The sequence below is a fragment of the Phalacrocorax carbo genome, chromosome 8 (assembly GCF_963921805.1).
Source record: "Phalacrocorax carbo chromosome 8, bPhaCar2.1, whole genome shotgun sequence".
NCBI classification, from domain to species: Eukaryota; Metazoa; Chordata; class Aves; order Suliformes; family Phalacrocoracidae; genus Phalacrocorax; species Phalacrocorax carbo.
Genome location: NC_087520.1, coordinates 39,066,524 through 39,210,702, shown reverse-complemented (window position 1 = coordinate 39,210,702; position 144,179 = coordinate 39,066,524). Strand labels below are relative to the sequence as shown.

The following is a 144,179-nucleotide window of genomic DNA, read 5'->3' as shown; positions in this document are numbered from 1 at the left end:
AATAATCAAACAAGGTTCTGTCCTAAACAGCTCACAACTCAGGTTACAAAAAATATGTCTTAGAGGATCAAACATACACAGCGAGGTTATGTTCTAAAGAGCTCACAGTTTGAGTCATGGGGGAAAGGAATAGGTAAGCAGAGAGAAAATTAAAACACTACTTGATTTCTGGCAGTCACTACCCACCTCTGTCTTTGGGCAACATCAGATAAGACAATTTTTTAGTTAGGCAGCAGAGCAATATTTTAATGCAAGAGTCATTTCAGGATCCTGTGAAAAGAACTGAATACGGGGAAAATGCAGTTCATTGTTCTGTCTAGTGCAAGCAAATAAAAACAGCAGTAAGAGACAGCTAGCAAAGGGCAAGATAACACGACATGGAGGTTTGGGAATTTATACAGTCCTGGGTTACCTCCTTAAACACTAGTTTTTCTGGAATAGATGATATTCAGGATGGGTACCAACCTCCCAAGGTTCAAAACTGGCAAACCTTTTGGGTGTACTTTAAACTATGAAGGAAAGAGGGAGATGGGAAGCTGTTATGTAACTCAAATGATCCATCATGTGGTTCCGACATACAAAGTAAGGCAGGAGATGGAGTTCTGAAACAAAAGATGAAGAATAAGAACAGTATTAACAAAAAAGCCTCTACAAACAAAAGCAAGGAGAATGGAAAATAAGCAAGAATTCTAAGTCATTAAATTATAATGTAAGGCTACGGGGAAAAAAAAAAAAAAACAAAACACAAAAACCCACAGCCAAAGACCTCTTTGCTGCACTTTCAAGAAGGACACAGAAACATATCATGCATCTTCTTACACCACAACTGATGTTTATTCTTTTAGATGACATTTAAGTTCTACCCTGCTAACAGCTGGAACACCAGCAACCCACCCAACAGCTCAATGTCAACAATCTCCTAAAGCAAACAACCAACTACAGCTGCATGTTCTATACCTTTTTTTTTTCCAACTTCCAAGAAGTTAGACCTTGTCATTTTGGGGAAGGGTATGTTAAATCCAAAAATATATATGCCTACAAAACTTTACATGTGTAAAATAGGAAAAATTGCTAGGTGAACAAGCATACTAACCATTTTCTAAAACCTACTGGTTTTGTGATGATATTGTACTCTAAAATCTTGCATTACAATTTTACCTATTTCACAATAATGTTGCAAGAGTATTACTTCAACAGATAGTTGGAATCTAGTGTTGAATAGTTCACTCCAGATCACACAGAAATCAGGCTGTATAATATTCTCATATTCAGTCTGCCTTATCCATGACAAGTTCACCAGTTAAATGACCAAACCTTAGTTTGTGCATATGAAGTCTAGCAAGTGATATTTATTCATCAAATTATATCGTATACCATTATGAAGCATATCTCTGCCTTACATTCTAGATACATAACTTTGTTTTGCAAGAGACAGGTGTTTAAAGTACCGGATACAAAAACATAATCAGGAAGTCTAGGTCTCTATTCCTTTGACCACAGATTAGATTCAGAAACAGATACAGTAAGATACCTTCTCACAGATCACAATCTTCATTCACTCAGGACGCCAAAAGTGTGCTGCCAAGTAGGTCATGCACCCTTTATGTCCTCTTCATCGCCTACCTTAGTAAAGCACAAAATAGTCCAAATTTACCTTCAGAGGTAAAAATGCCTCAACAAGAGTAAGATTTATACCCCTCAGCAACTGCTCACAGCTGGACACAGACCCAAACTAATAAAGCAGTTCTTGGAAAGGCTTTCTTTACGCATTTCTAGGAGCCATATTTTCTACTCTTAAAATATCTGAATTACTCCTTCTGCTAAAGAATTAGAAGAACTTTCAGAGCGTATACTTTTTATCCCATAACAGAACAATCCAGCTCCCACTTTAAATTGGAATATGGACATGGACATAATCTGTAACCCCAGGTCAGTTACTGTAGCCATATGTAAAATGAGACTAATCACACTCAAAATCTTAAATAGCACAGTTAATATCTGTAAAGTACAAATGTATAGAAGCAAGAAATGCTGCTCATGCTTGCCAACGGCAGAAGAGGAACGTAACCAGAACCTCTCCCTGTTCCTGGATCTCTGAACACACAATATAATATCGTTTTCTTCAATTTGGTTGTGTCAGAGGAGAATTAGAGATCCTCCTCACAAACCTTTAAACAGTGAATTTTTGCAGAAAGGCAGCTTTTTGACTAATCATCACAAGAGGAAAATGCCCCACAAGTTTTGTGAACCGGAGTTTAGATATCAAAAATAAAGGAAACCCAATTAGAGAATGTGCTGATAATGCTGCTTGGATAAAGAATTTTAAAATGCAAATTAATTTCTTTAAAATAAAGTAATTAAAATAACTATTTTTAAAAAAAAAGGAGGCGGCAAATGCACCTCTTAGGAAGAAAACAACCTGGAAAAAAATGAAAAATTAAGCAACAGTCATTTTTCTGAACCTCAAGTCACACTGCATTCCACAGATTTAAAGAAATATATCTGAAACTGAACTGGGACAGTTCCTTGTTCACACAGATATTATTACTATCAATAAAGTATAACAACAACCAGAAAACCTAACTTCAATAGTCTTTTAGTAGAAAGGAGACACTAACTAAGAATAGGAACATCAAAACAGTGAAGGAGAGGAAACGTAAAGGATATTACTACAAGACTATTCAGGTTTGAAGACAGCTGGTTTGTAGGGAGCTTTCTGAAGCAACAGATAAAGTACTAAACACCACCACGCAGAAGTACAGCCAGAAATCCAAACCAGGTAGATTTCACAGGAACAGAAAAACTGAGGCCATGTAGCTGAACAGAAGGCTACAAAATATCTCACATATTCAAGAGAAAAGCCTTTAGAAGAAATAGAAAAAGAAGAAACAAAAAAAAATTTCATTCACAGAAGTAAAATAAAACCAGGAAGGCAAAAGACAGTGTGTAGTCAATAACAGAACTAAGAACTGCAAATATTGTTAATTTTAAAAAGAAAAAAACCCCACACCATCACAGAAGCCAAACCTACATTTTTCATGCTCTTCCCTTGAGATTTATTAAAAGAATGTGACATTTGATGTGTTTGTTTTCCTAAGTCACAGAACATCTTTTAGAAAGGTTTGCATATCATAGGCTTTAGGATAAATATAAGATCAATTTCTTTCTCACAGTACTATCCCTATTCTGTAATTCAGGCAAAGTTCTGGCCTCACTAATTCTGAAGTCAGCACTGAGACTCCTGTTAATCAGGTAAGGATTTCGACCTTTATCTGAAGTCCTTACCTGCCTCCTTTCATTTCCTTCTTGGTAGGGTTTTACTGTTTCAGAATTGAGTTTCAAAACCTTATAGATCCTTGACACAATCAAACATGAGAAGCTTGAAAGGGACACAAGATACTGAAATCCCTTCTTCTTGTGACCCTACGGCTTAGCATAGGTAGAGTCACTAAGAAATTTTCTGCTGGTAAGTCAAAAACATCATGTCCATTAACGTATTATCTTTAGGCTATAACTAGTGGTGACAGTCTCTAGAGAAGTCCCTAGATGTCTCAGAAGATACTGTCATTAGAAAACAGTATGCATTTATCAACCTCTTCTGTCCCCACCATCTAACAAGCATTCCAAACAGATACAAACATCCAGCTGAAATTATTTGAATAACTCCTGCTGCACAATTAGCTTTCAGAACAAAGACACAAGGTGTTGCAGCGAGATAGATTGAATCATGCAAAAGGTCTTTTCATCTCTGGACTATCAGACATGCATAAAATAATGAGAAAAACCTTTGTGAAAATAAGTATTTCAGAAGACAGAAAAGCGATCAAGTTATGTTGCGGCCCACTGAAGTGTCTTTTTAACTCTTAGATAACAGACAAAGTACCACATATGAAGGCTCCTGTCCTATAAATCTGTTATTCCCTGTAAAGGGCTACTAGAAAATACAACACAGGCAAACAGCTCAATCCCATCCTTTGTGAAAAGATTCCATTACAAGTAGTAATCATTACTGAACCTTTTCGCCCAGATGTAATTTCTTACATGTTACAACAAGTTTCACATGCATTGTGAATTTCAGCCAAGGTTGATGAAGTTCAATAACTTGGCTAACCAACCATGTGTACTACTCATTACAGAAGTAATAAATAGATTCATCAAAATGGACATGAAAAAGCAGTATGAACATCTGACACCATTTTCAGCTTACTCAATAAGAAAAATAAATTACAGAAGTCCAGGAGGACCTTTTAATATTTACAATATGTAACAAGTAGACAGCTGGAGCCTTACGTAGAGCAGTATTAGCATCCCACAATATTAAGCCAGAGTTAAAACAGAACGATGGCACTCATGGAAAACTCAGTCACTATGACCTACCCTAAGTTTTCAGAATACAGCACTGTAAACTAAAAAGAACCCTCCTCTATTAACGTTATTCAAAGTTTGTAAAGAATAGCTTTTAGTAGTTTTTTAATTGTTCAAAATATGTCAGTACTAATCCCTGACTGACAGCTACTAACATCCTGCAACAGAAAGAGTTGAAAGTTCCACCCCACAGGCACATTCCCCTCCATAAACTGTGCTTCTCTACACCAATTACCCAGATAACATACTCTGGCCAAAAATATACCTCCTGCATGACCCACGCTCTCCTGGAAAAGCACTGTACTCCCATTCCCCAAAAACAACAGTACAAATAATTCACGCCTACTACAAAGTTTTGGACCTCCACAAAGAAAATACCTAAAAAAATTTTAGCCAGGTGTTAGCTTATTTTTTAAGGCGTGTTTAAGTAAGAAGCAAACAAGGAAACTTCTATACAGACACCAACATTTTTATGGTAGGGCTACTCATGTGGTTTAAGATAACCCACGCCAAGTTTGGTCCACAAGTGGATCATGGAACTTAAAAAATTCAGTCTTTAATTTTTCAGCATTACTTTTCCCATTAATTCTTCATTAAGCAAGCAGTGCTTCCACAAGAGAATAAGTAAGTCTGTTGAGGCCAGAGTAACAACATGAAACTAAAATACATAACTGCATATACAATACCAAACTGTACTAGGCTGAAGGATGATTATTTTTTCCCCTCACCTTGCCCACCCAACCACATTTTAAAAGGGCTTAAAACCAAACCCTCACTGCCTCCATTAGCCAGTGAAGGATGGCAAGAAAACAGTCCCTAAACAACACGACTGTGCTGGCAGAAGACCCTGCTGTAAAGCTGGATCTGCAAAATGTTTTTATCAGGTAACTTATTTTTCTCATGAGAGGTTATTTTATTCTACCAGGGCAAAGCATACACACACTGGCTGCACCCAGGCCAGCCATGCTTTTCTGTTAATACACTGTGCTGCTTGCAACAGTGAAACATGTGATACATGGAGCCTAGAATTAAAAAAAAAAAATTCAAAATATACGTCAAGGAACAACTCTTTCATGCTTTTAAAAGCCCAATAAATACAAAAGTATCTCAGGAACAGCTAGGACTTGGCCAAGAAAAATAATCCAAGGTTATATATTGCTGATCTTTCTGCCTGCCTCACAATAAGCTTTGAGCCCAAACCTCCATAAATAACACCCACTTCGGTTCTCCGCATGTGAAACACTTCCAGCATGAAAACATACAACTGTCCAAAGGCTGTAATACTTCATTCACCACAAGTTTTGCTTGTTTAGTGAGAACGTAAGATGCATCTCTTTAGCAAAACCCCAGCATGTCCCTTCGCTCTGCACCAGAGCTATAACAGAATTACATACAGAAATTCTTCATAATAAAAACAGGCAGAAGTTTCAATTTAATTAATCAACAGGAATTCATGCATTTATGAAAGCTAATTTTGATCCAGATGACAAACTCTTTTCACTAAATTGAGAAAAATATCTACATAGTAGGAAAAGACCGTTCAAGAAGCATTGTCACAAGCTTGCTCCCACATGTTGCACCCCCTTTTTCTGCTCTCATAAGAAAAAGGGATGCAAATAATAGACAATTACTGGAAAGAAAACACTTTGCTGTTTATTCAGCATAATAAAACATACAAGAAAGAAGTTTACACTTGGAAATCTTCATGAAAAGTTATTAATGGAATTGAGAAAAACAACAATACAGACCAAAACCAGACAGATGTATTTTCTCTTAAAGATTGTTTTTTTCCAAAACAAACTATGCAACAAAACCAGGCTTTTTTCAAGTCTGACAAAATTCAGGTCTTACAGCCTAAGAAAAACTACAAAACCATAGAAGAAATCATAAAGTGAATCTGAAACAGAGGACTATCTAAGGCAGTTCCTTTGCAGACGTCCTGACAATTGTATAACCTTTAAAAACTATTTCATCTTGAAACAGACAAGAGAAATTAGAAAATAAACTTTGTGCTTTCAAAGAAAAATGTGTACATTTTTCAAGGAAAATTTGCAATCTAGCTCAAAAACAGAACTGAAAAACTCCTTACTGACAGATTCAGACAAACATCTGTGGGCTTAGACCACCAAACTCCATGCAATACAGTGAAAGACAATGAACATATTTAAGAGAGTCAGACTAATACTATTAAAATGAGAGTCCTCAATGGTATTTGTAAGGGTCTGTTTTATTCCTCCCATATGATCCGAGTTTGACTTAAATGAGACCATTCACTCCTCTAATTAGGATTCAGCAAATGTTACCTTCTTTGTGAAGGCCAATAAAGCCAGCCTCAGTAAAAATGCTATGTCACCCACAAATAATCTCAGTAACTTCTGCAACTAGAATAGTTCCCCATATTCACAAAATTCTCTTCTCTCCAGGTAGAGAGCAATTTTTGATTTCTTAAGAAATAAAGGTGTCCTTTTTCATCATACTTTTCACATGTCTCCACTGCCAATAGATGTGAAATAGTGGTGAAAGCTAGCCAGCATCTATTAAAGACCTTAAATGATCTTCATGAGAAATTCAGAGAAGTTTTAAAAGTTTAATTTTGCTCCTCTTATGGGTAGTACCCATTACTCGATCAGCTATTACTCAACTGGCATAAGAAATACAAAAGAGGTTGACCACACCTGCCTCTGTCAAGGCTCTGAAGGTAGATTCTGCTTTTTAACTACAAGATTGATTCAGAACAGTACAACTACAAGAAGTGCTCAAACACTACTACACGACATACAGAAACCATAGCTCAGAAATCAGGAATTCAGAAATTCTGAAGCTATACGATACATCACTCCCCCAATAAAACAAACTTCCATTAGCTTCTGCCAGGATGAAGTACAAAAGCACACAGTCAAAGCACAGCAGTCCAGCCATGGGTGTTGTATTGTTTATGTACAAGTTCACTTATTTTTTATACTCCTTTGATAAACAAAAAAGTAAAAAGCTACTGAATATAACTTTTTTAAATACAATAAAATTATGACAGAAAAACAAGTATCTTGGGATCTTTCTGAATGAATGTAAGCATACAGTGCTTACTGAAAAGAAAGATCCCTAGCTTTCCAATAGTTTAAAGTTCTGTTTCCACTCTGACAGTACCAGATCTTAGGTGTGTTCAGTCCCAGAAGTAACACAGCTACTCCCACGTCCCAGACCACTGAAACTTTATTCGTTTTTCCCAGTACGGGAGACAGAAGAGTTTCTAGTATTTTAGGAGCAGAACAATTTAAGAGGAGTAGCCATTCTGCATTGCTCTCAGATGGAAAGTATTCAAATAATGTCCCATATGAGAGAGATTTCTGAATTAGGTGCAGGTGATACAGTGAAAGGCACATGATAAATTCCAGAGCTACCTAATTTGTATTTATCACAAAAGCACCACTGTGTGTGAACACAATCTAATCATCTACATGTTACTATGATTAATATTAAGTAAATTACCAAGTTACCCATTGTCAGAATGTTACTTTCTACAGTTTCACAACATTCAGTTATGTTTGCGTACATATACAAACCCTCACTGCAATTAACTATGACATTTGATGCTGGGAATACAGCTCATTAAATACATAACGCATTTCAAAAGCTGCATAGGCTCTATTCTGATAGCTGAGCTCAAAACAGAGTTTTAGCACTAAGTCTCTTCCCCGATTTCATATACCTGATCCTGAAGTATTGGCTACATTTGTTTAACAGGATGCAAATCAGCCACAGGTGTAGCATAAATCAATTTTAAAAGAATGAAAGGAGATAGCTGCTAACTGTATTTTAGTAGTTAATAGGAAAAAAACAAGTTGCTTTATATTTCCTGTGTTCGTAAAAACACATTTTAATAAAACACGTCATCTTCCACTAAAATTTACTAATCATTTTTAGCTGTAATGTAATCAGACTTAAGAGTTTAAAAACCTGAGTGATATGCTACAATCTTACTTGCACAAGTTTTGCATTAACCTTTTTTTATTAACTACGTCAAGCTAGCTGTCCACACTGAAAACCTAATACACCAATAGAGTCACCAGCAGAAAAAAAAAAGCTATGAGAGAAAGGACTAAAATGGAAAAAACTTCTGCTTATCATTTATAAATTAAAGGGCCAGTTACTTAAAACAACTTTTTAAATTAAAAAGCAGATTTTCAATTGCAATAAATTATAAGCACGTTTCCCAACCTTTTGCATCAGTATGACAAAAGTTGCTAATACTGAAGTTCCGTACAAGAAATAAAAGAAATACAGTAGCTTCTCACACCAAAAGTATATGCAGACCAAAAGCTGACTGGAGCAGTGACTCATCTTTTTTAAGTACTGACTATTAGTACCTAAGACACAACTTTTCTCCTGGCTAAGGCCGCTCCACTGCACAGCAAGAAAAGTGCCAGAAAAGAAGAGAATTCCATTTAATCAAATGTTAACCAACAATTATTTTGAAGAAATAATCTAAAACATTTCCACAATTACAAAATTACACCGTTTACTCTAGTAAAACATAATCAAGAAAAGCAATATAGCAAGCCACATTATGACCAAAGCTTCTGGATGTTCTTCAGTATTTGAAAAAAAATTAAGCTGCTCAAAGCCAAAAGTGATTTTCATTTTCTTGAGATAATTTGTGCTTGTTCTGGGCATCCCTTATAAAAGCAATTAACAGATTTCTTTTGACCTTCATATAGCAGGAAAATTAGAACTGCAGTTTGAGCAACGGTTTGGTGGCAATTATCAACACAGGTTTGTGACAGAATCTTGGAACAGCATTAAGAAAAATCCTACTTTGTGGAATCTGCCTTACTGCACAGAACATACACCTTTTGCCCTTCCATAATACACTGCAACACTGCTAGAGTATGCATGAGTAGCAAAACGTAAGTAGTCACAATAGCTTAGACGCAACTGCACCCAATACAGAAAACAGAACGTGTAGTTTCAAGGTCACATAGCTATATGAATCTTAAAAGCAGATAGCAATATTTATACAAGTCATAGAAAAATCACATTAGCTACACAACTGACTCCCTGATATTAAAACCAAGTAATATTCTTTTTTAAAAAATTGTTTGATTTGATGAGATTGCTTACAGATGCAGTTGAAAATACCACATCTTTTTATGAAATTAAAGCTAGATGAACAGCTGACATGCTTTTTAAAATTTTGGATTCTAGCCCTAATAATTAAGAACACAAACAACAAAATTACAGGAGCATTTACCAAAACCAGGAAAAAGCACCAGACCTCTTTTGTTTCGTGTTTCCAAAGAGCAACACCGCCCTCTAGTGGAAAAATTACAAAGTATGACTTTAGTCATACAAGAAGCATGCCAGGGAAGTATTTTCTCTGTAATCTAACTGATGTTGAGACCTTTGAAAGAAAAAAACAACACACACACAAAATTGCATGCTATCTTTAATTCCTCACAGTGAAGTAAGTCTTACGGACTTCAAGAGAACAAACTGACAATTTACACTACTCACGTTTAAATGTACATAGAACAATAAGCTTTTAAAACCAGGATTGACACAAGACTAAACTGTTCAGTAAGTCAGTCTTAGTTCTTTTTACTACAGCAGCTTTACCGTGACCAAAAGTTACCTACCTTAACTTCTAATGTGATACTCACGCTAAAATGTTGATTCGGCTTAAAAAAATAGGTGAGAAAAAAATCCAAAGAATATTTGGACTGCACTGTCTGAGCAAAAAGCTTCCAAAATAAAAAATAAGAAAACATTTTACTAGTAACTCTTTATCTGCTATGATCTCTTTGTAGTGTAAGAAGAGAATAATTCATTAACCTTTACCAAGTTGCTAATGAAAACTAATGAAGTGTTTATAAATCTAATTTTTTAGCACTTTTTTCCCCACACTTTTTGCAGCAATTTTAAGGACTAAGTTAAGGAAGTGGGTATGTAATATAGGAAATTCTTACAGTCCATATTCCTAATCAGTAATGAAAAGAACCACAGAGCAGATAGTCTCCCCATTTCACAGACACATTAAGAAAATTTAATGGCAATGAGGTAACATTTGAGAAGCCAGTACGTGGGATACCACCAAAACTCTACCCCCACTGAAGTGATCCAAAGTACTCCCTCAATAGTTAAGCAAACGTCTGTTTTTCAGATGAGAAGGTTTTTCAACTGGGGGGGGGGGGGGGGGGGGGGAGAATGTTCCTGGCAAGCTGCACTGGATTCCCTGTATTAGATTTACAAATAAACTCAATTAACCTATCATTCCATCTTTGTTGATCTGTTCTTAACTTTGCTACCTTAAAGCAGTGTATGCGGATGAATAAAAAAAAATTCTGTGTTCATCCATCTTTCAGGGCATTCTCAGTATTTTCCAATTTTTATCATGATCATCCAGCAATGCAGTAATTGAAAATGCATTTTTCTGCATTTTGATAGACTGTAGTCTGCCAACTTACACCTTGATCTTTGTTCTACCCATCTTGAAACTAAAAATTTCTCATGTACAGATAGCACAAAGTTAATTTCAAATATAGCATTGAAACTAATTTTGACAACAGCAAAGGGTCCGAGTGAATTTTTTTTCCTTACGTTATTAAGTACAAATGCTCAAAAAGTAATACATTCTTTTTCAATCACTTTCTGCTTAACGGACAGCGATATTTCCTTGGAAATATTTACACTTACCTCTAAGAAACCATGTTAGTGTTCTGAAAACACAGTAATTGTTTACTGATCAAAATACTCAGGGAGGAAAATACTAGCTTCAAAATACAGAGTTTAAAAGGAGTATCTGCAACACAAAGTGGAGCACAGCACTGAAATCCTAAACTAACTGGGGAACAAGAGCCAAAACTGGTTAAGATTCCGCTTGAGCTAGCTAATCAGTATTTCCACATGGAGCCCCGAAGAATTGTGTAGACATACTAAAGCTCACAGGGATCTCTACATGGCAATCCATTATGTGACACTGACACATTCAAAGCAATTTGCTAAGAGTCACAAGGCATGCCTAAGAGTTAAGCGAAGACTGATAAATTTTAAAGACCAAGACAACAGAGTTTCAAGGAAACTTCAAATTCTGCCAATTATGTCCAAATTAATTGGACAAGAACACTATTAGCCAATCCCAAAGGGGGACCGTTCCCTTCATACAACACCAAGGAGTCTGAACCTTGTTTTTCTCCATCAAACAGGTCAACCAGTCATAATCAGCACAAGCCCAGCTCAGATTACGTCCTCTCTCAGAAGCCCTTAGCGCTAGGAAAAAATAACATAGGTTACATAAGAAGCATAAACCCTAGAACTGCTTTCTCCTTAATCCATGCTCCATGGCAGTTGGTAAACAGTATCAGACACTAAGCCTAAGACTACAGCAGTATTAAATGCAACATGGTATGCAAGAGTTTTGTGTTATACAGGCCATAACGCCACCTTAATCACATATTTGCTACATCACCTTCATAAGTTTTGGGCCCCTTATGTCCTAACCTCACATAGCAGCACAAGCCCAAGGCTTATTTCACTAATGCTCCCACTCTTGGTATGCTTCTGACCAGGGCTGATATCCTGCCCTCACCTAAGAACAGAAATCAAGAAAATATATATAGATGTGTGTATGTGTATACATGTCTGTGCATATATGTCACAAGCAAAGACGACGTCATGCAAGGATATCCTTGCTTACTTGTGATCAATCCAGATTATAAACTAAGGGAGAAAGAGAAAAAAAAAATCTTGACAAAATCATGTATCTCGGATTAATCTTTTGCCATATATGAAACACTTTCAGCTCATTCAGCGAGTCTGAACAGTAGCTCTTCTCCTGCTGAAGGCAAACCATTTCAGTCCCAGTAATTCTTAAATGTTCTGAGACTGCACAGCTGCATACAAAGCAAATTCTACTGCTTGATGCAATATAAAGACATGCTGTACCAAGAATCTGGAATGCAAACCGTACTAGAAAACACAGATTCCTCACTGAGACAGATAAGTACAACAGTTACTGCCCTAATTGCAATACCAGTCTGCAGTAGCGTATCATGCAGTGACAGCAGGACCTGTGCTGGTAACGCCTAAATTGCAAGCCACCATAAAACTTTAAATTCTTCATCCGACTCCTGTAGGATAACACTCCCTGAAACAATTAAGAGGTAAAGACCAAGAGAATTCAGCGTACTAAGTCCTGCCTTTAACCCATTTTCCAGAACATCTCCAACATTTTCTAGTGTCCTCGTAAATGCATTTATGTCAAGATCCTGCACTAAAAGAAGACGCCCAACAATTTGTATAAGGACCCTTTCAATATTGATGTAATCCCACCATAATGAAAAATGCAAACCACAAAGGGAACAAGAGATTTACAAAGGTTCAACTCTAACACCAAACCACACCAATATTTTAATATTTGTGGCTCATCCACAAATTTAAGTCACAGAAAAAGACATACCCTGTGCAGGTTGCTGAGTGAAACTTCAAACAGCCTAGCAAATTAAGTTGAAAAAGAAATCGTGTCTTCTGAGAAGAAAGGCAAAGCCCCTAAGCACCAATGCTTCATTATAAAATGAAACAAAAGCAGCTAATTAGAATCTCTCAAATACTCACCCACTATAGAAGTAACAGTATGTAACAGATAGCTAAACAAGCTCAGTGTCTAAAAGGATTTATGAACCTGCTAGAAAATACAACTAACAGGGATTTCAAAAGGTCATAGACATACTTTTTTTTGCCCTAAAGGAGCATTAAATATGACATTCTGACACAAGTTCATCATCAGGTTGACTTGAAAATACCTTCAGAGATAAAAATTCCACAGCCTCCTTGGAAAAATCTTTACCCGAGTTTACTTGCTGCCATTAGAAAGTTTTTCTATATACTTTATGTAAACCCCCTGGCAGCCACACAAACCTTACTCCCTGTCCTAGCCACTAAGATCATAAAAAGGAACTTCCCTTTAACAGTCATCCTCTGTATATTTACATAATGTAAAAATGCCTCCATCAATATTTTTCTAGACAAAAATCAACTGTTTCAGAACTTGACATCTTCCCTGTAGCTCTCCTCTAAGCTCCAAATTCCCCACACTTCTTCAAAAAGCAGTACACAAACCTGAACAAAGTTTTCTAACTAGAGGTTGCATATGGAAATAATGCAAACCAAGTCTGAATACCAAAAGTACAGATGTTTAAACAACAACTTGATGTTCAAAGGAGCCTGTAAGATCAAGACTGTTATATTTTACCTTATGAGTAATTTTAACCTACCTATTCCTGAATTTGCTCCCGTGATTATAACCACTTTTCCACTCAAGTCAAGGCCCTGGAGTATTTCCATTGCAGTACTGTTTCCATCATACTTTTGTCTAGTAGTAGGTTTTACTGGATTATCTTCAACTGTAAAGGCCAGTCTTGGGTCAAGGTAGGTAGTCCTTTTGTTTATGTGGCTACAAGAGAACACAAAAATTCAACTGCTTTGACCCTTCCGTACTCTGCATTTACATTTTAAATTTATTTCAAGCACTGTTGTGTACAATTCCAGTGGATTATTTATATTCCCCAAAATCAAATTATTTTTTCAGTTTTGTTAAAATGATCCCAATTATTTTTTTATCAACCTTTTTTCCAGTTGTGACAGTGTCCATTATTAATTGTATTCACTTACTTCACAGTGCCATTACGAACTTCACGTAAACCCGACACAGAAAGCAGAATTTTGTCAAAGGGAAAAACGCATTCTATTAAGGAAGACTGCCTTCTCTTAGGAGCTCTATAAAAGGGGCCTACGCTACTCCCTTGAAACAATATACCAATGAGAAATGTAGCTCAGTACTTTCTTTCCTCAAACAACTGAAAACAAATCATCTCAGCAAACAGCATGACTCAGGTCAGGCTCACCTTTCTAGAATGGAATTTTAGTTTTCTTTAGACAATATCGGAAAAAGGCACTAAGCAACAACTTTCAGTCTTCAACCCTTCATTCCATGACAGAGAGGCTACACTTAATATTTTGGTCTGTGAATATTCTTCATTCTGGCAAGTAAATTTAAGATAACTAGCCTATTTTGACCGTGCCATTAAAAAGATACGGAAGGAAATGTGCCCAGAAGTCTCCTTCTGCTTCTGTGAACTTCCTCCTCCCTTACCTTTCTAAAAGTCTTTGCTAGTTCAAGCCCTGTCCTCTTTTCTTTCTGTGCTTTACATGGCAAGTGAGTCAGAGCTGACGCAATTTTGTTTTCATCTTTTATGTTTAAAGCACTACCGCAATGTTAACAATCAGCCCTGAAGTTCTGGATACGTTTTTGAAGTTATACATACAGAGTTTATCCATGAAGGTATACAAACAAAACAAGCCTACACAATCATTGCCTGAGGGTCAGCTCACACTGAGACGTGGCTACACAAGCCGCTTCGATCTGCCACCCAAGTAGGTATTTCTGTGCTCGTAGAAGAATTTAGAAAACCACAAATGGGTGTTTAGACACTGCTACAACTGTAATATCTGCATATGGACCCTGACACTGTACTTATGAATTTCTTTGACAACATCAGCTGGAAAGACAAGTATTGTGACTCAGAAAGGCTACCCAACATGAAACACAGTTGCCCTACTTGTCCATATTCTATATATTGATATACTTACTCTACAAAATAGACTTGTCCATTTTCATCAGTCTCCTGCTCCCATCCATATGGCAGGCCTAGGAAACACATAAAACATTATCTTTTTGCAGGCATTACAGCGCACTCAGATTTGAAGTTCAAGTGATTTCTCGGTCAGATGTGGCAAAATTTTGCATTATTTCTGTAGGTAATGCAGCTACCTGCTGCACTTCAATATTGGAACATGGAAGGAGGATTGCTTTCCCTAATCACACGCAACTGCTCTCTAATAAGAGTACAATACACAGGAGATCTGCTACCACTGTAATGACCATTGAGCATTGAGCATAATCTAAAAATTCTTTATAAAAAGATTATTTCACGTTATAGCACAAACTGGCAAAATGCAACCATGCATCCTAGTACATACACACCTATACTAAACACAGTTTCATATTCATCCCTGATAAAAGCAGATAGCAAAAACATTGAACTAAATGTAGGAAGAGTTACATGTAACACATACCAAAAGCTGGAAGATCATAACCCTCAAGTGGGTATGGGGTATGCTAAATCAAAGTTGGAAGGACAGATAAAAACAAAAACGATAAATCTTTACAAAATAAATTCTCATATAGAAGACCCTACAGAAGTACCTAAGAGACAGTATTCCCAGTATTTCTAATCCTGGCTGAAAAGTATTCAATTATAATTCATTCAGCTCGAAATCTACTGACACATTGCCAATGCCAAAAGAAATACGGCTTGCCAACAGTATAGTACCTGTAGGTATGCCATATAGAAGCTTCTGGGAAGATCTAATTTAAGGCAATGATCCAAGGTCCTTAAGAAGTCATACCTTTGGAAGTGTCCTGCAACATTGGCTGTCTTCTGTTCTGGCACAACCATTCAATTGTATTAGAGAAAACAAGCAAAATTAAAACTAACGGGACTTCCCTTTGTGCCAGGGATATTCTTTGATCAAATATATTCTTTGAAGAATGTAATCCAACTATAAATATTATCTGATGGACACCAGGGTATCAGAACCCAATCAGAGAATTCCAGCCTTTGACTATATTTTTTACAAGCCACAGTAAAACAATCCCTTTATCCTGGAATTAGTACTTTGGCTTTATGGAGCAAAACAAGCCATAAAACTGCAAAGTGATCACTCTGCAACAGACACATAGGTACAACCACACTGAAATCAGCTCTATTTTGCAGGCTCGGTTTGCCTAGGTGATTAGTATCAACTAGAAGATCAAAATGAGATATAGTTCATGCACAAAATCCAAATGATGCTTGTAACATAATTTCAGTTCATTTCAAAAGCTTAATACAAACCTCCTGCAACACGTTTCCTCTTGCCAGACTTCGGATGTTCCCACTGTGTTTTTTCTTCCAGGTGGCTGTAGGAAAAGAAAAGTTTAAGATTTTTTAAAATTGTTTAGTAATTTTTCTGATGTAATCCATTTCTTTTTTTTATATACAGTAAATACAGTTTAACTATTTTTAAAATTTTTTTTTTTAATATTTTTTAAAAATACAGTTCAGGAAATGGCTTGTCTTCCACAAAAAAATCCCAAACATGTCAATCCCTTGTTGAAGAAAGGTCAAAACTGCTGTTAGAAGTTATTAGGCTTCCATATTGCCACCGTTCTGAAGGAAAAGTAACTAACCAGAGAGCACAGGAGTCCATAAAAATTCTAATAAATATTTGACTTTCAATCTCAGTTTTGTTGCTTATGATGTGAAGAAAGAAAATGTTATTCTTTAACAACTTTTGGATTAACAGACTCAGAAAACTTCTCAAAAAGATGGTAAACCTTGGCAGGAAAAAGTAATAAAGAAGCAAGAAAATAGTTTATCAGAAACTAGTAAGAATAATATTAGAAAGTTTTCAAATAACAAAAGCACCCTTCTAAAACTGTTGTCTAATAATATTGATTTGCAAGCTCTTAGGTAAATATGTCTGGATTTCTACATGAGCAACTGCAGCTTTGAACAGGTAAGTTTATCCAAAGGCCTTGACTAACAGACTATTTATTTAATATGGGTGATAATGGTTTCACATCTCTTCTTCCAATTCAGAGATTTTATTCACTTAAATAACTGTAAGAGAATTAGTATACTCTATCATAAGGGTTTCTGCACTACAGACTAATAAGCAAAGTGATGTACACATAAACAACATCTTACAATACCCAAAGTGCTAGAATCAGGTTGGATATTAAAATCTTATCTTTCATTAAAGTAATAACCAAGCTTATATATAAAGAGTCAGGCACGGATTACTTGAAAGAGTGTCGAAATTGATAGATGCTCAAGGATGACATGAAGACCGACGGCATTATTGAATAACATACACAAATAATCACTAAACTATAGATCTAGTACCAATAGCAACTTAGACATCACATAAGCAACTTTTCCTTCCTGTAACAACCACGCAGTTAGCCCACAGCGACAGCATACTGTATTACAAGAATCACGGCTGGGGGTCTGAGACTGACTAAGCACATCTGTGTGACCTGCAATAGCACTTGAACTTCAGGACACTTGCACACTAAATCTATAAGACCCTGAGGTACTCCAGTCTGATGCGAGGTATGCTACCAAATTACCATAGCTCAACAAACAAACGCGTGCCCACCAAGCTTCAGTAACTGACTGTGTTCATACCCAACTCATCACAGAGACCTTTAAAGGTCTTAAACCAAAGTAACTCTATTCCTGTTAAGTCTAAAGTTCATATTGTTGATAAAGTTTAAAAACAAATTTCCAGAAGATGCAGAGGTCTCACAGATACAGAGCTTATGTTAAAGGTAGCAGTAACGTAACACCTCTTCATGTCAAGTATTTTTAGACACACCGGGCAAGATTTTCAGCTGGTAAAGACATATTAATGTCATGTCATTAAATTAAATGGATTTAGTTCAGTTTCACAACAGTTAAAAAACAGAACTGTTCAATGAATTGTTTGTGTAAAAACTACTCTCAGTAATATCTCACTATTTTGTAGGTTTGTTACTTTCACCAGGTGATTCCTCTTTAAAAGAGCTTTTGAAGTCAAAGCAAATATAAGGATACTTGACCTAAGAAAAACAAACACCTAGAGAGAATTTCTAGTGTTTATAAACCAAGTTCAGATAAACTAAAGCATAGCGTCCAGTGTTCTTAAAGCAGAACTTGGGACGAAGATGCCAACTCACCACAGGTGAGAATGCACAATGCTTTTCCCCCCTTTTATGTAAGGGAATAAATCTTGCCGCTTTAAACAGCCTGAAACAGATTTTTTCCAAGATCAGCAGGTTACAGAAAACACAAGAGACGAGAAAATATATAAATATATATTCTACTGAGTGAGTTAGCTCGGTAGCACATCCCCTTTTGTAACAGTAATCATTTGCAGAGTGGCACAAGCAGATGGTGCCAAATGCAAATTTTTAGTTCTTGTCAAAGCAGTGGCATACGGAAGGGCCGAGGGAGAGCATTTACAACTTCTAACTTCCAAGGTACCTCTTTACTCTCGATTCCTACAGGGAGGAAAACTAAGAGAACTACGATATTGTGTAGGCTCGCTGCCCGGGCGCATGGAGACTCCCCACAGAACCACGAGGCGTGCTGCAACAGCCACAGCCGTGTGACAGCTCCCCCCCGCACCCCGGAGCGCCCCGAGCTGCCCCAGCGCCGCTCCCAGCGGCGGCGGGAGGCTGAGCGCTGCCGGGGGCGGCCAGCACCGCACGGGCCGGCCCGCCCGCTCCCGGCGGGGCTCGGCGCGGCGAGGGCGGGCCCAGCTCACGCCCGACGCCCCCGCGAGTGCCGAGGGCACCGCACACGGAAGCCGAGTCACACGGACAGCGCTCCCGACACCAAGCCCCGCTCCCGCCCCGGCCTCTGTGGTGAAGGGCGGGAAATGGCGGCTCCTGCGCCTCCCACCCTCCCGTGCGCTGAGGGGCACCGGCAGCCCCACGGACGCTGCCCCGGGGCGAAGCGGCGGGTGGTAAGAGGGCTCCAGGCGCGCTCGCCCCCCTCCCTTACTTAGCGTAGTAAACCCAGCCGTCCTTGGTGGTGCGCTCCTCCCAGCCCGGCGGCAGCTCCTCCTCGCTGTCCGTGTCCTCCAGCCCCGCGTACTTCAGCGCCGCCATTGGGACGGGCGCCACGCGCAGCCCCGCACCGCCGCCAGCCAGCGGGACCGCGCCACACCGCCCCTTCCGGCCGGCCCAGCCAATGGGACGGCGGGGCGGCCCCGGAGCACCATGGGAAGCGTAGTCCGGCCGTGAGGGGAGCGCTCACCTCGCGGGTTTTACGCCTGTCACGGAGTTTTTAACCCCAAAGGAGCCCCGGGCTGAGTTGAAATCGTCACGGGTGGCATAAGAATCTCAGATTTTGGGGGTATTAAGCGTTTTCAGCCTTCTGTTTTCAGAGACGGGTGTGAATACAACGAGGCCCTTAAAAGTGACAAAATAAAAGAACTTTAAGCTTTTTTGACATTAGTTATCATCTCCTGATCTCTGGGACGAGACTCTCCGTTGTAGCCGCGTTAGGCACAGCTCCTCCACGTTGCTTTGCTTGGTGAGGAAGTCCTGGCTGGAGAGAAACACCTCTCCACACCGAGCACCCACCCAGGGGGCTGCAGACTGCCTCACCAGCCCTTCCCCAGGCCGGTGTCACCTGGCGACATAAATACACTCAGCTGCAAAGACTGAAGCACTACAGGTCAGTGAATTGACATTAACCTACAGTAACTCCTGTCCTGGCAGCTGGAGCTGTGGTCCTTCGTGGCTGTGACGGATGAAATACCACCCTCTCTGTCACCATCCCTCAGCTGACGTGGCATACGCCCCCTGGCCTGCCTCAGTGCTTTTGAACCCGTACCTATATGCTGGCACAGTCGTATCTATTTATATAACCAGCCCTAGCCGTCAGCATTTGTAACAGTATCTTCCCACTGTAGTCCTTTGGCAGGTGTTTTCAGCAAAAAAGCCAAACCTCGTGTTGGACAGAGGCTGTGATTACTGAGGACTGCACCAGGTGGCAGCGCAACCCCACAAATGCAGGAGAGTGCGCTGACTCCTGCGGGTAACGTTTTTATGCACTGACACCGACTATATGGCTCACTCACCCCCCACTAATGGCAGGCATATCTGTCTAGAAAAAGCAGCCTGAACTTTCTTCTGCCCTGCTGCTCCCTCACTTTGCAGGTTCTCCTGAGGAATTATTTCCTCTTGCTAGAAGTAAAATCTCATGCATCATCAAGAGGCAGTTTTCATGTATTACTGGGAGTATTAGAAATGGTTGTGACCATACTCTCTTGAGTAAACATATGGGAAGGGAAACTTCAGTGACATGCTCACTTCTGGCCCAGGAAACAGCAGAAATATTCCACAGATAACTGAGTGGAGAGGTGTGCCAGGTCTCAAGAGAATAGATTATTTAATTAATAATTGAAATAGACAAAAAGAGTATTAATCTAGCAGTAGTACTGTAGGAAAAGGTAGTTGTTAGTTTTCTTCCTGGTGCACTCGGTTAGTAGTCAGCATCCAGCGTTCCATGACTTCTGTTCAGTGGGAATGTGGAAATCCTTTTTGACAGTTAACCTACCCCAACCACCTGTATTGCATAAGTATGCATTATGTCCTAAATGTAAACCGCAGAGTTGCAGTATTTGAATGCTAAGTGTGTACAGTGACTTTAGAAAGAGAAATAGAATCTCAAAATTATGTGTATACATGTATATATATACATGATTACCTACATATCTTACCAACATAATCCAAATTACACCAAGAAACTTCATGCACACATACGAGATATAAGTATGATTTCAGTGGGGATCCATGCAAGTTCAGGTTTTTGTCCGTTTGTATTAAATTGCAGAACGAGTTCTGTTCATTTTCTCAAATGCCAGAAAGCAATGGCCATGATTTCAGTAAGAGCAGGACTGTACCTTCAGGACACATTGACATCTGTAACAGTTTTACTACAAACTAAGACACTTTTTCGAATCTTAAAATGATAGAAGTAATGCAGCCTTCCTGCTTATCACTTCTTCTCCGTCAGCTCTGTGTTAGGAAAGCAAGAAATTGTATATAAATTGATTGAGTGTACGCACTTATCTTTGAGGTATACAGTATGTGCATTGTTCTAGTGGGGTTTTGGGTTTTGTTTGGGTTTTTTTTTAATACAGGTTGTGTAAAGCTACTATCCATTTTCTTGCACTGCAGAAAAAGAATGGGTCTCTTATTACAGTGATGTCAGTCATCATATTCATTGAGGCAGGGTAGTAAACAATCCATTCTACTTAAAATCTTATGACACTTGCTTTCAAAGTCATATTTTAGCAAACACGGTTTCAAAGATTTCATTGTGATCCATTGCTGCAGCAATCCTGTAAATTAATTCTTCTGATGATTCTAAGCGTCACAGACCAAGATTAATTCCACAGCCTGCCAGAAAGTGGTTAAATTAAAACAAGAAGACATTTAGAAATGGTTGTTGATTTCACAATAACACAAAAGTCAATTAGAATATTAATCTCATTTTCTGTTGGCTGTACTTTAAACCATCAAAATCAAATGTGTTTGTCTAGCTTCTCCATGAGAAACATTGATAAAAATTTGGTCATATAATTACACTGGCAAGCCTAAGGCAGCAAAAACTTAACATTTCTTTGATGTTATTCACAGGCTTATGTGCTTTGCTGAATCATGGCCATTGTCTGTCAAAGATCTGAGTACTGATTTTTCTGACAAGGATTTGGACACTGACAGTTGTCTGGACAAGAGAAAAATAATTGTGGCATATTTCAAAAGCATCCAGATGACACAGCAAAAGGTTGATTCATCCCTTTGATTGAGAGTGTGTCTATTAGTTAGAAATCATGATTCAGGAATATGACAAAAATGTGAACAGCCCTCAGATCAAAATTTTTCAGCAGCTGCCAAAACATGTTTTCATAGGTTACAGCTGTTTCTTTTCAGGTGAAAATTCTGTCTCTGTGACTCATGCCTTTCTTACCTCAGCAGTAGACTAAAGCCGGGCAGTCTGCATAAGGCTATGATTTTAATACACTGGGACACGATAAATGACTATTTGTGTTACTGCATAGTGTGAATGTGCCACGTCCTTCAAGTGAACATTTTGGTTTTTTGGTGGAGTTAAACTCAGCTTTCCACAAAAATGTTTACAAGGTCACTCTGGACTTTCTTTCAAGTTATGAAAACTGTTTAAACTTTTTAAATCCCTGAGTTTTTACCCAAGTTTATTTTTAGAAATGTCAAGAATTTTATCCTCCTTCCTTACAAATAATGTCATTTTCAACATAATTTCAAAGTTAACAGGATTAAAAAAGGCTTTGTTGTTGATGTTATTCCAGTTTCCTCTGAAAACAACATAAACAACGTTTTGCATATGGAATCTGTCTACGAAAACTCTGTGGAAACTCCAGTGCTGGAATCCCAGTCATAAGAGTTTCTGTGTCCATTTTTTTAAAATAAAATTTCCAGAGAAAACAAAATACTAATGGGATGCAGAAAACAGTGGAATACAATTGTTCCTTGATACACTTGTGGCATCAGTAACCTCCTTCAGGTGGTATTTGAATATTGTAAAGTCTAGCTTTTATATTTAATTTAATAATTTAATATTCAGTCATTAAGAACATGCACAGTGTGGAAATTAATGTGCAGGGTCATATTAGATGTCCTTACCTTCAAATTCTGATATGTTATGATAAAAATATTAAACTCGTTCAACTTAATTAACAAAATAATGGTAGGAAGTTATATTTAACAGTTTTGGTATAAATGCTAAAAAGGACAATATTTTATCCTTTTATTCATCATTCAGGCAAGAACTTTCTGTCACTCTCCAGGAGCGAACTTTACCCACTGCAGAAAAGTATAAGTCAAATAATTCAAAAGATGAGGCGGTGTTCAGCCAAACCTTCAGCCTATATAATATGTTATTTCAAGAGCTTATAAGTTTTTGCTTTATACACTAGTAATTTTTCATGCTATTTGTTTCTTTCTGAGCTTTAAGTATCCTTAGCCTTGGGTGCTCTGGTTCCACTAGTAGTTGGGCAAACACACTGATAATAAAGCGTTTCCTTTCTTCCATTTTGCATGATTCAGAAGTTTCCTTTTTTCCTTAGCTATATATGTACATCAGCATGCATAAAAGCCTGTAAGATAAATTCCAAACTTACCAGTGTCAAAATTCATCATTCTGGGAACTTCTTCTGCAATGACACTGAGCCCCTCATTGAAGGCAGTTGTCAACCTTCTGTGAGGCACCGTATCTGTTAGTCTCCTGCTATGTCGGATGTGACTCAAAGTCAGTTCATTCACCCTGGATTCTATATCCATATTGGATGCACTGAAAGATTGATGGACTGTTCTTCATGAGCTGGTTAAATAAAAGAACAGACAATAGTCAAGCCTCCCTAGGTACAAAACCTGTATTTGAATATAACAGAGAAGTATTTACTCACACCTACTAAGTAATTATTCATCTTCCAGGCTGCAAAATTGGACACTGATAAGCTAGAAGAAAAAAAAAGTGGAATTCGGGTATCTAAACTCTTTTAAGCATTTCGCTTTAATTGCTTTGCACAGACAAGAAAGCAAGAGGTAAATAAAATTAATTAGTGAAAGAACACGTTTATGGTAAAGTTCTTGCACCTCAGTGTGATGAACACTTATATTCACTTTTGGTATTGCAGCGTCTCCCTGAGGTCAGGGATGCTACTCACACATCTAAACTTAAACATGGAAATGTTTGCACCATCAGACCTGGAGGGTATAGGAGAATATCTGGTTCGTCTTTCATTATTAGCCCAGCTCCCACCAGAGAAAACAATGAGAAAACTAGAATAAGCATGTGCAACATTACTGGCAATGGAAGAAGATAGGGAATTACCAGTATATTCTAAAATGAAGGTAAGAGTTGATATTTTACCACAGACATGAAAAAGATGAAGTTTTCATTCTGAGAGATTTAAAAGTATTCAGATTATTTGTTTATAATTATTCAGGAGAAATCAAAGAGATGGAGCATAATGAAAAGAAAACAGAAAAATCATTATAACTGTTTATAAATATTAATCACCAGTACCCTTTCTTAATCAAATTAGCTATCACTCCTGATTAATCTCATCTTTAATGAGCTTCTTCACACCATAAAGATGGATGCAGTCCATGCACAATCAATACAATTCAAACACAGTTGTTGTTTAGGTTAAACTCCAGCATTTTTCTTAGAAAAATTGTTCTTCCCTAAAAATTATTCCCTCCTAAAATGATTTCAGCACAAAAGCCCATTGTAACAAAGTAACTGCACGCAGGTCCTTTCCTTGATCTAGCAGGTTAGTGACCAGGACTGCCTTATTTATGAAAGCAACTCATTAGAATAGGTATTGAGCACTGATGATATGCAATTGCTTTACAGCACCATGGAAGAAAAGGTATTATCGAGATACAGGATCAAATGGAAAAGACTTCATCCATGCTAAACAAAGCATTCTACTCCATATAAAACTTCCAGAAAAAAAGAGAACTGCCACAAAGAGAAACAGTATTTCTGATAAATTTTCCAAAAATATTGTAGTGGACATTTTTTTTTTCATAGGCTGGCTGCTGAATTATGTCGAGGGAAAACAGGACTAATATGTCAGAGATGTTAGTGCAGTATGGACTGCCGTTAACTTATTTTGGAAATACTCTGAAAAATCTTGAGCTGATTCTGGTCTTGCTTATTGATAACTGACACAGTGACTTTCCACTTGTGAGAGATTTAAATCCAGCCTGTATTTTAAAGGAACTTTAGTGTGTAATACATTCACATAAAGAAGTATCATACGTCCTTCTACACCCCCCTCTCAGTTACCTTTGGATGACCTACACTGTTTATCTGTTTAAAAATCTTGCTCTTGTTTCCGTCTCTCTCTGAATCTCTAATGGTCATCCCAGCGAAGCACATCACATCTGGTTTGCGGTAATAACTTTATTTCCTTGGTAAGACTCTGGGAATTCTTCCTTGATGCATGTTACATAAACCCTGTAACAGCATTTCAAGGTGTCTGATAGAACTTGATTTTAAAGATGCTTCATCAAGTCGTTCAGGATATCCATATGCTTAGTGTGAGTGATACTGTACCTCTTAGAAAAACATCCACGAATGCATGGGAAAGGATCCAACTATCTAAATTCAGCTGTGTTTCATTCATATTGCACATGACCTTCTGCAAAAAGTATCAAGCAAATCTTGGTGTAAGGCCACCTATAACAACAAAATCATGGCAAAACAGCTCTTAAGGCATGTGTGGGTTATGACAGGCTAGCCCGTAGGTTTTGACACAATAGAAAAGGGCTCCTCAGATAAGGCTTAGTGAGTGTAGAAGGGATAGAGAGGAGCCTGGCAGCACAGACTAGTGACAAACACCTTGTTTTTGTAAAATTTGTATGTCAATCATTAGTCTTGTTTCTTTGTTTGAAGTTAAATGGTCTACAGTCTTGCAGAGCTGAAAATGTGTCCTGCAGAGTCAGCCTTGTCATCTAAATAAAATAAATTAAATAGTGTGAGGCCTAATGCATGTCCCTGAGGCATTTCACTGGGTACTTCTCAGTGGTCTATTATCTCCTGTTTATGGTCCTTCAGCCGATTTTTGTTCTGCCTGAAAGTCAATTTGAATTCAGTAAAAGGCTAGCAGTACATTCATTTACATTCCTGACATCTACTGATGCTGTAATTCAGTAACAAAAAAGCAGTCACAGTTACTTAATCTACTAACTTAGTGTTACGATGATCTAATGACAACAAAAGCATTTATGGAGGTGCAAATTAGTGGATACATTGGATTTAATTTCAAATGTTACATAACGACCTGGAAAACACCGTGCATTTCACTCAATGGTAAGTCCCTATAGGAGGAAAAATTTCAAATGGCCAAAATCTCATGCTGGCACCGAGTAGCTGGATTTTTCAAAGGGACTTAAGTTATTGAGTGTTGAATGCTGTTGAACCTTGGGTCTCAAGTCTGAATGCACTCTTAAAAAGCTGGTCATGAGTTCCCTTGAAAGTCTAGCTTTTATTGTACAAGATGTTTGAATTAAGGTGTTCACCTTTCCTTACTGAATGAGAATATATGTTCTGTGGTTTTGAAGAGGGACCAAAGGGAAAGTTACTTCCAAAAATAGTTTGTGCTTGTGCAGCTTTTAAAAATGAAAAATAGATCTTTAAAGAGTAATGGTTAACAATGTGCCCTCATTACTCATGTTTAAATTGCTTTTCTTGGCACGAAACATTTCTATGCTGGAACCTCTATGCCGTAGTTGGAGAGAATCCAGCTTTTTAAATCTCAGATCAAACTCACAAAACTCTTCACAATTACTTTGTCTTCGGTGGTAAAATGAAACCCTCAAAACGTGTTAATAAAAATCTTCAAACACACACTTTTGTATCCATAAGCCAGACACAAGGCTCTAATGGGGATCTTCTGCTACAAATCTTCAACAAGTGTTTGGAACACTCAAATGTAGCATATGACACTGTTAAAAAGCAGATCTCAGTCCTCTCAGCTAAAGATCACATTCCAGAATCTTTTTCACATTATTCATTAGCTTCTAATAACAAGCATGATTCCTTTGGGAGCAGAGCTTGATAACATACTATTTAACTTTTTTCTCAATAAAAGTCAACTGTGTCTTGATCTTACAGAATAATGTGAGGAGCCATCCTAGTTCCTGACACAAGAGGGGGAGCAGATGCCCACGTAGTTTACATACCACTGTCGAGCAAGAAGGTGGGAAGAAGCACAAGAGAAACAGAGGTTCTTACCTTACCAAGATATTTCCAGCAAAGTTTGCTTTATCATGACAAAAAAGTAGTATAAAAAGTCAGCTTTTAATACTACCTGGTTGACATGGCAGCTAAGAAAGACTTGTGAAACAGCCACAGATTATGGCAGTTGGGATGCTCTCGCTTTCTCAGGATTGAGTTTAAAGGCAAAAGAGGCAGATAGTTGTTGTCAGTAGAGCTTCTCAACTCCATCCTTAGTGATTTCATAGCTTCCAGAAAGGAAACTCATGTCTAGCTGTCTCAGGACATGTAACTTAAAGGATCTGACACTGTGGACATACCCTCTTCATTCTATCCTGAAAAGTATCTGTTCTCATCAGCTGTTTTGGAGAGGATAGCTTGTCCAATTGCTACCAGGCAAGGCTGATCAGAAATCAGCTTGTCTTTTTTTGTTGTCCCTCTCTCCCTATCCCCCTTCCCTGCATGCAATCTCTCTTTCATCTTCCCTCCAAGAAAATAAAATTTTAATAAAGCCTCAAAATTTTCTGCTTAGTTTGATCATTTTTCCCCTCCTGTTTTTTTGGTTTGACCACAAAACCAGACAACCCATTATTCACGCAGTTCTACTAATGAGCTCCTTTCTCAGAGTTTTTGTACCCTGCATAATGAAGAACATCTGCATCTTGTGTAAAGCTTGACATTTCCCTGCCTATTCACCAGTGGCCTTTTTCTCTTTTCTTTCAATGACTGAATGGATTAACGCTGCAATACTACTAATGCAATGCATGGGAAAGGAAACTGGCAGAGTCTCCAGAACATTCTATTCTTATCAACTTCCCTTAATATTTCAGTAGAATTACCCAATTCATATGGTAATCATTTACTTCTAATCAATGTTTCATATGTAACCTTGCTTATTCACTCCTATTTATTCCTCCTTGCCAAGAAAGTTGAATGAGACTACTGGGGGTATCTGTCTTTCATGATATTAGGAACAGATTAATAATGCTGGCAGCATGCTAGCAAAAAGGTGTTTTTCATTAATTAACACTTATAAATAATTTGTTAAAGGTTACAGAATGCTTAATGTGTGCCTTAATAAACAGCTATTACATGGACCAGCCAACCAATAAATTGCTTATAATTGTAAAAGCTCTTCTGATGTGCTTAGAGTACTTCCCAACCTTTCCAGAAACAAACGGCCACCTACTGTCCTGAGAAAAATGCTGCCTGCCTAGTCCTGTAGAAACAGACTATTTTGTGCATCACTGCCATAATGTGTTTCATATGAACATACTGTGTTTTATTATTCATATAAACATATGCCTTTTTATTTTGCCTTGATGCTTTGGTCAGGTGCAGAGGATTGTTTGTGAGACCATTTTTTTGGAAGGGAGAGACCATTTTGCCGGCTACCCTGTGATGTCTGGCAAACCACCAGTGGCCCAGGTTGAGGCACAGTGATGTATGGAACACACCGCTCACGTAAGATGCTGTCAGCAGTTTCCTTATTAACTCTTACTAGAAGAGTACTCGTGGACTTAGATTCCAGTCATTACATTATGGAACCACTGCATACACACACACAAGCATGCAGATACAGTTTATATTTCCCAAGAAACCATCTGTTTTTAATTCAACACTAGTAGAATCTCAAGTTTCAGTAGGGCATCTAAGGAAGAATGAAAAATCTGGATTTAAAAATTTGAAAAAAGTTTGTCTCCTGGTGGGTAAGGACTACATTAAGTCTCCTAGTGTCCCTGCTATGTCACCAAGACCCTGTGGACATTACTTAATGACCATATATTGCTAAAAATACTGTAGAAAAAATTGTAGTGCTGTGCAGACGAAAGTTTGGGAAGATTCACATGCTTATAAAATCCCCATGAGCACATTGTCTTCCATTTACCACAGTGTCTCTATAGCTGAGTATGCAAAAGAAAGCTGAAGCTGTTTTCTTTGTTACCTGTCTCTGATCTCAAAAGCCGCCTTTGCTCCATTACCATTCCCAGATTCCACAATGTGATCTGGGCTGATCCCAAGAACTGAACTAGATTCTACACAAGATCCATCCGCTACCACAGGGTTTTTTTGGCCAGTCTCAAGATAAATGCTTCCTTTCAGAATCAGCTGAAAAATAATTTTTAAAAAAGGAGATTAGTATGTGATTATTTTACATTTGCTAGGGAAAATGCATGAAGTAGTTCATATTCTTTACTACATGTATACCAGCAAAACGACCTATGAAAATCTAGTCCTATATCAGTTAAACTCATTATGAACAAGTTACAAGAAATCATAAACCAAAACGTTACACCTCATTTGAAAGATCCCTTGTCCAGGCTAAACACACCTGCCAATTCTTTAGAAAGATCTCAAAGTACCACAGCAGTATTAGTAAAATTTTGCACCTGATAACACTTTGAGCTAGTTATGTATGTTCCATTTTATAGACATGGGATGCAGCCTAGGCAATTAAGCAGTTAGGATTTAATTGCATTTAAAGCAGTGGAGAAATTCCACTGAGGTCTTTGCCTAGAATAAGTACCAAAGTTTTCATGAACTGGAGACTAAGCAATGTTCACATAATTGTCTTTACACACAGATTTTATGAAATGTAGGATTTATGGTGGCCGAAGGGCTTCTTACCAATGCCTTTTAACTACCTTTTACAATGTTCCAGAATGGTTACAGTGATTCTTAGTAAGCATTAATCTCAGCAAATGTTGTGTTTTAATCAGCAAAAGAACATACTAGATGGTTGCAGGTAATATGTATGATGATTAACAATAAGAGTGGGTTGATAATGTCAATAACTCCAGAGCCAAGATAAAATTAGGCATGAGTAAACATCTTTGAAGATAATGTCTGAACCTCTCACCTTGGTGCTTGGAACAGAGGAAGCTGTTTCTCATCTAGCGTACCGACACAATTATGCCTACAGACTACAGACCACACAGTCTGAAATCTTTGCATTAGCCATATTTTCATAGGAAAAAGTTTAACTTCATGTAGCATGTATGAAATATATTTGCAATAAGAACAGAAGTAGTTTTCTCTTCTTTCCATTCCTCTAACCAATTAAAGTTCAAGCATTATAAAAATACAATACATATCTGAACCAAGACAAATATCTCCATCTTTAGTGGGCTACAGTGAAATTAACTGAAATAGAGCCTTCTCAAACTTGGACAGTTTTCCTAAAATAAATTCGCCTGCAGTATCCATGTTTGCAATTCACCGTATTGTTCTCTGCTTAATTAGATAGTAGCCACAGTTTGTTTCATGCTTTTAATCTTGATATTTTTCACATTGCTTTAGCTAGCCTAGACTGATTGCTTAGCTAAATATAGAAGATGATAATTAGTTTAACAGCATGTTAGATTTATAGAGCAGTTCAACAGCAACTCATTATGGGCTACACTAATCACGTAGCGCACACTAATATAATTACTCTAGACGTACTGGAGTAAATATGAAATATAATGTTTATCAGCTGAACGTTTGGCATAGCATTACTTGACTCAAGAATCAAAAATAAGTTAATTTTACAAGGGCTTTTTCATAGGAGGAAAATTCAGGGTCACTGTCAGAGGACAGGGTAGTTCTGGCAGGAACAGCCCTTGCCCTCCTCACTCTCCCAGCTGCTGTCTTTGTTACCCGGCACTCAGACCCTTCAGCCTGGCCAGCCCCTGTGCTGCTCCCACACATGTACACTCAACTGCTGCACACGGGTGCAGGTGATAATGCTTCACACACCTCAGGTCTGACTCTTGGGAAAGAAAGGTAACCTGGTGGCTGTGATACTGGGTCCAGAAGATTTCATTTTCTTTTTCTTGCTCGATGATGTTTTATTTCAATCCTTAATTTCTTAATGCTTCGTCTTCCCCTTTGTAAAATGGGGATAACAATCTTCCTTTGGTCTATCTGGACTATAAACGTTTTGGAACAGACACTTTGTTTTACCATCTACACAAGAAGTCCCTGAACATGGGACATACTAAGTCCCATGGGACATTTTAAGTTAGAGTAAGTAACTCTGATTATATACAGGGAAAAATTAAACATATCAGTCATCTTTTGAAAGGGCTAGTTCTGCAGCTCTCCTGTTCCTCTCCCTCTCCCTCACCTCCGCGGTGCTCGACTCGGCGGAGAAGCGGGCCGGAGCCGGTGGGCTCTGTGCGGGGCCGGGGGCTGCGTCCGGGACCGGGACTCCGCCAGGGTCCGGGGGTTGCGCCTCTCCCCCACCGGCAGCTTCAGCACCGGGGAGGCGGACAGCTCCCCGCCCCGCGCCGCCCCGGCGCTCCCGCACGGCCACCCCTCGGGTCACGCCGGCCTCGGGGGGCAAAAGATCATCTCAAAAAGATAAAAAAAAGCCCAGCCAGTCGCGGGCTGGCCATTGCAGAGCTCTGGGTGTCCAGGGCGGGCAGCTCCTGGGTGCGGCTCAGAGCCCCGGAGCCGCCGTCGGGCGGGCGGTGAGTGCGGGCTGCGCGCACGGGGGGAGCGCGGCAGCGGCGTGGAAACAGGTCCTCAAGCACGCAGCGGCTTCCCCCGAAAATGCCCTTGCTCTCGCCCACCAACCTCTCCCTCTGGGTCCTAGCGAAGTATTCAGGAGAGCTGCTCTCACGGCGGAGGTTTCTGAGCAGGGCCCGTCGAGGGACAGCGGTGATGGCATCGGTATTTAGGGCAGCCAGCACTCACAGGCACTGCTGTGCCAGAAGACGAAGCCTCTTGCTGCTGAGATACCCCCTTATCCCACTGAGGATTCACACCTCTTTTGGGCTGGGAAATCATTGGGAAAATATCAGGGTTTTCTCTGCTTTTTTCCTTCTCAAGCTGATGTCTGCATTTACTAGTTTAAACACCTCCAGAAATGAAACCAGAGTGATAGACAGCAAAAATAGAGGACTAACAAGTTCCTGTTTTGACCCAAAGTCTGTTGAAGTAAATGGAAAAACAGTCCTTTTCTTTCAATAGTTTGCAGATCAGGCCTTTGCACCCTGAATGGACTGAAGGAGTTTACTAGTGAATACATCTCCAAAGCAAATGCCACTTAGAACTAGTTCTGCTTCTGTGTTTCCTTCACTGGGAAGGAAAAATTCACTGCTATTGATGGAGGAATGAGTCTTTTCATTTACTGTTGAATTTTCTGAAAAAAGCAAAGGACCAGGAGCACCATCTTTTGAACAGCCATCTTCTCCAGGAGCACTTGAGAATGCCTGCCTTAAAGCAGACTGTGCTTCAACATCAGTGTATTAAGAGTTTGGGATAATCTGGTGGAAACCCCCTTGAATTCAACAGAAGCCTTCCCATTCGCTTTGAAGAACTTTGGGTCATGCCCTAATAATGCAACATTAGGAGGTTTCTGCTCCATTTTCCCTAAGGATGTACATTTTATTCTACAAAATGATTACCACTACCTAGGCAAATAGTGTAGTACTTCAGTAGAACAAAGAACTCTGCTACTGAGGGGGCTGAATATCCCTGGAAAAGCTATTTTTCATTATGTTTGTTTAAATTAAGGAGAGAGAGATTACTCTAATTTGGAAGGGTTTATTAATTGCTAGCAGGTCTCATAGCTGTGATATTGTACAGAGAAAAGACAGCTCATTTAAAAGTACATAATTTACTTTAAGTTTAGAGTCTTGGTCCTGCTGTGCTGCTGCTTTTCTTTAGAACTACACCTGTATTCATCACTGCTGCCCTGACAGAAGGGGTCTATGTTTGTGGAATTTTCCACATTGTTTCTGCAGAAGCATAGAAAAGCAAATCATGGTGCTTTAGTACGTGTACCATGTTGCCATGTTTTAGGTCTGAATATATCTATCTTATAGGCAGCCTGTGTAATTAAATGTGCCATCCGCTGGCATCTGGCCATACTGTATCAGTAACAGGCTTTATTCACTACCAAAAAAAAAATTTTAAACTTCTTTCCTGCTTAGTTGACTGCAAGTATGAGCCAAAGTAATACCCTGAATGCCACAGGGTGATTTTCTCAAGAAAAACTGCAAGTGTTACAAGTTTGGTTAAACTAAGTTTTACACTGAAACCCCTTTACTATAAATTCTCCTTCTTTTCTGCACAGGCAGTGCAAATAAGCAACACTCTGCACGCACACCAGCCTCTGGGCTATTGCTCCCTAGCAAGTGCAAGTTTGGCCATCAGTACCCTCATTTTAGGTGCTGCTGCAGGAGGAGAAGGGGCTGTCTGGCACAGCTCAATACTGTCCCTCTATTTGTCTGAGCCTATAGACAGCTGCAGCTGGAGAGAGCGAAGGTATCTTTAAAATACTCTCAAGGCATCCCCTCCTGCCTAAAACTTGGCTGGAGGGAGGAATGCTGTATCGAGACCATCACTCCAAGGAAGTTATCTTTTGTTTAGACAGCATAAAGTGAGATTGGTGTTATATTTATCTGTGCAATAAACTGTTTCTAAGGTACTCATAATTTAGTTTCCAAGATCTAGTACAGCTTTTATCCTTCTCTAACGTGATCCACAAGACAGAATTTAACAAGAGAAGAGAAGCTATGGAGGCTTTGTAGGAGAAAGTCTATAAAAAACTCCTATATAGTAAATAGAAAAACAATACAGAAGGAAATATTTCCAAACTTTGAGGAGTAATGGCAGGCCAAAGAAGGGAAGAAATAAATGGAAAAAGAAGTAGAGTTCCTTTAAAGAAGAAAGTATGCATAGTTTAACCTTACTCTTTTTTCCCCCCCCAAGAAAATAGTGCTGGAACTGTTAGAGGTTTAGCAAAGCCTACACGGGCCAAATTCTGCCTCAATTTGTAAGCATTCATCCAGCTGTTAGGAAAAATACAAACAATATAAGATTGTGAATCGTATTTTTATTTTAAAATGTGATCTTTGACTTGGTCACCAGAAAGGCTAGTCTGATTAATGGCAGAAGTTCCTTTTTCATGTGTTCATACGATCAGTAAGTAGGTCTGGGACTCCTTAAAGGAGATTGTTTGCCTCCTTCCAAAGGTGGAGGGACACAGCTTGTACTAATGAGAAAATTCTTGTGCAGTTCAAATAAGGCACAGCAAAACCGCTGGAGTACTTCTGTTCTGCATAGTGCTTTTCTGCTCAGAGAGGTTGCAAGGCAGGAAGCTACACACCTGATGCCAGTAAACAGGCTTTTTGTATACAGGTGGTGGCTGTGTGCGTAATCCCCACCTGTGTCCTGTGCTCAGCAGCCTCCTGCTCCCAGTGAGCTAATACAGCTCTTACTGAAGGTTTTGAGCTCACCTGGTCTGCTGAGCACAGAATGGTGCTTCCAGCTGGGATGTAGAAATTTTATCTGGGATTACATCCTCCAAACCCCTATCTTGGAGCCTGGTACAAGAGGACATTCTCCTTTTATATACACCCCTACAGTGGAAGGAACACATCTTTCCTCATAGCACAGGCATCTCTGTAGTGTGTAGAGCTGGCTTAATCCCAGAAGAAGGCTTAAATTGGAGATTAAGACCAAGCAAGCTGAAATTTGAAGTCATTTCCCAATATTTTAATGGATTTCCAGTTAGTTTTAGTTAGTAAACATTTTACTATTTTCCATTTTTAAAGCTTCTGCTGCTGAAATCCACATCACATTAATCCATCAGACAACCTGTGCCTTATGCACAGCTGAGAACATTTCACTGCAAGCCAAGCATTCAAGTGGGAATGAGCGATGTACGCTAACAAGCTTGGGCTGAGCTTAAATATGAGCAGACGTTCCAAATGATGCTCTTTGCTCCTACAGAGGAATCCCCTTTGCTTGTTGCCATCAGAGATAAGGCTCTCTGAGGTTGTTTCATATTGTTCACAGGTATGGTTGCTGTCCTTCAGTAATTACCCAGGCTTAGGTTTAGGTTGTTGCAGTGAGTGATTCAGACAAATCATATGCCCCTGTGAGATAGCAACAGGTGAATTCATAACTGGACTGAGCTTCCTGGGAGAACATCAGTGCCTCAGAAACACTGAGTGCCCCACAAGGTACTAGGATGTTGCTGATGGATGGAAGGAATTTAGCAAGGTTGATTTTTGCTGGTAGTAAGAGGAGTACTCAAGAATAGATCTTTAAAGTTTTTTAAATTGTAGACCTGGCTACAAAAGCAAATTTCTATGCTCCTAGAAAATTGTCTTTCCCAGGGGGTTAATGTGTATGCATGAAGACTATGGAAAAGAACACATGGAGAAAAATAAATGGCAGGAATAAAAGTCAAGAGAGAAAGGTGAACAAGGGGAAAATACCAGTAAATAAGAGTACTGTGTTTACATTCTTGTGTGTAAGGCCAGCTCTGGGCTTAGCTTTAAATTGTAACTTCCTTCCACTCCAAACTGCTCTACTTCATGCTTTATACTCCCCACTAAGCTCTCCAGTGAAGGTCAGGGCAAATCAGCAAGCCTTGGACTCTGCTGTGCAGTTTGAAAAGCTTGGGAGATGCTCCTGAGCACCTCTCAGCTAGTATCAGAACTTTCCCTTCAGGAGCAGACCAAGGAGGGTAACTCTAGTACAGCGAAGCTCTCAGTTGGACACTGGTGCTGGCAGCTTCTCTTCCACTTCAGACTCCCCCCTTAGTGGCCAGCAGTGTCAGCAGGCTCACTGGAACGAAGACCAGCCTGGTTTAATATACGCAGGCAGGGCTGAGGTGGTCAAAAAGAGAAAGGAAGGAAAGAAGCGGAGTGAGTTGTTGAAAATCCTGTGAGATGTAGCACAACTGAAGCCAGACCAAACAATGCTGGGCATATACCATGTGTAATGGACAGGATGAAAGAGTTTCTCCTTCTGACAAGCTCTTGGAACTACCAGCTCTTATGCTAGAAACAAATTACTGCTAAAAGACGTAGTAAGGCAAAGAAGCAAAGAGATGTGAACACTGCAAGGGACAACCTCTTGCTCTAATAAGAGATGAGTTGTCCAGGGATGGAGGGGAGAACGGTGACCTAAGCCCGTGCCACCCTATATGGTATGTGACTGTGAACATCTTCTGTTATCAAGTCATAAGGGCCAGGGAGGGAACTCCCTCCCTCGGGTGCCCACAGCCAGCTTTGCGTTCCTTTAGGGCAGGAAGGTGGAGGAACGAGACCTCCTTTGGGGTGAGACAAAGGAGAAGGGAAATCCTTGGACACATCAGATGCAAGGTAGGAGGACAAAGTGTGAAATAAGTGGGGAGGAAAATCACAGATTATTTAACCTGTGGTAATGCTGCAACACAAAGGGTGGTTTTAGTTTTTTTTTTAATGTTGTCATTTCATATATTCAGGGCACCATTCCTGAGGTTTACCACAATGACTGCTTGGTCTGTCAAGATAGTGTCCATGAAAGAGTTTAAGTTTTTTTTAAAAAAATACTTATTTCTGCCTAAAATGAAAATTTTTGAATACTTGTCATAAAAATTAAGAAGAATATAGGTTTAGCAGCTGAATGTTAAGCACTTTTGAAAATTAGTAGAAAGTCTTTAAAAATTTGTCTTCTGTTTTCTTGCAAAGATGCGAGTAGATGTTTGGACGTGTTACCTCTGTCCTTTAGCAAGCAACTAGAAGCAGATTTTGTTACAGTAATCGCATTTAAGTAGCACTTCAACCTCTGTAAACCCTGCATTCTCGTGTTAAACCACTAGGTGTGAGTGTTGGAGCTTTTTCTGTTGTTGGGTTTACAGTAACGCGTATAAAAGATGCTATCGTGTGTCCTGTTGAATTCCCAGTCACCCAAGCAATTCCCAACTGAACTGTGATGACTACCCAGTGTGCAAGTGGGAAACCACTGAGTGCCCACTCCATGGTACCGCACCCAGCTGCAGAGCAGAATACCCCAGCTGCATGTGAAACTCTAGCTTTTCCATCCCTTTTGTCAGTTGTACGTGCACGTACTGTGGAGCAGGGGTCCCTGGTGCACAGTTTTGTGTGACTTTTGCAGAGATGAGGAACCCAGAGTTGGAATTTGAAGGGAAAACATCACTGAGAGACCTCGGAGGACTTCAGAAACTAAATGTGGGAGACTGGTGTAGAGAAGGGAGCCCAGTCTGCTTGAATGGAAAAGATGGGCAATACCACCTTTATCAGGAGAGAGGAAAGGTAGGGAGCAAAGGTCTGGGGACAAGAACTGGTGCAGCAGCGGGTCAGAGCAGACCCACCAGGCAGCAAATACTTATCCTCACTCTGAGCTCACTTTGCTTAGGCACATTCAGTCATTGAGGGGAAAGGTAGTGGCAGTTAATTTGACAGGACAAAGTTTGTCTCCCTGCTGTGTTTCTGCTTCATTTTCTGTCTTGCTCACATTGCAGGCACTTCTGGAGGAGTTTTTTACCCTCCTACCACCTCCTCTCCAACTCTACCCACCTGACCCTTCCTCCATAATTTTTCCTGTTTAATTTATGTCCTTTTGGAATTTCTTACCTAAGCGTTCTGCTGGGAATCTTCAAATTGATTACTGATTTCTGTGGGGTAGGTTTTGTCTTTGTGCAGTAAATCATCTCTAAAGAAATAGTTACTTCTGTCTCTGGTAGCTGTTCCACCGGTTGATGAACATCCACCAATAATATCTATAAAAGTTTTCAATTCCTGTGTACAACTTTAAAAGCTTGGTTGAAATAGATTGAATAGGACAAAAATTTATAAACTCCTCAAAGGTAACCAAGTTCTGGAATTTGTGGTGAATTTTCAATTTGACTGTAGCTGTAGGGATGTGCTGAGATACTGACCTGTTTCAGACAAGCCAGAGGTAAAGACGACATACAAAACTACTACAGACCTTTAATCATGTTAAAATACAGGTAAAAGGAATGTTGGTCACAACCTTAGCAAAGGTTGGTAGATTTGGAAATAAAATTGTAGATATTGGGGGTCTTTTTGCTCCTGTATTTTAACTCAGGGGCTAAGTGAGAGAATTCAGAATCAGGCCTATTTGTAAAATACATTGAGTGTCGGAAAATGAAATTAATTACAGCACGTTACAGCGGTGCATTGAAAAATTGCATCTCATGCAGCATTTAGGTGAGCAGGGATCCAAATTTTGTCCTATGGCATATATGGACACCAAAAGAAAAATGTATAGAAAAACGCCCCCAGAGACGGTACTCCTTTTGAATCCTCAAGAAAAGTCCTAGGAAAGAGTGGCCTTTGCATGGATGCATAAGCTCTCAAAAATATGACGACAGCTAAATACCAGTAATTGCAAATTTATTGCATAATTTAAGAGAATCTTGTACAACTATAAGATTAAAAAGTAGGAATTAGCTTCCAAGCAGCAATATATTTAAATATTTAAATGAAATTCCTTTACACAAGAGAGAAAATGCTGTTTATAACAGGAAGGCAAATCTCTACTGTGAGAATAAGAACCGCAAAAAAAAATATCAGCGCATTTTAATTAATTTTCAAATGTCAGTTGTTAAATTGGGAAAATTTATATGTGGCCAAATGAGCCGCGGTTTGGCCCCATTCTTTTATGCCAATGAGGCGTGCTGCCTGCCATGTGAAGAGAGGTGAATGAGCGGTGATGATGTGCCCAGAAAGGGGATCCTTCCTCTCCACTTGTTCTTTCAGGCAGTGTTACTGCCTGAATTATAAAGCCTCTTTCTGATCCTGCAGGAGAGAAGGCTTTTGCACACCTTAAGGCATTACATAGTAGAGGTATGATCTAGTCCCAGATTGGTTTCTTCTATGAGAATGTTCCAAATGACATCTAATATTTAACCATAATTGAGACATTTAGAAGCAAACATGCTTAGACTAACTGACGTTTTAGAACAGCTACTTCCCCCATTTTCTAGCAGTATCACTTTTAACTCCATGCAGTTTAAAAATTAACATCAGATTTTTCTGTTTCCTTTGGTTTTCTTAACCCATAGGTAAAACTTTTGGTGACAGATCCATCCTGTTAAACTCTATATGGATGAGGGCCATTTTTCACAGGAGCTCACATAATCCCAAAGTCCCTCTTAAGCGCTGGAACTGAAAGGATCCCTATGCCTTATATTGGCACGTTACCAGACAGCAATCTTTTGTAAACTTTCAATAAATTCACTAGAGTTCCGAGTTCAAATAAGTACTACCCTACCATGGAGAGATGAAGTACAGAAACAGGAGGTGAATTCCAGCAACCCGAACATCAGGCTGAAATAATATGCCAAAATATGATACAGTGTAGGTCAAAACATAATACATATTCCTGTACCTAATGAGAGAACTCACTAAACATAACATTTTTAGCATCTGAATAGAAAATAAATTAATAGAGAAAACTTCTGTTTTAGGATAGAGTAAGTACAATGCAGGAGACGGATATTTTTAACTCACCGCTGTCTAAGTGGGAGGGGTTACTAACAAGCAAAACTGCATGTTAATAACCCTAAACATGGTCATGGGCATTTGTAATGTAATTATGGGATCAGAAATTCACAAATATATCTTTTGGCAGTACGGCAGACTTCATCCACCCACTTGCCTTGTGATGACTGAGAAAAAAAGACACAGTTTTCACGCTTCCCCCCATTTGGTTGGGCACGATCCCAATTGAAGTACTGTAGAGCCATGCCATTGACATCAACAAATTTCCCTTCATTTATCATGTCGTTGACACCCAACCAAAACTCAGACACTCCAGGCATACTTTTCTTGCCATAATCTCGAAGAGTGTTTGTTTCATCGTTATTCCTTGGGATAGCCAGCGTCCCTCCCTTAGCTATGCAGTCTTCATTGGCATCATGAAAATATTTGGTGCCTTCTGATGTGAGGTAGCACTTCTTATGGGCCTTTGTCCCACGAAGACAGACTGTGAATAGATATTGGTTTGCATGTTCAGTAAAAGCTTGGGCTATAGCTTTGAATTATGTTTCCCAAAATGATAATTTTCTAAAGGTATGTTGGGAATTAAGCAGACAAGTCCCTCGGCAAGTGGGGGGAGCTCTTGCCTCCACAGAGTGGGCCTGAAAGTAGCAGTAAGGTCAGAGTTTCCTGCTATTCCTGCTGTTCGTGTAGGACCTTGTATGCAGCCAGCATGTTAGCATGCCTTTGGGAAGTCTGAACAGACTGCTCACAGGCGCTCTGCAAAGCACCTTGGACTGCAAAGGATGACCAAACGCAGACCATGCTTTTATAGCTGCTCCAGAGAAGAGGCACATAAAAGGAAGGACAGACATAGCTGTGATCTAAACACCATAAAGTGCTTTAGAGAATCTTTCCTGTGTTTATGCTGATAAACCTCAGGCGTGATCTTGAGCCCTAGATTCCCTCCAGCAATGTAATTCTCTAAATGTTTTTTCTTATTTTGCTGTTTCAAAATGCTAAAATATAACACAGGTCTGTTGTCAGTGTATCTAATGTCTTCTTTTAGCAAATAGTCCTACTTTCACACATTTTTACCTTATTTCACCAGTCTTAAAACTGATGGAATGGATGAGGCAGGGATGTTTATATTGTTGGCAGACGTGAGTCAGTCATCAGGAAATCTATACTTGGTTTTATAATAAAGAGACAAATCTAAAAGTCTTTTAATATTTATGACATTTCAGTGCCAAAGAAAAGTAAAGTTTTATGCATTAACTAAATAAGCGTAGTTCCTAGCAAAAAAAAGGCAGGTCAGAAAAGTGCTATTTTAAATGTGTCCTGCTCACCAGAAAAATATCAATTTGAAATTCATAATGCAAATCTCTGGATGATTGGTAGAAGTATATTTCCACCTGCAGGAGAGAGTATACATTTGCCTCTTTAGTTCTTAAATTCTGGTCTTTCCAGCAAAGTCTATCCCTTCAAACTGTAAATTCAAATAAGGTAAAGTGACTTAAATCTATAAATAATTCTAAAAAGTGTACACTTACTACTGAGCTTGCATGACAATCTGAACCAAGTAAACTAAACATTTGCATTTATAAATCTGTTTGCTTTTAGTTCTACTGGAATATATCAGGGAAATCTTGATGTAAAGTCCAAATGTACTAGAACATTAATTTGGCATGTGGTCTGTGACTGGAATTGCCCCGCAGAACCGCTGTCAGAGTTCTTCCAGCCCAAGGTCTGTGCAGGCGGGCTTGCAGGAGCGAATCCTTAAACTTTGCTTTCCAGCTCTCCCAATGCAGAGATCTGAAAAAACGATTATCGCAAGAAAAATACTTACAAGATGAGGGTTCTTCTCGAAGGAATGTTCCTTCTGAGTTTAGGAAGGTAGCAAAAGCCTTGAATAGACTCCGGTAACAATTATTTTTAGAATCCCGTGTGTGACTACTTCCAGATTATTTCATTTATTGCTTAAACTCATCTTGTACTTATATTAGAAATATGTTGTGAAACAATATGAACATCTTCTGTCCTGATGTTTTCTATAATCTGTTTCTAATTCCTGTCATCTGTTCTTGTAAAAAAGTAATTATGTATCTGATCAACAGGATATGGAAATCCACTTTGGACCATATCCTATATGTCTCAGTTTTTTAGTTATTTCCAGTTGTAGGATTCACTGCATTCTTTAGCTGCATTTTCAGGGTCACCATTTTATATTAGCTCTTATCCATCAGATTTTGCCTTTTTCCACTGCTAATGGCCAGAGAAAAGTAATGAACATATTTGCTAAATGTTGAGTTCTCTAACAAATTTATATTAACAGGAAAGGTCAGAGAGACCTTATCTACTTCAGCAATGCTGCAGTAATGATGGAAACTGGCCCTCTTTAGGGAGAAACTATGTGCTGCTAAATGGCATGTGGTATGATTTCACGGTATGTAGAAAGGAGTCTGAGGAAATTCAAACAAAAGAAGAAATCAGATTGTAATGTGTGTCTTGGAAATGCCCATAACCTAAAAAAGCAGCTCCTTTTTCAAGTATCATAAGGCCATTAATAAACGCACCCAGAGCTAGAGGGGTGATAGAGCTCTTTTTGCCAAATTTGGAATCCAGTTGAAGAGTGTGGGCTCTGAATTTAGAATATAGCTCAAAATAAGTTTTGAGGATAGAAAATCTCCTGGCTCTGGTTTCATTTCTAAGCCACGCCATGCTTACTCGCAAGCTTCTTCTGGAAGCAATACAAGAATTCCTTCTAAACAAGAGTTACTTGTCTAGCACAGGCTCCCTCTTTTAAGAAACTTCTAAAATCTTCTTATAAGAAATTTAAAATAAAAATATTTTGTAAAGCTCAAAAAGCTCTGTGTAACCCAAGATGTAAAACAGGACAACCTAGTTATTAGCATCCCTAAGGAAAATATGTTCTGTTTCATGTGAATGATGTAATTTCCTCTGTAGTGTCCTCTTGTACATGTTTAAGCCAAGTTTTGTGTCAACAGCTGTGAAAAAGCACAACTGTCTGGTAGGTGCATGTGTATTTAACCTTCTTATTTTGTTTGGAAATTTCCATCTGGCTATTTAAATACTTAAAGGACTATGCACATTGATACAGGATATTTGCGAACTCACAGTGGGTATTACTTTGAGGTTTTATGGCAACGTTCACATTTAAGTGTCACAAACTGCACACTGAGAAAAGTCTCGGTCCTTTTAGCTTCCTTTTTAGGGGTATTCTCAGCTTTTTCCATTAATATTTTTTGCCTTGATAGTTAGCCCATGTTCATACCAAAGCTGGGGATCTAATTCATTGACCATCTAAACTCTCAATCCCAGCAACACTCATTGTGTTGCCATTGTCTGATTATACCTAAAATCACAGCTTGGGGTTGTGCACAGCTAAGGCAAAAGTAGCTCTTGCTCCAGATTAATTCTTACTCTTAGTGAAGAATCATCACTTGTATGCCATTAGTTCAGACTTGATTTATTTGAATGCTTCCTTCAACATTTGTCTCACCATTACAGATGTGGCATACCACACCCTTAAGGACTTGTATTTCTCAGTCACAAATCCCCATTGAAGAGAAGGATGGGAGTGAAGGAGAGAGCAAAGGCAGCGACAACTCGTGGAAGACACTGACCAGTGTGAGCGGCTTTACCTGTCTGAAGCGCTTGCATTTCTTTCAGAGCATTTACTTCTCGCCACAATTTGTCAATTTGGGTCTTCAGGTCATCCTTTTCTTAAATAAAAGAAATATAGAGAAATTAACAGATACATGTGCAAAAAAAAAATTTAAAAATTACATGTTAAAAGCTGTTTCAAAATATCATGGGTTTTGCGTTGCTGAGATATGTTTTGATTTCTTTTAAAGATTTTCCCTTAATCAACAGATTCCTGTAGAGTTCCTATAAAAAACAGGAGGATCCCACCTTTACCTTTCACCCTCATAGTTTAAATCTCATTTTCAGTTGGACTGTACACTAGTAACTGTTTGAAAACCATGGATTGTTGCAGCTAATAGTTATTTAGAGTGTTGGTATCTAATTTACGGCAAGATTTGCCTATTTACTTTTGAACCTGTACACCATGGCGTACATATATGACATACAAATAATAGCAGGACACAAGTTTGTTTATTCAAAGAAATATTATTTCTGTGAGCGTGCAAGTTTCATACAAGACCTTTTTTAATGCAGTGAGGAACAACTAATACAAACTTCACAGTCTGAATGTATGCAGACAAACTTGCTGAGTGCAATTTCCCCTCTCCAGAAGGAGCCTTCCTCTCTCCCTGAGTACAGAGAGGGCCTAGTGGCTTGAATCACACAAATTCAGTCTGAATCACCATTTTGTAGCACTTACAAAAGCACCGAGAAGATGGTGGGACAAGAAAAGAAGCTAATTTGCACATAACTCCATTTTCATGTCCTCTTTTCCATTCTTTTTTCTTAATCGTTACAATATTCCACCACCATCAAAAAACTAGCAGGCATGTTTCCATTGCACAAGATGACAATTTCATTGCAGCAGTAACCAGACCTTCCAGAAGCCACACAAATGAACATGAGGAATAAATAAGCTCTTTCACGCGTAGCAGAACTAGCAAAACCACAGTTCCTACAGATCTGTGTTACATCACCTAATCCTCCAGCTGCACCCCAGAAAGCTCATCTCTTCTCCATATTCTCTGCTGCCTGTGGAGATAACCCCAGCTGTCCTTCAGGACTCCCTTGTTCCCCAAGGCAGGACTCCCAGTTCCTCAATCCATGCTCCTCCCTGTGATTCCCGGTTCACAGTAGCCTCCCCTTGTCCCCAGTCTGCTTCAAAAGAGGCAAAAAGCAGAACAAGCTGAGCTCCTGGTGCAACCTTTCCCTCGTGAGGCTCTAATGCAGATTCTCTCTCTTCTGTGGTTTTTTGTCTTGGTTTTTTTACCCTCATTCTGAATTTCATAAAATATTGGGAAACTTATCGTCATGAGCTCCATTCTTCTGCCAAACTGTTTCAAATTCAAAAGTAGCAGAAGGTTGACAGACAAATATGCTGGCAAAACAAATGCATAAGCAGCCTGTCCTTAGGACACCAGGCTAAAAACTATAGAGATTCAAAAGGAGAAGCAAGTTTATATAACTGCAGCCCCAGAGCAGTGTAGTCATGTTGTACGATGGCTTTATCAAAGCTGCGGTTTTTCAATGACTAGTTTAAATATTTGCCATTAGCGTAACCTCCATCCTACCCTCTTTTATTAGAAATACGTTTTTAAATTACACAGACATTTCCAGACAACACTCAGCATTTTCATTTGCTCTGTAAGCTTTGCTCTGGGAATTTATGCTTTACCTTTTTCTGCTAATTCTTTTTCATTAGTTTGACTTGCCATTTCACAGTACTTGTCACGCAAGTAAAGTAATATTCCACAAATATTAGACAGATATTCTGTTAAAGTTAGGAAATGGTACAAAAATCTGAACAATAACTCTTGGAGGCTGAGTATGTTGTTCTGCTCTTTTCCACCATATGTACATGAATTTCCATTCTTCTGATCTTAGTCAATACAACTACGTAACTAATGATGGGCTGGAGTCCTCTATCAGCTGTGCCTCTGAGTCCTAAATGTCGACGGAGGTGAATAGGCATAACAGGGCAATATATTTACAACCGTTATACAGCTCTATTTCCATAACTCATTCAGCCACCTTATTTTTAGCTTTGTTAACTCACATAAAAATATTTTGAAGACAGATATAACATAGACTCAACTGTCCTTTGTTAGCAAGCATTTGTATAATGTTAGTTTCTGGTTCATGCAATATTATTTAAGTACATAGTAAACTTGCATAGCCTGTAAGCTTCTATCCCTTCTCCCACTTAAAACCCAGTACCTTTCACTCTACGTTTGCTGTGCTTCCTGGCTTTGAGTTTGGAAGCATGGCTGATGGTCTGGTCCAGCAGTAGTATGCTTACGAGTAGAAAAATCCAAAGCCCAGTTTGTGCCATGTCTCTCCTAAAGCACGTTAGAAGGAGCTTCGAGAGATTCTCTTTAGCAGCTCTGAGAGAGTCGCATAGCCACGTCTCAGCAGGGACTGCCTGAGGTCAGTTTTATAAAAGTGTAGTGACAGGGTTGGCTCTGCTCCTTGCTTACGAAATGTGTTTAATACTTAAGCTGGCCGTAGCATAAGGCACCCCCTTGTTCTCACGTCTCTTCTGAAATTCCTATTTCCCTTTTGAGTTCAGCTGGGACAGGTTGCTCTTACAGAGGCTGTACCAGCACTGAACAGTGCACCGATCACCACTAATGAGCACCGTATCTCCTGTTTTAACTTTGAAGCCAACATGTGCAGAAAAGCAGATGGATGCTCAAAAACACCTTGTGCAATGCCAGCCTTATGGGGGGTAGCCAAAAGATTTCACAAATATGACAGGCTCACCCAGCATGGCTCTGACCCAAGCTGGCTAAGTCATGACAATGGCCATGGTCTTATTTACGCTGAAACAAAAAAAAGAATTTACCCCTGAGTAAATGCAGACATTGCAGCTACACACACGCGCATACGTACGTGGATACTAAGATCACATCGTGTGAGGAGTGCATTTATTAATTTATGAAGGGTTAATAAATACCTAAGATATGACTGCATTTCTGATGAAGAGCAACCGTACGTGCTATCAGCAGGGTCTGGTCAGGGGAACAAAAGAGAGCCATACTCTTCCACGGGTTCCCAAGTCCTGACTACAGGGTCAGAGGAAGGGATGCTGCTCTCAGTAAAGCACAAGATGCTCAAAGCGGGACAGTATCTCTCTGGACTCTGGAGAGCTCTCTGTATACAGATCTTTCATTTTCTCTTGGGCTCTGTTGAGCGTTTTGAGGCTGCCTTTTAATTGGGGTTGCTATAAGTAGTAGAACCTCTCACTGATTTTGGTGAACAAATGAAATTACCACAATAATGTGCCCATCCATCACGCTTTTTTGCTGTCCCCATGTCCCCCCCAACCCAAGCAAGAGAGGGTTTGTTTAAAATGTTGACACTGAAGTCATCATTGGGCAATGGGGTGCTGGCAGGTGCAGTTCTTGGCCTTCAGAGCTGTGGTTCCAGGCATCTCTTTGCCATCTCTGCCTTGGTTACATTCTGCTCATGTTGCCAGATTTTTTCAGAACTGTAACAGCAAGAGACTTATTACTTTATTAAATGAAAGCTGAGATTTAGGGATGTGTTGTTATACTACATGAACACATACTGGCTTTTTGCAACCCCCATACAGTCTAAAAGCACTTCAGTACTTAAAATGTAAAACACACCTACACCATCTGTTTTGGATACTTTTAAACAACTAGCTATATTCTGATAATCTGTAACTAGTAAGCACCTATTATTAATTAACAAACTTTCCATAATTGCACCCTGATATGATAAAACTTAGTGTCAGTGGTCCTGCTTCAAGATATTGAAGTATGTTACACTGCGTAGGGAAACCTCTGCATCAACAATGCTAAGTCCCCCCTGCTAATACAGAGCATAGCACACCAGGGGTGGTTACTACAGGGTCCCACCCACCCAGGAGTGCCTAACAAATCGCTCACACAGCTGCACGTTTCAGTACACAGTGAAGCGTGGAAAAGGCTCTCATACCAACCAGCACACCAGACACGGAATGTGAGCTGTCGGAGAGGAAAACAAGGAGCTTTGCAAGGGTCTAGTTCAAGATTTAATCAGTCATTTAGAACTAACCCTAAGTTCAGGGTTGATCCATATTTTATCCCAGCAATGTTGGGGCATCAATATAAGTTAACTAAGGGCAGACAGCTGAATCAATAACTGCCTCCGGTTAGTTTTTCACTTGGTCCCTTGTCAGAGGTTGTGGAATTGCACATGAAGCTGATCGGGAACCACTGCAGCTTGTAGCCTGACATTAAACTAGTGCTAATTTTGGTTTACCTCAGAAAGGGAGCTGTAAACCCCTGGAGCTGTTTCACATGGAGCTTAGCTGTCCCACATGCTCTCAGAGAGGCAGGACCAGCAGCTGGGGTCAGCAAGTATTTTAGTGTGTGTGTTTAAGAACTCAGTACCAGGATGTATTTGTTCCTGCTCCTTGGAACTTGAGTTTTCTAACACAGGCTTTCTTTTCTTTCTGTGGAAAGAGTCTGACAGGAAAAGATTTGTACTCTACTGGGGCAAGCACACAACTCACTAGAAATGGATGTATATGGAAAACACAGATTTGGTATTCTGAGAGTTGTTGGCCAAGAGCCTGAGTTAAAACCCGTGCTTTTTGGAGCGTGCGATGTTATGTCCTTTTAAGAACAGACTGAAACTCTGTTTTGAAAGCTTCACCCCCTCGTTCAGTAGTCTCTTTGAGCATTTTACCAATCTGCCAGTAGCTCAGCTGGACTTCACTCCTAAAACCTGAATCACAAAGCTGTCTTTGCAGCTGCTGTGAGACACCACTAGGGTACAGAGGCTTGTTTGTCTAGAATTTGCCTAGAGTACCCGAGAAATAGGTTTCACATTTATGACTAATCTATAGCAACTGAGGAAGCAGGTTTATCTTCTTGTATACAGTGTGTGGGCAGGAGAGTCAGAGAAAAGTCAAAATATGTTGCTGAGAAGACATAAACTCCCAGAGCTACTGTGAGGAAGCAGGAAACGGACCCACACAGGAGGTGCAGAGCCTCACTGAAGTGAGTACCTGGTCTGTGTATGGTCTTGAAACCAGTGTTACAATGTTATTTAGAGTTGTACTTTTTCTTTTATTAGCATAGTTATAGTAATATAATGCAGCCCGGAGAGTGATAATACAGCCCTATACACCTATGTATAGATGTAATTTTTCCAGGGAGAAATTATTCCTCTTTCCATATCAGAATGTGCTGTACAAGTACAAATAGACTCATATCTTTATAGCTGCATCCCGACTAAGATGGGATTGCACTTTATTTACAACAGTGCAGTGGAACTTTTGCATACAGACAAAATCGTAGTTTCTCTTGAAGTGCTTAGTTCACTTCAAAGCACACTTGAAGTGCTTTGCTTGATAAGAAACATCTTGCAAAAGCTATAGCTGCTGTACTGCACAGGCACCTGGTTTTATGTCTCCCATCTCCACAGCCCATTCTGTTTGCTTTCAGACAACTGAACCATTCAGAGCATAAACATCCTTTGGTAAAAGGTTTATTTCAGTTTCCCCACAGAGGCTTTTCAGGGTAAAAAGTCTATTCCCCTCAGAGACAGTTCTACCTTTATATGCTCCTGTGAACTGGCTCAGAAAAACTCTTCACACAGTTGTTTTTTCCTCTCCATTCTCAGCCATCACCGGGTTTGTGGAAAGAACATGCAATTGGGCACAGAGTATGAGAAGTCAGTGTGAGATGAGGACTGGATGCCGGGCCGAGATCCTGAAATAGGTCTGGCTGCAGAAGCCATTTCCCGTTGTGTGGAGTAAGATCCTATGTAGGGAGATCATGTCCTTTACTTATCTCCTGAGGTAGCAGAGCTACAAATAAAACACTACTTGTAAAAAAATATCTTTAAAGAAAATTAATACTTCAGTCTGTTGAAATGTGAACTGCTCACATATTGCTAGTGGACTGGCTATGTTTTACTGAGATCTACAGTCCCCTCCATGCTTCAGAGCTAATTGTGTTGTGGCATGTTTGACCAAATGGGACACTGATGGGCTGTATCTGCTACTGAAATCATGGCAAATTCTTTTTTTGTGGCACCATTTCAGTTGCGGAAAATTCAGCTCAGCACAGGATTTGGAAAAAAAGCTTGTATGTGCCTAACTATTTGCCCCATCTACTCAAGAGTATAAGGAGAAAATGAAAACTGCCCAGAGCTGTTGTCCAGCTAAGGTATTTCAAGTGAGGCAATCCAAAGCGCCAGTAAGACCAACAAAAGTAGATAACACACAGGTTAGTAAAAGATTGATCATCTCCCATGAATCAGTTTTTATGACTGTCTTGGTTGGTAAATGGGATCCACTGGTTGATTTTAATTTATTTCAATTAAATGTAACAATTTTGCAAATCCTGCTAGTCAAGGATTATGTCGTGCTTGGAAAATTACTGTGTGCCTGGTTTCTTTGGCCTTGAAAAGTCTTGCAAAGCCTTCTTAAGGATTTGATCTCAGTCCAACCAGGTATGAGGTGGAATTATGGCTGACATCCCAACACCAAAGTTATTTTGAGGAAATTTGTACAAACAAACAGTGTGTTTAGAAAAGGGAAGGGCTAACCTTATGGTATGTGAGGTTCTGTGAAGCTTATTAATGATGTTTTGGGGTTTTGCAAACAGTTCAAGCTTTTCCCCTGTCATGCTTAATTGCTCTTTTGAAAGGAAATTTTCTAGCTACAAGTGATCTGCTCTGTCTATTAGAATTAAAGGAGGTTCCAGGTTTCCTGCAAAACTGGGCTGCCCACCAGTGACCTGCACTGAAGGTCACTGAGTGTTGAAATGAGGGCATTCATGCCATCTTTAGATATGTGATGCTGCTATCCCAAATGCATGCCTCACCTTGGCACGATGGTGCTGATAATGGGACTGATCAATAAACAGGCTTCTTGAGGTGGTATTTTTCAGTGGAACTGTTTTTCAGTTCCAAACCTAGCTGTTATTACCTACAGGTCTGGTGTTTTTCACTTCCTATGCTGTAAATACAAGCTTCCAAAAAGTGAAGAAATTTTTTATATATATATATACACAAAATATATGTGTACTGAAAAAATGAATCAGGGCAGTATTTTGAGCTTTGGGAATAAGTGGTTTTTTTATCTCTTATTTAGGGTTTTTGTCACAACAGCATCTCACAGCTGGGTCTTGGCAAGCAAAGAGGGGGATAAGGAATTTGCAAGAGGAGCAAAAAGATGTCTTACATCTGTCACACATATTTAAGGCAAATATCATCATCTTGTCTATGGGACCAAACTATCTCACCTGTACTCTTTCATTCTCTTGTAATGGCAGTGAATATAGATTATGGGTTGTAAAGCTGAGAAAATACTGCTTATCAAAGTCAGAATAGATTCAGAAGTCAGAAGACTCACCCGATCTGCATGAAGCAATGTTAGCAAAGCCACTGAACTCTTTTTTTGGTTTCCTATCCAATGCCGCTCTGCACTGATAACCTTGCCTTCTTACAGGGTTCAGATATCTTAAAGGAATGGCACACTTGCTAAATCCTTTTTACTTCAGGCCTTTAGCTGCAAAAATAAGTAGGTGATGAGTGTTTTGCTGACTGTCATTGCCTATTTCTTTAGGCAGAAAGGACACCAAAGAAATAGCTACGTATTTAGGAATAAATGTTTTGATGGCTATGTGAAATGTGCAAGGGGAGCAAACCATAATCCCCCTCAAAACAGACTTTATTTTACAGATCAGCTGACTCTGTGTCATCTCTAAAGATAAGGGACTTTAGGAGAGAATTTAAAGCAGTTTCTTTGCATTCCAGGTGCAAATAGAAGAGTTGAATGGGGTCTATTTAAAAGGCTGCTCCTGCAGACTTGGCAAAGTTTCCATGTTGGGAATTACTGGCAGCAGCTCAGCTTGTTTAGCCCTTGGGATGTGTGTGAGAATGCGTGTCTCTCTCTGTTTTGTAAACACAAACTACCTGTTGTGCTAATTTTTCTCCTGTAATGTGTGCTGCCTTTTTTTCTTCCTGGAAACGATCTGAAAACATCCTAAGCATTTAATTTCTTCCTTTAAATATTTTATTTTTGATCATCAGACTCTCCCTAGTGTGAGGTTTTCCAGCTTCACGTTAACATGATCTCGATAGGTTCTGCTCATCCATACAAGTGCCAGACAAAACCATTTGGACAAAGCCTTGATTTAGGCGCTGTGAGGCTCTCCAGACAGTCTGAATTGCACATTCACAGGTTCATAGCAGGTTACCAACAGTGCAGCTTTGCGTACTGCCAGTAGGGCCGGCCAGAGTGAGGATTACATTTTGGCTTGTGTAGATGTTTGTAGGATTTTCCTATACCAGATGGAAAATCAGACCTTCTCAGGAGTGTGCTCATGTCTCCCTTTGGTGGCTGCACTTCGCTGAGGACTCGAAGGTTCTGCTCAAGGGCCAAGGCCTTCTGCTTTGCCAACCCAGAAACTCGAGTTCGCAGCTCGTGTACGGCCGTCTGGCCTTTGAGGTCCCTAACTCCTGTGCCATGGCCCTTCTACAGAGGTGCTCTCAGAGGCGCTCCCAGTGCTGCTGCCCCTGCCCAGCCGGTGTGGCTGCCCGCTGCCAAGGAGATGCTTCAGCGGGGGCTGCCAGCCTGGCTCGGGGCAAGAAGCCAAACCACGGCTCTGCAGTCCGAGGCTGTCACAGGATCTGCAAACAGCTGACCCTGCTGTACCGTGTCTTAGAAGAGCGCTACCCTCATGCACAGGCATAATCAGCTCGTGCACCAGGCCCCGGGGCTGGAAAACATGTGATGTGGGCCAAGTAAAGCACCGTTCTTTAAAATTTAAAGGAAGTTTTTAGCTGCCTGGTCAGGAAGGAAAAATAGCACCTAAATGTGAATGCTGGAGAGATGTCTGCTTGTCTGAGAAAGCAAACTGAAGCAGTGAGAAGTGGAAAGTGGCCCTGCCTTGCTGGAGGCTGGGGAAGGGGCAGCTGGGGGCAGCGCGTAGCTCCGACCTGGCAAGCCCTACCACCACACCCCACGCACATCCCTGACCCCACGGTGGGATAGAAGTGCAAATCACACATCGCCTACTGGATACTGAGGGTGGAAAAGAAAGAAAATAACCTGTATCGGTGCAATTTTCTTTTAACAGCCCAGTATGTCTGTTGAGAAATAACGTTCGTTTCTGGGAATGCTGCCCTCTTGTGAAAGGTCAACAGTATAACATCCCCTCTACCCTGAGCTCTCCTACCCTTAAGGCTGGGTTTTGATGATACACAGATGAGTTACATGCTCTTACTGTATTAGATGTCATTTCAGACACGGTCCCTGAAATTTTCCTGATTACAACACAGAAATCTGTGAGGGCTTTTTCGAAGTCTTGGTTACTTTTCGCTGCTGAATTCTAGCTCGGGCAGAAAGAACTATGATAAGGTAGCACAGCATCCACCTTTCCTGTTAGCTGCTGTCTCAAAGGATTTGAAATCTTAGTACATGTCTTGGGTGGGTACTGTAGCCAGACTGCAATGCCTGTAGTGAAAACTAGCAAAACACATACTTACCTATCTTTTCTGACATGTTCTGTAACTTGTTTGCTGAGAGCACTGCAGCTATTGGGTATAAAGCCGGCTTGTTAATATCTATAAAATACACTCACTGCACTGCCTTTGCAGATAGACCCTGGCTGAGATGCTGGCAATATTTAATGAGGAGAATTAGCCTGTTTCAGAAATTGTGGGATGTTCCAGCTCCTGCACTACGTGTTTGGTAGAACCCCAGTTTTTAATTAAAAGCTGAAGGGGTCAGCAAGAAGGTAGCTGCAGTTGTAGCTGAGAGAGTGCACTCATCTGACGTTCAGGGAGATTTCAGAAGCAGTGTTGTGGGTCTGGATATGCCATTGTTTGGGAGTCAGAACAGAAGGAATCCACGTTATAGCATTATAACTAGCTAAAAGTGGTTGTTGGTCATGAAAAGGGGGATACAAATCCTCATCTTTTCTTCCTGAAAAGTGAGATTCCTCTGGTAGAGTTGGGGGATGCTGTAAGACATGTATCTCTCTGTGCACTGCTCGGGCTATGTGTGAACCTCATGTCACACTCCTGGATCATCGCCCATCTGCCATGTATTTCCAGCCTGGTGCTGCATCCTCTCGCTGCACCATGACCCAACGAGCCAGGTGTCACCAGAGAACCTGAGCTGTGGGATTAAGCAGCTGAGGATCTGCAAGTGGCAGGGCCACACACCCTGACAAGATATACACTGCTCTGGGAAGCTCTTTAGAGAGGACTTGGAATCACATTATTATTTGCAAACAAGGCATTTGTAAGCAAGATCTGTAAGTAAAGGGAGAAAGAGATTTGTGTGATCCCCTGTAACCTACTACAAAGGCAGCTGATGCTCACGTCCACCCAAAGCCTGAAACCTGGCCTGTACTTTAGTGTCAGAGCTTCTTCCCGGCACATGTTGCTACATATTGTGCATGTATATCTGTTGTGTGACCTTACACACTAGGGAAGGAGTGAGTTCAAAGACTGCATTCGGACTTGAAGTTTTTGAGACAGGAATTTGATTCCTCTGTGGCAACTAGAACAGCAGGAATAAACAGGCTATTTATTCAAATATTTCCAAATAGTACTTTCAAATGGAAAATATTCTGGCATTGGCCAAGTAATTTAAACACTGTGTAAATGTAAGCTTCACAGATTTTTTCATTATTTCATTATTCATTCTGTCATGTACATTCTTACTGCAGTTTATTCTTGTTTCCAGCAGATGTCTTAAGTGCCCTAGGAATGATTAGGAGAGCTCTGATTTTATATTGCTTATCCATCAAAGCAGAAGTGAAAAGACCAGGCTCTTTTCTGTCTGCTTAATACTCAGGATAAATCCATTTTGTTGTATGGCCTTACACCAGTGTTACCCAGTACAGGATTGGGCTCAGTGTGGTTGTACAGTTTCTAGATACTTCATTACAGTAGGAAGAGCAGTTGCAGACAGACACTCGTCAGATCAAACATGTTTGTACAGTTGAAGTTCCAGAAGGAATGGGAGATTGTTTGTACTGGCTTTGTCAATATTGTTTCCTAAAATAATGCTATGGGCTTTGCCCAGATTAAATCAGCTTCATATGAAAAGGTGACATGATTTCACAACTTACATGGACATCTAACTGATTAATTGGCTGATTAATCTTCTAAAGACCTTTGAATCTCAGGATCATTTGTGTTTGACACCACTTCATTACAGTGTGAGAACAAACACGGTAGGCTTGCCTGGATTTGACATTCACTGCCCACGTTCACTCTCAGCGGCCTCTCCAGCCACGCGACAAATCTTTGCAGTTCTCATACCCCTCCCTGCAGGGCCAGGTTCCCCCTGACATGGAGGCCTGCAGATAACATGGACCTGCCAAGTCTCGTGCTTTACCTTGCTCGTCGCCCTGTGCTTCTCCCCCTGCAGCACTGGCAGCTGTACACAGCTGCAGCGCGGCGCTGGCAAGCGCAGGCTCAGGTTGCAGCCATGTGCCGTGGTTCCTTCCCTCTCGCATGCACTAGGCAATCAAGTAGTGGAGAGAGCTGCTATTTTATGTGCTCTCCCTTGCTCAACAGACTTGCACGTTACTGGAAGGCTCTCAGCCCGCAGAAATGGGGAAGTTCCTGTGAGTTAAATTCTTACTAAAGGCAATAGAGTTTTGCCTGCGTAAGGCCAACGGCCCCTGCTCCTTCTCTGGCAATTAATGGCAAAACAGTCAGGGACCGTCTCTCTATGCAGAGGAGAAGTGCTGCCAGGTCACCAAAGCTGGATGTGTACAAATGAGCCCGTAATAACTGTGCAGGACTAGGTCTAAGCTAGTCCAGCCTGCTGAGAAGGCGAGTCTGCCTCCAGATATGAGCTGGCAGGTTTGCAGAGAGCTACATGCTGGTACACAGACCTAACAGCTTGGGTCGTCGTTACTTTGAGGAACTTGGCACTGCACACTGCTGCTTGATATAGATGCTCCCCGGGTTCCAAGCAATGAATGGTCTCCATCAGGGCAGTCCCTTTGCAAGGGATCTAGTGTGACCACGAAACAGAACAGTGGTTTGGAAGAAAGGCTAGCAGATTCATCTCTCAATGCAGAACCTGTCAGACAAGTGCTTGCTTTATATATCCAAGCTTCTTATACTACCTGGCACTTGATGCAGGAGCTTGGCCGGCCTTTGCACGTTGCCTCTGGTAGAGCGGAGGGCCCTGAATCCCCTGGAGCGTCAGAAGCAGCACAGCTGCAAATGCAGAGGAGCAGCTGTAGTCTCTGTGCAAGGATTTTCCATTTTTCTACCTCACTTACTTGCTCCAGTGGCTCCATAAAACCAGTATAAACAAATACTGCATCCTCCAGAAAGATAACTTGGTTTGGAAATGCATATAATGTATTTTAATATGGAGAATTGAGTAAGGATTAAAAAAATCCTCTTTTTCTTCCCCCACCAAAAAAGTTATGAGATCGAAATAAATATTACCCCTTGAATTTTTAATACTGCAGCTATGACTAGGTTCATTTAGAGGACCGATCAACTTGATGCTGTCTGTATCAAAGCCAGTGGTAAAATTCTGTGAGACTCCAGTTTGAGCTGAATTTACCATGTTAATGGGAATAAGGTAGGAAGCTTGCAACAATTATTCTTTTATTATCCTGTTTTGTTGAATGACTAGCAAACAGAACACTGTGTAATAACTTTATACATTGCTGACATGTTGAACAAAATGCAGATCAGAAATCTCATATGAATCATATTATGTACGCTTTATTAAGTTAACCTACAATGCCAGGGAATGCGCTGCAAGACAGACGATATTGAAGTGAGACTAACAATTAATGTGTGAACTGTGAGAACTGGTTAGAGCAAGTGTCACGCAGCGTAGCCAATGGCATCTAACACGTTTAGGTGATCGGTTGCAGACTGATCATTCAGGTGAGGCCTTAAAGACAATTCCATCTGTAAACCTCCTGTCACATGCCTATGCCGAGTCTCTGAGTACTGCTTCTCTCCACACACTGCATAAACACACCACTGATGTACCGGTCCAACATCACTTGGCAATCAGACTTTATTATGGCACTCATTTTTACAGCCCAGTATGCAACACCATTTCCCATCTGAACCTTAGATGGAACAAGCCGGTTCCCCCATGAAGTGAGGATGAGCCAGAACGACAGGATCTGCAGTCTCGTCTGAATCCAGGCACTGCTTGTTGGAAAAGGTTGGGTTTGGGGATCGGGTTGCTCCTTTCCCTGTGATGCCTTGCCAGAGGCACTTACTCAGATGTATGTGGAGAGGATGATCAAGAAAATAGTAGAAAATGCTTATAATGGCCACATTCGGTGTTGGTTCAGGTTCTGAGCTATTGTATTTGATGAGAAAGCAAGGAAAATTTATACTGTTGTCTCAGCTGTGTATATTTCTGTGGGGCTTTGCTGACAGGGTCTCAGCTGGGTATTCAGCATCTCCTTCACTTTGGAGCAGGTATGATCTGAGGCACAGCTTTCAGTCATGGGGGCAAAGCTTCCAGCTCAGCTGCTAAGTTTGATCAGGATTCCTTCAGTAAGTGGAGAATTAAATGCCAGAGACCCATAAGTCCTTAAACCAAAGGGCAATAGTATTGCATTGGACAAGTCACTTAACTTCATTTTTCCTGTCTACAACAGAAATGGTCCAGGAACTCAAAGGGATGCTTTCACAGGACCAGTGAGATACTTGGTGAGTCACAGGAGACTTGCTTTGATTTTTTCTTTTTTTAACAGTGAGAAAATATTCCTAAGATAAAATGCAGACAGTAGAAGGAAAAAACAGCAGCAGAGAAACAGAAACATAATCTGCCAAAGCAAACTGACTTAGAAAAGAAAAACACTTCAGTTGTCAACATCTCTCTTCTGAGTTAGCAACAAAAGAAATGTTTTCTCCTGGAAGCCTCTGGAAAACATCACTGATCTGACACATCCTCCAGGCCACACGATGCCTGTATCACCAGAAGACACCCCCGTCACCATTTAGCTAACTTCACCCACCACCCTTCACAAATATCGTCTGGTTATTAGCTTATCACCTGGCCAGCCCACGGGCCAGCCATTTCAGGGAAAGCACAGAAATCCTTATTATAAATAATGCACCTAGCGTATCTGCCATCTCACTCCGTTCTTCTAGGGCAGCTAAGATGCTGCATCATTTACTGCTGCACTATATAGTGAAACACATCTCTCCATGTGGGAAATGTACTTACAAAGATTACCCAGGAGAAGAGCACAAAATGATTTGTACTGGAACCTGCAGCTTATCAAGAAAATGATGTTTGGCAGCTAACGTCTGGCAGAACGTAGCACATTTCCAGTTCTGGCGGTTGCAGAGGCAGAGCTGCTTCCAGCAGGGCTGCAGGTAGCAGGAGGCTGATTGATGGCAGCTGGGCCTCAGAAGTGGGACCGGCAGAGCCCCCGTGCCTGGTGGGCACCGCAGCTCGCAGGAGCTGTGCGCATGGGTGCTGCAAGTATGTCACAGCTGTAGCTCTGAGAGCAAACCTGCCCCCGGAGAAGCGCTCCCTCCTATTCCCCAGCCCCTCAGCCCTCACATAGATTTTCCTCTGCTATTTTTCCCAGTTCTTTTGGGCTAATTGTAGCATCTCAGCATGGTCACTAAGCAAGGGAAAAAAAAAAAAGAGCTCTTCCAGAGAGATCAAAGCCCTCCTAATCTCAGCAGGAAAACAAGCAGGCCCCCATCCCTGCAGCCCGCCCTCGGTCACAGACCCCATCGACCCAAACCACAGCCCTCTTCCCCTTTTTACAGCTGGCAGCTGCTGCTCCCAAACTAGCGCGTGCCAATGGCATCTCTTAGCCCACCCATTTAATCCCTGGCTGCCCAGTTTGCAGCGTTGTCTAGTGGAGTCTGTACCAAGCATTAAACATCATGAGGGTTCAGAAGCTGCCAGATTAAAGAGTCTTCATTTGTCTTTTTAGGTTACGTTTTAGTTCAGTCAGTTTTAAAGCCTTCACCGACTGTGAAGCCTGTTCCTTTCTAAATGAAAGCTGATCTTAGATGATGGCAGGTATTTGAGTTTTTAAGAGACATGACAATCACTATGAAGGCTGGCAATGCTTGTTCCTGGCTTTTTTTCTCATCTTGCCCCAAACCACCTGTGGAAGAGAAGAAAGGCCCCCATATGTGAAGGGTTAATCTACCTGTGTTAAATCCTCTAGGAGTTTGTATGTCACTCTCTGTGGGGGATGAAAGTGACTACGACCCAGTAGTCTTCAGGAGGTAAAAAATTATTTTTCTTGAAGGGCTACCAGAGAACAACGATGATTATTGAGTATTGCAGGGACTCTAGAAAGCCCACAGAGGTAGGCTGGGACCCCCCCCCATCAAGCCTGGTGAGAGGTGGGGGGCTGTTAGAGTAGCTCTAGGGAGGATACTGACTTCAGCAACAGCAGTGCCAGTGTCAGGCACCCCTTTAGAGAGTAAAAGGCTGCGCCTTTTGAACCTTCCCCTTTTCGGCTTTGCACAGCCCTGGCAGGCTGGGGTGCAGCTGCCCTGTTTACCTTTCAGCTCTGTGTCGATGGGCTGTTGTGCAGCCTGGTGAACATGCGTGGCTTCCTACAGAGAGACAGGAGCTAAACTGAACTCGGAGCACTGAGCACTCTCCCCAAAGTGAGTCAGGTTTCCAGTGATGTGGTCAAAAAGGAGCAAGACCAGAAAGCCTTAGAGGCTGCCACACAGGAGTGCAACAGTCTGGGCAGCGACTAAACCCCATGCCTGTAACAAACCACCCTGCAGCCTCCCTTTCAAGCATACAAATGAATCAACAGGTAACACGCGACAGCTTGTATTCACTTGTTACTCTTGGGCAGAGATATATATGATTCATTCCTCTTCATAGGTTCCTCCTCCAACTCCACCACCTTCCAGTTCCAGCGCAGCATTCTGGTGGCGAGGTGCCCAACACCGCGTTGTTACAAATGGCAAAGATTGAGGCGATGTTCAGAAATACACGACACGCTGCAGAGCTAGTTGACAGAGAGCGCTCAGGTAAACATGAAACGAATGGTTTGCTTGGGATCAACCGAGTGCAATCAATCAGCACGACAGCGCAGACGGAGGAGATAAAGCTACAGGTGCCTTTATGCTCTAACCTGTTCTCTCAAAGGACAACGCTAGGGTGTTTGCCTAGACGTTACAAATTACTTGGAAAAAAAGGTGCCTTGATGCAGTGTCCTGGTTTTGGCTGGGATAGAGTTAATTTTCTTCACTGTAGTTGGTCTAGTGCTGTGTTTTGGGTTTAGTATGAGAATAATGTTGAAAACACAGCGATGTTTTAGTTGTTGCTAAGCAGTGCTTACACTAATCAAGGACTTTTCCAGCTTCCCGTGCTCTGCCAACTGAGGAGGCTGGAGATATGCAAGAAGATGGGAGGAGGCACAGCCAGGACAGCTGACCCAAACGGGCCGAAGGGATATGCCACACCATAGGACATCTTGCTCAGTGTATATATATACATGTATAATCTAGGGGAAAGCTGACTGGGGGCTGCTGCTCGACCTGGGCATCAGGTTGTGAGCAATGGCATTATACATCACATTTTGTATACTCTTTTATCATTAGTTTCCCTTCATTTTCTGTCCTATTTAACCACCTTTACCTCAAAAAAAAAAAAAAAAAAAAAAAGGCTGGGGCAAGAAGAAAGAAAGGGGGACGTTTGGAGTGATGGCGTTTGTCTTCCCAAGTCACCGTTAGGCATGATGGAGCCCTGCTGCCCTGGGGATGGCTGAGCGCCCGCCTGCCCGTGGGGAGGAGGGAATGGATTCCTTGCTTTGCTTTGCTTGTGTGCGCGGCTTTTGCTTTACCTGTTAAACTGTGTTTATCTCAACCCACGAGTTTTCCCACTTCTACCCTTCTGATTCCTTCCCCCGTCCCAGCAGGGGGCAGCGAGCGAGCAGCTGTGCGGGGCTTTGCTGCGGCTGGGGTTACACCACAGCATGCAGACAGCAATTACTGTGTGTTGGTTGTTTTGGCTCTTTCTGCAGTGAAACAAAACACTAGCTCACACCAAGGGATTTAGGCGCTGGCAGGGGAAGAAACTCCTGCACGGCTGTCTAGGAGCTGGAGTTGTGCAGTGTGCTGGCAATCATGGCCATACCAGAAGAACCTTTCCTAACAAAAACCAACCAGGATTAATCACTAAGCTCACAGAAAGTGAGAGGGGAAGCTAAAAAGGAAGACGGGGTGAGACCCGGGGATACTCAGTATACTAGGATGTTTTTTGCACTTGATCTGGCCAGATGCCGGGCAAAGGCAGCCGGCTGCATCCCTGCTTGCCTGGTAGCAGCCTCTGTGTGTTAGACTGTATGACAGGCAAGTATAGATGGCCCAGTGGGAAAGCTGGTGAAAGGCAGAGCTTTATTAGTAATCGCAGAGAGTTTGCAAAAGGCTATGGCTGTTTGCTTTCAGCCTTATCCTGACCCGGTGATTAGGGATGTACTGATAATTATTTGCTTATTAAGACTTGAAAACAGGGCAGAAATTTCCTCTGCTCCTCTTCACAGTCGGCAAGTGTTCATATGAGCCTTTAGATTATAGAGCAGATGCAGTTAACTGCTGATTCAGAACATGTCCTGCATGACCAGAATGAATGAAAGCTAACATTTCATCTTGTTTAGATATTAAACTGAGGTTTATTGAACTATTCCATCTTTTCATGCAGGGAGACCTTTAAAGCCACGTACTCAAGTAGACTTGAAATGACCCGTAAGGTTTGGTAACCGTAATCCATTCTTTGAAAGGAAAGGTGTAAGCCTCCTTGCAGCCTTAAGACCAAGACCCAGGGAGAGTGGGGTTTTAGATTCTATCATGTCCTCCTGCTTTCTCTTAGCTAATTTGGTGGCGGCTGTTTTGGATCCTATTTTAAGATTATTCCCTTAGAGTATCTTCACTTTTGAAAGGAACCGTCTCTCTGAGGATAACTTGTGTGTCAACTCATCTCCCAGTGCAATCTGAGTGCTAAAATTCTGGAAACTAGTTTCTATCTGTATCAAAATACATTTCCCTGAACACATCATGAATGGTGCTTATATCATGTTTTGAATTTCTTAGACTATAACATTCAACATTTTATATCTAAATTGTTAATGCTCTGTAAAGCAGCACACTCAGCCATTTTAATAGCCTTGAGGTACTCTGTAATAATAAAAAAATTCTTTGTATATCCCTCAGTGACCAAAATGGAAAATAAGACCTCAGATTTTTCTCTTAACCAATTCCAAGTCAGTTCCCTAATGACCATAATATTAGAATAAAACATGTAAGCCAGGATAATGCTATGCTCAATATTTTATTTATATTTTTATGTAAACATAATTTGCTTTGTAGGCACAATATAACAAAAGCTCTAAAGCAACAAATACAATTAAACAGTGTTTCAGTTCATTTCAATCAGGCTTAAGTTAAATGAGAAGCTTTCACAGTTCCTTTAAGGCAAATTGAGAAATAATTTGTTTCACTTGAAGAAACCATCCAATTGTCTTAGAGTTGTTCAAACAACACTGTCAGTAGTAAGCACAAACCTTCATTTTTACTGCAGTAAGACTTGGTCAGTAACCAGCCTCAGCATGGTCATTTTGGATAGCATGCCCTCCACCACGGCAGGCGCCATACTACTGTTTGCGGTATTCTAAACGGTTCTTAGGGCTTGTGGGCCAAATTCTGCTAGCACAGATCCTGCTCCCAGAACAGATACCTGAAAAATTTCCCTTCATTTCAGTAGTAACCTTCATATACGCCATATTAATACCAGTAAAACACAGAGTTGAGTTTAGCTTGCTGATGGTAATACTCATCTGTGTTGCACTTGGGTAGACCCAGAAGTATTCCTTTGTACTCACTGCAATTACCCGGTATTCTCCTGATCAGAAAATGGCCCTAAAATTCGTATGAATTAGCATGAAGAGTATTTTTGCCTTGCTAACAAAACCAGAAAGAACTAGCCAAAATTATTTCATTTGATTGTTGTCCCCATGGTGTCTGTGGCCACAACCAAGATCACCCATCGTTATTTGTCTCAAAGGGTAATTTAACTGTAGAGCCAACCATACTGCGGTTTATAACAGAAGAACGGATTTGCTATTCTGCTTGCCCTACTAATTTAAGGCCTTGAGAATGCCACTTTACTGCCAGCTCGAAGGTCACCAGCAATATTGCTCACTTTGGCGTCAAATCAAAATTCCTAGTTATGTTAAGGTTTGTTGCAGGACAACATCATTACACTAACTGCAAAACAAAATCGGGCATGTTTCCTACGGTTGTCAGCTTATGAGTCGTGAAAACTTAACGGCCTTTCTTAAAAGCCCAATTGGCAAGCCCAGAACGCGGACAACTCTCACCGAATATATTGTTTTTCTGTGGATAAAGTCACTGTTTGGGCCTGATATGGCACTGGAAGTGTAGGCAAGTCCAGCTGGAAAAGAAAATCAACTACAGTGAAGTTCTGCATCTAGAGAAAACGGAAGTTCTGGTTCGATTAATATTTCAAAAGCTTTTTTGGCATTTTTCTCCACAGTTATTTCTTCTCATTATTTTTGAATTTGTTTAACCCAAGGGAAACTCCTTCAGAATGAACATTCTGCACAATTATCTGGTATTAGAACAGCAACTTCATAAGTACAGTGTAAAGAGATGGACATTAATACTCAGGCAGCAAGATGAAACAAAGAGAAAAAACAAGAGAGAATCTTCTAAAACCACACATAAAAGTCATCCAGACCCACAAGTCCTTTCACTCTGAGAAAAGCCCGAGAAGTCCTCCCTTGCCGCTCGTCTATGTAAGTTTTTAACTTCTATCACTATGGGATGCTTGTAGATTTAGGTGAACAGCTAGCCATGCCTGGGGAAATACTTTGTTTTGAAAAAAATACACTAATTCAAAGATACCTGGCATTATACAAGGTCTCAGACATTCCTTTAGCATTCCTACTGTAGGTGATTGCAGTTGTTTTAAAACAATTGTTTTAACAAGACAGTTGAAGACCTGAGTAGCTGCTGCTTGGACAGGTGAAAGACATGGACAAGATATTTATTTTTGTCATGTTTAGATATAGTTTCCACTAGTGGGAGGTAGATAAGACTAGCTGGTCTTTGAATACTTGATCCTCCAAATAATTACAAACATAACTGTACACACGGAGCAGAGCTTTTGACAGAACTTCTCACCTAGATAAAGTTATCCCTGTGCACAATTTCTGATGGGGTTAAGGCCTAAAACTCATTTTTAACAGGGTTAACTTCTGTAGGAGTTCAGCTCCAGCGTGATAGTTGATCAACATGGTAGCAATTTCCGAGCAGTAACTCCAGTAACAAATTTCTTTCCACATACTGATGAGTGATCCTTACCAATACAATTTTAAAAAGAAATATAAAATTGGTTTGGATTTTGGACACAGATGGGTCAATGTGTCCTCAGCAGACGTTGATCTGTCAATAACAACGCTAACTGCTACAGGCAGTTAAAGTTCCAGGTCTAAAAAGAGAGGCTCACTGACCTTTTTCTTCACCTGTAACGTACGGGGTGATAGTCAGACCAACAGGAAAGCATGACAATTGGCACTTTGAATGAAGTGTTTAATTACTGGTGCTGATGACTAATGTGATTACACAATACTAATCAAAGTCTCTCAATTAACGACTTCTGGAACAATTTCAGATTCCACCATTCTAAATGAGGTATTTTTGAAAATGAAGATAGGATTGCTTATAAAATGATAAAGCATGACTGAGGAAAACAGAAACTAATCTTTTTTGCAACTTTTATCTGTGGTTTATAAAAGGAAAACTATTTTAACACCGAAAATCCACAAAATTAAACTCCTCCCCCCAGTTACTAGAATCTTCCAGAAAGCAAATGGGGAATTTATTTTTGTTACTGTTTCCAACTTGCAAAAAAAGACCAAACCCCCCCAGTAACTTTATGCAAGATGTTGGAATTCGCATGAGAAAGATGCCCATCTAAAATTACACAGTAAGTTAATAAGGCTTTTAAACCGGAACAGAAAAATCCGTGGGACTCCTACGGGGAAATTGGGTATTACACAGGAATGTCATAATACTGCACTGGATGACAATGGCACTTGAGTTCAAAACAACAATGATCAACAGCTCATAGCTCAGCTGACTGCAGACAAATACAACACACACTGTACTACAGCATTTGTTCACTGATGCACAGAATAGATTTCCCAGTCTTGTTCCCTTCTACTTCATCAATCTTTCTGCTTCTGCCACCTCTGGCTGTTACTGGATGAATGGCATGCGCTCTTTATTCTCATTGTCCCCTTCATGGTCTTCTTCCTCTTCTCCAGCCTCACTTGTCTCTGTGCTGTCGTTGGCCATCTGTAGGATGAAAGATGAAGGACATCAGAGCACCTTTCATGTTGTTTTATTCATTCTTATTTCAGTCAGATTCATTGGATAAAGTGACTTTTAAAAATGAAAGACGACATGGTTGCAACACGAAGAGAAACATTCTGTCCGTGCAGAACTTTTGCTGGCACTACCCCGCTTCCAGCTGAAGTCGCAAGCTGTTCCCTCACGGCCTACAGCCGGATGATGCTACAGAAAGCTGCTTTGTAGGACAGCTGCACAAGCTGCCTCTGATCTCTGCACTTGTAGCAAACTGACACTAAGGCTCTCAGGAAACAGGACCGCGTAGGAAGGTTACAGAATGCGTGAGACCTCTGGTTTACAACAACTCCTGTATCTGCTCTTCCCAAAACAGGTAACGCTGTTCTTCAACGCCAGCCAAGGGGTGGGATCTGGCCCCACATGAGGCGTAGTGTCATGAACACTCACAGAGCAGTTCTTTTATATAAAAAACAATGAAACTTCATGGAGCAGTGGATATGTGGATACTGGCAGAATATACCCATGAGAGTGCAAATCTTGGATCATACAGGAGTGGGGAGAAACTGCAATTCCATGTTTTATTGAAGATGCCTGTACAGGTGGTGGGCAGTTGCAGAAACTTATAGTTCAGGAGAGCATTTAAGGAGCACATAATTTTTTTTCATGTGATAGTATTTATTACAAGCTGTGTAAAGGTGCAAGACCCTCCAGTACACCCTGGTGAGACCCTTGTCAGTTTGACACGTCTCTGGAGACACAAGAGTCTGGTTAACTGGTCAGGGGGTAGTGTTTAACAGCATATTTTAGCGTGACTATATTTTCTTATACACCAACATTACCTCTCTTAAGACAGAAGAAAATTATTGTATTAGCCTATAACTATTTCAAAACCAACTAAGGAAGGGACCCATTTACTTTTACAGAGGAATGCAGTGACATTATACCTTCCCCGCTGTATTATTAGCCTCTGCTAGAAATAAAAAGCTCAACACAAAGCAATGCTCTGAAGCTACCCATCTTTTTAAATTAACACCTGTTCGTGAAGGCGTATCAGATTTGTTCTCACCTTCTAACCAATGGCTAGTGTGAATATACAATATCGAGAGAAGAGACAGAATAAATGTATTAATGTTGTGTTAAGGATTCCTGTTTACAGTTTTAAAATGCAATTCAGCTACAAAATAATGCCCAGTTTCCATGTGTGAGGTCCCAAAAGCCTTCCTTTTTCCCGCAGCAGTTTTGTATGAGATTTGTATGAGATTTAGAGTAGGAGCCAGTAAGACCTTAAGTTAATTCCAAGTTCTTTTCTGTTCTTTCAAAACAGGACATATGTCAGGTCTGAAAGCAAACTTCATAGATCAGTATCAATTTGAAGTCAATTTTTAATTATCTTCTTTACTGCTCTGTCCTACATCATCAGTGAACGTTTAGGCAGGAGCCTGACTTTCATTTACCGCTGTTATCTGTCATGTTTCAGTATCACGTCGAGTGCTCCAAACCCAGTGGACCAGAGCTCCATCATAACCATCTTCCTTCAGAACATTTCTGGAAGGAAGTATTTCGATATTATACTTCATGTAATATAACAGGAGTAAAAGGAAGTCCTAGCAAAGGTATGCTCCGGCTTCTCTATGGGAATCGGAAAGCACTCCCGTGTTTGTACACTGAAGTAATAGCGACTGGGTCTTTTTCTGTTCAATCCACTTCTTACTAATACAGGAATTTTGTATTACATGAAAAGACTGTATGTTTTCCATCACAGGACAGAGATAGATGTGGCAGTTTTACCCTGATCTAAGAGTTGCAGACACATTTTTGGAGAGGCAGATAGCCATTCGGTATAGAAAACTAACTGCTGGGGATTACAGTTGCATTTCACTTTGGGTTAAAAACATAAGTTATGATTGTTGGTTCTATTCAGGTGCTATGGATCTACAAGAAAACAGTACAAAAAATCATAAGGGACATTTCTTCAAAGGTCACTACCATGCTTTACCTTGTGTGACTGTACACCGTGTATGTAGTGCTTTGCACTCACCAGGGGAGTGGGTGCTTTCTCCACATCCAGAATTAGTTTCCCTATATTTCCTCGGTCATGGATTCTCTGCATGGCCTCCTTCACCTGAAAGAAAGATAACCTATTGATGATAATTTTCAGGCACACACCAAGAGAAGCCTGAACTCCTTCCTTCCAAAACCAGCAACACATTTAAGGCATGCTACGTGCACGGTGATTCAAACATCTGCTTGAAACATAATTAAGAGTTAAACATTTTGAACGAATTTGTAAGGCCTGATTTTTTGCTTTGTGTTTGCAAAAATAGGACGTGAGTCTTGATTACAGTTTCTGAATAGCATAATACATACATAATGTTAATGTACTACAAAAGTAAAGGTTAGTGGAGGTGCAGAGAGAAACATAGGCTCAGGGAGTTAATCCTTACAGGTTCGTTAGATTTTCTCTTTATAGAACATTTATCAAGAAACCCGACTTTCACTGAAAGTACGAAATGTTTTTCTAATTGACCTTTGATATTTTTCAATTAATTTTGTGTTCCTGTAGAGGTAATGCCACATCCCGGCAGTGGCTGTGATTAGTGCAATACTGTCGTTCGCACTGCGTGACTGCTTCTTTCCTTCTTTTTTCCACTTTTTTTTTCTTTTTAAATTTTAAATAAGTAGTGTGCCACAGATACCACTAAGACTAGATGTTTAGCAGCTGGCTGCAACTAGCACATGTGAGAGAGGAACAAAACCCCCCTTCTAACTAGTGCACTGGAGCGGAGCTTATTTTGATGTATGAAGTTTCAGAACTTGTGAAAGCTCCATGTTGGTTAATTGAAGTTGTGTGTGTGTTGCACTGAATGTTCAACGTGCAGCATGCAGACCACTATTAAATCACTGAAAATTGGAAGGTGTCAAGACTTTCCTCACTTTCATTGTAGGAAACTTCAGGAACTGAAAATGTACTCACAAAGGCTGTTTCATATCCTCATCGCACTATTTTTTGCTGGCATAACAGGATATATTGAGTTTTATGTTAATAGAATCTACCATCTGTGACATAGTTTTATTGAATAATTTAAGAATAATGGCACAGAAGTTTGTAACAATATGCTGACTTGGGAACAGGTGGGTCCCACAGTACATTTAAATGCCTGAATTGGGGTCCAGGCACCTCAGACCATTACTGAATATCTAATACAGAAGGAGGTATGAGATTTTTAAAGATACTAAGTGAATACAGCTTTCAACTTCCAATTAAATTTAATGGATGCTGGGCACAAAATGTCTTTACCATCTGTCGGCCTTATTTTGAAAGCTGACTGCAGTAAACTCAGTATTACAACCTTAATTTTGCCAAGTGGTTCCCTCAATTAGTAAATAGCAGACTTAAAAAAATAATCTGTTAGAACAAAGGAAAAATTGCACTGCAAAGCACAATGGGGCATAACTGTAAAGTAACCTTGGAAAACACACTCTTATGAACCCCATTGGATAGGAGGTCGACCTCTAAATGTAGCCCACGGAACCACAATAACTTTTATGAAGTTACCTCACAGCATAAACAATACCTAACTATCCTATAAGATTTGTTCTGCACTATGGACAATAATCCTTTAAGAATATCCAAGAAAGACTTTGAAGAAGCAGCAGCTGTATTATTTTCTATGACTGTTGTTAGCCAAATCAAGCTTTTAGGAGTCTACAGCACAGCATAAATAACCAACACAGATGTGACAGAATTGGGAAAGTCAGCAAGCACACTTGCCCATCCATTGGAATTTATTACCAGCACATCATGTGGAAAGCAGGGCACGCAACATTTGTTTTAATTTGTACCATATCATATTTAGCAAGGTAACTTTGAGGAAATGTGCTTTCCCTGCATTTTTCACATGCACAGTATCAAATTTAAGACTCTGGAGTTCAGGAGTTGTTTCCAGGACACTTGTAAGTACCTTGCAAATGCAAACAGCAGGCAGAGGGAACAATAAAACTTATAACAATAATAATGACTATGGGATCCAGATGGAGCTATGAAAATATATAAAATATTTGAAAAAAAGCTTGAAGAGCTGATACAACATCTGTATATTTTAGTGTTATTTACAACTTACATACCCAGTTAGTCAAATTCTGTACTAGTGCAATGCCTTTCAGTACACTGTCTGAGTTAAGAGACCATGATCTATTTTATAAATGAGTAATTTTTATGTTTATGGCTGCTAATGGTCCACTTATTCAACCAAGACTGCAACTACTTGTTTCCCAAGGTGCCTGAATATTAAAACCATTCCCTCTTCTGCTATAGAGAGCATTAAAAACCTCCTTTGCTCTGCAAGTATGGCTAAGGCTTAAGTTGTTCTATGCAGACTAAATAAAACCATTTTACTTTTGTTCCAGTGGACATTTAAGTGCTGTGTATAGCCTGCCTTTCACAGAGTGCAGCATGGAGCTGATCCTAAGCCTGTGCCTGAGTGTGTGCACGTTACCAGTGAAGATGGCGAATTACCCCGTAGTTGGTTAAAATCAGACCCGGGCTTAACTGGTGGTACAGTGAGGCATGTGGAAATCTGGAATTTATTGGAGGTTCTCTGAAGTGGCTGAAGTTTGATTCAAAATAAATACCCTTTCCAGAAGCAAGGATCAAAAGGGTTTCCCTCTTCTTACGGAATTGTGTCCCTAAATTACCGTTCACCAGTTATTTTGCATTGATTGCTATTTGCATTTGTAAGCTCAAATGTAAAGCAAGTGGATCCTACGTCTTTTTTTTATACAGAGGAGCTAATTGAATTTCTTCTTGTGCAGTGTCATCATCAGCGGGCTCTTGGGTTGGAAACAGTTCAAGGGACTCTTTACTAATATAAAAAGTTTCCATTGGAATAAAGGACACAAATTCTGTTGGCCTTTGTTTGCTTTCAGTACGGCCCAGCCCTTAGAGGGTTTGTGTCTAAACTAATGCTGAACTACAGATTTTATCCTTGAGAGGCCCCAAATTGACACAAGATGTATCACAGAGCTCTGCGATGGAATCAGAACTATTTTTACACATCAGTGGACAATTGGAAAATGCTTCCACTTTCCCGTAAGGAAAGCTGGCAAACCAGTTACCGAAAAACAAGACAGACCCAGAACGCTGCACAGCCACGCACTGTCTGATGAATCCAGCGTGGGCCCGCCTCGGCAGCAGGAGAAGAAAATGATTAATAGCAAAGGACAAATAAAAGGATTCCCAAGTTTGCCTTTTCCCTCCAGCACGCTTGCATTAATTCACACTTTAGTTTGACATACTGTTTTTAAGCATACTCTAGAGCAGAATCACCCTCTCCTATCTGTTCAGTCTAGTGGAAAAATGGTAACAAACACAGGAAAAGAACCTTGCTAACCCAGTTTGAAACAATTTGCATTTGCTTTAGGGAATACATTTATAATTGGAAAAACAACTTTGAACAAGCGTATTTCTCCTATCCCCTTCAGCTCTACAAATGGTAGAGTCATGGATATGTTATCATACATTCAAGTGTTTTTCAGCAATGCCAGCGAGTCTGGAAATTAAGACGACCTATGCAAAAATGAGGTAATCTATAAAACAAGAGACATGGTCTAGAAAGACAAAACCAATGTACCTCAAGGTCCTTTACAAGCCTTGCTTACCATGCCCTGTGAGAAATATTCAAATTCTCATGTTCCATCATAACTCCCCAAGTGCCGCAGATTTTCTGAGCCTTCTACGAGCTCCCTCCTCATACCACTCTGCTGGACCCGAGCAGGGAGGCAAGGAATATAAAATGTGTAGAGCTTAATTGGGAACGTACAGAAGCATTGCTCTGTGTTAGCATTACAGGCAAAATTTAGCAGCTTTAACATTTCTTAGAATTTTCATCTATTAACACACACTTGTGCATTTAAAAAGGCGTTATGCTACCAATCCTAGCAACAGAATTCTTCAAAGAAGTCTTGATACAAATGTAGGATTAAAAAATAATAAAATCACAAAGCTGGCAGTGAAGGCCTGTTGTGAAAAAGCCTATTCGAGTATACTTTTCTGAGGGGATGTTATGGTTGGGATCTCAGAGCTTCTCTTGGATCAGAGCCATTTCTGTCCATCTGTATTGTGTATCATACTGAGAAGAGCAACAATTACTGTCAAAAGACCGTGGTAGGAGAGTAAGGGCAGAAACGCCTTCACGGTACTGGTCAGAGAATGTTCTAAAGGAGGTTTCAGGACAGCTGTGTTCTCTGGAAGCGTGAAGTCTGACAGCTGTACTGACGCCTCTCCAACACCACCGTGGTGTCTCTCTTGGGGTTCCCCTCAAAAGCATCAAGAACTTTGGATATGGTGTCCTCTTTAAAATTTATTATTCTGCTTCAAATAGGCTCTTCTTCTTCAGCCTCAAATCAAGCCAAGGCACTTATCTTAACAATGGTAATTTTCAGAGTACTGTTTATACTTTCACCTCCTACTAGACTAGATTTTCTCTGTTTTCAAAAATAAGCTGTAACGAGGCCTCCCTCTAGCAATTTTTATAGAGAGAAGTATTGCAAAAAGTTAGTGTTCTTAAAATTCTGCATACAAGTTCAAACAGAAGAGCAAGGAAGAAGCAGGCTGAGCAGGCACACTGGGTTCTAGATTCAAGGGGCAGGTATCTGCCTTGCCTTTCTGCTTTCAAACATCTGAGCACTACTGGCTTTCAAAGGCAATGCAGATAATGATATACACTAAAGAACAGGATTTTGGGAATTCTAACAACGGATAAGCCTGGAATTCCATGTGCATCTAACAGACTTTTAAAACCTGGATTGAGAAAGCTCAGTACCTGTTCCTCCCAATGAGAACTGCGACAATAACTGGCTGTGCAATACAAATTCAGAAAAGGCGCCATGCCCACTGTCGCGGCATGGAACGTGCTGTTCAACCTTCCTTTACCGACTGAAAAATTTAAAATATTGAATATTCTAATCCTGTCCTCTTCAGAAAAGAGCAACACAAAGAAAACAACAGGAAAATCTCAGCACATCTCAGGGCAATGCTTAGACTAGAGAGGTGTATGTGCTTTGGGGTATTCTCTTTTGTGTGTTTTGGGTGCGTGTTTACTCGTGCTTTGTGATGGGAAGAAGATTACTCTGGTCTTTACTTCTTTTTTTTTTTTTTTTTAAATATACTTTTCCAATGGAGGAGGTTGCTAAAATTATTCACTCAGTGTTGCTGATTCTATTGGACTTGGGGAATTTTATATCATTTTAGAGAGAAGGGTTATGTACCTTGAAATTACTGATACTTAGGTCTTGATGCTACCTATTACCAAAATAAGCCAAAAGAGAGACACAGAAGTTAAATAATTTTTAAAAGTTTCTCTGTGAAATTTTAAAATGGTATCTTTTTGTAACGAACTTAAGTTGTCACTGCAGCAAAGGGAATATTTTCAACTAGGCTGCAGTTCACAGAGATTTCTATGCAGCCTCAATTTAACGAAACAACTAATTTAGTAGTACCACATTAGCTCTAGAGATTGTTAAAGAGAAATAGCACGGTATTATAAACACAAAATGTTTCCTGTTCCTTGTAGCAATGATACGCTAAATTGATCCAGCATCTCTAAAAGAAAGACGGATTTCCATATTTCTTTAGCTAATACCTCATGGCAGACACTATGACTTGCAAAGCTTTCATTTCAACAAAAGCAAAAGAGAATACACTACAACCACAGCCATAAATTATTTTCCTCTACTGAATGCAACAGCAGTGCATGCACTGGAAACATGGTATGACTTTATTGTAGCCAGTCTGTCATTAGTGAGCTGATAGCAATTCTAATTCAAAATAAAGTACAAGCTTGCATTAAAAAAAATAGAGAAAACCCAAAATTTTTATTTTCTTAGTAGCATTTCTAAAATAGTAAAGTACTAAGAATAGCTGAGTCCTAATACTGCAACTAAGAAACCAGCTCTTTTAGGAATCACATTATATCCACAAACGACTTACATAAATTTAATGAAGTGCTCTGTCAGTGCTCCTGACTAATTCGCAATACATTTCTATGTGAGAAATATATGTTAAAAAAGCACAAAATTAAGCACGTTATTACCTATAGCCACTCAGACCAGAAAAAAACATCTTCATACTGAAATTCAAAATAGCAGCCACAATGCTTTTTTTACTCAAATAATTTCTGCAAATATAAAATCATTAAAAACAAGGTATATTCCGAACAGAGCAAGTAACATAATACGCTATCAGATTATGACATTGTATTTGGATATTTGCAGCTAGCTTCTGATTACATTGCTTTTTGACAGCTTTTGATGGGGGTGTGTAAAAACAGTCCATTTTAAATTGACTAAAAGACTTTTTACCTGAAATGCATCTCGTACATCTGCCTTAGTACTCGTTTTTTCCTGTGTTCTGCTTGGATTTTTCTTGTTTGCTATATTTTCCCCACCTGAAATTAGTAACTGGGACAGATTTCCTTGTCCAGCTTTTCATTTTAAGTCACTGATTTCAGGTCTCCACCTCTACTGTCCTAGTAGTCATGGCACTGATCCTTTGTTTGCTGAAGACTGCAACCAAAGCAAGGAGTGCAGTGCCTTACAGAGATATGATATAACCTTGGATCCTCACTGCAGAACCAGCTTGCAAATTGTACTGAGACCATGATTACTTTGGAAAGTCCTGAATAGAGATGTTTTCCCGGATGTAAGTCTGACCCTTTATAATTAGTACATGCCTGAAACAAACAGTTAACGCTTCAACTTCGTATTGCTATAGTCGAGCCTCCACTTATTTACCCATTTTAATTCAGACTAATCTGTTGGCTGTTCTGCGTTTGAAATCAAGAGCCAACAATCTCTACTGAGGTACTCATAAATGCTTGCTGACATTCAGTTTTCTCTGGAACTTCATTTTGTAGTTAGAATGTAGCAAAAGCAGTCTACAGCTTCATAAATATAGGAAAAGTTAAATGGAAAATGTACTACTAATTATCTGTTGCACCACTTCACAGCGTGAAAGATAAACGTAGCCTGCCTAAGAAACGGATGCTACTTTTCAAGCCTTTGGATATTATTTTAAACATAATGATCCATTTCTGTATTTGGCTCTTATAAGGAACCAACCTCAGGAGTAAAATAAGAGAGACTGCAAAGCTGGAACGCTAAACCGCTCACTATGCCAATATAACACACTGGGGTCTTTAGGCCCGTGCTGGTAATACGGATGCTGAGTAGAGAGAAACAATGAAGGCAACATGCCATGGAAAAACTTCCTAGTGTGAATGTCAAAACATAATGCTTTCAACATCCTACATGAAGCTGTTCAGCTCAGTAATATAATGAATTTTTATCTTTTTCTTTTTTTTAGTAGAGTTATACATTTACTTCAGGAAAAAAATCCTGAGAGACATTGGTGCAACAAGAGTGGATATTCTTTTAACTCCATAATGCTGAATGCAGTTTGTTGCACCAACTGCCAACTACAGATTACAGTTTCAAGCTTGCAGATGACTTCTTTACCCCCTCATTCTCAGCTAAGGCAGGTTTATTGGATGGTGGTGGTGGACTCTGTACTTTCTTTTCTTGGGCCTCGCTGGTGACAATGGGTTTCCCTGAGGTATAGGAAAGGATTTCTGCTTACGATAAAGCAATCCTTCATTCCCTAGTTTAGTAAATTAGGCCAAAGAGGCTGAAGAATCTTATGCCAAGGTTACAAATTTTAATCCAAGCCAGAAGAGAAATTAGTTCAGTTATCTCAGCGTAATCTGTCAAACTCGCCAATTGTTCTAAAGCTGTATCATCACGTGTTGTCAAAAAGGTGATCAGCACCCCAATGAAGGGAATGTCCCTCGCCTCCAGATGGGCACAATGGAACAGAGCATTAATTTAGTTTATGATCTACAACCATAATTTTTCCTTCTCATTAGTCTCATATTAGGTGCAATATTGCTGTTTATTTTCACACATCATCTCAAAGAATCACTTTTTCTCCTCTGTTTACACATTGAAAACATCCAAGCCTTCCAGCATGTCAAGACTGTTCCCCTCTAGCCCTGAAATAAACCCCTCATCCACTGAAACCTGTGCTGCAGAGATCACCCCAAAGTCTTACTTTTCCAGCTATGTCCCTTCCCTCGATATTTCAGACTAACAGTGACGACAGTAAGTAGCAACATTTACTCTCTGCATCAACCCAAGTCTTTTCTGCCCCCATCACCCGCTATGAGCACTTTTACCCAGTATTATTTTAAGCACTGCATGGTTTTAAACTGTGCTGCATTTACAGATAAAAAATAGTCCAACAAAGACATCTCCAGAGCTGGTGCTTTAGTGATTCTTTACAGTAATCCCCCAAATGGCAATGTCATTACACCTCAAATTCCTCCTAAGTCTCTTTTGGTGTGTATACGGGAGGCTGAAAACAGCTCATTATTTGAGAAGTAGCAGCCGTCGTCACGTAACAGTTACCCCATGCTCCCCCACTTACTGGCTCATACCATGTGATGCTCTTGGACAGTTTTGGGAGCAGGGACTGTGTCTTCTTAGGGGGTGTGTATATCATGTCAACAGAACCCCCAGCTGATCATAGCCAAGCCTGCTCATCACAGCTGTAGCACACAGAAATAGTAACAACACCTTTTAACCATCTGTCATTGTACAGCCGATTTCACATATTCATAACAGAGGTGGAACAGAGCATTTTGCAACAGCAAAATACCTTTATCCTGAGGCTCTCTTACTTCTGTTCTCCAAAGAACGTGGGGGGACAGGAGGGAGCACCCATTTAGCCTGCTTAACCATTAGAAACACAATCACATCTGTTCTCAAAAGTTTTCTTTTAACTATACTATTAATAAAAGAACTTTCAAGTACAGGAGGGAAAGCAATAGCAGCAGTGTAGAGGCCAAACAGAAGAAATGCAGAAACTACTGAAGGGATTTAGAAAGTTGTCTAAACATACAGGCATGTGCTACAACTTAAAATTAGAAGCCTTAGTGCAGAAATAGGTTGGAAAAGACAAAAGAAATATATATTATCTCATGGGATCTTTCTAACACTCAGCGTGGTCTTTGGTTTTGTATTGCTGTGAAGAACAGGTCCAAAATCTACTTCCTAGGTGTTGGAAAGCGCACAGCATGATAGCTACTTTTTGAGGATAGTTTGGAATATTCTGTACTTATATGAACAAATTTCACTCCCTGCTCCACTGGTGTAATTTCCCCGGCATCAGTGGGTTGCATGTGAATGAGAAGAGCAGGTACTGAGAGAAGATAAAAGTCTCAGTTGATAAAGGAATACTAGTAGTGTTCAATAGGCTTCAATTACTCTAACATGCATTCTGTAAATAAAAAGTCTCCTTCAAACATGGTTTTCACAGAGGTCAACACTTTCTGACCACTCCTCCAATCCTGGCAGAGCACGAACTTCCTAATAGGAGAACGCAGTATTTTCCTTACGAAAGCCGAGAGCGCTTCCTCCCATTACCCTTGCCCTAGTCCTCTATATGTAGCTAAAACAATAAGTTTAGCTTCTGCATTACTTCCGTGCAGGAGCTCTTCGACAGAGAGAAGGGCTGTCTGCAAGAGCATTCCTCACCAATAATTAATTCCTCTCTTGCTCACTGTCGTGTGTCTGAGAAGCCTGCAACTGCACCATGTCTGCAAAATCACATGGACAGGATCTCCATGGTGACAGTGTCATGCGGTACGCAAACATCAGCTGGCTAGTCAAGGTTACTTTGGCAACCCGAGTGTCACAGGTAATGATCCAAATCTTGTTCAGATTCATGAAAGAATTATCTGAATTAAAACTTGCCCGTTTTTCATTCCAGGGCTGGTTCTGTTCTGTTGCTGTTTATAACGGCAGAGCCTATTTCAATGAGCCTGGAGCTATCTCCATGAGAATTACAAACACTAATATCAATAATATTTATTTAAGCATCATTTGTATGCAGTAATGAAGAAAAAGATGCATACTGCAATCTATTCTAGCCGAGATACCACATAAGCAAAGCTTTAATACTACAGCTTTCATTAGTGCTATAAGGCAACACGAATTTTATTATCAGAGTCACTGCTGTGGTCTATTACAAAGATATGTTGTCTTTAATATGAATTGTGAGCTGCATTATAATTGCAGACACTCTTCTCAGACCCAGAGAAGGGTTTTCTTTCCTGCCATTGGCAGATCTGGCTTTTAAAACAGAGCACAGCACTCCATATGAGGAAGAATCACATAGTCTGTCTTCTGGTTTATGCCCGTTTAGCTTTGGTCTGGGGAAGGGAGGAAACTCAAGAAACCAAGGATAACAGTTTCTTAACTTGCTGGCAGCTCTGAGGGGAGTGAGCTGGTATCCTACTCCATGCCGATTTTGCCAGGGCATTCAGGCATGGGAAGTATGGAGCAAAAGGACGTCTCCCTTTCAGGCTGCATTTGTCAGAGCCCTATTAAGGTGGCTTGGGCCAAGGGAAGGGACAGGACATGGGCTCCCTGGCTATCCTGTGCCACACGCACGGTGAGCAGCCACTGGGCTCCTCTGCACTAATGACTCTGTCCTTCTGCTCCCAAAAGTGACATCTGCCAAAATTTAGTCCTACTGTTTTGCTGGCATATTTCCTCCTCACTAATGTTGAAATGGCTCCCTCACGTTTATGCAATATGATTGGGTGGAGTAATAGTTAACTGGGAAACATGCTGACTTTTTTTTTTCTACGAGTTTGCAATACTTCCCTTTCTCAGGCTAAGTCTTCTGTACAAGCTTTTGTAGAAAAAGTGTGATTACCGACAATCACCCTATCACACACAAAGTTATTTGGACAAAACCATCCTTTTGCTGGTAGGGACTATTTCCCTTGGGAACGATGGAATAACCTGTATTGACCACAACACACTTCCATGGGAATGATCTACATTCATGATAGGAATATTTTCCTCGCACCGTGTAGCAGAATAGCTAGCAGGAAAGTGCTTCTAGTAATTAATTGACTTAACCGCTGTGACAAAATCCTCCAGTTACCTGTTTGTGTGGGAGCTGGGTACATGGGAGGCTGGCAAACCCACACCTGCAACTGGTCTGCATTATCCTCTCTTCCCCAGGCTGATTCTCTTCTCTTACCTACACCACTAATTCTAAGGAGCCCTGTCAAACTTTGCTCTCCTAGAGCCTGAGGGTATACAGCAGCTTGCAAGACAGAAAAGCAGCATAATATTTTCAAGATTTTGTGTAGGCCCTGTTCCTGCCCATGGCGAATACAGCCAGCTCTCAACATGCAGAAATCAAGCACTGAGCATAAGCAAGCAGCCACATCAAACTCAGGGTATCTGGGGCCCAAATTTCATAAACTGATACAAAAGTGCATGGGGAAAACAGGGATGTCATCAGAATCAACTGCTAAAGTGTTAAAAAGTTAGTATCCTTAGCCATGATTTTGAGATGACTAGAGTATTTTAGATACAGGAGTAGGAAAGTAACTTGGGTCATGGAGTCTATTTCCTTGCTGTGAAGCCAACACATCGTGTCATCCTCCTAGTAGCCACCTGAAATCAAACATTATTTTGCCCAACTCACCTGCTTATGGTCCGTTACACTGAACTTTTGCACCAATGCTTTTGCCTGCATACATGCAAATAGAAAGTACTTTTTAAACCCTTTTCATTTCTCCATTGCTATTCACAGCTGCAAACAGCAGCTCTGGCCTTTATTCCCTTCTGCTGCCTGTCGGCAAGGAGAGACCTTTTCTCTGGAATACCTTTTAGCCTCACTGTATGTTGCCATGGCAGCAGGACTAAAACCAGACCCAAGATGAGAAAAATGTCAAAGGAATAAAAACTGACGCTACAGGCAAATTCTGACTCTGAGCCCTCCCTCAGCTACTGAAGACATCTATTAAGTTATACATCTTTTAGATGGAGGGCTAGAGCTGCAGAACTGTGCTGTTTTCACTCTTTCCTTATTCCTATAAGCTCTTGCTGACGTCAATGAGTATTTGTTTTGCCTCAGTAAAATTCAAAGAAAAAGAGATTTAAAGCCTTGTAATTAGAGAATAACTGCACCAAATCTTGCCAGCTTTAACTTAGGGAGTCAACAGGGATAAAGCAGAAGAAAGGCAAAACCGCCATCAAATTAAGTATTTAGAAGTACTGAACAGCAGTGCCTAGATTATCATTGTGGAGGGAGCCTTCCTGCGTGGTAAAAGAGAAAAGACCTTGAAATTCGATCCATCAACACAGAGAATTCCAGCAAGTTAGGACAGCTCAGGGGTATTCAGCGCTTGGACAGATAAAGACTAGTGTGTTGGTTGCAACTGAAGTGCTATAGAAAGAACACCTCTGTAAGACTACGTGGATTATCTTAGCAAAACCTGCACAGAATGAGAAGAAAAGCTTTTTTTTATTTAAACTGGCACAACACAGCTTTTCTCATTATCACTTGCTATTCACACAGGCTTGAAGGGGAAATTTTTTTGTGTTAATATGGGAAATAATTACCTTATTACTTTCAAAGTCAAGGGTTGTTTCTCAGGGGTAGATATTTCATGAAGAAATCCCTGGAATGCACTTGAGCAGAAAAGTCACATCTTGTGCATCAGGGAGAAGCTTTAAGGATCCTGTGCTGGAATTTCTTTTAGAGGAGCAATACCGCCGGATCTCTTGGACCCAAGCTTTCTGCAGCAGTCTGTCTAGTTGATAGCACAATACAATCCTATTGACTCTCTACTGAGGTTAACCAGTCTGAAGGCAAGCACAGCATTGTGTGGAAGGGATATGGAACTACCGTGATGAAGTTAAAACGTTCCTCAGATCCACTCAGTAAAGGGGAATCCCGCCTACATCACACTTCTGGTTGCCACCATATGCCTGAGAGCTGCTGCCTGACTCTGGGATTGCTGGTAGAAGTTATGATAGCATGGTCCTGATTTATACTAGGAAGGTGGCTTTCAGCATGTCAAAGCCACAAGTGGAGGAGCTCAGAACTGGTCACCTTTGCAGTACCTTTCTCCATTCTGAGCAGTAATGCATCTTATTATAAGTTGCAGCCAACTGTGCACACAGGGGTGCCCCAGACGCTCCTGAACCTTGGGGTATTCAAACATGTAGTGGTTCAGATTCCACTCTAGCGCTCTGCTTTGGTCCGCAGCAGCAGCTCTTACACTGGGGAAAATTCCTTTGGCTGCAAAGAAACAGGCGAAAGAAACATGTACTCTCTATTTGGTTAGGATGCAGCAGTCTCCTGCCTAAATTGAATTCATATATAAAGTTCAGTTTGGTGTATTCCATCACAATCCATCATAACAATTTATTGCAGGAAATAAAGTTTATTACATTCATCACTATGCAATAAAAAAAAAAAAAAGACATTTTATGTTGTTATTGACTATCAAGCTCCATGACATCAGTTTTTAAACTCTTGCCTCAGCAATGTTGCCTTGTGATGTCTGAAAAAGCCTTTGGAGAAAAACTGCACCACCCACAAGTACATATCATTTGCCCTCTTTCACGTAAGCATGCTCTAACAGCTAGAGGGCCAAAACCTGTCCCCCTCCTCCACCCCCAGAACATGCAGACCCCACTATAAGCGTACCGCTTTGCATAGCGTGTTGTTGTCTTTCCAATTACAATGCCTAGACCGGAGAAGGTGAATGTTGATCTCTGCACAGCCTTGCAGCAGCAACCCTGCCTGGTTACTTCTTGGCGGCAATCTGGCAAACAGAGATCCCTCTTCACACACAAGTGGAGGATCAGACAGCCCTTCTGGAACTGCACTGTTCCTCAGTCATACAAGAACTCAAGCCTGAAATACTTCCAGAACCACAGCTTTTCACACAGACCATCTAGACACTGGCAGGACACTATTTAAAGACAGAAGAATCTTTGACACAATATTTTGCATTGCCTCTGAGCTAACTAGCTTCAAAGTGTTCTGAGTCAATCCATGTCTTAACTCTGCCTCTGGGCAAATAGGCACAAACATTGCCACTTGGGGGAGGTGGGGGGTGCCCAGCAAATCGGCTTGTAAAATATTAGATGATTCCTGAACATGCATTTATCAAGAATCAATGCCAATTCTATCGTGTTTTTGTACATGCATGCAGTTACACCAGAGTATAAATGAAATACCAAAGACTCGGCTCTTTTCTGCAGGGACTCCATCTCATTTGAGCAACACCTGGGACTATGGCGCCCCGATTCCCAATGTTTCCAGGCACAGGAGACTTTACATTAATGGTAGAGTTAAACTCTCAGTGACAGGACCTGTGGATATTATTTGTGGATTTAACACTGCTTTGCTGTATGGCAGTGTGCAAGAGATTTGCGTTACATGCCTTGGTTTCTTTGTCTTTATGACAACACACAGTATTTACATGGTTCATAGGAATACTGCTGCGTGGCAGTGCAGCAGTCAGGCAGCCCTTTAAACCACAGCACAGCTTTAGTGTACAGGCCATTACAATTTTTAGTGTTCAGAGTCAAGTAATGTAAGGAGATTATTCCAGAAACTCAAAATGTGTGCTCTATATGCTGTTTCTTTTATTGTCTCTATAGCCAATAGCCCTTGTCATGTTAGAAGCTGAATATTGGTATAGATAAAACCCTGTTCTGACCTCATGTGGCCATTCATAAGCTCCAAATGCAATCAAATTAGGGATAATGCAACCCGAGCTCACCCAGGTACACGGAAGTTTGAGGCATGCATAAAGACAGACATTTAACTCCCACGCGTTGTTAGTGCCGGTTACTCTGCCTCATTCCAGGGTGCAGACCTACGCACACCATTCGGGTTTGTGCCCATATGCAAAAGATAATTTGTACTATCACTTTTTTGCTACTATAGTTAAAAGCCAGCTATTCTTTTTTACAGTTGTATATTTAGACCAGAAGCCCTTCTAAGTACCTTCTGGATACGACAAAGCCAAAAACCCACACGTGGCTACTTTCTTGCTCTTTCCCAAGCTTTTATCACTACCGCTTTATTCAAATTTCTGTTTATTGGGAACAAATCAGTTTATTTTATATAAAGGAGATATTTCTTTGTGTTTACTTCACTAGAGAGGATGTGCTTTGTTTTAGGAAACTGCAAAACTACAGAATACTTTCCAAAAGCAAGGTCCTTCACAATCTCACATTATTCGAGCAGCACTCTGCTGATGGCCTGTGTTACTCCCGCCTCCTTTGTCTTTCAGCCTTGTTCCAGTTCTCTGATCCACCAGAACCATCATACAATAACTGGATCTTCACAAAAACCTCATTTTTACAGCCTTGCTATTACAGATTTCTCCATAGCTTACCAGCACCACCCATTTTTTCAGTATTTCTCACCAACCCTTTTAAACCCAGACTTAAAAGCACCTGCGTGACAGTGGTTTCCCTTTTTTCTCCCTTAACCTTCCCTGTTGTGGCCTCTCTTCTTTATCTTACAGTAGCAGGGGTTCCTGACTAAGCCTTGCCTTCTTCTACTTGGACCTTGTAATAAGATCCTCATGAAATGATGTGCTTCTTCCTCTACCGTTCCCAAATAGCAGGTGATGGGGTTTTTTTTATTATTATTATTTTGGAAGTCAGACAAAACCTGTGACCAACATGACTTCTGCCACTGTAACTCTTCATCACGTTTTCTAAACAATTCAACTGAGTCAAATATTCTTACTCCCGAAGACATTCTATCATGCATTCCTCAGGCTCTCCTTGGGCTCTATTTTGAGTTATTCATTTCACAATATGGGATCTTAAAATCCGTAGTAAAAAATTAGAAATTCCTGTACTGCCTGTCTGCTTGTTCCAAGGAACTTTAGGTTTTGCTTTATTACTACTACTACGGAGAAGAAATTGTGCTCTGTTCCAGAACCACTACTCCAAACCACGGGAACTAAACTTACTGGTTACAAAATACAGTAAACATTGTCTTCCAGATAGTAAAGATGTAATCATTAAAAAGCCTTGACATCATAATTTCCAAAGTCTGAGAAGCTTCACAGCCAAATCCACCTACTAGGATCAGATTACAAGAGCACATTAATATTGGGTCTTTGGAAAAAATCTCCATGTTCTTTTGTAACAGTGGATTCTCTCCAATGAAATCCGTCCCTCATCAATAAACCAATTATGTAAGTTCTTGAAACTCATGAAGGTAAATCCCAAAGGTCTAGAAAGATCCAAATGAGAAAATACGTCTCTGTTGATTACGTCTCTATATATTTTTTTTTCAGACAGTAGTTCCGTGAGGACTGCAAATCTCATTATGAATAAGTCATCACTGTGTTTTTTGATTATTCAAAAAGGTCTGACATCCTACCATTGGGTGCCACTCCGTAACTTCATTAAAATTATACTTGAACAAAACCAAAATCCACCAATATATTAAACAGTGATACAGTTGTGATCTTAGAGAGTATGACTCATGCTCATCCTCAGTTTGAGCTGCATCAGTTTACAGTTTAAGACTGAAATTGTTCATCTAGGTAAGATGAAAGGTATTTAAATTTATCTTGTTTGCTGGTTGACACTTTTACCATCTATTTTGCAGTCCTATTTGCTTTATTACTTAAATGTTTCTCCTGGCACTGTTAAAAACCTTCTCATTCTAAGCCTATATTAAAGATTTTTAACTCCACATATGTATTGTACCAATGTGATTGCTATAAAAATGGATTTATTTTACAAGTTTAATGCTCATGTGTGAATACTCATTCAGCTTAGCATTACATTGCATCAACAGAAATCAAGCTGCTATGTAATCGGTAGCAGGGAGCCAAAGCAGAAGCGTTCACGTGACAGAACGTCACTGATTCAGCTGAGGTAGTTTCTTATCTAATCCAATTAAATCTGTGTGTGTAGATGCACCAAAAAAAGCAAACGGCGCGTACACAAGCTACAGTAATTCAGGAAAATAGGCAAGAATTTAAACACACATTTTGCTAGCTCTAGCCTAATATAGGCTTAACTGCAGGAACACTTAGAATTATGCTGGATGTTTCCTTCAAACTGAAGGAAAGATAGCGCATTGTGTTACTTCTGCTAAAGAATTCAAAGGTTATACCCTTTTTCCTCAGGAAGGCTTAAGATCTTTAAGATTTTACCCAGGACGTAACCATAGCATATAATAGAAAAACCCTCAGGTTCTTTCTCAAGGTTGCTGGTGTTTGGTGATGGTAGGGAATTCACTTTTACACGACCTTTACTCTACTAAACTGAATGCATTTAAATGAAGATTTGGAGCTGTAATGTGCGAGGATTTATTTCTTATAGATAAGGCCTACATTTTCAAAGGTCTGCACTTTAATCCCACATTCAAAGCCTGAACTTTGATATTCAAACTAGCATATTCAGTAAACTCAAAACAGTGGAAAATCAGTTGCTCATTTGAAAATCTTAAATTACATCACTTCCTTTTAGTATTCTTTTCTTTAAGTCAGTGTTTGTAACATACAGGTTTGTCCTACAAAATACCTTTGTGCTCAATCATTCACAGCAGGCTAATATATATAGGAACGTTTTAGTATCGACAATATACTTGCTTTGCTGCCTTGGTGTTAATTTATATCATTATCTGTAATGAGCAATAATATCATCACTAAACTGCAATACCACATTAAACTCAATTATCGCATTAAATTTGGATTATATTATGCTAAGAGATGTCTTTATGCCCAAGAGTAATTTTGCTTTTAAAACTTATCTGTGTTTAAAATGATTGAAAAGAATATATGAGCCATTTTCATTAGGTGAGAACATTTATCTTGATTAATGATTGTTATGCACTAAAATAAAGTGTTATTTTGGATAAAATCATTGTATTTTTTCAGGGTAAAACTACATAAACCAGAAAAAATAAACTTGCTTCCAACTAAAGTTCCCCACTACACTTAGAAAAGAGGAATTTAATCAGAGTACACATTAATGCTGTAAAATATTATAAAATCTTAAAGATTTAAGACTTAAAAGAAAAAATCATGACAGGGAATTTTGAATGATCAAAGAAAAATTCCAAATCAGAACAGCCTCATAATCGGGTGGCCTCAGAACAGAGCTGTACATAGTGCGTGCTTGGTGCTGCTGCTATTGAGTAAGTGCCCATGACCAACTTTCACAGCGTCTGGGGAAACAGCATGAGTATCTTGGTGAACCCCAAGTGTGGGAAGATGCAAGTTTCCACTGACTGGAATATTCATTCTCTTGCTCTCCTCAGTAATGAATCAGTCCATGTTGTGATGATCCAGTAATGAATCTCAGGGTGTGTAAGGTAGGACTCAAACAGTGGAATACAGAATCACACAGACGCACACAGAATGGCGGGGGTTGGAAGGAACCTCTGGAGATCATCCCATCCAACCCCCCTGCCTGAGCAGGCACACCCAGAGCAGGGGGCACAGGAACGCGTCCAGGCGGGGTGTGAATGTCCCCAGGGAAGGGACCCCACAGCCTCCCTGGGCAGCCTGTGCCGCTGCCCTGGCACCCGCACAGGGAAGGGGTTTATTCTCATATTGAGGTGGAACTTCCTGGGTTCCAATTTGTGCCCGTTGCCCCTTGTCCTGTCATTGGGACCTATTGAAAAGAGCCCAGTCCCACCATCCTGACACCCACCCTTTAGATATTTATAGGTATTGATGAGATCCACCCTCAGCCTTCTCTTCTCCAGGCTGAACAAACCCAGGTCTCTCAGCCTTTCCTCATAAGGGAGATGCTCCAGTCCCCTCATCATCTTGGTAGCTCTCTGCTGGACTTGCTCAAGCAGTTCCCTGTAATATACTGACTCAAAGTTGAACATTCAACTGTCCTTCCTAATTACAGTCAATACCAGCAATGGATCATCTGCTTAATATGTAGATTATCTAGAGAAAACTACAAAATTACCTTATCTACAAGTCTTGTAGATAAGACAGTAGTAAGTGCTTTTTTAGGGATATCGGCAAAGTTGTATGAAATAGAACACAAAAACTGTGCCTTCTTTGCAAAAAAGAGAATCTAGTAACCTAATTAGACTATTACTACGAAAATTTTAAAAAATTAAAAACAACAACCCAGGAGATTAATTTTGTGCTACTGCTCATGAGATTTCAAAAAATTCTAGCAGTCTGCCAAAACTAGTCATCAGCACAATTAGCTGCTGAGAGACAAGCTTGGTTTTGCTAGTGGAACCGCAACATCAGCTCTTGATCGATTTGATTAGCTACTGACCAGCTATATTAGTTGATGGAACTGCTAATAATTGGCTTTTCCTTTGGCTACTGTTACACAGACACACTGATAAGCAGATCCCAGAAGAATAGCTAGAACGTTCACTTTAGAAAGGTGTTTCTAAAACCAAACAGGCCCAATTGATTTCATTCACCAGAGTTCTACGTCTAACAACCAAGCATCCTTCTACTACAGCTAAAAGCTTATGTCTATGTTATCTCTTCAGAGGCCAAGCACCCAAAATCCCCAAATGCAGAAAAACATGAGCTAGAATATCCAGCAGAAATGCTGAAGGGGTAGTACCTACTGACGTTTCTCACCACAGAAATTTTGCAGTCCCCGAAAGCATCTCATTCCCTTCTGCTCTATTAACTCTTCTGCTCACTGTCAGTCATGGAAGATGGCCACGGGGACCAATGATGCCAACGTAGCGTCATTTAGACAAAAACGGACCTACCACATTTAAATATAGAGAGATATTTTCCTTATTCTTATCTTCCACTCCCTTTTGCTTCTTTTCAGTGACTCCTTAGATGGCTTTCTAGGCATTCATTGATTAATGCTGTACTAGACCCAGATTATAGCCAGAAAACAAACAAACAAACAAACAAAATAACTAGTCTGATTTTTTGCAAACCAGAGACCAAAACTTCATCTAAAATCACCAGGGATCTCTTCCCAGTCTGAAAATAGGAAGGTTTCAAAGGCAGGAGGAATCTGAATTATTTGTATTCTGTATTGTGCCAGACATACAAGGATGACATCTCTCAGCTCTCTCAACATCACCAAGCAGACTTCATTATTTCTATCTCCATTTTTTAAAGATCCTTAGCACCTGGGAAAATAGGCCTTTTGAAATTTGAACTGAGACCAAAAAAAGTTTCTGAGAGAACGAAAACAGTCACTGGGAATTGTTAACAGAAACCTCAGATTTCTCCTTCATGATACCCTGGGAGAAAAGCTGAATTTCTCACATTAGCAGTCCCTGCCAGTTCAACTTGAACAACCGAGAGCTTTCTTTCTGAACCAGTCAACTAATTAACAAAGAAGCGTGAGTGGAATTCTTTGACACAGAGGAAAATCCCAGGTTCCATTCACAGGCTCTGTGGCTTAAACTACACACACTAATAGTACCTAGCGCAAGAATGGAACGGCATCTCAGTGTGTCTTTGAAAACTTAGTTTCCAATATCTTCCCTTTAGTACCTGCTATTTATCTAGTATTTTTCATTTATGGCATCCAGTAGTTACTTCTGAGTGACGGAAAACACTCACTGTTCCAAATCTTACAAATTCCTTGCCAGTTAGTGGTACTGCCAACTCTGTGGAACAGGAGATAAGCAAACTTGCTGTCAGAATCCATTTAAAATTATTTCTGCTGGTGAATGTAATGTATCGACATACGTTTAATCAATCTGCATGCAAGACTGGGAGAAGACAGGCAGATGTTTCATTGCATTATCATGTAGAAATAAGAAGGAATGGATCGAAGCATGTTTGGATCAAGGGTATAAGAACAAGTAGCTTTTGTTCTTTAATACTTCACGAAGAGTCTAGAAATTGTTTTTGAACAGGGAAATGACTCAATGAAACCCTGTTTTCCTGACTCTTGAGAACAGCTTAAGTCGTATGATATCAACAGTAAAAATAAAGTGTAAACCAAACAAGTTAGAGTCAAACATTCAAGATAGAGTATTTCTTCTAGTTTATTTCCTGGAGTTATGTACACACACTAGTGTTTTTAAAGGTGCCCTTGATGCCTAAGGCATATCCCTTCTGCTTTGGTAAAGCTTTCCCTAGCTAGGTCTTGGGTTATTTTCTGCATGGTACAGGATCACCAGATCAGTTCAATACATCAGGAATGCGTGCCAATTTATTACTTAAAAGCCAGCTAATGTATTTCAGTAAGCAGACTACTGTAAAATACTGCTTCTTCACAGTAATTAATCAGCAGCTTGCTCCACATAACAGGTTTTGTTCTTATTTTTTCTAATATAAGACAAACCAGTTTTTCCCCCTATACAATCTCCTGTTGCTAATTTAATTAACTGGAGGCATGTGACTAGTTTATCTTTAATAGTGCACACTTTCTTGAGTGGAATCTGTCAATGCTTCTTATATTATTTTCCTGCCTATTTTCCCCTGCCCCTCACATTATCCATCAGGAACTAAGCCTACATGTCGCTTTCCTTTGGCGTGCAGTTACAGAAAGCTATTATCTCTGTGGCACACAAGGGCAAAGAGAAATGACAATCTGTCCTGACCCAGAAACACGCATCATGACTCACCACCACAATTCCAACTTCCAGTGTATCACGCCTTCTAGAAAAGTATTTTCTGCCTGTGTATCTCCATAACTAATTAATTCTTAGCAGAGTGCTTACTAAGTAGATTAGAGAAGTGCTGTAGCTGTGGGCTGTATTTATGTTAATTGAGAGAGGCTTAGTCTCACACTAGTCAGCTTCTAACCTTTGTAACAGCAACATTTGAACACAGAATCAGTGTTCATCAGAAATACTGCCAAAACACTTTTCCATGTCTGCTCCTTCATTCCAAAACATTAAGATACCATTCCCTTGAAATAAAACGGCTTACTGAAATTTGGTAGAACACACACCATTCTGAGATCAGAGCCCCCCATAAACGCATCGAATCACAAAGGCTCGAAGAGATGCTGAGACACAGCCCAGGGGCTTGGCTGTCAGAGGCCAGAACTGAAAATCAGAGACTTTCAGGCTGATCCATGATCTTTCCACTAACACGCTGCGTGGCATCAGGCAAGTGAAGATATCCAACTCCTCTTTTGTTATTTATCTATTAAATGAGTATTACAGCATGAATACTCCCAGCATGCACAGAGGAACATTCTGAAGACTCTAGATGGCAAAATTGTTTAAACACAGGTATTCAACTGGCAGGTTAGGCAAAACTAAAGCTAAGACAAGCTAAATTTCAGAAGCTGTAAAGAAAAGAAAAGAAAAGAAAGCGCAGAGCTGAAATAAATTACTTGTTTAATTAAATTCCAATCATGTAGCTTGATTTTCATGCAGTGTTTATGAATAATATATAGCAATTGAAAATAATTGACTTCTGCTTACATACTTAACAGACTTAACAAGTGAAGTCTAAGCTTCCTAAAACAGCTCATTTACCCAACCTGATTTTGTGGTAATCATAGCTAATGTCATGTATCTGAGGCCTTATTACAGAGCCACAGTGCCTTCATCTAAGTGTCATCTTAATTCTTTCTATCTCACTCTTTTAATAAAAATCATAACCACATTACACTGCCATCAACGGCATGTGAAGCCAAAAAGACCACTGGGTTATGCCATCACTTGCTGATGCAGTTAGGAAGGGCAGAATGAATTATGAAGTAATATGAAGTCCTGTTAAACAGAATTAAATGGGGAAGAAATGTAAATGAAGTTATATAGGCATTTAGTAGGAACTTAATAATTCATGTGAGAGCAGCAAGGATCCCATCATGAGGTATACACAATGTTTTAGACAGGAAAAAAAATTGCAAGACCTAATTAATCTCCAGTTTTATTCTGCTAAGCATATAGCGCTGAAATTAGTTGGAGTTTTAATTAATATTTACTTCAGATAAGCATCTTGGGAAAAATTATTTGCGAAGTATTTATTAAAAAATCACCTTACCTGTAGCTCAACTTTCATTCATTTAGAACTTGCGTTCATTATATTTAATGTTAGTGAGGTAAAATTCAAGTGGAATAGCTTTCCCCTTACTCTTCCCAAAATTTGAAAGATATTTTGGCCTATACCTGTGTATAATTTGATCATGAACTAGATAGAAGCAAGCTACCCTGAATTATTCAGGTTTTGCTTCTCAGCCTGCTTTCCCCACATCTCTATTCTGAAACCTGTTCCATCAGTAAGACATAGCTCCTTGCATTTTTGTATGCTTTAATACAAGCTTCCTGCAGATATCCAACTTGTGTTAGACTTGTTTGTACACAAAGCAGCAATGGTGATGTACAGATAAAACACTTACATTTACTTTGAACTACAGTTGTTTATTTTATACAGTGAAAGGGAACAGAATCTCACACGTAGGAAGAACAAAGAGCTCTAAGGCAGTATCACAGGACAGTATATATGCAGAGCTAATCCCTGTAAATCAGGAAAGCAGTTCATGAACAACTGCAAATGAAGTACTGTCAGAGAAACATCCGCAGCATCAAACAGGCAGACGCTGCACTGTAGTGCTAAAGGAGCAATCGTAGCAAAGGAAACAACGATGGGCTCATGGGAGTTTCCACAGAATAAGTTACAGTTCCCTCTTTCTACAATATAATACTGCAAAGTAAAATATTTTATGTTTATTAAAAAAAATTATTTTGTGTATTTCAGGGTGGGTTATTACTTTGGTTAGAAATGAACCTCCACTTCTATCATGCTTCTCCAGATTATTTTGCAAACCTTGAAGAACAAATACAGGTTCTAAATGCTGTGGAAGTCGCTTGACTTCAAAAAAAGTGTAGTTGGTTCAGCTGAATAATCTGTTCTCATCAAGCAGAAAAGAGAAAAACCTGCGCATGCCATTATTATTATATTATCACAAAAAAACCCCAAACCCTAAAAATAAATACAAGATGGCGTTTAGTATTCATAACAAGGTACCAGCCTGATCTGATATTATTAGATTGTCCTCTTACTATGTTAAAAGTAACTAATGGGTCAATTTTCTCTATGTCTTACTATTGTGATACATGAAAGGCTTTTTGCCCTAAAGCTAAGATCAGTGAAAGGTACGAATAGCTTTTGATGTAATTAAAGTCTCTCCTTTCGGGGGTTCACTGTTATTGTTCCGCTATCATGGGTTTGAGATTTCCCATCTCTCCACCCCCAACAACGTTGATATCCTTGATATCTAAAAGCGGGCACTGAGATAGTAATTTATACAAGAGGATGAGTTCAGTGGAAAAAAACAAACCCAACAATCCAGGTTTACAGTACCTGAATCCTTTGAAGCCACACAGAGCTGTGCTAAAACCAGACGTGTTGTGACGGCTTTGCCCTCCCCAAAACATGCTACAAATTCTGTATGGAAAGTGTTCCTTCATCCAGCTCTCACCACTGGACTGCAACTTGCTGAGGCTGTGATCTTAGATGTAAGGTTTCTACTGTTTTCCTTTGTGTGCTAATAACATCGAGAGCTAACGCAGAGAACAGGAAGCATGCGAGAACAGCAACACACAAGAAAATGTTTCTTTTAAAGGAAATTATAGTATCAGCAGGTATTCTATAACGTTATTATAATGTGACCATCTGCACTGCCCTTAGCAATTTACTATAGAGAAAAAGCTCTGGCTTCAAGACAAGGAAATCTCACTTACATAAAAACTGTATTTACAGCTAGACCTGCAACATCTCTCAATTTTTCAGCCTCAAAAAACAGTGACTGATAGTGCAGTGATCCTTACCAACTAAATTAAGGTGCAGAACTCTTTCCAGTCAAAAAAATTTTACGCACTGAGCACAAGGCAGTCATTAGAGTCCTCTGATACTGATATCAAGATCCACAGGGCTTGATCCATATGTGTATTTAAGTGCCGCAATTCCACTGATTTCAGTCACAACTGCATACCGCTGAATATTCCTGAATCTGAGCTACAATTGTTGTGTTACTATTTGCTAAGTAAGGAGTTGCTACAGACATTATTACATTACAACTACAAAACAATGATACAGGGTGATGTTCAGTGCCTACTGTAAGGTACTGGCCTGATCTTGTAATATTATCAGATTACCCTCTTACTTTTTAAGAGTAAGTAGCAGCTCCATTCCACAGGTTTCAGTATCTTCATCATCGTTACTGGCCCTAAAGCAGTACAGGTCTTTGATACCATTATTACTGTGTAACAGCACACTCCTTTATATCATTTGAGAGCCAGGAGCGCAGTGAATCCTTTGGTACACAACACACATCTGTCAGGATGTTTCTCCGTAGCCTCCCTGGTCACCTGTATGGACTAAAAAGCCCAGGGCTGAAAACCTGACATACCGAGAGTCCTTTTTGAAACAGGTAGTCTGGCATGAGGGAAAGGGGCCTATAGATATTTTCATGGCATCGAATATATTTTGTATTGTCACTTTCCTGGCTTGCAGTTCATGTGCAAGAATTTGTGAGCTTTGTTTTACATGCTATCAGTGCCACTTTTAACTGCTGTAAATCACCAAAGAAGGTACATATAACTCCTATGCCAGTAGCCCATTCTACCTTGAGTATGTATTTTCTTTTGCAATTATAAAAAGCTGAAGAAAACATAATTTTAACAGAAAAGTACAATGTGTACAGTTTTATTCAACGCACTAGATTTTTTTGAGAACCTTCACTTTTCATCCCACTTAACAGTCTAGAATCGTTTCCTGTGTAAAGCTGAAGATTCACAGACCCTCGGGAGAATGGTACTGCATAGATGCACACTAGAAATTAATCAGAACAAAGAAGAGTGACTAACTGCAAATTATAGCTTCGATAAGTAGTTACTAACAAAAAAACAACCACAGAGCTCAACAAATATTCACTGAATACTAATTCGGTTTGAAACTCTACTATGTGTAATGAAATGCAATCTTACCAGACAATCAGCTTTTTACTACAGAACAGTATTTTAAGTATGCACCATCTACAAATTATCTTGTCTTTTAAACACTTGAATGCATAAACAAATAGCTGCAAAATAGCAAGACATCTCAACAGCAGCTAATTTACTGTATGACTTCACTCATCTCATGATGAATAATTCCCCAGTCAGACTTCCATTTTAAAGCATCCATGGATTTTGTTACTCTCTCTCTTAGTTAAAGCTTTCTTACATTAACATCATAAAATGGCTGTAACGGCCTACTTGAGAACAGACTTGACTAGGATTTATGGATGTAAACTTGAGACAAAATTACACTTCCCAAGCCAACACCAACAGATAACACAGCAATACAAACGGTTTTGCTCCATAGCAGTAGTCAATAGTCTAGATCCTGATCTCCCTTGTGTCAGCAATAATCTGATCCACTGAAAAAAATGAAGTCACTTCTAAGTTTCCATCCATAATAAATTCTATCCCATTCTCTCTTCAGTCAACTGGTAAATTCATCTAAGCAGACTGTACTGAAGAGGCAGGGCAATCCTTATCCTGAAACAAAGGCCAGTGAAACTAGGAGTCCTTCCACTGACTTCCACAGCCTTTGGATGAGGCCCTGCAACAGAAATCGGAACACCAGGAGGGATTGTATCCTAATCAGAACGATCTCATTGACACTCAGACAAACCTTCATTGTCCAACGGGCATCAAGCTACGTCTGTCTAATAACTTCTGAACACTGTCTTGAACACTTTCGACAATCGACTAGACATCACTTACATACACTATGTGACAGACAAATAGGAGTCTAGTAACTTTCTCTAAACCCTGTATTACTGCCACTTGGAACACTTTGAAATGCAAAATCTCACTGCAGTTAAAATATTCTCTAATCCGTATATTCTTTCAAGTTCAAAAGTACACATCCTGTGTACTCCTGCAGAAAGTATTAAGAAATAAATGCTGTTCAAGGAATGATACCGGGCTTTTAGAACAATGACTTTTTTTTTTTCTTTCCCCAAACACAGTTCTCAGAGACCTATTAGAACAGACACAAGACCTTTCTCTGGGGCTGTTCTCACAAGCGCTAGAACATAAAGCCCTCAGTTTTGCAGTTATCATGCAAGGAAGCGGTCCTGTAGCAACCAGCCGTAAGCAGCAAAGGGAACACCACTGTAGATACAACTCTCTGTCTTCTAAAGACAGCAAAGATGCTTTTCAGCTCCAGTACACAGATGGCTATTGCAGCTGATACGGAATTCAAAAGGTAAGTATTTATACTGTAACACAGTTTTGGATGAAAACCAAGTGGCTCCCATGTTGGCTTTAGGGAATCTGCATTAATTTGTGAATTGATATTTGCACAAAGCAGGAATACATGAAAACAAATGCAGATGCAGAGCGAATAAAGCAGGCTGAATGGATATACTGGGGATATAGCTTTCATATACAGAGCAAAACTTTTATGTATGTGAAGACACATTCAGGTATTTAACATTAAACATTTGGAAAGGTGTCCCATGGTTAAGGTTCCCCTGAGATTTTTTTACTTAAAATATTTTCATTTTTAATGTCACTTACTGGATTCAAGCTCACCTCTGTGGCAGAATTACTAGTCAGAGGACAAATTGATTCTGCCGTGAGCCTCTGGAGAGGGTGATATTCTGCCATAGAGAACTATTCATCATGCATTTTCAAATGCCATACAGGGAGTCCACCTTTCTGCCACTCTGTAGTTAAACATATTTATTCTCAATGCTCTTATGGGTCATGGAATTTCCTCAGGAAGCATCAGGGTAAAAATTGGTCATATTGGTTCGCTCTCTAATGAACACTACTGAGGATGGTCAAATGGAAGTGGACATCTGGAGAAAAATCAGGCTGACTCAACAGGAAATGGAAAGCAATCAAATGTCAAACTCTGAAGGGGGGAGATGACAGACCTATGGAGTTAGAAAAAAGAAACCTCTGAAAAGAGAACAAAAATACATACCAGGCTTTCTTCAGTCTGGTGCCATTTAGTCCTTAGCTACGACACATTTTTCTGTGTATCATATTGAGAGTCAGCCCTAAGTTACTTTTATACCCACACAAATATATCCCCAAAATGAGAATGCCCATAAGCAGAGGTATTTCAGTAATACTTTACAATCGATTAAGGACACCTCTAGCACTGTTATATTCCTGAAGACACTAGACAGACATTTCCTTTGTGAGTTACCAGATAGCTCTTGGAAAGTGAGCAGGCGTGATAAATGAGCTGTAGTCTTCTAGACTGTGCTTTTTAAACAGATGTATTTACACATTTCACAACCTACCGGTAGGGATGGTGCATGTTACTACCAAATGTTAGATGAAATGTTATCAAACAGAAGTCTCCCAACAAATTCCCATTATGTTGACTATTAAGATCAGCCATCCATATATAATTTTTCATGTTATGTCCTTGATCAAGATTTTTTTAAGCTATTGTTACGATTTTAATTACTCTTTGCTTACTCACCAATACATTAAAAGTATATATTTGCATGAACAAAGAAATTGCAGAATGCCTAGCTAGAGACTTACACCACTTGAATGTTAAAATACTTTTGTAACCTTATTTAATAATTAAACAACCGACATAAAAAACCTAAATCTGACCCCATTTCTATTTTATATCGCTCTTCAAATGGCTCTCCCTTTCAGACAACAGCAGAGGATTCTCTCTTGTCTGAGCCAGCTGCTCTTTATAACAACACCTGATTTCCCCTACGCAGCTCCATGGTGAGAACTGGCCGCTCCCAAACCACTGGCCGGTAACACCCCGAGGCGTTACTGAGTTGCCATCGGTGACAGCGCGGCCTCAGGTAGATGTTTTAGGGAACAGAAGAGGTTCCTGGGGAAGCTGTCATTCCTCGCCGTTTTGCTGGAGAGGACCAAAGGGAGCCCATAGCGTGCTGGACGGTTTGCACCTGCTGCACCACATGAAGTGGCACGAGGGGGTACGCTGGGGCACATGCAGTGACAGCATGACGAGACATGTAGTTCCCACGCCAGCACAACCTAAGGCAGGACGTGCCTTGTCGTTACACGTGGCCCAGGCACGCACGAGCCCCAGTGAACAGGCAGCGCATCCTGCCCAAGCACTGTCACAGGCTGCGGGGTCCCCCCGCGCAACTCGGGACCTCTCCCCGCGTCCGTGACACTGGTGGCACTGTAACGCCGCCTGAACGATGAACAACACGCGGGGCTCAAACCCTGCCCCCTGGGAATTCAAAATCTCAATAAAGAACAGTATTACTAACACATTAAGTCTGATGGTCACCATTTCGTCACGGATGCATGGTAATACCAGCTAGTGTGTTCAGACCGACAGAGTTGCGTCGCAGCACCCTCTGAATAGCAGCCGTGCAATGATACAACCACAACCCACATTCGGCAGAGCTCGTGCAGATCATGCATCTTAAGTGACGTGTCAGGCTCAGTGCACTTCACAAACACGTAAAACACAAATACTGTTCTGGCAACACTACTACAGCTGTTTCTTCATATGTTAATCTCTGCTCACACCTCCAAAAATACTTATGTTCATTTATCAGTGTCTTAAGTATAAAGGTCTCAGAAACAGTGCTTTGGTCAAGGGGCTTACAGCTGTTCAGGCTATAATCAGATTAGTTTCTTTACATGTCTTTAAGGAAAAAAAAGAACCAAAAACCCCACACTCCACAAATGTAATTTACATTAAAAGTGATTTCTGATTTGACAGCCTGTGACACATTTTCAGTAAATTCCTGAAAACCCCAAGCTTCCCAGGTTTGCTAGCACAAATAGAACACTAAAACTAAAGCTTATGTATTACGTCTTTTCCTCAGAACAGATCTTAAGTTGTTTTCAATTATGATGTCTGCATTTCACGCTGCACTTTTAGTCACGTTTCATGCGTTTAGGAAACAAACTATTTTCTAAGATTAAACAACCATATTTATTTTTAGTATTTTCAAGAACTTTGCACAGAGCACTTGAAACTCCAGAAATATTTTTGAGAAATGTGTGGATAACACTGAATCACAGAGTTTCTGAATAGCAGGGGCTTTGGAGACAACTTGTGCACAAACTAAAAAGCAGAATACATTAATAACTAGAAAACATATTTAAATCTAAAATCTAAATCTACATCTAAAAGTGTACATATTTCAGAAATTTCAAAATGGGGACAGAAATTTTACTCCTACCTCTTCCAAGGCCCATAATGAATCAACCACAGGCTTGATCTTCTTATTGTTATAAAGATTTAGGAGTTTGTCCATCACACCCTTGATCAGGCCACCTCGATTCTGTTTGAAAAGTAGATTCAACAGGGAAAATCCAGCAATGACTTTGTTCTCCTCATACAGCTTGATAGGATTTACTTTCTCAACCTGCCACCACTGGAAAGCAATGAACAGCAACAGGGTTAGAAAAACATTTTTCAGGAAATATACCGGGAAGTTCACAAGAAAAGCGCCTGGGCAGATGTGATATACGACTCATCTGTCGGATCTGAAGCAACAGCCGAGAGAAGCAACAGGATTTTATTTAAGGAAGAGGCAAAAGACTATGCCAGCTGACTGACATGCGGAAATAAAACACAGGCTTGTGTTGCATGAGATTAGGGTGTTAGAAGAATGGTGAACAGATCTGGTTTTAGGACGTGGGTTGAGAAGTAAGGAATTTGGACCCCACTTTCTACTATCCTTTGTTATCTCAAGAGAGCCATGCAAGCTTCACAAACGTCCGCAAGCAACTCTTGACTGTTACTCTTCTCTCAAAAACAAGGAAACCACACACTGCTTCTCAGCTTCCCTTTACTTTTTGCCCATTACTGTGCTTGTGATATTTGAGCAAGCCTCATAATATCTAATGAAATTATTTTATCTCATTTAGCCCAAGAGCATCCTTGAGACTGAGATCCCACTTCCTCACAAGTTTTATTTGAATGGGTCAATTTTTAATTAAAAACTTCATATAATTTTGATGAGTTAATTTTGCAATATAATTACATAAAGGAACTAGTTATACTTTTATACAAAATTTGATATCCTATTTTTTTACTAATTCAACTTATTAATATTTGTTCAGTCAATAAATACCAGTACTACCTGAAAAACATTTCAGTTGAAATTGGTTTTGTTGGGCCAACCTCCCCTACAAATCATATGCATCTGGATATGTTTATGTTAACAGTAAAAAGGCTGCACAGTAAAGATTATCTTGTTTTAGTTCAGAAACACATGACAATAGCAAAGATTGTGTCATTACAACCATTAAGAAAATGGAGGAGGCAAAGAACAGCTTCTTGCTACAGTTTTTGATTTATCTTGTTTTCAACTACATTGAGACTTTTGAAGCTAATTTCTCCTGGGAAGGGGTTGTTGCTGGAAGCTGTAAATGAGCTCTTGGCAGAAAGATCGCATGACAGATCTTCTCCCTCTGTTTTTCTTGTCTGAAGGAATCACTTTCACTCCCGGTTAACTTATTTCTCACTAGCATTTTATTTGATATATTTGTCCCTTTTTTGATCTGTAGGATTTCTGAGCAGAATTTTGTTGTTGTAGTGAGCTGAAGGAAAAAAAATTGAACATTTCTGTTTTGTATTTGTTGACCTCATCAACGAGGGAATAAATGCATCATCATCATCTCTCTGTCACTTGAAACGAACAGGGAGAACTGAAAAATGCGTTTCTGTATGGAATTAACTTCTGGTTAGGTAGAATTGACTGGACACAAGCCCCATCTTAAGAGATATATATCCTTTAATATCTCCTTTTATTCACTCCACTGTCCTGACAGCGTTTTCAGATATGAGGAACCTACAGGGCACAGACACCCACACCCACGGATATTATATTCTACCATAAGTAAACAAATAACGCAGTCTAAACTTAGCTGTGTAAGAGAGGTATGTCTGATAGCTAACAAGTTAAATACGCACTGCACACAGATCCAATTCCCGTCTAGCTCTCCTACCAGAAGAAAACATGTCAGACCACATTGCAGTCAGAAAAATCCTCTCTCCAGCAACATCAGAAGTAACAACTTAGTAGAGATAAATGAGAACGATAAAGATGGAAACGCTATAGAAAACACTGAAGTCAGAGGAAAGAGCAGAATCGCGGCAGTGGGACACTTACTGATTTTGCAAAACTGAAGAAGCTTTTTGTCTCCCCAGTAACCATGTTAGATGAACCTGTAAAAGATGAGTACATTCACACACAACTTATTCAGGCTGACAAGCAGACCATTTATTTTATGTAAAATAATTTCCATGATCATATTTAAGAAAAAAAAATCTCCCGGTTTAAAAGGGAAACAAATAACAAAGAGGCCAAGGTGACAGAGCCCTACAAGTTTATAGGTATTCTGAGATGACAAAAACTACCTATCAAATCTTCCACAGGCAGGAACAGGTTCAGTGCTACTAGGCGTCCTGACATCAAAACTCTTCTACAGCTCTCTCCTCCTCTGCCGTAAAATGCCATTTGTCTCTGAAACACTATTTAGCAGCGATCACCACACAGGTACCCTTTCTCTGTACCTGTAAAGACACACTTATCTGACCGCTACGTGTGTGAGCATACATGCGCTGTACAGTACAGCCTGTTAATAAATGTAATGACGATTCACTGGCAGGGACTTCATTACAAACAGGCAACCAGGTTGGCTTGTACAGTCCAGGCAGATATCCGAGTGACAATGCGTTCGTTATTGCCACCCTGCTGGCTAGCCAAAAGCCCGAGGAAGCAGGTACGCTTATCCATGATGCCACCGCACCTTCCACTGCGATACAGAAATATTCTTCATTTCAAAAGTTTAGCAGTCCCTTCAGCTGCCCTCCTACAGAAGCTTGGCCTGCTTTACCAACACACAACATGGCAACCTGGCAGAACTGCAGGAAAGACGTGTTTACTCAGTATATGGAGCAGCCCGTGTACACGAATGGAAATTTGTGAACAGAAGCCTGGGCTTGAATTCCTCAAAGTCATGTCAAATAAAACCAATAGCATTCTTCCTGAAATCTTCCTCCAAGCTTCCCTCCCACAAGAACTATATTACAGTCTCCTTGGCCGCACTGTGATTCCTATGGCATGTAGAACAAGATCCAAGCTTTCTCCTACACTTCTCTTCTACCACCCAATAATGTGTAACAAATCTGAAACATACGTTCAGTTTCACTTTGGGATATTTTTTTAAATTTAAGATTTTCTTTGTATTACCGATTGTTTCTCAATAATTTAGGTCATGCTCAGCTCCACTAAAATCCTTGATTGGAAATGGTCAAATTGAGAAAGTATAACATGGTGGACTCCAGTTCTGGAAGGAGTGGCATGGGTGATTTTAAGAGATTTTAAGCTTTGCAAAACTTTAGTTTTGAAACATGTACCTGGATTCTTCCACTCACCATATAAAATATATGTCCCGAGTGGTTTGAGAAGACTGAGGCCTTTCCCAGTATTTTCTCCACAAAGACAGTCCAAAACAATATCTACTCCATCTGTCGAGATTCTGAAAAACAAGAAGGAAATCTCACTTTGCAAGAAGATCCACGGGACTGGCCAGCCAGCATGATACAGGCTGATTGCTAGTATAACACTAACATTTTTGAGGTACTTTAGAAATTACTCTAAATCTGAGGCTTTGACTACATGAAAACTTTCTCCTCTTCAAGAGACAATTGAAACTCATTCAGTGCTGGAATGTGAGTTCATTGGGCCAGCCAAGCCACCACCTTTCAGGCTTGGAAGAGTGGGAAACCATGTTGTTCCACCTTTTTGAGGGCTTTCAGTAAAATTACATTATCAAAACCAGGTGACAGATATATAGTTCTTTTTGAGTGAATGCAAATGTCAGAACACCTTTTTTCTGGTTAGTAAATGGCAAAGAAGAGAGACATTTTTGTCATTCACATCTCCGTATCTTATTTTTCTGAATTTGTAAGGAAACAGATCTTCTTATCCTAGTTCTCCTCAGACAAAATGATGTCCTTGTAAAGTTATTTAAAGAGTCCTGTTTCAGACTTTGTATCAACTAGACATCAAAAGGTTAAATCAAGCATAAAGAGATGTCACCAAGAGCTAGAAATCCAGCTTTAAGGACACAGTCAGGACGTATTATACAAAGCAGAAAGTATTTATACTGTTTCAATAAATAGTTTGCATATTTATAATTTTCCAACAAACAGCTTTGTGAATGCAATGTCAATATGATGCTGAAGAAAAAAATACGCCCAAATATCCTGATTTAGTTATTTTCTTCTGGCAAAACATCAGCCTGCAAAATCCTGCTGCTAGTTTGATCTAATATCCTACCCCCTAACCACGTAAACAGCCCAAGCAGTAGTAAATGCTTGATTAATACTCTTAAACAATTATGCAAATAACTGATGCAGACACTAAAAGAAAACTGCAATCTGAAGACTGTCAGAGGTTTAAGGGGCAGTCAGTAGCATCTAGTCCCCAGGAACATCAGTTAGCTCCTGACGATCACGCCTTCTGCAGTGGTACCGCCGCAATCAGCGCTCAGGAAAGAGGTAAAGCTTTACCGTTTGTAATGCACCTTTCTGTTTCCTCACAAAACAAAGGTGATAATCAGGCATCCACTGGTTACAACCAGCAACAAAACTGCTGCTGTATGGGGGGTAATAAATTGTTTCTATTCGGGCCACTGGATGAGCTTTCATTGTACATGAATAACGACTTCGCAATTCAACAGCTTTCAGCGGCTTCCACAGTTGAACCGATTCCTCATGCCGCAGGAACGTTTCCATGTTCCTGTTACCACTGGGGGGAGTGTTGGGGTGGTGGTGTTTGTTCATTTGTTGGGGGTTTTGGGGGCTTTGATTTTGGGCTTTGCTGCCTGATGAAAGCTCCTCCCTGGAATACCCCAGTCACCTGCAACAAAGCAGGTTCCTACCACAATCCTCTCTCAACCATGGGCCCACTCTTTCCTGCTCTCAAACTCTCAAATGAAGAGCTTTCCCCTTCCCTTAGGGCTCCCCCCGACCCAGTGTGCCGCAGGCAAATGCAGACTACCCGTCCCCCCTGCTGACCAGCCAAAGGTTTTAAGCAGAACATAGTTTACAGCTAATGGCCAGCAAAACAAACAACTACACCCTTCCCCCACTGCCTCTTTCAAAAGACAGTTTGTCTTTATAGCATTCTCAGGCTTACCACTGTACTTTTTAATTATTTTTTCAATACAAAGTGAAAATACAGGGATCTGAGCAACAAATCAGAGTATTGGCATATTCTACCGAGTGCCAGTTCTGACTTTTAATCAGGACTATCAATTGAGCTAATACTACGCACCTCTATACCAGGAAAGAAGCACAAACTAGCTTGTTGCACCTACATTTTATCTTTTGTACCCACCGGTTCTCTGCTTCATTGGTCTATTGCAAGGTGAAAAACGTGTGTGAAAATGCAGGATCACCAAAAGGGATTTTAACAGACTTAGACTTTCACCCCTTCATAACCAGGTCTCCTTTTGATTTCACTAGTGATGGTCTGTGAGAGTCAGGGGTGGTGTCAGTGACCTGTCCCAAAAAGAACTGTCCTGATGAAGGGCAGGAACAGCCAACATTATCTGCAATCATAAAGTTATCAGAAGTTAACAGGCCTTTATTCCTTTTTTTTAAGGACTGATTTCTGTTCTATTTGCTACCACATCACATACCCACTTAGATCAGATCTGCTGCTGCCCCTGCCAAGAGTTAGGATTAAGGTTGGTGCTTAACTCTGATTAATGTTTTCAAGTGTTCTTTCTTGCTGAACCAATGTTTGTAAAGTGGGGATTGCTAGAATTCAGTCTTCATCTCACTACAGCAATTTTCCAGGGGCAGCAAAACAGGTATGTACACTTCCCAAGAGAAAGGCTATCAAAGTGCTGAAGAAATGTGCTGCAATTCTTCTGAGCTGTAAGAAAATGGCAGGGGTGTCATCTGCTGGGCAAGGCCTATCTTTTTTTGGTGAAACTTCCCATATGGAAAAATTCTCCTTTGATATAAAACATCCTCTGTGATGGATCACTTCAAATGTTCTCTTAAGCCCTTGGGAGTGCTCCAGAAACAGGAGCAAGACACCCTGCTTTCTTCTCCAATGCCAGTCTGGATTGCTAACAGCTCAGACAAGTCTGCTACGGACTGAAGGGCCTCTCTGAGGGCTAGTAACCCTCGTACTAAGAGATCTTCTGCAACCTTGCACGTCACTCTGAGGAACGCATAAGTTTGTCAGGAAGCCTGCTGACTGTATTACCTTGGGGTGCACTTTGAGAAATTTCTTGTTACACCCAGCTACATAATCTCGTATTTTGACAGATGCAAGATGAAGGGAAAACATTATTCTTATCTGTCTGACAAGTAAAATAAAAAAGACATTTACTGAGATTTTCTTATCAATTCTAAAGTTTTGCCACCTGTATCAACATCAATATCTAAACACGGACAAACTGGAAAACAAACTATTTGAAGGCATGTAAATAGAAACACACATGATAACTTCAGAAGGCAACAGGATGATTCTAATCTGAACGCAAACAAACAAAATCTAAGGATCTGAAATTAAAACAGACATCATGTGCTCTGATAGCAATCCCTGGCAGAGGATAAAAACCCAGGCAGACAGAAACACACCGGAGAACTCCAAAACCTGGATAACTTAGAGATCCACTGAAAATATCTTACTCGGTGCATTACAGTGAGCTACAACATATGCAAATGCTATCAATGTACATCTTTCTGTTAAGGTCTTTATTCTTTTTCACTTAATTTACTTTATTCACAACAGATGTCCAAGCATGAACATGGACTAACAAAGCTTATGTTGCTTATAAAGAAATAGGGCGACGCTTGCTGTCTCGTCCCTTGCAGTGGACAGATGGAATATCTGGAATAAACCGCAGTTCCCAAACTCACAAATGTAATTTCTTCCCATAAATATGATCAGCCCGGTGTCTTTTATAGTATTTTGCCAAATACTATCCAACCCTTACCTCAGGAAAACAAAAGATTACCTTTTTACTTCTTGAACATAGTCTGCATTTCTGTCAAACAGGTGAGTTACTGAGTCTTTGATTGCTTCATGTTTGAAAGATGAGGCTGTTCCAAAAACAGTAACATTGGGAATAGTTGAACAGAGCTGAGCAACAGCTTGACCCTGCGAACACATTATTATGTTAGTTCACTGACATGGAAATTGGTTGACAGACTTTGCAGCTGCCAATTCACTCATGACACAGAAAAATCCAAGACCAATCATGTGCAAGGACTTCCCAAACTAATTTCTTGCCAGTGCAATGCAGTTAGCCACAGGAAAAAAAACTGACTTAAAATCAAAAGGATATTCTGAAGACAAAGAAACCGCAGGGATAAAAGTAATTTAATGTATTAAAATTTGTATTTGAAACGAGTTCTTCTTGGTCTTTTAACAAAGGCAGTGTAATTTAAAGGAAACGGCATTAATTTACACGGACCACCAAAAATGATTACTCAAAGACTGCTAGAGAAATATTTCTCATTTGCTACTTGGATCCTGCGTGCATTTCCCCTGGAGCCCCTTGAGTAACGTCAGCGGTCCTCTTTGCACTTTGTATCTCAGAAAAGCATTGACTGCTTCCACACACGAGTCAAACCCCCTCTGCTCACAGGGAAGGCCTCGCAGCACCTGATGCCAGAACAGAACTTCTGGCAGATAACGCAGTAAGTACTTGGCTCCTCTGGTGCTCAGACACAGCTCTTTGCAGTCCTAATACACAAGGTCTAGCGCAGCCAGTCCCAGGACAGCATGCAGTCTACCATTCCTAAGCAATCCTATTTTATGACGGTTTCAGTAGGAGACAGCAAGTTGGTATAACAAATACTGCAGAGTAAAACAAATCCAGTTTGCCTCTTATTAATAACAATAATTATCGCTGATTATTCAAAACGCAGGAATAGCCTTGAGTCACACTACCAGGTCTGCTCAGGCCAGCGCCCCAACCTCAAAGCTGATCAATAGCAAAGGGTATAAAATGGCCTAGAGCGTGTATAGGGAAACCATTCTCCCAGCGTGCCCGTCCTGCGCCTGGGCAGGAACCCAGTGGAGTCCGTCAGATGCTATGCCAGTGTTCAGGTAGGACCTGGGGCATTAGGGGAGTTGTACTTCGACTTTCCAGCTTCAGGCACTAGAAGGCTTTAACTTCTGTAAGTTTTAACCTCTAATTTCACGAGGCTGAGAGAGGAAGGGAAGCGCTGCACAAATGCTAGGTCATGTAGATTTCAAGAAGATCCTAACAGGCCATCTTTTTATAACCCTGGGTTTTGTTTTACTCTTAACACACTGACAAATGGAAGACAGACTTTTGGTAGCCACATCCTGCCTCTTGCTGTAACTGCATCATTCCACTGGAGCTCGCATGGTTACCCGGATATGCCCAGAAGCAAGAAATGGCACAGTCATTCTAAAAATAACTTCTGGTGGAATTCAGCAGATTCTTGCTTACATTTACAGCCAAAAGACTGTAATTTGTAAACTGTACGCATGACCAATAGTGTCATCCATGGATAAACACATTTCTGTTCATTCCAATCAGAAACCCTGATTATTAGTGTGTAAATACCAGTAATCAGTGCTTGGGTTTTATTTACAGTAGAATAATTAGATAAACCTGCACACCCTGGGGGTCTTGGCATCCATACATATAATGCTGAACATAATTGCTAGTGGCAATCCTCTGAGCTGAACGTCACAAGAGAGGACAATATTATTATTTGTATCTGGAGGCATCCAGGAGTTTCAGATTGGTTTCCTAATGGATTAGTCAGTAAACAGCTGCACAGCAAGGAACAGTTTGTGTCGTCCTTTGGACAGGTACCGACAGACATAGAGAAGAGCACAGGAGAAGGGATGCATTCTCATTCTTACTTTACAGATGAGAAACGGAACAGCACAGCAAACTGAACAACCTGTCCAACAGCTCAGAGAGACTTAAGCAGGACCCAGGTATGAATGCTGATTTGTAGCATGGTGATCCAATACCAGACATAAGTGACCTCTTTTTAAAATCATCTACCATTTTACTGGGTTGGAATCCCCAGTCTCTTAGAAGTCACAGGAAAACCCATTCCTGAGGGCCTCACCTCACAAGATGTAATGCCTTTGGGGAGCGGAAAACATTTCACCCTTCTCATACTTTGTTTCTCTGTTAACTTACCATCTCATTCTGAAGCCCAGGTTTAGGCCTCCACAAACATCATAACATAAAATTGCAAGAAAAAGAATTAACATGGATTTTGTATCCCTCCTTTTCTTAGTCATTTTCTCTAGCAATCCTCTTTTCGCATTGTGTCTCCCAGAAAACCATCACCCAGAGTGATTCAGATAAGTCAGTATTTTATAGCGTGTGCTAGCTGAGTGAAATTCTGCCATTATTGACCTATTCTCTAATTAGTTTTCTGCATTTTCAATCTAACTTGGGAAGACAAGGGATAACGAGCGTATCCTGAATCAAAACCACTGAATGTTTAGAAGGTCATATATTAGAGTAGAAAACATGTTGATTTTTATCCTGCAGAAGATGATTAACATTTAACAAACTGACAGTCAGATGAACAGGAGAAACGCACAACAAAAACCTAAGATGTGCACAACCTATTTTCCTCCTGACTCAAACTCGTCAGTTCACCTCTCCCTTCACCCGTAGAGATAAGCTTATCTAAAACCCTAGATCAGGATACTTTCCAGCTTTCTGGAGATAGTTAAAACCTAAAACTGACTCATATGACCAGTACTTTTATAATTGGATCAACAACATCACTGAAGCATTTTGAGGCAATTCCACAAAACATTCTTCTACAGCTTTCTGAAGATTTTACTTTGACACTGACTCGTAATTATATCTGTGCAAAGTACTCTTAGTATTCGTATTTCAGAAATCTTGGAATAAAGGCTGCTATTGGGCCTTTCATGCTTTTCCCACAAAAAATAGGAGAATTGAACTCAACCTATCAACTCAAACACTTCACTAATTTCTGTGGAATTTGACTAAGCTTCAAAACAGCACTGTGGCTATGCAAGTCACTCTTAAATCTTTTCTAATCCCTCGAGTCATCCAGCTACCCCTGGATTAGTAGCTCGCGTTTCGAAGGCCATACATTTTAATTGCAAGTACGTGAGGCCCCAGCGTTGAGGATGTCCATAGCTCACACATGAAGTACGCACAAAGGGTTTTGCAGCTGGAAGGAAGGACACCCTCTTCCCAGGGCCGTGGAGGGGCAGGCGAGGTATCCTCCTGCCCCCTGCACACTCTCACCAGGGAGCACCCTTTGATCACGGGGGCACACGAGCCCTGTCCTGGATTTTGGATTCCAAAACCATTCGCCTCCTAAAAACTGCTTTGTGGTAAGCAGAGCCAAGAGACAAAACCACGTCGTCTCTGCTACCACTTTTCACTGTGGAGACCACATAGATATGGAAGCAGGCACCATGTTATCAGAAACAGTGTATGAATACTAAAACCTTCTGAGAGGGTATCTAATTAGATAAGCATGATTGGAAAAAATGAAAATAAAGCTCTTCACACACCTAATTTTGTATATATGATGCAAATTTCTACATACAAGCACAGACTAGATTCTTGCTTCCTGAACCTGGGAAAATTAATAAGTGACAAAAAATAATTCTCACTTGGACAATTAATTTTACCTTTAATAGGCTTTAGCAATCTTCAGAAAAAACTGATCAACTGCTTTTCTGAAGGAATAGAATATTCCCTTAAAATGGAATTAATCTTAATATGTGTTTTATATACTACTTATCATGCAGAACACCACATGGTGAGTCCTCAAAGAAATTAATAACTTGGATTAAAGCATTCTGTGGAGATGAAGCATGCCTCCTAATACTGGATTTGGCATAGGAGGCTTGTGTCTCTTTAGCTTCAAAGTCTGTTTGATGGATTCCTTTTCAAGGTACCCTGTCAATTTACAAAACCTGTATGTTGAACCTAATCTACACATACGATTATTACAGAATGCATTATAAATAGACACGCTTATCGTAGCTTTAGATCCAGTAAAAAGATTGAGATTTCTTTACATTCCTCTGCTTTAAAACCCACCTTCAAACCTGCAGGACTGGAAACTTCTCATACTGAGATAATCACATAAAAGAACGGAAAAGCAGATTTTTAAGAAGTAAAAATCAGATAGACCGTTCTGTGCATTTTAATGCAAAATTGCTTAAACAATTTCAAACAAAAAAGAAATGTCATTGACATTTAAAAGTCAATACAGAAAGCATGAACAGAAGAAAAATTACTAATCTAATTAGCTTATTAATACTAACTTAACACTGGATGACATGTAAGTAAGGGGTATAAGTTAGTAGATTTCCAAAACGGTCTGACCTAATGGCACAAGTCAGACCTCAGTCTGATGTGCAAGCTGTGCACTGAATTACAGCAGCTGTAGGTCAGTATACTTTCAAGAAAGCATCTTTTTTTGCTATTGTGTAGGCTGAGCCCAGCTTTACAGCAGGAGAGAACAAACCATCTGAAAGATACCACCCTGCAAAACTACGTCTATTAGAACCAATAGCATCGATAAGAAATTATCATTTCTAGGATATATTTTTGCAGCCCAAAGGTGCTACAGCAGCTTAAAAAAAAATAAATCAGACTATCTTGCACAAAAAAACCTGCCTGGAACCAAACGTGAGGAGAATCCATGTTTCCAAAATGCTTTGATGCCACGTAACCATATCTAAAGGTGGTACAAAGTACACAAACGTAGTAAGAAAACAGCAAGAGAAGATATCTACTAATCTCCTGGCATTAAAGAAAACTTTTTCTGGTGTTTAGGAGAAGTCAGATAACAACACTCCATCTCCTGAAGGTGTCGTTTTTCCAATTACAGCAGAGGGAATTGGAAACCAAACGCTAAGGCGAACATTGCAGAGCGGACAAACTGAAATGTGATTCTTGAACAAGCGTAAGGCAGCATCTGCTGCGCTGAGCGCGCCACAACTGAGTTCTGGAGCAGAGGGAGGGGAAGAAAGAGTCACCAGGAGATAATGATCTCTCTTACCCTCAAAATACCTTCTTTTCTGCGACTATTACCAGGGTGTGTTTTTTCCTACCCCCATGCAAAATTGTCCAGATGAGGTGCATCTAAAACTCAGGGCTGAATCTCCATCTGGTATAAATCCTCTCCAGTTTAGTGGAGCTACAACAACATACCCCAGCCGAGATCGTCACCCAGAGGATATAAACTCTACCTGAAGAGGAGCAGCCAAGGAAGAGTTAAGCACTGCCCATTTGTGACATGACTCAGCAGGGATTCAGGGAAAGGACAAGTCCTTTGGGGACTGCAGGGCTGCGAGAGGCAAAAACGAAAGGCCTTCATAGACTGCACCTTGCTTTGGTCAGGGAGATCGCTTTTTGTGTATGACTCGCCAGGCTTTTGTGTTTGATTAACACATTACGCTCCGAGGCACTGTCTGGAAATAGACTCAGGCATGGCACTGGGACCCTCCTGAGCTGCTGAGGGAGCGCGTCCATCGCTTCAGAAGCATTCAGCAGCACAGGGCAGCTCAGGGGCCAGAGACCCTCTCTGGCTTCAAGTGAGATAGCTTGGGTACTTAAAGCAGCCTAGACTTGGTTACACAGAGCTCTGTGTGAGCTGATTTATTCCTTTCCTTGGCTGCTGGAGATGAAATAAGAGGAAAGCACTTCATCAAACGCAGAATGGCTATGAACTGCTAATACAAAAATCGCAAGTGCAGCCCTGAGAGGTACCAGGTAAAGATTTCAGCAAAGTGGGTAGTATTAATACCATTGTACTGTATGCTGGCCAGTCCATCAGAAGAGTGGAGTAAATTCTAATTATTCACATTCAAGAAGGACTGACTCAAATACAAGAGTGCTATTTAATGTGCTCCTACCTGCTAGGTGCAGACAGACATAAATTCAGTCTACCCATACAATGTTTAAAAAGGATCAGGGATGCTGTGAGACCTATTTTAAAAGGCTCTGGCTTTCACACCAGCTTACTGCTGCTTTGCTGCCAACCAGCTCAGGGCCCGGGAAATGTGTATGTATCTACCTGGACCAGAGTCTGTAGGATGGCCACGGAAACGGATAGCTGACCTTACAAAAATGGGGCATGAACAAACCAACCTGCTTTCAGCCTGAAAAATACAGGCCAAGGAGAGATTTGATTCTAAGTTTGTTCTAGCCATAAACACATATACATCCTACCAAAAAGATCTGAAAGAAGTGTCCCAAGAGGAAAGAATAGCTAATTTTGATCAGCAGAAGAACAAAGATACACTAACTGGCCACAAATAAAGTCTGGAAATTGAGAAAGATTTCTCACCCACCAAGACACAGTAGACAGCATTTGAGGGGGTAAACACCTAGGTATTTATTTTTTTAAGAAGTCTGGTAATTCTCTTGAAAGGGTTCCTATATGCTGCCTGTGACAGAGGGTGACTAGATTTACTAAGGAGTGCCAGTTCTTTGTCAGATAAAATATCACCACTTCAGTGATTCAGTTTGGAATACATCCTCAAATATTTGCAATTTATGCAGGGGAGACACAATAAAAAAGAGGGTTCCTGCCAAGCAGTAACCAATCCTGCCAGGATGACCTAAATCTGTTGCCAAGTCAGATTTACCCTTCAAATTCAAACATGAGAGCTGCATCTGTAACTTACTCCACCTGCACTTCCTCTGCTGCTGAGCCTGAAAGGGAAGGTCAGAGCACAGCTTCAAGATAGCAATTAATGCTCCTGTGTGAAAGGCAGCTTAAGTTTAGCATCTGTAAGACCAAAATGCTAAAGAATTGGCTAATAATTCTGCCTTGAATCTCAGGGGTTAAGTGATGAAGTTGAAGTGTTTACACAATCTTGGTAAACAACCAAAGTTTTGTGCTCTAAATATTCAGAATAGGAAGGACATAAAGAGCAAACAAATAAGCAAATGGGCATAATGGCTGTCTCTCTCAAACCTAAATCTCTGAAAGAATTCATTTTCCAGGTAGATATCATAGAGGCTGGATTTATTAAAGCTAGAGAGAAGAGCCTCACTTTGCCTTTTTTATTTTTTTGGGGGGAAGGGGAGGGGAGGGAAGAGTGTGTTGGATTGGTTTTGGGTTTTTTTAATACAACAGTCCTGTATTTATACTCATTTAACTAGTCCAGGAGACAGTTTACAACTTTACATTAATAATTTTAAGAGCAACTTTATAACCTTGTACAAGCCTGTGCTGCGACTTGCACTGAATGCGCTGACTTAAACAGTCTTCATTTTAAAGAACCAATTGCTTCATACGGCAGAGCACCCCGGCAGGGTGCGTGCTGCTGCTCAGTTTTCTGAGTGTATTTTCTTCAGTTACCACTTTGCTTCACTTGAACAAAAGACATGTCTTACAGTCATTTCAAATATTAATTACAGTGTTTTGCAGTTAGGATAGGCCGATATATGTCCTACAGTAAGTCACATGTTCTTGCCAACTCATATTTCTGAGCATTAATTTCTATGTACAGATAATAGGAAGTTTTTGAAGTTCAGTGTTAGCTGACTTTCTCCTTATTTTAGCAATCAGTTCAGAATGACACTTAAACATTTCCACAGCTTTAGGCATTTAAAGTTTATTTGTATTACATAATTGTATCTTTTGTTAATTATCAAACTGCACTGCTACTCAAAATAACTGTTTAAGCAGAAGTTTTAAGCATCCTGCCAAGCAGAGGCCTGAAAGGGAGTGTATGACAACCACTGTCCTTGTTAGATCTTTTGTCAGTAGCAGCTTGAGCAATAACAGAATGCTATGCAAGGTATTAATTTCTCGAAGTCTGATTGCATCATGCAGTGCAACTGTGAGCCTGTACCATGCTTTCCTAAAGGCCCCTGAAATTTCTCCAACCTACTTCACTGTCCAGGTTGAAGGCTGAAAGTCAGTCACTCTTAACTGCCCCTATCTCAAGAGGGTAAGTGAGACAGGAAAACCAAACCAACCCCAAAGCAGCCCCCTCTCCAAACAATCAAAATCAGCAACCCGTCCCTAGGAAACAAAGCAAATACAATCTCTCCTTTCAAACCCCCTCTCTAAGCACTGCAGCAGGTCCTCCTCTTCAGATGGAAGGCTACGATATACCAACAGCATCAGAAGCAAAGTTTGAGAGTGCCCACCTCTCTCCTTCTGGTTCAGAGAGGCAAGGGGCTTCCCCACAGCCAGCCCTTTCCTACCGTAAGAGGGAAGATCACATGATGCCCTGACCTTTCAGCCGAGTGGGCAGCAGGGAGGGTACTCATTTGGTGTATGGAATGGGATTCAAGTCTCTGTAACAGAGACACAGGTACGTGAGACTTTTTCAAGATAAGTTATCCTCACACGCTTCCTTTTTCTCAGCATCACCTTCTGATGTCCCCTGGAACTTCTAGAAATAAGCAAACTGACTTATCTAAAGTATCCTGTCAGGCTCTGAAGGACACCGTCACATACTAGTCATACACCAGGCACAGATGGGGAAACAACTGCTACAGTTGCCTCACTACCAAAAATACCTATAAACAAAAATAAGGCCACATGGGTAAACTGAGGCAATACTTAAGTAAAGGTCCTAGAGAACTTTCCCTGACTCAATTTATTGAAAATGCTGCAGGATCCTCCTGAAGGGGACTGGGGAGCCAGAACAAAAGAACCTCACAAACATTCCTGAAGCAACAAGTTCTTTTTCATAAACTGCCTGAAGCAGCTAAAATAATGATCTTGCATAATGAGAAAGGAACAATTAGAAACTTCTAGTCCCACAGGGAGCCTATTGTGTCATTAAAGTGTTCCGGAATTTCTGTGACATTTAGAAACAAACTGGACAGGTTTCCCACTTGCTGAAAGCGGGAATGGGCTTTCTATCTATTAAAGCAACAACACAAAAAAATACCTCTTCCCACAGCGATTTCAGTGCCAGTTTTCTGTTTTATTAACTAAGAACTTTGTGAGAGTGATTTGTTCGATGGAGGCTGTTAAATTTTTCAGAGGATTAACAGACAGACTATTAAAGTGGTTTAGAGTGACACAGACCCCTCTGAAATTTTTATGTCTAGTTAGCAGAAAGGAAAAAATTCCATGCATCTCCAGAGTGGTATTTTACCTGTAAGACCTATCGAGCAATGGGAAAAGCCTGTCCTTTCCAATTCTACTATACATGCTCTTCCCTTACAAGGAACAGGCAGCGTGAGGCATCCTCCCCGGTACCACAGCGATCAGCACCCTGCCTTGCAGGGCAGCCAGCCCCGTCTCCCTCATGCGCAGGGATTGCTTTTGGGTTTTGCGAATTGCGTATGCTCAGCCTGGGTCTGTATAGTGTCAGCTGGGCAAACAGCCTTACAGCTAAAGCTGAGCCTTCAATTCCTGTAGAATATACAGTCCCCCTGAATGCGTGGCCTCATGTTGCTTTAACAGTCCTAAATTCCACATGAAAAGATTTAATATTAAGGAACAATAAAGTCAGCCATAACGGTCTAGGTTGTACTGTGTCGAAGCATAATACGATTATAAATTCCATTCATTTAGCAAAGTATTCCAAGAGGACCATTTACTGCAAGTAGGATTATCGTTAGCTAGAAATACTTTGTACAGCAAACTTACGAATTTATTCCTTTGATTACAGCCTTCTTTTATTAGAACCTGAAAGAAGGTCTAAAGGCATAGAATTAGGGATAAGGTGTTTGGGGCTGCCCACCAGACAACAGTATATAAATTTTGCATAAATAAAGCATTAACAGGAAAACAGAAAAGGTACTCTGATTTGAAAGGCTGATGTCTGCTAATGTTCTCAGGACACAAAATCTGTCTTAGGGAAAACAACTGCATAATTTCAAATGTAAACAAACTCCCCTGTCAGTATCTTAATATTTTGCACAGCTTAAATATTTCCCAAAGGAGAGAGATTTTCCTAAAAGATAGTCCAAGGAACTGGTGACACAAAAATGCTGACTTTTTATTTCATTGAGTGGCCTGGCATTCCACCGAATTCATCCGACTGTTGCTTTGCCCATGCAATGCATCACCTCCTTACTAATGATCCAAACTATGACATGCAGCAGCCACCACTGACTCAAATTCGGCATTTATATGTTTTCCTCAGGGTTGACGTGATAATGCTTTTCATTGCTTTCAATCCCTCTACAACAAAGGGGGAAAATAAAAATAAAATTAAATAAACTGTCTTTCACAGAGAAAACATCACACACACTCGCACATGGTACTCACAGGAACATTCCAAGAGGACCATTTACTGCAAGGAGGATTATGGTTACCCACAAATACCTTGTGCAGGGAGCTGATTTATTTATTCCTTTCATTACAGCCTTCGTTTACACAGAAGTACAAGATGTGTAAGTTCAGGAATGCCATGCTTGGGACAACACTTGCTCCTTGATCTCTGACAACAAATTAGGGGGCTTTGGAAAGGTTTTTAAGTAGAATTTCTTGTCAGAACATTTGGCGAAATAAAAAAGCTCCTGCCAACCATTCGGATCAGTGTTTTGATGGGAAAACAGATGCAGTTCCTCCCACCGCAATCCCTCACACAGGGAAGTCTGATACCGAATCAAACTGCAGGGTCTGGCTCATTTCAGAAATTGAGATGCATCAGACCGCTTCAGCTACTTGATGACAAGAAAGTAAGAGAAGTTCCAACTTACCACCCCACCTCCTGCTGAGTGAACCAGCACAGACATGCCTTCTCGCAGGTTAGCAACTTCGAAGAGCATCATGTAGGCAGTTACAAAGTTCATGGGAAACGCAGCAGCTTCAGAAAAACTCATGTCATCCGGGATCTTGTAGACAAATTCTACTGGGGTACATACTACTTCAGCCCATGCGTTGTAGTTTACAAAAGCCATGACTCTGTCTCCAATCTACAAACAAGGAAGAAAACAACAGCTGCAATTGGGACTGCAGAGAGCAGCTCACAAAACCTCCAACTCTCCCTGTTCAAGCTGTGGGTCACTGACTTGACTGTGACGATACCGGTGCTTCACATCTGTGGCAAAATAGCAGTTAGCTTTGCTCAGCTTTGGGCTCCTACCATTTTAAAATTGCATTTATTTAAATAAGTTGAATTTAACAAAAATATCCAGACGAAGTTAAAGCCACCTCTTCTTTTTTGCTACTCTGCTTCTCTGATGGAGCAGTCTTCCATCATCAGGAATACAGATCACCTTTTGCTAGCAGAGCTCCTACATAACAAATGGGGCCGTACACAATGAAAAGAGCATTCTTACTAATAACCAGGAAATTTGCTTACAGAAAAAAGAAAAAACATTAGAATAATATTGAGGAGATGCACAGAATAAACAAAATTACACCTAAGATAATTCTCATTTTGCTTTCTCAGTCTTCACACCAATTTAGAGCTACCTTCCCTCTCTGCGGATTGAGAAGGGGAGGTCTTGTACTCTGGTACACAGAGCACATGAAAGGGTTCAGAAACCACCCATTTAGAAGATAACACCATCTGTATCCAGCCTCTATTTTTATTATCTTAATAAGGGATTCTACAAAAACATTTCCATGACTGTCATTTCTACAACCATGTGTCAGAGCAGAATTTGATCCTGCAACTTCAAATAAGCCACCTTAAACATGAAAAATGTACCTCTGGATTCTGAGTCACTACTAAGCCTACACAGCAAGTTTGACAGCATTTAAAAGGAGCAATGAAATATTCTCTTCAAATGCAATGTTTCTCTACTTGATGCTTTGGAAAATATATAGTAGTGAAAGGGTATTTCACTACGGCCAAGTAAAGATTTTATGTCAATATTAGATACAGTTGGTTGCTCCTAGGAACCTTTCAGAGGTCTAGACACATCAAGTTCACACATGATGCTACACAGATGGACAAGAATAATAACATGGCAACTGGAGCTCTGAGGCTCCTGCAGGGGTACAACCAGACTTGGAAAGCAACACCTGCATAAAAGTAGAAATTGGTCTACTGGGGCTACTAAGGAGAGCCACACTGAACAAACGTTTGGTCAATATATATTAAAACCTTCAAAGGCACAAACCTTACAAACTGTCTTGTCCCCAGCAGCCCCTGTCTTTCACCTTGTCTTTCACTCTTTGCCTTTCTATAATACCTCAACAAATATAGCATCCTTACCCATGAAAGGAGCTCTTCAGTGGAGCCACAGTATAAGTTATAAGGCAGGAATAGCATCAAACTTCAGGACTTCATGTTTCAAATAAAACTAACAGCAGCTGTCCCTCTAAAATAATTTTGCTTAGCTAACTAATATTCTCTGACATTCTACTAATACCCACTAATGCTTTAGAAATACTACAGGTTGTTCTTGAACTATTTCAACTACATTCCACAGCAACGGAGTAAAGCACAACTCTCTCACCTTCAGGCAAACATTTATAGCACAAGCACATGTTGGTCTCCCAAGTACTTGTCATCACTTTGGCTTTGGGATATTGTGGGTTTGCTGAAAGCCAAGGTACTGCTGACAGTTCTGAAGGGTTTGTCTCTTACAACAAGGATGCTGAAACAGAACTGTCATTCCAATTTCACCAAAATGCCTCGTCCTTTTGAAAAACACAAATTAACAATGCCTCACTGGTAACCACTCTGTGGTTTCCTTTTGCTGTTACAGAGGCATCTAAAACTTAAAAGACTGTTAGGATTAATTAGTGAAGATGTCAACATGTCCTATATCCTTGCAAGCAAACATAACTGATTACCAGAAAGAATGCAGAGAAGTCTCTCTTGTTGATTCCCAAGGCATTTCTTAGTGATAATACCATATTTTACCACAAACTCTACACAGACCCTAATCATCATGTCAGATTAGACCACAGCTCTTGAGAATCATCCCCACAACTAGAGATAGATCAGTCCTGATAACATTTGAGCTCAGTAGAAATCAGCTTTTCCTTTTAATGGGAAAAGTAATAGGCATTATGCCATTATTCAAATTCAATGTAAAATATGTTCTTACACATTACTGTCAGAATGGGCTGCCATTCAATGCTGTCATTTGTCATATGATAACACAATCACAGCAAATGAAGACAATAAATGGCTGCCAATACCTCAGGTAGCACAGACTAAGGGCCAGTAAGATACATTTTTCCAGAGCACGAAATGCCCACAGCTTTAACATGACTTGAACTGGAAGAGATCTACAAAGGGAGAGGAGGTCAGAAGATGTAGGGTGCAACGTTCGCTATTCCCACCATTGCTATGGGCAGTGGTAACAGCATATGTATGTCAAGGAGACAACAAGCATCTGGTGTACTCCTACCCTATGCAAGAAATCTACAAAGCCAACAGAATGTTCTTGCGTCTTCCTCATGGTATGTTCTCCTGTTGATGGGTTCATACCTGTACACAGCAGTTATCCTGAGCATCAACTCTTCTTCTAGACCAAGCACTACCATGGCTATGCTGATTGTATGCAAAAAAATAAAATACCACGGCTTGTTTCAATTTCAGGGAGCACACCAGAGCACAAACATGTTCTATAGGCAGAACAAAGATACAACTTTAAAAAAGACCCCGTATATTCAGTCCAGTGCAATGTCATTCAAACAAACACCATATGCTGTAGCCTCATGATGCCCTTTAAAAATAGCAAGAACTTTTAAACTGAGAATGCTGATCTAGAGCAGACTTTCTATACTCCCTTCATAGAATACTCTTCAATATGGAACGATAAAACACAGCTACCAGAACGGGAAAACTGAAGCAGCAGAGTTTTTGAAACAGCAAAGTTGGAAGATTATGATTTGTTTCAAGGCAGAGATGGGGCAGGAGGGGGAAGAAGGAGAAGTGTCCTAAGAAGAGCTCATCACTGAGACCCTACTAGAAACTAAATTGGCCATTATATTCACTCAACTGAGAAATTTTACAGCTCTTCTAGAAGAGCAAAAATGTTACCTTTAAATAAAAAATATTTTAGGTCATTGCTTTCTTAAGATCAAGACGCAATAATAATTCAGAAAATTACTTGATGACATGACTGACTCAGCAAAAAGCTAAGATAGAAAAATTTTGGAATAAAAACTGAGGTTTGACATGCATTAACTATCTACTTAGGAAATAAAGTGCCAGATTGGAGGGAATATAAATGTTTAACTTCAATAAAGGAATAGGAGGTAGAACAGAAGGCTGCTTATATGTAGTAAGAGATACCAGAGTACATAATGCCAACCAGTTATGAAAGCTTTATTAAATACATTAACTAATTGTCATTTATCCTACTCTGTTAGGTGAGATACATCTTTTTCCTGAGTGATCAGAGTAAGTCCTATACCGAGAACCAGGGTCCCAATTTTAGCTGCATCTCATGAATGCACATGGTTGTAAGAAGCAATACTTGTTCTAGACAGGGTCTTGTTAACTCAAGATCAAAAGTAGAAACTAGAATCAGCAGCACATGGGCTTTGAGGAACAGAGCAACGTTGACAGCAAACAGGACCAAGAAAAGAAACTTAACAAGTTAACTCAGTTTCTTTTACCTTCTTAAAGCACATCAGTCATGCTTTCCAGTTCCCATTTAAACCATCAGCCTATGCATGTGGCACAAGTGACTTTTCAGGAAGGATTTGAAGGAGATGACAGTGGTGGCTTTAGAAACTAATTCAAGAGGTCATTCTCATGCTTGGGAAGCAGCAAGGAAAAATTGTCCTTTCAAATCTCAACAGGGTGGTGAAGGCTTCTGTTGCTGGTAGACCAGAAGGGATTAGGGACAACATACCCAGTGAACTGGTGATTACTTAGTCTTGCTCTTCAAATAAAGAAAACATTACCTCAAATCCTTTCACACTATCTCCAAGAGCTTCTACAATTCCAGAGCATTCAAACCCAGGAACAAGCGGTGTCTTCGGAGGGTTGTCGATATTCCCCTGTCGCACCATCAAATCAATGAAGTTCAAACCACTGTAAAATACAGGAAAATAAAATAAAGACTATTACTGTAGATCAAAGCAGAGGAGGAAAACTCGACCCAAGCAACGGGACAGCCAGAAAACTTCAGGGCAGCATTAAGAAGCGGGGCACCACAGCATAAGAGGAACCCAGCAGACTTTCATACTCTTCATGTGCAGAACCGACCAACTTTACACCATGCTGGACACTTGGGCAGAAGAGTACACATGCAAGGCAGCCACATCTGTCACTGGTCCCAGAGCAGACAAGACTGTTTTCTGAGTCACACGTAGAAATTCACAACAGGCATTTACAAATTCAATACAGTGAAATGTTAGGATTTCTATGACTGCATTATGAGCTGGCAAGTGAACCCAGTTCAATTTAAGAAGAAACCCCTAAACCTCACACATTATAAGATGTTTTGAGCCACGAGCAACCTGATGTAACTGTCCTAACCTCTGATGTGACTCCAGGAATGAATCTTGTGTTTGTCCCAGGCAGGAGTCCAAACTTTGACATGAACTTATTAAGTATCAGATAGGCTGACGTTTTAAAACAGTTCCTTCTGGATCACTTTTGTAGAGTTTTGCAAAGGTTATTTAGGTCTTTGGAGCCCTCAGGGTTGCTGCTTGGAAAAAAGTACAGATCTTCCCCTGTAGTCTCAGTTTTGAAAGACCTTGAAGAGTATGTGCTTTGTCTTTTATGTGCTATCCAATTTTATTAAGTAAAATTTCGTGGTTTTCTAAGCAGCCACAAAAAAGAAAAAAAAAAAACAACACAAAAAAGGTACCATTTATCTACTATGTGCATATACTGATTACTGGCACAAATGCCATGCATAGCTAAAACTTCTAAAACTCCTAACTGGCTAAAATATGCTTCAGCATTAATCCATTGTTCCAAAACACAGCCCTGTATTTATTGTTAGCGGAAATTGCTGCACACTAACTCCCCCGACTCTATGAAGCTATGCACACAGCCAGTCCTACTCATGCATATGATACCAGCAACTGCTTGGATACATAAAATCACTGATGTGCACAAGTATTTATAAGATAGAGCTTTAGTCAGATACTAATCAAGACAGAAACAGATTGAACAGACCCAACAGACAAAAAGACAGAGTAGACACACAGCATAAGCTGGAAGACAAGACAGCATTCATGAGATGTAGGTCACTGGGGGGAGGGAAGAAAATTCCACCAAATGTAAATATTTGTAATTGTGGTGGAGGGCGTAAGAGCAGCCTGAACCCACAACTTTAACCTCTGTAAAGGCAGGATTATAGATTATTTTTGACAAATATGATTTTGACAATCTAGCTTGACAAACTTAGGAGGAAAAATTAAAAATACCAAACAAACCCCAGCATGCTCACACACAAAGCTCATAACATTAACCAAACGTAAGGTTAGGAGGGGTTTGGCACAATTAAGTTGGAGCTTTGAAATTATTTTGGAAAGGCCACTCCTTACTCAGTGGCAAAGACCACCTCCTACATCATCACTGTAATGCTGATAATGAAAGAGAAATTACAAGTAACAAAATGCCTGCAAGGCAGTCATCATTGGGGGGGGGGGGGAAACAAACCCAAAACCAAACTAACACCAATAAAACCCCACAAAACCAAAATCCCCACAGCATACTCAGAGGGAACCGTTGTCTGTGTGCATTAACTTCAATTCTGATCTTCTGAACACATCTTTCCACACTGTGAGCATTTTACAAAAAGTCACCTTTTTCTACATTCCTGCAAGAAAGGGCAGCTGGAGGCAGAACTGTGATCATAGAATCATAGAATGGTTTGGGTTGGAAGGGACCTTTAAAGGTCTTCTACTCCCACCCCGCAGTGGAAACTGGGAAACCTGGGTAGGAACACACCCCATGGCATCATAACCAAGTAGGCAACAAGCAGCCAGGTGAATATGGCAAAGACCATAGCTGTTTGATAATGCCATATGATTACACACACATTATAGCAGCCTTCTAGAAGCATTCATTCTTACAAAATAACTTGTCAGGTGATTTTTGAAAGGGCACATATCCAGTTTTGCATCTAACGACATAATACCAGCAATTCAGTTCTGTTCTGGTTCCATTTCTCTTTCATCTGTCTTTATCCAGCAATATTAAATAAAATAGAGAATTCATCTCTATTGCAACAAACTTACAAGACTTGATACTAGAACAGGTCTGATAAGGAGAGAACAGAAACACTATACAAGGTACATAATACCTAATTCACTATTTATCATTTTAATTACTAGTGGAACAGAGAGCGTTGATCAGCATTTCTAATAATTTCTAGTCACTTCCCAGAGAGTTTCTTCTTCATTCATTTCACCTTTAATCTCCTGTATGTCTGCATGTTGTCACATCCCTGTTACTCTCATCCATGCGTTAGTTTCCATTCTCCTCCACTTCCAAACACAGACAAAAATAAGTTGTTTTATTTTACCTGCCAGATTTGAACAAGCCTTACCATCACCAATAGACCTGAAAGCACAAGTACGTTGTATGGTAAAACCAGCAATTTTTTTTTTTTCCTCCTTTGAATAACCTGGAGGGCCCAAGGATGCATGGCTAGTTTAGTAACTACCACCATGACACCCAACCGAATCAAGTCCTTCATTGAGATTCAACCTAGAGCCAACAGGAAAAGGGGAGTTTAGCTGCACAGAACATCACAAAAAAAAAAAAAGTCTCTTCAAGAGTGATGGTTTTAGAGAATAAGCACAATTTATTTCTTGTATCAGTACAAACCAGCATAACCTGTTCTGGTGTGCAGCCAGAGAAAGCGACTCCTGAACTTCAAGTAAGGGCGAACCCTGAGGTAGACACGTAAGTGCAAAGTGATTCAGTGACAAGAAGTGGATAATTTCTTGCAGTTGTGTGTTTTTAATCCTAAAACAAAAGCTGGACACAAATGAAGATAGGGAAGGATATGAATTACCAAGATTGATACATCGACATAGGGGTTCTGCAAGAAGCTTTCTGTGAAAGAGCAGGGTTGTTAGTGTGAACTGCATAGACTGCATTACCTGCACATCTCTGGAGGCAGAGCTTATCAAACATGGAAGTATCTTTGAATCTGAGTTTTTAAGTCTGCAATGCTCTGCCTCAACACCAATTTTGAGAATCTTGAATATTATTTTCTACACTCGTGTTTTAGCTTTGCTACATTTTTAAAGTGTGGAAAGTCCTGCAGATAGAAGACCGTATTCTAGACTTTCACCATCAGACCAGCAATGGTCAACTTGGTTCTCCTTGCTCTGTCCCATGCACTCGAGGATGCTTAGGCATCCTTCCACTGCAAAATACTAAATCATGCAGACCATCCTTCACACTTTGTTTTGGAGAGGTGCTGCTTTTCATCTGTCTTATTTCACTGTAAGACTCCACTGAAATTAATTACTGAAGTTAATGAAATACAACAGGGCAAATAAAAGGACCACTGAGATTTACACTCTTAAAATCCTTCCCCTTACCCCTGGACAGCAAATTGCCTGACAATCTTTTAAAAAACTGGAAAGGTTTCAAAAGATCATATCCCATGCTTTTCACCCAGACACCCACAGTATATGAACAAGGCTGCCTTCAAGAACAAAACTCATACTGTCCGCTATTCTGCTATATTTAGGATTTCCTTTATTTTCTACCAGGTTTTTTACAGTGTTGTTATCTCACAGTCACAGAGTCAGAAGGGTCACTTCTGCCTCATTCCTCATGACACGTACGTATAGCCGCACAAGAAAGAATTATAACAGAGAAAAGGAAAATAAAGGGAGGTACTTACAGGACACCATTCCTTATTCACACCCCCCATCTGAAATACTGCTTTGGTTTGTACTAGCTACTTGTCTAATCTTTTAAACATTATGTATACTAGTGTTCTGCAGGCTGTAAATTTCATACAAACAAATACAGCAATTTCAACTGCTCTGTCATTATCAATCAAGAATTATTTCAGGAGATATGCAGAAGCTGTGACTCAGTTTGGACATCGATGGCTGTTCCGTTTCTTAGTCACTGAACGAGGCTAACACATGACTCATCTCAGCTGACACACTCTCAATTGGATTGCTGATATTCCAGACCTTCAAAAGAATTATTCATCTGGCTTAGTGCTAATAACAACATATCCGCCATCTCCTCCATTTATAGTACCATACTACAAAATGTATACATATGATTTAACAGGTGTATACATGTGATTCAACTGGTTTCATCCCCCAGTGAATGTAGAGAGAACGTAGGACTGCACTTTTCACTGATAAATAGTATATATCATGCATGCATACCTTCTTCTTAAAATAAAGATGATTATTTTTCTCCACAGGTTGATGGAGAAAAATAATCATCATCTATAATGATTGCCAACTGCAAAACTGATTCAACTGAAAACATAATTTGTCATCAATATGTTTTACTCGAGCAGCCCATCTTTGGGGTATTCAGCACTGCACACATTAACTCCCCAGGGCAAAGCCAGCAGATGTTTGTCTCACTCAGTCTCCCAGACTAGACTGCAAGTCCATCATCATCCTGATCAATCTTCTGTATTTACAGACTCGGGTCAAGAAGATCGGCAAATTGATTTTGCCTTGTTTGGAAGCACGCTTTGGTGACCTGATCGCATTTCAGCCCTACGGCCGCTTGCAGCCAGGAAGGACAGGCAGGCGCTACACAGCCTACAGGCTCCTCTGGCATGAGGGGAAGCTTCCAAAACACACGTGGTGTTGTGCAACCTGGCAGTAACTACAGAGCAGCTGAGCAGGTCTACTGATGTCAAACAGCAAGCGTGCAACTCGCCAGCTCACCAGTGCTAGTGCAAGCCTGGAAAGCAACTGTAGTTGTAGCAGAGCTGAGTATTTCTATTTTACAGCCATGTGTTCTTTTGCAGGAAACTTGCTATTTGTGATACACACATCTGCTGCTTTGATGAAAGTGGAATTCATACAGCTACTGCAGAGTGCTGTAAACTCCTCAGGTGTTCAAAGGAATATGTCCATGGGCTCACAGCATTTTAAGTTTTGCATGTTAACTTTTGTTAACTCAATGGCTGGGAAAAAAAAAAATCACTCAGAAAACAACACAGCCTATTCTCAAATGGAATTACAGCCCTGCTTGTTAGCAAAACGAGCTACCCAGCAGCTACTGTGCTACCGCTATTTCTTAGCGTGGAATTTCTTGCATTTCCCATTGTGCCTGGTAAGAAAAAAAATAAACAAATTAGAATAAAGAAAAAAATCTCTGCCCTTCATCTATTAGTCCTCATTCAGATTGATGGATATCACCGTTTTTCATGGGCAACACCTTGTGGCGGGGGGAAGAGGGAAATACTCACATAGGTCACAAACCTTACGCTGCCCATTAAGTACAGGACGGAAAGCCCAGTGCCCGAACAGGCCAAGACATTCAGCTACATTAACCTACTCGGATGTTCCAAGATCTGAAGCACATCCACTGGATACAGCTTTCAAAACAAGCTCACTGCCCCATACCAGCATGATTTTGAATTCAAGTTCCTTCTAAAATAAACAACTTGGCCTTCACCTTGGAATCTGTGTTCCAGAAGGACCATGTTTTCCACAGAGCAGAAGAGGACAACAAAAGATAAGTCCCTGCCTAGGTGGAATTAATTTGGTCCTTGGTGCACATCACTTTGTGCAATAAGATCCTATTGTTGCTTCTGTCACTTAAAAAATAATCCAATTTTCACGAAGGAGCATGTACTCTGAGAACCAGCTATCTAGGAAGAACAGCCTGCTCTAATTGTCTTGGAAAAAAAATTAGCCTTCTAGGAAAGCTCGTTTCGGGATGCTACCAGATTGCTAGGCGCTTGTCAGCTGGGCACGGGCATTAAACACGGGCAAGTTATCCCCAGCTCCAGCCCCAGGCACACTGGCTCCGAAGAACAGTTATGATGACTGAAGTCAGCGATTCCCGGCAGGAAAACAACAGCTCGTATCAGAAGGGAAAGGGACAGGTGCCGAGGAACGCACGCAAGCTGGCATCCGCACCTCTCAGAAAGCAAGCGACAAAACCCTGAACGCAGTCAGCCAGGGGCTTCCCCCCCATTTCTCCCGGCTGGTACGGTGAAAATTAACGACAATGGGTCTTTTTCCCCCCTTCGCAGCTGCTGCTGGCAGCGCACAAACCCCGGCTCCACCTGCACCGGGCGGCTCGGAGCTCGGCCCCGGCCCGGGCGGCCGGCGCTGCCGCGGGGCCCGGGGGTGCCGGGGCGGCCGGGGGTGCGGGGCAGGGGGCGGCGGGAAGCTGCCCGGGCGGCGCGGAGCGGGGCTCCCCACCGCGGGGAAGCCACAAGTGAGGGAAGTTCCTGCAACAGCCGCCCGCCCGCGCCGGGAGGGGAGACTGGGGGTTCCCACCCGCGCCCCCCGGGGCCAGCCGAGGTCCCCCCGCCGGGAGGCGGCTGTGCGCGTGTGGGGGGCCTCCCGGGGAGCCCCCCCCCCCCCCCCGACCTCCCGCCTGAGGGGGACCCGCGCCCCGCCCGCCCCCCGCGGGCCCCCGCCCGCCCCGGGGGAAGGGGAGGCCGAGAGGCGATACTGGACCAGGCTTTGACGCGGATCTTCAGCTCCCCCTCCTGCGGCTCCGGCATGGCTTTCTTGGACACGCGGAGCTTGTTGAGCCCCCCGAAGGCGGACAGCACCACGGCTCTCATCTCCTTCGCGTCCCCAGCCCGCAGGCTGCCGGCGCCGCTGCCCTCGCCGCCTTCCTTGCCGCCCTCCTTCTCGATCATCTGCTCCGTCTCCTCCGCTCGCTGCGCTCCCTCCTTGGCCATGGCGGGGCTGCGGCGGGTCCCGCCGGCTGCTCCCCTGCGAGGCGCGGTGCCGCCGTCTGGAATGGCCGCGGGCGCGGAGCGGCGCGGCGCGGAGCGGCGCGGCGCGGCGCGGCACGGCACGGCGGTCCGCCCGCCCGCCGCAATGCACCGACTAGCTGCGCAGCGCCACCCGCCGCCCCGGCGCGGCGGCAGGCGGCCCCGCGGCGCCCCCCGCGGGACTCCCGGTCCCCGCCCGGGTGCCCGGTCCCCGGCGTGGGAGGAGGGCGCCGCTGGCTTCGTGAGGGGTCGCCCGGGGCCGCCGCGCTGCCGAAAATCGCACCTGGCGGCCGGGCGGGACCGGCCGGGCGTTCCCCTGAGGCGGCTGCGGCCGGGCCCCGCGCTCGCCCCTGCGTGAGGCGCTGCCGAGGCAGGGGCCGGCGACCCCGCGCCTCCCCTCAGGGCCGGGCGCCCGAAGCGGCGCCCCGATGTCTCGCCCTCCCCACCCGGCAGCGTCCCGCCGCTGGAGGTGCTTCCGCACCCTGCGAGGCAAAGCGGAAACCTCCCCCCCGCCCCGATACCCCCATCCTAGGCCCGGGCACAGGCCGAAGCCCCCGAGTGCTCGGTGCGCCGGCTGGGGAAGGGTTCTCTAGTCAGAGCAGCCTTCTTCGACACCCTCGTCCCATCCGTGCCCTGCGCCTAATGATGTTGTGGCTTACATCTCCACTCTTGAGTGGAGGTCTTGATCAAGACCCCAGGCCTTGATCATCACTCGGGAACCCGGTGGGCAAAGTCACTTCTCACCCAGTGCTTGCCCTGGAGCTGTTTTCAGGGCCACTGAGCAAATACTTTTAGGATCAGGAAAATGGTGCGGGCGGTTGGCGCACGACTGACACACGCACTCGCAAACGAGGGGCCGGAGCGTGAAACTCTGCTGTAATGAACGTTTAAGACTTCATACAGCAGGTCCCTTCCTGGTGACTGATGCCAATGTCTGCTGGTTTGTGCAGGGAGCTCAGTCCTGCGAAGCGAGTGCAGGGTGTGCTGTAAGACACCCACCAGCTGGAGCTGCCTGGGACTGGCCTGCTTTGGGGGCCCTAATGAAGCCACTGAGCTCTGTGTTAACAAGGTAGGCACCTGCAGCTTCACCTCTGACAGCTGAGCGTGGATTTTGGGGGATGGCTAGTTGTGGTCCTGTGGAGGTCCCCGTTTTGTCTGTTGAGTTCAGTGTTGGATGCCTGCATCAGTTTGCTGATGGTCCCTTGTCCTGAATAAACCCACCTCTTAAATGCCTAAAATTATGCATGTGTTTATGGAGTTTCAAAATACATTGCAGTGTGCTGGGCGTACAGGGAGCATTCCTGCAGACCTCTCTGGGGACACAGTTCTTCCATCAGCCCCCCTGCAGCAACTGAGATCTTAAGAAGTTTCAGGACCTTTCTGACTCATGGTAGGGATTACCACCACCATCTCCTTGGGCTGTGGATTTGTCGTGGTCTGAGTTCATCAATATTCCTTAATTTCACAGTATGCCTTTATTTCCTCTTGGGTTATGTATTCAGTGTATTGTATTTAGAGGAAGCAAAAAGCTTGTAAATGTCTTAGCTATAATGAGGAACGGAGTGTTTGTTAACAGGTGAAGAAATTTGGCAGAAAATAAACCCCCTTTCAATCCAGCTGGTCCTCAGATGTCAGAGGGGCTGGGGGCGGCTGGGCTTAGATTCCGAGTCATACCCAGTTCAGCACCGTTAGTCCACGAGGGATTCGCTAACAGGACAGTCACTATTAGTCTAGTCGTGCCCAATAATGCCTCACCACCAGATTCACTAATAGTGCAGTTTATTGAAGCAACAGAAATACAGGTTCCTATTGGACTGCCAGGGATAAATTCACCGTCTGCAAAGCACGTGCAAGTATAAAGCACCAAAACACAAAGTAACAAGCTTGTTCTCTGAATTTCCCTGGGGAGATCACTTGGTATAACCAAGTGTTCGAATCTTACCCAATAGGCGTCCGAATGGGGGAGAAGAGAGCTTCGGCCCCTCAACTGATCCCAGTAGTCCACGATGGTATCTTCCCTTGTCCCTCTCTCTCGGTGTCATTTTTATACTACTTTATGTTTCAGGTGGGGCTTGAGTGACTCTAGACATACATACTTTTGTTATTGATTGGTGTAGAAATTCCTCGCTTCGATTTAAAGGTATAGGCTAAGAGAAATTCAGAAGACACGCTCAGTATGGGGTGGTTGTACCTTGGAGGCGGGTAACTTTGGGATGGAGATGTGTATTTTAGTATTATAGTGAGGTTATAATGAGCAAAGTTCACCCACAGGGCATGATGTCCGGGCATGGTTCCATGGTTCCATCCAGCCCCCATATCTGCAGTGATTTATGGACAAGTTTGGCCATGAAGCCTTTGCTTCACTCCCTCCTCTAGTTATTTCCCTTAGATTAGGACACTGAGCTCCCTCAGTGTTCCCATCTAAGAGTGCAGGTGGTGTTGCTCAGGGGACAGTCACTGAACCAATTTCCAGCATGCCAACCGCATTCCACTCTGGAAGTTAACTTTTATGAAATATGGACATAACTTTAGCCTCAATAATTTCAACCTCAATAATCTCACCCTCAGTAATCATCCCACATGGGGTAAACCATTTTCATTCATGTTAACACAGTGAGATAGTGGAGAAATGGACAGAGTTTTCATATTTCTTTGTACTTCGTGTGTAATACTTTTGGGTTTATTTCTGTCTAGTCTGTAAAAGGTTTTCAGGCAAAATATTTTTTAAAGCTAATTTCTGAGAATTTGTCATCTGAGCCTGTCATAAGTGAAGCAGTAAAAAAATACATGTAAGGAGCAAAGGAGGAGGAGTACTAGCCACAGGGAAGCTTCACGGGCTTCATTATCTCAAGAAGTTCACACATTTTTATCAGAAGTAAAGGCTGATGCCTCAAACACCTCTTATGTTGTCCTTAAGAAATGTTTTGGACAAAGATTCAAAACCAGCTCACTAACACCAACGAGAATTTTCTTTGTGAGGTATTAAAGTGATGCCGTCCGCTTCATTCTAAATAACAGCTTGTGGAGGGATCTAAGGGTTGTAAAGGTCAGGAAGCTTTATTTCCTCCATTGCTCCCCTGGTAGTACCATTAATATTCCCTTCCCTGTTCCCCACACTCGGCTAATTCAGTGCTGTAATAGGGAATACAAAGTTCTGTCACTTTAGATCTGGCCATTTGAATGCATGACCAGGCGGGCAGCAGCTGAATAAAAAATAACATGCGTTTGACTCCAAATGATTCACTCAGCGGGCATCTTATTACAGTTCTAACTCAAATGAATGATAAAGTGCAGAATGACTGGGGAAAGTAAAGCAGATAGCATATGTCAACTAAGTGACACCCAGAATAATGAAGAGGCTGTGGTGCAGCTCAGTCACGTCACTCCAGTGGTCTGAAACATCCAAAGTGAATCTGGACCTTAGACTGCATTTGTCTTGCATGGGTTTGTCTGCTGCTGTAGTCCTGTCTTATGCTGGTAACCTGGGAGTTTTCTGAATGACCCTACCCATAATGATTTAAAGCGATTTAAAGCTATTTCTCATTGATCCCGAACCAAAATTGATGTATCCTAAGTGATTTAACCGTGTACTGTTTGCAAGTCAAAATGATTGAAGGATGGCCACTTTGTAGAAACATGATGTCTTGCTTACGGCAGAACCAGTACTTGCACCCATCAGTTGTGGCAACGGAGGTAACGTAGCAGGTTTTTTTGCATAGTCCTGCTTCCATTATTTTGATTTAATTGATAACCACTTCTTTAAGAATATTCAGTACAGATGCCGTACAGAAGCTTACACTAAGATGTAAAAGCAGGATTTATTATGACAGTTGACTGTAAATTTAACCACTCTAGAAATAGGCTGTGGGATGGCCATTCATATCACTTAAGACTTCAGTAAAAACATTCTAATGGTGGCTTTCTGTTGACTTCACTGGCTGGTGGATTAGACCTGTAACAACGAAAACACAGGACTCGATTTGATGGGTGTAGCTGAGTAGTGACAGCATTAGTGATCATGCTGCGAGAACCTGAACAAAAGGGAATTAAGAGTTCTTTGATCACCGTCTTTATCTGCTGGTCAAGTTGGTGCGATCTATTCCTTGCAATAGTGATTTTTAAAAATGGTATCTAGAAAAGAAGGGAAATGGAACAGTGTATTTGTGGATAAAAGCTGGCACTTACAGTTAACTTCTCTTCCTGATTCCTTTACTTTCAGGACATAATAATTTATTCAGCAAAAGAACCTATGTCAGGGACAAACCAGTCATCTTTACAGATATTGTTTTGAGGGATTGTGCCTGAATTTCACGGAGGGGAGCAGCCATTCAGGTTAAATCTAATTGTATTACTGTACTTTGGGAGGAAGATAGCTGAAGAAATAGAACTGGAAACACATGCCCCATGGAAGGGTGTGTTCAGTTCAAAAACTGAAGTAGACGAGTTTAACGCAAGGTTTGATTCTCTGCAGAGGTGAATAAACCCAACCCAGCCAACCCTTGGACCTTTGTGGAACAGACCTAGCCTATATTAGATACCTGTTATGTACTTTGTGTCATGTTTTTTTGGAAGAACAATGAGATTTGTGTTCAAAAAGGACATGATGTCATTGTAACAGTTTCCCTTCTTAGCAGGAACAACATTTAAGACCGTGATTAGTGGCTAATTACTTTGCTCAAAGGAAGTAGCACATAGACGGCAAAACCAAACTCTCAGAATGGATAACACTGCATTTTTTTGTCTCAGTAGTTTTCTCTGGGGCATAAATCACATTCTGTCTTAAAAGTATTAAAAATATATTTAAGCTAAATGATGCCTTTTTTCTTATAGATAACATTAGTAAAATCATATTAATATATGTTCTGGCTGCTTTAATGCATAAACAGGGCAGCTTTTAATAGACTGTGTTCCAAAACATTGTTTTCTTTACAGTCCACTGTTATAAAATCCTGTGTAGTGCAAGGACAGAAGACAAATCCTCAGGACTCTCTTAACTTTTTAACCTTATTCAACGTCTTCTCCCTACAGCTTTGTGTGCCATAAAACGTCCACGTTGCTTGACAGAGGGTGCATCTTATGTTTTGAGAGCATGTTCAGAATACCCATTTCAGCTGTTGTTATAACCTATAGTCCACGCCATCTCTTATCAATAAGAAAATGTTTTTACTGACTTCTCCCCCCCTGTAACCATGAGTGGAATGTATTAACAAAGAAAGAAATTTCCAAAGGAATCTCTAAGAATACAGGATGCTACATTTATTTGCTTGGGTTTTTTAAAAACAAAAATGTCCTCTGTTTCCTAAGGTTAATTCACACTGAGATAGTTGTTTTATTTTACATTATCTTATCCAGGGGCTTTCTCTTACTGGTGGAGCTACGTATGAATCATAGAAGCAATGAAGCAATTCTCTGTTTATAGTCACTGAAAAGAACCGTACATTTCCCTACAGTAGAGAGAAGCAATTTAAAGCTCCTCAGAATCCTCAGGAGTAATGAAAACGTGTTGCCTTTTAAATTAAAGAGGAAAAGAAATCAAAGCATTCATGCAGGATTTGGCAAGGCCAATATATGCCAATATGACTTACCCTGTTGACTGCTCAGTTATTGTATTCCTTCATTATTTTACCATTTGTCATGTACAGAAATGGTGCTCAGGTAATTCCGTGATGGGTGCAACAGAAATTAAATAAAGGGATCACATTATTGTTGATCAAGAAATAATACGATTTAAGAAAATGTAAATAGATTGTGAAATCTTTACATCATGGTGATGATAGACGTCAATAAACACAGACAGACCAAAATAACCCCTTTTAACAAAGCTTCATTTATATATCTATTTTTAGAGCCATACTATCCATTTGTTTGGCTCACTGAATACATGGTATAATGAAAAAATCCTGTTCAGGATCTTCGCCTGCTGTCTGTACATTCTAACACTTCTGTTGTGTTTTCTGAAAGCTCCGACTATTATTTACACTGAAAAAAAGACTATAATATTATCTTTTATAGTAAAATTGAGGCTATATGTTTCCTTTTTAGACTCAACTCTGAGAAATAAGTTTAAAAAAAGGGCAGGAAGCAGTTATGGAGATGGATTGTAAATCACAGTAGGCAAAGTTACAGATGAGGACATCGGTACTGTCATTGCTTAAAAGCGTCACTCACGACATAAGCAGACTGGCTGTACTGTCCTGACTCCATCATTTCAACTACGACTTGTTTCCCACTTTGTAAAGGAGAGGTCACTCGTGTTTACGCCATATGAATAATGACTAGTAATATGCACTCACAGTTCACTTGTAGTACTGTGCAAGCACTAAGTACCCTTAGACTTTTTTAGGATATTACAATGCCATCCCTGAATTCCAGCAGGTTCAAGGCATTATTCATACCCTGTTCTTTAAGGTAATTCATAGCAAAAGTAAAAAATATTGCACATGTTAAATCTGCCATCAAAAGTACTGTGGCCAGTAACTGGACTGTTATGTATCTGGGGACGCACGCGATGCTTTATGTACTTATTCATTCTGTGTGACTCCAGGCATCAAGAAAGGGTAATCCTGCTTGGCATTTTGACTCAATTTGGTCTCAGTAATTATGGATCCAGAGCAACTTGTTAGCAGCTTGTGAAAATATGTATCTGAACTTTACAACAGAGCTGAAGCAGACAGAAGAATGAGAATTCAACTAATACTAAGTTTGAGAAGCATATCCAGTTGTTATACTGGATACATCCAGTTGTTATCCACTGTTACAATACAGTGCACAATATCATCAGGAACATCTGCCTGTGAATGTTATCTTCCAGACTGATTACATCTAATAAGGCATTGTATTTTTCATCAAAGTTACCTTCTACAAATGAGCAAGCTATTTTACCTTTTTGTGGCTCTTGTTTCTTTCTCGCTGAGTATTTATACAGAAAATACAGGTAGCTCCTGAATCTGCTCAAGGAAATGGAAGTGACCTTTTAGGTTTACTAAGCTGAGCTCTGCTTTGCATATTTCTGAAGTTGCAGTCCAAGAGCACTTGATATAGAGGTTGCTGCTCTGGAAGCAGTGATGCTTCTAGCTTCAATTTAAACTTGAAGGCATTATACTAATTTGCAGCTTTTGTGAGAGCTCTGTCACAGCACAGAATTTCCACAGGATTTACAATACAAAGAACTCTCCTTTTACCCCACAAACTCTTGATGCAGCTTTTGGTACCACTCCAGTTGTGCCCTCTGTGATGGACCTTTTGAAGAAAGGAACAGGATGCTCTTTAGCATAATTGTGTTTTCTGTGGAGTGTTTTATCATGGGCTATTAAGGGTCTCCTTTCCTCAGTTCCATAGCTAGTTACTGCTTTCTAACTTATTTGATTTTAATAAACCAGCTGACCGTGCTGCTGTATTCTCTTCTACCCTTCCTCTGGAGAAAAAAACCCACACCATAACAAAAACCATAAATGCCAGCTATTAGGAGATTGGTTTACTCTGAGCACCCTGAAGATGCTAATGGCACTGTTCATTACAAAGCTGCTAGGTAAGATCTCACTTGGGCTGGCAGAAATAGGGATTTTCGCTGAATAAAAGCATATGAGTTTGCAGGCAAGGTTTAGAACCTGTATTCTTTTTTTGCTGGGATGGAGTTAATTTTCTTCACAGCAGCTCATATGACGCTGTGTTTTGGGTTTGTGACCACAGCAGTGCTGATAACACACCAGTGTTTTAGCTATTGCTGAGCTGTGCTTACACAGCATCAAGGCCTCCTCTGTTTCTCACGCTGGTTCAGCAGCGAGTGGGCTGGGGGTGTCCAAGAAGTTGGGAGGGGACACAGTAGGACAGCTGACCCCAAACGATGGAGGGGGTATCCTATACCATAGGACATCGTGCTGAGCAATAAAAGCTGGGGGAAAGGAGGAGGGAGGGGGGACATTCGGGAGGCCCTGCTTTCCTGGAAACGGCTGAACACCTGCCTGCCTGGGAAGTAGTGGATAAATTCCTTATTTTGGTTTGCTTGTGCGTGAAGCTTTGCTTCACTTATTTATCCGTCTTTATCTCAACCCACAAGTTTTCTCAATTTTGCCCTTACAATTCTCTCCCCCGTCCCACTGCAGGGGAGGGAGCCAGCAGCTGTGTGGGGCTTATCTGCCTGTTGGAGTAACCCACAACACCGCCAAAAAGACAGCTGTCTTCTTTTTATAGTAATTTTAACAGGTAAACAGATAAATGAGGAAACAGGACTGAAAAATCCTAATGCCGTTTCCACCTAGAGAAGTAGTTCCTTAGACTACAGTTCAGCCACACTAGTGAAGTACTTCAGGTAAGCTTATACTGTTGATAGTGTCATTGTACCCAATATTTATAACAGCGCTAGAGTAAGTGTTCTAGTTTTAAGACTTATTTATTGCATCTGTAGCTGTATTTCACAGTCCTGGAAGGTAACTGAAAAACAAGTATTTGCTGACACCGTGTTATTACAGAAGAGCACTGACCGTGCCGTCCTGTTTCTTAGGGGCTTTCAAGGAGTATTGTCTTAATTTCCAATGTGGTTTTCAATAATATTCAGCTAAATATTAGATAAAGGTGATTCTGGACACAAAATTAATGTAAACCTTGCGTGGCAAACCTTCGTAGTTGAAACTGAGACAAAAGATTCTTCAGCGCTCCAGCCTTTTGAGAAGTCAGATCTGGTCCAATAGACTCCATGGTTTGTAAGTGCATTTGGAACTTTTGAGGGGAAGAAAGTCAGGAGTCGAGAGGCCACACAGCTTTCGCACACTTCTTTCACTGATGCCAAGTCTGCGTGGTAAGAGACAGCAGCGGGGCAGGACGTGGTTGTAGACTCAAGGTAGACAACATATCTTGTCACATAAGGGAAGCATTCATATATTTCTCCCTCTATAAACTGCGCACATGGATTCTAATTTTGATAACTTGTGAAATATCAGGAGTAAGTATTCAGAGAAAGTATCTGAACATGAATTGTAGAACTTGGCCACAATCGATGTTAGACCTTGAGGTCCCAGCTGGGACTTGGGATCTGTTGTGGGGTCTGCTTACTGCCATGGTGTAATCACATTGCACAATTGTGATCGCTGTGCATTTCAAAAATTTCTCTGAGACATTGTTAAAGGGCTTTGAAGTCCTGATGAAATGATCTTTTATGTGGAAGCTTTGGAACATACTAGCTATCTCCCTATGTGACCTAACACAGTTAGATATCCATGTAAACTATAATTTGCTTGATCTTTTGTCCAGTCTAAGAAAAACTGCAAGAAAATTTGGGCACTCTGGATAAATGTTTTTCTTTCAGGGTAAAAAGGAAGGGCCACAACTACTTCCTGAGCGTGCAGTTTGATTGCCCTTGCTTTGAGATAATTTTGTATCTAAAACCTAGCTGGTTGATATATCAGATAATTTAAATTAAAATTGGAAACCATTTTAGGCAAGAGTTTGGAATGCAGCCAGGAGTCACTTTGTGAAATCACAGTACAAGGTGGACTATACAGTGCTGGTATTTGCCTTAATCTGTCAAGAAATAATTCAAAATGCAGTCTACATCTACAGTTAAAAATAAAAGTCAAGAAGGGCTAACATGGAGAATGAAGTCAGGAAAAAGGAAATTGAGATTTCTACGGCAATAGGTATTTTGTGCTATACAAATAGAAAAGCTCTTCTTTTTCTGTTGTGTAAGAAAGAAAAACAGAAACTTTTCTGCTTGATATTTTAATCATGAGCTAAGCAATGTCCTTTCATGGTAGATAACCAGCCAGCATCTCTTTAAATGTGGAGATGCTGACTAGTATCTTGAATCTTGGGTAGAGGAGAAGGGGGATTGTGTTACTAAATCAGATCCAAATACCAATACTATCTTGGTTAAGCTGCAGCATCAGAATTATTTCTGCTGAATGTCACCAAAGTTTCCTCAGAGACCTTGAAATCAGTGGAGTTGTCAGGCCTGTGTAGTCGCAAAGATTATGAAAAAAATGAATTTTTCCAGTAAGAGGCCAGACCTCTATAGTCACCTCCTTAGTAGGAAGATGGAACAGGCCTAAACTACTTTCAAGTCTTTAGCTAAGGGTCTAATTTCTTCAGTTCAGAAAAGATAAAGCAGCTGTTGGGTTAATCAAGTTGAAAGAGAAGCAAGAACCTTTCCACAATTATTAGCTAGGTTCAGAAAAGATGAATAGTGTTCCAACATTGTAGGATTTTTCTCTTATTTCAATAAATTTTAACAAGGTGGTGGTGGTGGTGGTGTTGAACTTGCTGTATTCTGAGAGAGAAGTGTGGGTAGGAACCCGAAGGAATGCAGAGAGAAGGCAGTGCCCTGCAGACACACCTAAGCAAAAGAATCTGGCATCACTTCACGGGAAGCAAGCACATCAAAAGAGAAATCCATGTGAAGCTGTTCAAAAAAAGGTTCGTGAGTTACTTTTGAAAATGCATGCCCCATCCGGATAAAACATTCCTTTAAGACAGGCAAGAAATCTTTTCAATAGCAGGATGAGTGTTCAGTGGTCCGAGGTACTGCAGGGGAGAACCACCAGGGACACAGACAATACTTCTTTTAGTGATGCTCCAGCCTCACAGCTACCGAGACTGACCTCTGCAGGAGGCTTCAAAAGTTATGCAGAAATAATTGAACAGAACACTGACCAGCAAGCTTCCCGGATAAGCAGACAGCCGTGAATTTTGTGACCAAAGCCTTCCTCAAATAAACATACAGAGCAAAGTCTTGTCAAATTTTGGAGGGAACTGCCAAGAATTTTAGCAAAGATTCTGACGGACAGTTACGGTGATCACAGCCCATGCTGCTGGTGAGCAACGTCAGAAATGCAACAACTGAAGTTAAATGGAAAAGAGCATTTTAAACATTGAAATAAGAGGAAATTAAGAGGCCTTTAATTGGGAAACTGTGATACAGACACATCAATGTCAAAAACAGTGACAGTACCTTAGCCCCATCAGGCAGTACTGCTGCACAAGAGACAGAATGGCCCCAGAAGGAATAGGTCCCTGCCAGGCTCTGATTTTTCTGCTGGGTTTCTTTGCCAGAATGAAGAACAGGAGATTCCTTCATCAGAAAAGAGGCGGTGCTGAGAAGGTTTGTCCAGCCTAACAGCAGCATATCCTTATCCTGAACATACGTGCTCCTTGACAGAATTACAGGATACGCTTAATGAAATGTCCTGATAGTAACTCCCCTTTATCATTGCTTTCTCCTTTGAATTGTGCCATTTAAGAAGAAAGTGCTTGTCCAGTAGATCTTGTAATACACTATCCAGTGTGTTCAGGACGCCTGTATCACAACCTACATGACATGCATATGCTGCTAATCGGTGACAGAGCTTAAAACAACCCCTAAGTCACAACTTCCAGTCTTCCTCTTATTGATCTACGCCTGTGATCGATATCATACCTTGCTGAGTTACTTCATATCACCTGAGCTGCTGTAATAGATTTTGCACATCCACAGATCACCCAATCTGTGAGGTAAACCTCTTTTTCAAGCAGCCCAACACATTGTACCTCACAGCTGGGTAGGAGAAGAGCACACTATTGGTCCACAAAGAGTCAGGGAAGATTAGCTGTCAGGAACTAACTAACCAATGACAAACCACGCTGCAAATCACAAAGACAAAGTTTCCAGCAGTTTAGGGTATTCTCACTTATCCCTCATTCAGCTGCTCGCTGCTTATTCTGACAACCTGCTGCAAGGTGTTGCCTCCTCAGCTGGGCTGGTCCAGCTGCTTTTGTGGGCATGCTGTGAGACACACCAGGGAACTGCTGGGGCTTAAAATGCCCCAGCGTGTCAACTATGGGAAAATAAACATCCATGCAACACGAACTTAGAAGAACAGTTTCCGTATTTTTTCACTCAATGATCTCTTTCCCAGACCTTTTCATTTCCCATGTGGCACCACAGACCCTCTTCCATAAAATACGTCATGTTATGTGCCAAGATGAGGACAAGCAAAGGTACAGGATTCCTGCTGTTAAATATTTTCCCCCTCTCTGCAGTTACAAAGCTGCCCTTCAGCCAGGACCGGGCCTGGTGCTGCAGCTGCTCCTCTACCTTCTGGGCACTTTCCCATCACTCAATACTGGCATTTCAAACTCAAGAGGAAAAGCCTCAGTAAGGTGCACTCCCAAAGGCAAGGATAATCTAAAGTGAAAATCACTGCCATAACTTGTGCCACTTTGCTTCTGAGCTTTACAAGAGTAACATCCCCACGAGCACCCACTTTCACGTGCTCTCTAGCTCCTGACGCTAACTGCAGACGTGCCAGTTGTGCCAAGGAACATGGATTTCTAGCTGTGAATAATTGCCAGACTGTGCTAGGACAGGGATATTCCGGCTGCACCTTGTTCAGTGGTAAGCACTGTCACAACGAATCCTAGCTTCCTGTAAATGAAATAATATTCACTTCCTGTGAAAAATGATAGTATTTTTATTTCTTGACTCAAATATAAACTGCTCTTTTATTCAGATTACAGTGTATTTAACACTGAGCAGTCTGTCATCTACATTATATACTCAGAGGCTCTTCTGAGCATCATCAGTTTCTTATGATTCTTTATTGGCTTATTTTGTAGGTTCTGAACAACTCGCTGTTGTTTCATATTTTGTGGGTTACAAGATGAAATGCCAGCTCTTCTGGATGAGCCAGGAGAGTGCTTCCAGCCTGAAGCTGACCTCACTAAAATTAAGCTGTGGACACCTATATTAACAACTAAGTCCATTTTTTTCCCACTAAAACTACATTCTTTAACACTAGTTCTGAGTAGACCAGAGTTTGCTGATTATGTTGGAAAGTATAATGCTTCTGTGTAGAGTCATCGGGTGCCAATGACAACCTATACACTATAGCAGTTTTGATGAAGTAGTTGTCATGACAACTCAATTAACTAAACAAACATACCTGTATGCAGCAGCAGCTCACGTCCTCTGCATCATCTTTACCCCAGCACAAAGCATTTTGAGTATACGTGTGAGTGAATCTGTCCCCCACCCCTTTGCCTCTCCTCCTCCCCTCCCAACCAGGCAATGATGAAAACGAGGTACTGCCCAGCCCTGCTCACTTCTCCTGAGAACCTCAACCAGGATCTTTCCAGGAGTTTAGCTGCTTCTGACAGTGCAGAAATCAACGTCAAGCCCTTGTCATCTTCTTCCTCCTCTCACTCCTGTCCATTCTTCCCATGAGGTTGGCTGATTAGGTCACCTTTCCAGAATTGGCTTCTAGTTCTACTGTGGTTAAAGGAAAAAAGGACAGTTTGTGGGTAAATACACAGTAAACTACCTGCTTGCCAATGGATCTGTTTGTACATAAAGAACTAGCACAATCAAATATGACTGCTAGCCTGAGGTTGTCTTTAAATCACCAGGTTTTGGTGACACATGCTTTTATAGAAATATGTAGTATAGCAACTTAAGTTGCTCAAGTAGCTCCACTCATCAAAGATCTATGGGCTCTGGAATAATTGACATATCTAAGTGAATGCTCAGGTCACAAGTAAGTTTTAATTGCCTTCACTGCAAAAGGAATGTAATGTTCCTTCATAAAGGAATAACTGTGCCAGTATCTCCCTCAAAACGCAAAGCACCAAAGAAAAGAATAGATAAAAAAGGAAGGTTCCATGAAAGTTGTTGAGGTTACTGCAAGTTGAGGCCTTAAATGCAATAGAAAGAACAAATAGCATCCACCTGCAGTCATCTAGTGCCAATGGCTTTTGTTACATTTAAGGACATCAGTTTTAATGTTCCATTTTTTACCTACTGTGTATTTATCTGTCAGAAAATATTACTGTGAGGGACTTAAGAATAGCAATAGGTAGAGCCCAGGTAGGTAAGGCATAAATGAGAAGGAAGGCAGACAAGAAATAACAAAACAAAGCACAAAGGTACATGCCCTAGTCTTCACAGAGCACCTGATAGACTTTAGCTGTTAGCACCATCATCATTTTCATCCCTGTCACACCCTGGTAGCGCCCAGACTGATTTTTGATCCTAAACGAAGCATCAGCTCTATGACAAAGTCCTACTTAGCCCAGGGAAATGTTCAGTGAAACCACATTTGAATTTTAAGAGAGGCAAGTGGCCCTTGTCTGGTTTGCATTATTCTGTGCAGACCAGTTTACACTGAGGTGAATTTTATCCAATATTGAGCCTGACAGGAAAGTGGAAATTTTAAAGAATATAACATAGGGTCTCATTCAGGAAAACGTTTAAGCCACTTACTTTTGTCCTTCTTGGGTTTGGTGTTTTTCTAATGGGATGCAAGTTCATACCTAAAATTAAACACTGATTTTTTTTTTAACAGAGATTTTTTTCTGACTCAAGTGCCTAGTGATTAAACTAGTAAAGTTTTAAACCGGCTGGCTCTGTGAGCTTACCTGACATTGCTTTAATTGTAATCTTTAAAAAATTAGAAAAAGGAAATAATTCTACCTTTAATATTTTTCCTGCTTTAAAAACACATGAATAGAAAATAAGTGCCAACTCCTCCTCAAAACCCCAGCAACAGTCACCCCCAAAATGCCACATAAAGCTTAAATGGTATATTCTCAAAAGATAACATTTCAGTATCACATTTCTGGGCTGTCAGTCTCAAGCAGAGAACGATGGATGAACTAAGTCAGCATTTACTTACGATACAACCCTCACTTTAGGAGAACAGACATATGTTATGACTCATTTTGAGGTGCATCATCCCATTGTACTATTGTGAAAGCTCGAGGCCTAAGGATTCAGTGTGTTGTTCTCAGGCACATATACCTGAAAGTCAATAGAAAGTACCAAATCAAAGGAATTCAGTCCAGAAAAGGTTTAATTTTACAGAGTGGAAATAAAAGACCGATGATTATTCTGAAGAATTTCAGAAATGTTATAAGAAATTGTGAAAAGGATTAGTTTTGCTGCCCAGGCTGGTGTGAGGGAATTGGGTGTTCCTCTGCTTTGTCTGCCTTTGCCAGGTAGCCCAGGACTCTGAGTCCCTGATGGCTGAAAGACACTGACTTCTGTGCAAGTGTAAAAGGACTCATGCTGGCAGGCACCTGGGAGAAAATTTGGATTACCAGTACAGTAAGAGCTCTGGTCCTATTTATCTGATCAGTCTCACTGAAAGCAAGGAAAACTGCAAGCTTTTAAACAAAGCACGCTTTTTGTACTGAATAAAGCTAGAATTTACCATGCCTGCTTTTCTGATGGACAGCTCCGCACAGCAGACGAATCATCAGTATCCCTGGAACTGTACTAATTTCCACCAGCTGCAGATCTGACTCACGGTGCTTAAATGGGATTGAAATGTCTTTATATCCTGAGCTCCGCAATACGTCTCCTGGAACCATATGACTGCCCACCACACAAAACTGTGAACCATCTGTCTGTCCTGCTTAATAAGCCTTAATGTTTAATAAGTAAATGAAATATTTAATATTTACAGAAATCAGGCTGCAGGCCGTGCAGTTGCCAAGTGCAAAATGGGCAACAGAACATACACAGCTGCCTTTCTGCCTCTGTGGATGTAGCTGAGGAACTCCTCTGATGCCAGTCACTTTCTGAAGTTAACGTTTCTTGATGAGCAAGCTTCAAGAGAAGCAAGTTTTCCTGTGTTTTTGTTCAGCAGAAGGATGCTTATATCTTAAGCAGGGCTTTGGGACACGAATGTTGGTATTAATAAACAGGATCAATAGTTTAAGCAGCTAAGAAACTTTTTTCCCCTCTTTTTGATGTTCCCGTTCATCATCCTCTACCACCCTGTGCTTCTCTCATTGGATTCTAAATTAACTTCTTTTTCTTCATTTTCACAACATAAACTGGTAAAAATGCTCACCTAAAACTTTTCAGCTTAGACATCTGTGAATAACCAAATGTTCAAAAGATGCAACCTGGAGGACATCAAAAAAGCTTCCTTACTGACAGTTAAGACCCAAGGATGTATCTCAATGTGGCATTTTAGCAGTATTAGATACCAGCCCCCATCTGGGCTATCTGGGAAGACTAACTAACAACAGTATTCAATTAAGTTTTACTGGAGCATTTATTTTGACTGGTGCTCTTAAATTCAGAGTAATGTTTTATGTAGTATGTAAATTAATGTGGTAGTCAGTTATCTTTAGTCAAAACTAGAGTAAATACCACAGCAAATTCTGATAATTAAAATCAGGGTTATAGTTTTATATAACAGGAATATATTTGGAAGACTGTTCTCAGACCAAAGAGATTTTTTCCTTCTACATGAGAGAAATGTTTTTCCTAGAGAGTGCTCCTTCTTGTTCATTTCTAAGGCTTAAGAAAACCAATTATCAGTTTGCACGGCTTCACTAAACAGCCATATAATGGACTAGTACGACAGAGTGAACAGAGAGGTTAAAGGACGTTTGAGACCTGTTATGCATTCAGTCTTGAAGAAAAGCACGAATCCAGGGTTACAGTGTATCTTATGTTGCTCAGCCATTGATGTACAGTCAGTCTGAATGAACTGGAAGAATATCGTTATTTCTAGCATGTTAGAACAAATTTGAGGACAATTATTTAGTAAACCCATCGTTCCAGATGTCGTAATGTCAGCAAAACAGAAAGTTTATGTGGTCAATCATGTGACGCTGAGATCTACGAATATAGTCCCATTCTAAATAGCTATAAATGATGTTGTTTGGATAACGCTGCCTCTAGCTGCCCCACAGAACACAACAGCCAGCCTCAGGTAGCTCTAACCAGCGGCTGCCGAGGGTTGCCTGCGCTGGCCTGGAGGCTGAACCAGGCTTGCTCAGCAGCACCTGGGAGGCGGCACCCTCTCGTGGCGGTACGCTGAGATGCCGGCTGCCCATCCCTTCTCTCCAGATACCCATCCCTTCCTTCACATCGGGCCCCTTTCTACCTCTTTCATCTTTTCCCCTTACTGGAAGGGAGATCTAACCATAACCCGGGCTAGAGCAACGCCTTGGTGCTTCCCCTCAGCAGATAGATTCTGATTCTTAATCACAGAACTCCTGTGCTCTTACATCCAAATCATCTCTTTTTTTTTCTCAGTCTTTTTTTTGCAGCCTTCTAGAGCTCTGTCCCACTTAATAGGCTCTCATAAAGCACTCAATCAGATCAGCTGCCTTTTAGCCCTTTTCAGCCTGCTGATTGTAGAGAATTTGCTCCATCCACTGCACACACCTTTCTTGTTTTCCTCAAGTAAGGAACAATTTGATGCCAGATGTATAACATCAGCTTCTTTTCCATTAACAGCATTCCCAGTTCGCCAAGCATTGGTGGGCCTTTGTTTATGTGTTATTAACTCATCAGCTACTGCATTTCTAATTTAATAGTTAATAGCTAAAATCCACAAATAATGGATTCCGTGTGACTTCCATTTTTAGCAATGAAACCTGCCAATGAACTATAGCACTCCCATTTTATTCAGTTTGTTTCCCATAAATATCTGTGAATCAGTACTGTAGATGATCTAAAAAGCCATTGCTCTTAGATTTAGAATTACATGCTAATACTTTAAAAACAACTGACAATATATTCTGAACAAACTTGGGCTTATTTGAAAGTACCTGTTATGCTAATATTAAGAAATAAAATAACAAATTGAAAGATACAAGATAAAAATATAATTGAGATAGTATACATTATCAGTTAAAGTAGGTAGGCAGTATAAACTAAAGCCTACAGGGCATGTACGTTGGCACAACTCTGCTAAGGTCAATGAAATTATTGTGATTTATGCCAACTACAGATTTGCAGCAATTAAATTATTAGACAAATAAAATAGCTTCATTATTTTTTCTCTAAAATAGAGAATAAGATAAAATCGATAATAAAATAAACACTATTTAAACATCCTGTTTGTCAACCCCTTCATTGTTTCTATATACAAATCCATCTGTATATAGATTTACATCACTATGTCTTTAATCCTTCAAACATATATATAGAGCTCTTTGCCTGGAATTATTCATATTTGTTTCAACAACTGGATATCTGACTCCTACTGGGGCTCTGGAGGAGCATTATGATCTACTACAGGGCTCAAAGACAGATTTAGCTTTCCTCTGAAGAACGGGTCCTGACTGATGCCAGTAGTTCTGGATTTTACTATAGGCATAAGAGGGGATGCCAGCACTTCATTAAGAACAGCTATGCAAATATTTTAAAGCAGCTGTGCTAGCAGTCAAGCACTGCAGCAGCTGCAGGACAAATTGTAGGGGTGTATCTTTAATACAAGAGATGTCCACACTATAATAGAGTGGAGATCAAGACAGACATAGGTCAATAAATGTTCTTGACTCGACAGTCTAAAGGATTACAGAATTCAGCATGAGAGGAGGTAAATGTGCCCAAAATAATGAGTCTGTTGCTAGCCAGTGAACAGTCTTTTCCCTGCAGCACCTTCTGACAAACAGAATGATTATTATTCATTAATGCTTCATTATTACTTGGATGCTTTCCTTCCTAGCGCAAGTACTTCTCATTTTGAAAACCAAACAAAACCTACCCTAAATCTGAACTGCTAAGTAACACGGAACCATACAGTATAGTACATTTCATTAACACCATAACGCATAAAGAGATGTATGTTGAAATCAGAATCCTGTACATTAAGTGAGCATTCTGGCTACAGAATTAGAGCTTCTGCAAGCAATCAAGAACAAGTGCGATTCCTTTTTCTGTCTTATTTCTTAGATAGATTACATTTAGGGAAGAGGTAAGGTTAGAGGACAGAGGGATTACCTAATGACCCTTTTCACTATAACTTTTTTTTTGTAACTGGAGATGGTTTAACATGTACTGTTGTGAAAACTGCATTGCTATGGCAACCTACTAGAAAAAAGAATCACTGTAGCTACATCAGAAACATATTGACATGTAAGCACTCACACGAGGTTTTTCTTCAAAGACAAAAACACCTCCAGATTTTCTATATACGATTTAGGCATCAGCTGAATATAAATAATCTCCTTTCCTGAATATTTACATTCTTATCTAACTATAACTGCCTTAACCCTGCATGAACTCTAGCTATGCAAGTGACGTGTTTTAACTGAGCAACATACACTAAACTGCTTGAAATGAACTGAACATTTCTTCCCCCACACAGAAGCGCTGTAAACTAGTATATATACTATATCCTTTTTAAAGTAATCTTCATTTTTTTAGTATGGTTATAATTGTTAAATACCAATTTACATATCCAATATATATAAATATTAAATGTTCACATAAAGGTTAAATACCAAAAGCCTGATTATTCAAGCACTCAAAAATATAGAAATGTTAAATGCTGAATGACTGCACGTTAACTAAAAGAATGACTAACAACTCACATTGAACTATAGCCACTTATTTTTAGTTAATTTTATATCAGATCAGTAATTTTCTTGTTCTGATACAAGCCTTTGCACTCATTTTGCTGCCATACTAGCATTACTTACCCCATAAGCTAGAGAATGTGCACTGGAATATATTTTGAATACCTTTTTCAACTGAGCAATGACCTTGGTGATTTGTTTGTAAGAAAAAGTGCATAAAACACCTTTTCTGACTGGAAGCTATATTAACTTACCATACTTAGACAAGGCATAAAT

The 144,179-nt window shown here is 40.7% G+C and overlaps 3 protein-coding genes across 12 annotated transcripts in view; all 3 read right to left on the bottom strand.

The window, feature by feature from the left end:
* Positions 1–19,186, bottom strand: part of WWOX (WW domain containing oxidoreductase) — a 537,552-nt gene extending 518,366 nt beyond the window's left edge. For all 9 annotated transcript variants that reach the window (XM_064459620.1, XM_064459621.1, XM_064459623.1 and 6 more), the window contains exons 1-4: positions 19,011–19,186; positions 16,314–16,378; positions 15,007–15,064; positions 13,632–13,810 (exon numbers count right to left, since the gene is read on the bottom strand). In XM_064459620.1, coding sequence (XP_064315690.1) covers positions 13,632–13,810; positions 15,007–15,064; positions 16,314–16,378; positions 19,011–19,117 — 409 coding nt within the window. In that variant the 5' untranslated portion in view covers positions 19,118–19,186. The remainder of the gene's footprint in view (positions 1–13,631; positions 13,811–15,006; positions 15,065–16,313; positions 16,379–19,010) is intronic.
* An 18,887-nt stretch (positions 19,187–38,073) lies between these two features.
* CLEC3A (C-type lectin domain family 3 member A) lies at positions 38,074–45,086 on the bottom strand. The gene is made up of 3 exons (XM_009505877.2): positions 44,906–45,086; positions 42,685–42,765; positions 38,074–39,527 (listed from the first exon to the last, which is right to left on the bottom strand). Exons 1-3 carry the CDS (start codon positions 45,018–45,020, stop codon positions 39,136–39,138), a joined length of 588 nt encoding a protein of 195 aa, XP_009504172.2. The 5' UTR covers positions 45,021–45,086; the 3' UTR covers positions 38,074–39,135.
* A 15,887-nt stretch (positions 45,087–60,973) lies between these two features.
* Positions 60,974–125,036, bottom strand: VAT1L (vesicle amine transport 1 like). Of its 2 annotated transcripts, none has more exons than XM_064459618.1 (9): positions 124,345–125,036; positions 117,652–117,781; positions 113,532–113,747; positions 102,858–103,000; positions 99,250–99,353; positions 97,982–98,037; positions 96,044–96,238; positions 66,051–66,176; positions 60,974–64,042 (listed from the first exon to the last, which is right to left on the bottom strand). In XM_064459618.1, exons 1-9 carry the CDS (start codon positions 124,572–124,574, stop codon positions 63,944–63,946), a joined length of 1,299 nt encoding a protein of 432 aa, XP_064315688.1. In that variant the 5' UTR covers positions 124,575–125,036; the 3' UTR covers positions 60,974–63,943. The 2 variants fall into 2 exon arrangements, with proteins under 2 accessions (XP_064315688.1, XP_064315689.1); XM_064459619.1 differs by having other exon boundaries at positions 66,093–66,176; positions 124,345–125,034.
* Between the last annotated feature and the right edge of the window lie 19,143 nt (positions 125,037–144,179).

Coding starts and splice junctions, on each gene's coding strand:
- CLEC3A (XM_009505877.2), bottom strand. CDS start 45,020: ATGGCACAAACTGGGCTTTGGATTTTTCTACTCGTAAGCATACTACTG. Junction 42,766..44,905: donor CAGCAAACGTAGAGTGAAAG/GTACTGGGTTTT, acceptor CTTTTATTTAAG/AAAAGGATGACCTGAAGACC. Junction 39,528..42,684: donor AATGCAAGCGCTTCAGACAG/GTAAAGCCGCTC, acceptor ATCTATTCACAG/TCTGTCTTCGTGGGACAAAG.
- VAT1L (XM_064459618.1), bottom strand. CDS start 124,574: ATGGCCAAGGAGGGAGCGCAGCGAGCGGAGGAGACGGAGCAGATGATC. Junction 117,782..124,344: donor AAGATCCGCGTCAAAGCCTG/GTCCAGTATCGC, acceptor TGTATTTTACAG/TGGTTTGAACTTCATTGATT. Junction 98,038..99,249: donor CGGGACATATATTTTATATG/GTGAGTGGAAGA, acceptor CATCTTTTACAG/GTTCATCTAACATGGTTACT.